The sequence below is a fragment of the Bombina bombina genome, chromosome 5, assembly GCF_027579735.1.
Source record: "Bombina bombina isolate aBomBom1 chromosome 5, aBomBom1.pri, whole genome shotgun sequence".
NCBI lineage: Eukaryota > Metazoa > Chordata > Amphibia > Anura > Bombinatoridae > Bombina > Bombina bombina.
In genome coordinates this window covers 537,988,420-538,116,227 of record NC_069503.1, presented here as the reverse complement: position 1 = coordinate 538,116,227, position 127,808 = coordinate 537,988,420, and the positions used below count along the sequence as shown (strand labels likewise).

Genomic DNA, 127,808 nt, shown 5'->3' with positions numbered 1-127,808 from the left:
TGACAAAAGGCCTGGACGTCTGGATTTTCTGACAGACGCCTGTGTAACAAGATGGACAGAGCTGAGATCTGTCCCTTTAATGAGCTAGCCGATAAACCCTTTTCTAAACCTTCTTGTAGAAAGGACAATATCCTAGGAATCCTAACCTTACTCCAGGAGTAACCTTTGGATTCGCACCAGTATAGGTATTTACGCCATATCTTATGGTAAATCCTTCTGGTAACAGGCTTCCTAGCCTGTATCAGGGTATCAATAACCGACTCAGAAAAACCACGTTTTGATAAAATCAAGCGTTCAATTTCCAAGCAGTCAGCTTCAGAGAAGTTAGATTTTGATGTTTGAATGGACCCTGTATCAGAAGGTCCTGTCTTAGAGGTAGAGACCAAGGCGGACAGGATAACATGTCCACTAGATCTGCATACCAAGTCCTGCGTGGCCATGCAGGCGCTATTAGAATCACTGATGCTCTCTCCTGTTTGATTTTGGCAATCAATCGAGGAAGCAGCGGGAAGGGTGGAAACACATAAGCCATCCCGAAGTTCCAAGGTGCTGTCAAGGCATCTATCAGAACCGCTCCCGGATCCCTGGATCTGGACCCGTAGCGAGGAAGTTTGGCGTTCTGGCGAGACGCCATGAGATCTATCTCTGGTTTGCCCCAACGTCGAAGTATTTGGGCAAAGACCTCCGGATGAAGTTCCCACTCCCCCGGAAGAAAAGTCTGGCGACTCAAGAAATCCGCCTCCCAGTTCTCCACTCCCGGGATGTGGATTGCTGACAGGTGGCAAGAGTGAGACTCTGCCCAGCGAATTATCTTTGATACCTCCATCATTGCTAGGGAGCTTCTTGTCCCTCCTTGATGGTTGATGTAAGCTACAGTCGTGATGTTGTCCGACTGAAACCTGATGAACCCCCGAGTTTTTAACTGGGGCCAAGCCAGAAGGGCATGGAGAACTGCTCTTAATTCCAGAATGTTTATTGGCAGGAGACTTTCCTCCTGATTCCATTGTCCCTGAGCCTTCAGAGAATTCCAGACAGCGCCCCAACCTAGTAGGCTGGCGTCTGTTGTTACAATTGTCCAGTCCGGCCTGCTGAATGGCATCCCCCTGGACAGATGTGGCCGAGAAAGCCACCATAGAAGAGAGTTTCTGGTCTCTTGATCCAGATTCAGAGTAGGGGACAAGTCTGAGTAATCCCCATTCCACTGACTCAGCATGCACAATTGCAGCGGTCTGAGATGTAGACGTGCAAAGGGTACTATGTCCATTGCTGCTACCATTAAGCCGATCACCTCCATGCATTGAGCTACTGACGGGAGTTGAATGGAATGAAGGACACGGCATGCATTTAGAAGCTTTGTTAATCTGTCTTCTGTCAGATAAATCTTCATTTCTACAGAATCTATAAGAGTCCCCAAGAATGGAACTCTTGTGAGAGGAAAAAGAGAACTCTTCTTTTCGTTCACTTTCCATCCATGCGACCTTAGAAATGCCAGAACTAACTCTGTATGAGACTTGGCAGTTTGAAAGCTTGAAGCTTGTATCAGAATGTCGTCTAGGTACGGAGCTACCGAAATTCCTCGCGGTCTTAGTACCGCCAGAAGGGCACCCAGAACCTTTGTGAAGATTCTTGGAGCCGTAGCCAATCCGAATGGAAGAGCTACAAACTGGTAATGCCTGTCTAAGAAGGCAAACCTTAGATACCGGTAATGATCTTTGTGAATCGGTATGTGAAGGTAAGCATCCTTTAAATCCACTGTGGTCATGTACTGACCCTTTTGGATCATGGGTAAGATTGTCCGAATAGTTTCCATTTTGAACGATGGAACTCTTAGGAATTTGTTTAGGATCTTTAAATCCAAGATTGGCCTGAAAGTTCCCTCTTTTTTGGGAACCACAAACAGGTTTGAGTAAAACCCTTGTCCTTGTTCCGACCGCGGAACCGGATGGATCACTCCCATTAATAACAGATCTTGTACACAGCGTAGAAACGCTTCTTTCTTTATCTGGTTTGTTGACAACCTTGACAGATGAAATCTCCCTCTTGGGGGAGAGAATTTGAAGTCTAGAAGGTATCCCTGAGATATGATCTCTAGCGCCCAGGGATCCTGAACATCTCTTGCCCAAGCCTGGGCGAAGAGAGAGAGTCTGCCCCCCACTAGATCCGGTCCCGGATCGGGGGCCCTCGGTTCATGCTGTCTTTGGGGCAGCAGCAGGTTTCCTGGCCTGCTTGCCCTTGTTCCAGGACTGGTTAGGTTTCCAGCCTTGTCTGTAACGAGCAACAGCTCCTTCCTGTTTTGGTGCAGTGGAAGTTGATGCTGCTCCTGCTTTGAAATTCCGAAAGGGACGAAAATTAGACTGTCTAGCCTTAGCTTTGGCTTTGTCTTGAGGCAGGGCGTGGCCCTTACCTCCTGTAATGTCAGCGATAATTTCTTTCAAACCGGGCCCAAATAAAGTTTGCCCCTTGAAAGGTATATTAAGTAATTTGGACTTAGAAGTTACATCAGCTGACCAGGATTTTAGCCACAGCGCCCTACGTGCCTGAATGGCGAATCCTGAGTTCTTAGCCGTAAGTTTGGTTAAATGTACTACGGCCTCCGAAATGAATGAATTAGCTAGTTTAAGGACTCTAAGCCTGTCCGTAATGTCGTCCAGCGTAGCTGAACTAAGGTTCTCTTCCAGAGACTCAATCCAAAATGCTGCCGCAGCCGTAATCGGCGCGATGCATGCAAGGGGTTGCAATATAAAACCTTGTTGAACAAACATTTTCTTAAGGTAACCCTCTAATTTTTTATCCATTGGATCTGAAAAAGCACAGCTATCCTCCACCGGGATAGTGGTACGCTTAGCTAAAGTAGAAACTGCTCCCTCCACCTTAGGGACCGTTTGCCATAAGTCCCGTGTGGTGGCGTCTATTGGAAACATCTTTCTAAATATTGGAGGGGGTGAGAACGGCACACCGGGTCTATCCCACTCCTTAGTAACAATTTCAGTTAGTCTCTTAGGTATAGGAAAAACGTCAGTACTCGCCGGTACCGCAAAGTATTTATCCAACCTACACAATTTTTCTGGTATTGCAACAGTGTTACAATCATTAAGAGCCGCTAAAACCTCCCCTAGTAATACACGGAGGTTCTCCAATTTAAATTTAAAATTTGAAATATCTGAATCCAATCTGTTTGGATCAGAACCATCACCCACAGAATGAAGCTCTCCGTCCTCATGTTCTGCAAGCTGTGACGCAGTATCAGACATGGCCCTAGTATTATCAGCGCACTCTGTTCTCACCCCAGAGTGATCACGCTTGCCTCTTAGTTCTGGTAATTTAGCCAAAACTTCAGTCATAACAGTAGCCATATCTTGTAATGTTATCTGTAATGGCCGCCCAGATGTACTAGGCGCCATAATATCACGCACCTCCCGGGCGGGAGATGCAGGTACTGACACGTGAGGCGAGTTAGTCGGCATAACTCTCCCCTCGCTGTTTGGTGAAATTTGTTCAATTTGTACAGATTGGCTTTTATTTAAAGTAGCATCAATACAGTTAGTACATAAATTTCTATTGGGCTCCACCTTGGCATTGGAACAAATGACACAGATATCTTCCTCTGAATCAGACATGTTTAACACACTAGCAATAAACTTGCAACTTGGTTACAATCTTATTTAACAAAAACGTACTGTGCCTCAAAGAAGCACTAAACGATTAAATGACAGTTGAAATAATGAACTGAAAGACAGTTATAGCATCAATCCTTAAAAACAACACAACTTTTAGCAAAGGTTTGTTCCCATTAGTAAAGTAACAATAATTAAATTTGAAACATAAAAATTACAGAGCAACGTTTTTAATCACAGTCAATATATAAGTCTCACAGCTCTGCTGAGAGAATCTACCTCCCTCCAAAGAAGTTTGAAGACCCCTGAGATCTGTTAGAGATGAACCGGATCATGCAGGAAATACAAGAGTAACTGACTGGAATTTTTTGATGCGTAGCAAAGAGCGCCAAAAAAACGGCCCCTCCCCCTCACACACAGCAGTGAGAGAGAAACGAAACTGTCACAATTAAAACAAGCAACTGCCAAGTGGAAAAATAATGCCCAAATATTTATTCACTCAGTACCTCAGAAAATGCAAACGATTCTACATTCCAGCAAAAACGTTTAACATAATAAATACCTATTAAAAGGTTTAATGTACTTTTAACAGAGTAATTCCGGTGAAATACCATCCCCAGAATACTGAAGTGTAGAGTATACATACATGTCATTATAACGGTATGGCAGGATTTTCTCATCAATTCCATTCAGAAAATAAAAACTGCTACATACCTCAATGCAGATTCATCTGCCCGCTGTCCCCTGATCTGAAGCTTTTACCTCCCTCAGATGGCCGAGAAACAGCAATATGATCTTAACTACTCCGGTTAAAATCATAGTAAAAACTCTGGTAGATTCTTCTTCAAACTCTGCCAGAGAGGCAATAACACGCTCCGGTGCTATTGTAAAATAACAAACTTTTGATTGAAGTTATAAAAACTAAGTATAATCACCATAGTCCTCTCACACATCCTATCTAGTTGCTGGGTGCAAGAGAATGACTGGGAGTGACGTAGAGGGGGGGAGCTATGTGCAGCTCTGCTGGGTGAATCCTCTTGCATTTCCTGTTGGGGAGGAGTTATATCCCAGAAGTAATGATGACCCGTGGACTGATCACACATAACAGAAGAAAGTAAGAATGTAAGCATTAGGAGCCGGGCCATTTTTGGTTCAGAACCTGAGTAGCACTTTCTGATTGGTGTCTAAATGTAGCCACCAATCAGCAAGTGGTACCCAGGTTCTGAACAAAAATGGGCCGGCTCTTACTTTCAAATAAAGATACCAAGAGAATGAAGAATAATTGATAATAGAAATAAGAAAGTTGCTTAAAATCGCATCCTCTTTCTGAATCATTTAAGTAAAATTTTGACTAGACTATTCCTTTAAGATTCTGTCCTAATGTGTTTATTATTGGTGGATTCATGCACAATATACTTCAGAAGGTGCGTTTGTCCTGGTATCCTGTTTCTTTCCCATCAGTAGCTTTTTGCATTTGCAACCCTTTTTTTTCTGTGTTTTGAAATCAGATTTCTGCCCTCTCTGTTCTTTCTCAAATGAAAATTGCTCATCTTCCTGATGTGCACAGTTTTGTTCAGGTGTTACCTAGAATAAAGCCTGTAATCAAATCTCTCTCTCCTCCGGGGAATCTTAATTTGGTTCTGAAAGTTTTGTACTTTCCTCCTTTTGTACCAATGCACAAGGTAGATATAACGTTTATTTCCTGGAAAGATTTATTTCTTTTGGCTATTTCATGTGCCAGAAGAGTGTCTGAGTTGTCTGCACTTTATTCTGATCCTCCTTATCTGTTTTTTTCATAAGGATAAAGATGTTTTGAGAACTTCTTTTCATTTTCTGTCAAACGTTTCTTCTGACAATATCAGTCGGGACATCTTAGTTCCTACCCTTTGTCTTGATCCTAAGAATTCTTCTGAGATACTTCTTTATAACTTCAATGTTGTCCAGGCTCTGAAATATTATCTTGAGATTCAGACAAATTTCTGATTTCTTTATTCAGTTTTCAGGTAAGTGCAAGGGACATAAAGGAGTCTTCTGTTGCTCTGGCTTCTTGATTAATTCATATGGTTTATGAAGAAGACCAACCTCCTCCTAAGTGTATCACTGCTCTGTAGCCACTTCCTGGGTATTCAAGAATGAGGATTCTGTGGAACAAATTTGCATGGCAGCTTCTTGGTCATCCTTGAATATTTTTTTACTAAATTTGACCATTTTGTTGTTTTTGTTTCATCTGAAGCTGCTTTTGGTAGGAAAGAGCTTCAGGTAGTTGTTTCTGTCTAGGACTCAGCTTTCTGTTTTTTAAATAGCATTTATAACATGATATAAAAAAAGATGTTTCTTTTTTGGGGTGTTTTGGGGTTAAAGGATGTTTAATCACTCCCTTTTTGCACCCATTACTTGAGGCCTCTTTCACAGCTTGGGTATTAGTTCCCAGGAGTAATGGATCGTGGACTCTTATCACCTATATGAAAGAAAACATCATTTATATCTTACCTGATAAATTACTTTCTTTCATGGTGATAAAAGTCCACGAGACCCCAACCTGATTTTTTGTTCTATGTTTGGCACATCCTTTTCCCCCCCCATTTCCTCTTTTTCATTCTCACCTCTGTCAGCTTGGCTATTCGTCAGACTTATTACCATAGCGGTGGGAGGGTTTATATAGAGCTTGGAGGTTTGGGAATCTTTGCCTCCTCCTAGTGGCAGGAAAGGTAATTCCCAGGAGTAATGGATCATGGACTCTTATCACCATGAAAGAAAGGAATTTATAAGGTAAGATATAAATTATGTTTTTATTTTATTATTAAAATAAAGAAACAAACTTCAGGGACAACCTCCAAAAACTCCAATTTAATGGGGTAGTGCAAGTTAACATCATAGGTATCTTTGTAATGACAAAATTGTATGATTTATAAAACAGGACAAAGTTGGTTCAAAAACAGAGATTTTGCATTGGGTATAGGTCTTTAAAAGTCTGTACAGAAAAAACCTACAAAACAAAAAAAATGTATTTACAAACTTGTGGGGCAAATAAAAAATAAACCATTTATTCATTTTTTTTTCTGTTTATCCCAAATAAAAAATACAGAGTTATGAAAATATAGGTAATATTTCCACCATACAGAAGTTGATGTTGTTTCAAGGCTTCCAAAGTTTCTTAAAGCTCATCCCGATCCCTTTTCAGTATGGTATACCTATATTCACTTGGCGCTAACTTCTGAAATGAGCTGTCTGGAGGACTGCTCGCTATATCTTGAATTTGCTGTTAAAAAAAGAAAAAAAAGTTATAGCAATTTAAGGAAATATTACACATTGAGAAATAACACCAACAATGAAACAACAAACTCAAGAGCATATATCTCCATATATCTATATACAAATACCACTGTCTGGTTCCCAAAAAATATGTCTGGCTCCTAAATTTTAAACAGATTTCTCAACCCCTAAAATACAAATAATATTTGCAGATTCAATTCCTCCAATTATTCACTAGTCACTAATTAACATCTGGTTTTTTTTTTTTTTGGGGGGGGGGGGGTTTATGTGACTAAATTCCATCTTTCATAGGACCCTGTTGCACCATTTATTCAATTTCGACCCTTGAAACTGTTATAAAAATATATTAAAGCAAACAATAAAAGCTGGCACTATGCTTAAAGGGAAAGTTTTTTTTGTCAGACACTGCTAGTTCATGTGTCATATAGATAACTTTGCTCACTTCCGTTGAGTTAATTAATAGTCAGTACTGATTGGCCAAAAAGCAAGTCTATCAAAAGAACTGAGATAAGGGGACAGTCTGCAGATGCTTAGATACAAGGTAATCACAGAGGTGAAAGGTGTATTAATATAACTGTGTTTGTTATGCAAAACTGGGGAATGGGTAATAGATTATCTATCTTTTTAAACAATAAAAATTCTGGAGTAGACTGTCCCTTTAATAATATGGCAGTGACCAAACACATATTTCCACCTCATATTATGTGATAAAAAAACAAACAAAAAAAATGCAGCCTCATATATTGTCCTCACCACCTTAAAAGGGGCATGAGGATAAAACTTCAAATATATTTCTCTATTAGTTTCCTTTTAGTACTGCAGGAGTCATGTAAAGGGACGTGATACGCAAACATTGTCTATGTTACGTCTAAAAGAGAAGGTTTCAAAATGTATTGCAGTGCTTCATTTTTTAAAAATTCAAGTGGGAGTTCAACAGAAGAGTCCTAGTACTCAGTTGTACAAATCAGACATTACCTGTTAGTGTCGCTATAATTTTAATATCTCTCTCTCTCTCTATATATATATATATATATATATTATAGCCTATTGCAGGCTTGAAACGTCTGTTTGTTTGTACCCTGCTATAAGAATAAGGGTTGTTTTTAAGAAACTGGTGGCTGGAAACAGTTTGTATTTCAGAAGCCACAATCTTCAGAGTGTGCTCCCATGAGCTTATTGCGGCAGGGGGGGGGGGGGGAGTGCGCTTATGCACAGCACTTTAGCCCCCCCCACACACACAAGCATTCAGTAGCATGTAACATTGACAAAAGCTCAAGTGATACAGCCTCTGATTGGATCCTTGCAGCCTAATTAAAAAACATAAATTATGCTTACCTGATAATTTCTTCATTCATTACTTGTGGGAATTAAGAACCTTGCCACCAGGTGGAGGCAAAGACACCCCAGCCAAAGGCTTAAATACCTCCCCCACTCCCCTCATCCCCCAGTCATTCTGCCAAGGGAACAAGGAACAGTAGGAGAAATATCAGGGTATAAATTGTGCCAGAAGAATAAAATTAAATTTAGGTCCGCCCACCGGAGAAACGGGTGGGAGCAGTGGACTCTTCTCCCACAGATGGAAATTAAATTATTAGGTTTTCAATCTTGATGAGAGGAGAGTCCACTGCTTCATTCATTAGTTGTGGGAAGAAATACCCAAGCTCTAGAGGACACTGAATGAACAAAACGGGAGGGTAAAAGGATGCGGACCCTATACTGAGGGCACCACAGCCTGCAGAACCTTTCTCCCAAAAACCGCTTCCGCCGAAGCAAAAACATCAAATTTGTAAAATTTTGCAAAAGTATGTAAGGAGGCCCAAGTAGCCGCCCTACAAATCTGCTCCACAGAGGCTACGTTCTTAAATGCCCAAGAAGAGGCCACAGCCCTAGTTGAAAGAGCCGTAGTCCTCTGAGGAGGCTTATGTCCCGCTGTCTCGTAGGCCAAACAGATAACGCTCCTCAACCAAAAAGACAGTGAAGTAGAAGAGGCCCTCTGCCCCCTACGCTTCCCTGAATACATGACAAAGACTAAGTCTGTCTGAAATCCTTTGTGGCCTGAAAATAAAACTTCAAGGCTCGAACTACATCCAAGTTATGAAGTAACCTCTCCTTAGACGAAGAAGGGTTAGGACACAAGGAAGGAACTACTATCTCCTGATTAATGTTACGATATGACACCACCTTGGGAAGAAAGCCCAACCCAGTGCGAAGCACAGCCTTATCAGCGTGAAAAAACAGGTAAGGGGGCTCATATTGCAAGGCCGCTAACTCAGATACTCTGCGAGCTGAAGCAATAGCAAAAAGAAATAGAACTTTCCAGGAAAGAATTTTAATTTTGAGTGCATACATAGGCTCAAACGGAGCCCTTTGCAAAACCTTAAGAACCAAATTTAAGCTCCAATGAGGAGCAGAAGGTCTGATTCTAGACAGAGCCTGAACAAAGGACTGAATATCAGGAAGCTCCGCTAGCTTCTTGTGGAACAGAACCGATAAGGCCGAAATCTGTCCCTTTAAGGAACTGGCGGCAAGACCCTTATCCAGACCATCTTGGAGAAAGGCCAGAATCCTGGATACCCTAACCTTGTGCCAGGGATATTCACGTTCCTCACACCAGGATAAATAGATCCTCCACACCTTATGATAGATGCGACGAGTGACCGGTTTCCTGGCCTGAATGAGAGTATCAATCACTCTTTCTGAGAGCCCTCTCTTGGCCAAGATTAGGCGTTCAATCTCCACGCAGTCAGTCTCATGGAATCGAGATTGTGGTGGAGAATGGGACCCTGAACCAGCAGATCTCTGCGACAGGGTAACCTCCATGGAGGAGACAACGACATTCCCACCAGATCCACAAACCACGTCCTCCATGGCCACAACTGAGCAATCAGAATGGTCAAAGCTTGCTCCTGTTTGATGCGGGCCACCACTTGAGGAAGAAGTGGCAACGGGGGAGAAAATGTAAATAAGGTTGAACTCCCAAGGTACCGCTAAGGCATCTATCAGCTCTGCCTGGGGATCCCTAGACCGCAACCGGTATCTGGGTAGCTTGAAGTTGAGTCTGCACGCCATGAGATCTATCTCCGGCGTCCCCATGAGATCTATCTCCGGCGTCCCCCATCTGTTGCAGATCTCTTCAAACACCTCGGGATGAAGAGACCATTCCCCGGATGAAACTATTTTCTGCTGAGGAAATCCGCTTCCCAGTTGTCTACACCCAGGATGTGGATCGCTGAGAGCGAGCAGTTGTGGTTCTCTGCCCTTCCAGAATCCGAGACACCTCCCTCATGGCTAGGGAGCTTCTTGTTCCTTCCCTGATGGTTTATGTACGCCGAGGTTATGTTGTCCGACTGGAATCTGTTGAAACGGGGTGACCAGGCAGTCCACCTGCCCTGTGCATTTCTGGCACCCCAAACAGCTCCCCATCCTGATAGACTTGCATCCGTGGTCACAGTCTCCCAGAATGGTCTCAAGAAGGATGTCCCCTGGGACAGCTGTCTCGGACGGACCCACCAAGAGATCTGCTGGGATACCGAGTGATCACCGTTCCATTGTCTCAACATGCATAACTGCAGAGGTCTGAAATGGAACCTGGCAAAAGGAATTAAATCTATGCTGAAAACCATGAGCCCGATCACCTCTATACACCTGTCCACAGATGGCCTTGAGGACAAGACAGCTGGACGCAATCTTGGAACGTCTCTGATCTGTCAAGAATATCTTCTTAGATTATGGAATCCATTATCATACTCAGAATTCCACCCTGTTGCTGGGAACCAGAGAACTCTTTCCCACGTTTATCTTCCATCCATGGGATCGAAGGAGAAGAAGAAGAGTCCTCGAGTGGTCCTCTGCGAGACTGCAGGATGAAGCCTGAACCAGGATACTGTCTAGATAAGAAGCATCCGCAATACCTCTGGCTCTCGCTACCGCGATCAGGGCTCCCAGAACCTTCCTAAAGACTGTTGTGGCAGTCGCCAGACAGAACGGTAAGGCCACAAATTGGAAGTGTTGGTCCAGAAAAGCAAATCTTAGGAACTTAAAGTGGTCCTTGTGGATTGCCACGTGAAGGTAAGCATCCTTCAAGTCTATTGTCGTCATAAATTGCCCCTCTTGAACTAGGAGCAGAATCGATCTGATCGTCTCCATTTTGAGCGATAGAACTGACAGACTCTTTCTCCTACATTGGTGTATCCGGTCCACGGCTTCATTCTTACTTGTGGGATATTCTCTTCCCCCTACAGGAAGTGGCAAAGAGAGCACACAGCAGAGCTGTCCATATAGCTCCCCTCAGGCTCCGCCCCCCCAGTCATTCTCTTTACCGCTCTGAACAAGTAGCATCTCCACGGGGGTGGTAAAGAGTATGTGGTGTTAGATATTAAGTTACTATCTTGGAAAGTTTTGTTTTTTTGTAGCTATTTCTTCTGCTAGAAGAGTTTCTGAATTGTCTGCATTGCAGTGTAATTCACCCTATCTGGTGTTTCATACAGATAAGGTCGTTTTACGTACCAAACCTGGTTTTCTTCCAAAAGTGGTTTCCAATAAGAATATCAACCAGAAAATAGTTGTTCCTTCTCTGTGTCCTAATCCAGTTTCTAACAAGGAACGTCTGTTACACCATCTTGATGGGGTTCGTGCTTTAAAGTTTTATCTAAAAGCAACTAAAGGCTTCAGACAAACATCGTCCTTGTTTGTCGTCTATTCTGGCAAGAGGAGAAGTCAAAAGGCGACTGCGACCTCTCTGTCTTTCTGGCTGAAAAGCATCATCCGGTTGGCTTATGAGACTGCTGGAAGGCAGCCTCCTGAACGAATTACAGCTCACTCTACTAGAGCTGTGGCTTCCACATGGGTTTCCAAGAATGAGGCTTCTGTTGAACAGATTTGTAAGGCAGCGACTTGGTCTTCACTGCATACGTTTGCCAAATTTTACAAATTCATTACTTTTGCTTCTTCGGAGGCTATTTTTGGGAGAAAGGTTTTGCAAGCAGTGGTGCCTTCCGTTTAGGTTACCTGACTTGTTCCCTCCCTTCATCCGTGTCCTAAAGCTTTGGTATTGGTTCCCACAAGTAAGGATGAAGCCGTGGACCGGATACACAAATGTAGGAGAAAACAGAATTTATGTTTACCTCATAAATTTCTTTCTCCTACGGTGTATCCGGTCCACGGCCCGCCCTGGCATTTTGGTCAGGTTTAAATTTATTTTTTGTAAACTACAGTCACCACTGCACCTTATGGTTCTCCTTTTTCTCCTAACCGTCGGTCGAATGACTGGGGGGGGCGGAGCCTGAGGGGAGCTATATGGACAGCTCTGCTGTGTGCTCTCTTTGCCACTTCCTGTAGGGGAAGAGAATATCCCACAAGTAAGGATGAAGCCGTGGACCGGATACACCGTAGGAGAAAGAAATTTATCAGGTAAACATAAATTCTGTTTTTTAAGGCACTTTAGGTCCAGAATTGGGCAGAACGTGCCCTCCTTCTTTGGGACCACGAAAAGGTTTGAATAGTACTTTCTGCTAGAGGTACTGGAACTATTACTCCAAGAGAGGAGAGATACCTCACGCACTCTAGAAAGGCGTTTCTCTTTTCTGGTCTTGAGGATAGGTTTGACAGGAGGAATCTGCCCCTGGGCGGATGAGTCTTGAACCCTATCATGTAACCCTGGGTGATAACCCCCAGAACCCAAGGATCCTGTACGTCTCTCATACAAGCCTCTGCGAACAGAGACAAACTGCCCACTACAGGATCCAGAGACGGATCGGGGGCCGCCCCTTCATGCCGTCTTTGTCTCTGTGGGCTTCTTGCTCTGTGTGGATTTGTTCCAAGATTGAGCTGGCTTCCAAGATCCCTTGGACTGTTCGGTCTTCGCAGCAGGCTGCTGGCGTTTAGACTTGTCCGAAAAAAGGGACGAAAAGTAGAGCCCTTAGGCTTATTCTTCTTATCCTGCGGAAGGAAAGCACCTTTGCCTCCCGTGACGTGGGTATGATAGAGTCCAGCCCTGGACCAAAAAAGGACTTTCTCCTGAAAAGGAGGGGATAGTAATCTAGACTTGGAAGTCATGTCCGCAGACCACGACTTTAACCACAGAGCCCTGCGGGCTAGAACCGAGAAACCTGATGTCTTAGCATTCAGGCGAATAACCTGCATATTAGCATCACAGATAAAAGAATTAGCTACCATTAAGGCCTAAATATTTTCCTGTATCTCCTTGAGGGGAGTGTCCACCTCGACCATAGCTGACAGTGCGTCACACCAACAGTTAGCCGCTCCCGCTGTGAGTTGAAACATCTTCCTCAACATGGATTCTAATTTTTTATCCATGGGCTCTTTGAACGACGAACTGTCCTCGAGGGGAATATTCGGACGCTTTGTGAACGTGGAGATAGCTCCATCCACCTTAGGAATGGCCCCCTATAGCTCAAGCTGTGAGTCCAGAACGGGGAACAGCTTTTAAAAAGAGGTAGAGGGAGAATAGGACGAGCCAAGTTTCTCCCACTCATTCTTAATAATAGTAGCCATCTTCACGGAAACTGGGAAGGTCTGAGGCACCACCCTATCCTCGTAAACCCTATCTAGCTTAGGGATCAATGGTTCTTCCGGAAGTTTCGGTTCCGGAACCTCCAAAGCAGAATGCACTTCTTTCAGTAAAAAGAGCAAATGCTCCATCTTAAACTTAAAATCTGGCTCCTCCGCAGCCGGAGATCTAGAAGACGCCGATTCCGTTCCAGAGAGCGCGCCCTCCGAAGAGTCGGAGGCTTCCTCATCAGTGGATAATCAGACACATCCAACGGAGTAGATGACCCCTTGTAACGGAAGGCTATGTCTTTCCCTTTGCTTGCGCTTCACAGGGCATGGTAAGGCATGGAAGGCTGTCGTTTGCAGCTGGGCAGCAAAATCTGGCGGCCAAGGGCCCCCTCCCACGGGAGGATCAGTCTGGTTCTGGGGAGCTGCATGTGTAATCAGAGATGAATGTAGGGAACGCACCTCGCGGGACGGAAAACCCTCAGAGGTGGACGGCTCAGTAGTGCTAAATATTTTATTCTTTTTAGATATTGCAATCTTATCAAAGCATGCGGATCAACCTGCACCTCCTCACAATAAACACAGGTATTAGATTTAATTAAAGAGGGGTATCCTCTAACATATCAGAGTCCTCCATAGCTTGCGCCTTTAATATGGACTAGATAGATTAAATGGCACCTTTATAAACCAATGGCCAGGACACTCACCAACTCTTATGACCCGGACCACAGAGAAACCGTTACGTCTGCCGCAATTGCCGATCAGGAAAGAGGAAGTTGAAAAAGCCACACACAGTCACATGGAGTGCCATGCAGGACCGCCCCTGCACTATAAAGAAAACGCGCCAAAAAAAGGGCGCGCCGATCTTCACCTGACTGTTCACACATTGCTAGAGCCTCATTTCACACATGACGCAGCACCAAACACAATAAAGATATTATGCATAAATCCCCCGCCCCCGTTCAATAATCCCCCTTCCAGGGATATTAACCCTTGATTCTATAAGGATAAAAGGAGACCTTGTCTTCTTGCGTTATCATATGTGTATAAATGAAATGATCTTATCAGAATCTATGCCGTGGAACAGGAACACAGCCCTTCAAGTGTGACAGGTTAGTAGCATCGCTCCTGACATGGACTTGAGTGCATAAAGCAGGCAACGAAACACGTCAACGCTGATTACTTAAGGAGCTGTTATTCTGAGTCGGGATGGTTTCGCAGAAAGACTCTCCCTGCATCTCCAGACTCTAACTTTCACCCATGCTCTCACTGAGAGACTGACAGGACTACTTAAAAAACTCCAGTTCTATTTCGAAGAGTACTAACCTCCATAAGAGACTACTCTGAATCTTCCAACACTTTTCTGCCAACCTCCTGTGATGAAAGGCAAAGAATGACTGGGGGATGAGGGGAGTGGGGGAGGTATATAAGCCTTTGGCTGGGGTGTCTTTGTCTCCTCCTGGTGACTAGGTTCTTAATTCCCACAAGTAATGAATGAAGCAGTGGACTCTCATCCCATTAAGATGGAAAACATAGGGTATTTCATTTAAAAAAAATATATCTATATAATAAAATGAACAAGCACAGTTTCAAATGACTCCCTGTAAATTCATGAAAAGAGAGAATGTATATACATATAAGATACATTTACATTATATATTTGGATAAACTAAATATGGTTTACTGTTATCTTTCTGTGATTCTTAAAGTGGCCAATAAAGCTGCAAATGTGTTAAATAATACCACAAAAAGCAGTTTAAATTGGAAATACAGTGTGTAAACTATGAAATCTATATTGTGTAATGAATTAAAGCATTTAACATGAATATAACACTCAGAAGTGGTTTAATGTATATGAGATAGGTAGATAAATTAGTTGAACCAAGGGTGGATTTGATTTAATTCATATTGATTTAAATCACAGTTTAAATCACTAGTCAGTAAAAATGATTTATATCATGGTCTTCATTTTTAGAATAACAACTTTTCATATTATTTTCCAGTTATATCAGACAATTACTGATTTGGTTATATATCATTAGATATACATAGATAGATCATTAAAATGAATTAAATTATTGGGAGGTGAATTATCTCCAGTTTAGGTTAATCATTAATATTTCATCATAATTACCTTAAAGGCACAATCTACTTTTTTACCCATTCCCCGGTTTTGCATAACAAACACTTTTATATTAATACACTTTTTACCTCTGTGGTTACCTTGTATCTAAGCCTCTGCAGACTGCCCCCTTATCTCAGTTCTTTTGACAGACTTGAATTTTAGCCAATCGGTGCTGACTCCTAGGTAACTCCACAGGAGGGAGCAAAATGTTATCTATATGGCACACATGAACTAGCGCTATCTAGTTGCGAAAAACTGTAAAAATGCACCGAGATAAGATTCGGCCTTCAAGGGCTAAGCAATTAGCATATGAGCCTACCTAGGTTTAGCTTTCAACAAAAAATACCATTTTGATGATAAAAGTAAATTGTAAAGTTGATTAAAATTGCATGCCCTATCTGAATGATAAAAGTTTAAATTTTGACTATACTGTCCCTTTAATAACAATTTACATAGTTTTAATTAAGTAAAGAAAAAAAACCCATTAATAACAAATTTAAATAATTTTATTTAACTAAAACAATATATTTAATTTTTACTATGTTACTATTTTAGTATGGGTTGATACTGTGTACATAGATTAGCAGGGGAGCAATGGCATTCAAGGGACAGTAAAGTCAAAATTCAACTTTCATAATTCACAAAGAACATGCAAATTTTAACAACTTCCAATTTACTTCTTGTATCTAATTTTTTTCGTTCTCATTGTTGATATATAGGTAGGATTAGAAGCAATGCACTACTGTAAGCTAGCTGCTGATTCGTAGCTGTATATATATATATATATATGCTTCTTGTCACTGGCTCACCCAATGTGTTCAGGTAGGCCCCAGTAGAGCATTACTGTCCTTCAACAAAAAATACCAAGAAATGAAACTAATTTGATAATAGAAGTAAATCTTAACATGATATGCCCTGATTCATGAAAGAAAAATGTTGGGTTTATGTCCCTTTAAGGTCTATTTCTGAACTCTGTATGATTATTTTATAACATTTTGCTGTGAACAAGGGGCATGTTATTTCTGCAGACACAAATTCACAGTTTTGATAACTACAAAACCAATAATATGTGATTAATGATTTCTAGATAGAAATTTTGCCCAAAATTATAAGACAGAAACCTCTGGGAGAGTGCGACAACGTGAATTGATAAATGGATTTAATTTACCAAAAAAAATATTATTATAACATTACAGCCATGAATATTCAACATCTTGCTATATAATTAAAACCTAATCTATATTTAGGGATACATTTCTTTTAGAATATAATGTATCTTAAAAGGGATAGTAAAGTCCAATTAAAACTTTCATGATTTAGATAGGGCATGTAATTTTAAACAACTTTCTAATTTACTTTTATCATCAAATTTGCTTTGTTCTCTTGTTATTCGTAGTTGAAAGCTAAACCTAGGTAGGCTCATATGCTAATTTCTAAGCCCTTGAAGGCCGTCTCTTATCTAAATGCATTTTACAGTTTTTCACAGCTAGAGAAGTTAGTTCGTGTGTTTTATATAGATAACACTGTGCTCATGCACGTGAAGTTATTTAAGAGTCAGCACTAATTGCCTGAAATGCAAGTCTGTCAAAAGATCTGAGATATTGAGGCAGTCTGCAGAAGCTTAGATACAAGATTATTACAGAGGTAAAAAGTATATTTCTAGAACAGTGTTGCTTATGCAAAACTGGGGAATGGTAAATAAAAGGGATTATCTATCTTTTTAAATAATAACATGTTTGGGGTTTATTTTCCTTTTAAATAGAAACTATCTTTAGATAGATTTTTTTCCAAAATGCTTTTTGTTTATGTATTGATTTAAAAATACTGAATTTATACAAATATTATAAGTTGTGACGCTGCACATATAAATAAAACAGACACCAGCCGGCCCTCACCTCAAGGGTGAACAAACCAGTGCACTGGCTGTTCTATTACCCTACTCTTATATTTTAGCTTTTGAGGCTGATTACCATGCATAGCCTAATATAGACTCATATTACATTATAACAGTGCAGCAAGAACAATTCATATTCATATATTTACACTTCCTTGCTTAGCTTGATAACCATTTGGTATAGCCATAGGTTAATGGTCTGTTTTTCTAGTGCAATCTAATGGATCTTCTTTTTGTAAAAATACAGTAAGCAGGTCTTTCTGAAACTATTTTGTAGTGACAGCTGTCAGATTACTGCACCTTCATTCACAGATTTATTTCTACACATTTTTGCCAAACGCAAAACAGTCATTGTGGCTTTTTTGTATTTATTTGCTTTTTAGGAAGATAATCTCCGTTGTTTATATTATCACTAGTGATCAAGTAGCTCACTGAAATACTGGTCCTATTTTAACATGTCTTTTGTGTTGTGTTTTTTGTTGTTGTTTTTTGCAGTTTAATAGTCATGAAGAAAACATAATTTATGTAAGAACTTACCTGATAAATTCATTTCTTTCATATTGGCAAGAGTCTATGAGCTAGTGACGTATGGGATATACAATCCTACCAGGAGGGGCAAAGTTTCCCAAACCTCAAAATGCCTATAAATACACCCCTCACCACACCCACAATTCAGTTTAACGAATAGCCAAGTAGTGGGGTGATAAAGAAAGTAGTAAAAAACATAATTTATGTAAGAACTTACCTGATAAATTCATTTCTTTCATATTAGCAAGAGTCCATGAGCTAGTGACGTATGGGATATACATTCCTACCAGGAGGGGCAAAGTTTCCCAAACCTCAAAATGCCTATAAATACACCTCTCACCACACCCACAAATCAGTTTAACGAATAGCCAAGAAGTGGGGTGATAAGAAAAAAGTGCGAAAGCATAAAAAACAAGGAATTGGAATAATTGTGCTTTATACAAAAAAATCATAACCACCACAAAAAAGGGTGGGCCTCATGGACTCTTGCTAATATGAAAGAAATGAATTTATCAGGTAAGTTCTTACATAAATGATGTTTTCTTTCATGTAATTAGCAAGAGTCCATGAGCTAGTGACGTATGGGATAATGACTACCCAAGATGTGGATCTTCCACGCAAGAGTCACTAGAGAGGGAGGGATAAAATAAAGACAGCCAATTCCGCTGAAAAATAATCCACACCCAAAATAAAGTTTAAATCTTATAATGAAGAAAACTGAAATTATAAGCAGAAGAATCAAACTGAAACAGCTGCCTGAAGTATTTTTCTACCAAAAACTGCTTCAGAAGAAGAATACACATCAAAATGGTAGAATTTAGTAAAAGTATGCAAAGAAGACCAAGTTGCTGCTTTGCAAATCTGATCACTCGAAGCTTCATTCCTAAACGCCCAGGAAGTAGAAACTGACCTAGTAGAATGAGATGTAATCCTTTGAGGCGGAGATTTACCCGACTCGACATAAGCATGATGAATTAAAGATTTCAACCAAGATGCCAAAGAAATGGCAGAGGCCTTCTGACCTTTCCTAGAACCGGAAAAGATAACAAATAGACTAGAAGTCTTTCGGAAATTCTTAGTAGCTTAAACATAATATTTCAAAGCTCTAACTACATCCAAAGAATGCAATGATCTCTCCTTAGAATTCTTAGGATTAGGACATAATGAAGGAACCACAATTTCTCTACTAATGTTGTTAGAATTCACAACCTTAGGTAAAAATTTAAAAGAAGTTCGCAACACCGCCTTATCCTGATGAAAAATCAGAAAAGGAGATTCACAAGAAAGAGATGGCCCAAAGAAAACAAAACTTTCCAAGAAAGTAATTTAATGTCCAGTGAATGCATAGGTTCAAACGGAAGAGCTTGAAGAGCCCCCAGAACCAAATTCAAACTCCAAGGAGGAGAAATTGACTTAATAACAGGTTTTATACGAACCAAAGCTTGTACAAAACAATGAATATCAGGAAGAATAGCAATCCTTCTGTGAAAAAGAACAGAAAGAGCAGAGATTTGTCCTTTCAATGAACTTGCAGACAAACCTTTATCCAAACCATCCTGAAAAAACTGAAAAATTCTCGGAATTCTAAAAGAATGCCAGGAAAAATGATGAGAAAGACACCAAGAAATGTAAGTCTTCCAGACTCGATAATATATCTTCCTAGATACAGATCTACGAGCCTGTAACATAGTATTAATCACAGAGTCAGAGAAACCTCTTTGACTAAGAATCAAGCGTTCAATCTCCATACCTTTAAATTTAAGGATTTGAGATCCTGATGGTAAAAAAGGACCTTGTGACAGAAGGTCTGGTCTTAACGGAAGAGTCCACGGTTGGCAAGAAGCCATGCGGACAAGATCCGTATGCCAAAACCTGTGAGGCCATGCTGGAGCCACCAGCAGAAAAAACGAGCATTCCTTCAGAAACTTGGAAATTACTCTAGGAAGAAGAACTAGAGGCGGAAAGATACTTCCAAGGAAGTAACAATGCGTCCACTGCTTCCGCCTGAGGATCCCTGGATCTGGACAGATACCTGGGAAGTTTCTTGTTTAGATGAGAAGCCATCAGATTTATTTATGGAAGTCCCCACATTTGAACAATCTGAAGAAACACCTCTGGGTGAAGAGAACACTCGCCCGGATGTAACGTTTGGCGACTGAGATAATCCGCTTCCCAATTGTCAATACCTGGGATATGAACCGCAGAGATTAGACAGGAGCTGGATTCCGCCCATACCAGTATTCGAGATACTTTTTTCATAGCCAGAGGACTGTGAGTCCCTCCTTGATGATTGATATATGCCACAGCTGTGACATTGTCTGTCTGAAAACAAATGAACGATTCTCTCTTTAGAAGAGGCCATGACTGAAGAGCTCTGAAAATTGCACGGAGTTCCAAAATATTGATTGGTAATCTCACCTCCTGAGATTTCCCAAACCCCTTGTGCTGTCAGAAACCCCCATACAGCTCCCCAACCTGTCAGACTTGCATCTGTTGAGATCACAGTCCAGGTTGGAAGAAAAAAAGAAGCCCCCTGAACTAAACGATGGTGGTCTGTACCACGTCAGAGGGTGTCGAACAATCAGTTTTAAAGATATTAAATGAGATATCTTTGTATAATCCCGGCACCACTGGTTCAGGATACAGAGCTGAAGAGGTCGCATGTGAAAATGAGCAAAGGGGAACACGTCCAATGCAGCAGTCATAAGAACCTAGAATTTCCATGCATAAGGCTACCGAAGGGAATGATTGAGACTGAAGGTTTCGATAAGCTGAAACCAATTTCAGACGTCTCCTGTCCAACAGAGACAGAGTCATGGACACTGAATCTATCCGGAAATCTAAAAAAGGTTACTCTTGTCTGAGGAATCAACAAACTTTTTGGTTAATTGATCCTCCAACCATGTTCTTGAAGAAACAACACTCATAAAAAGCTGGAAAGGATCTTTCCATTGAAAAATGAGCAAAGGGAATTGAATCCAATGCTGTTAAAACTTCTATGCATATATAGCAACTGAAGGAAATAATAGAGACTAAAGGTACCGACAGACGGAACCCAATACAAATTGTCCCTTGTCTGATAGAGACAAAGATAGTGACATAAACCATCTGGAAACCTAAAAAAGGTGACCCTTGCGTGAGGAATCAAGAGCTTTTGAAAAAAGATCCTCTAACTATGTCCTGAAGAGCAAGTGAAACATATGAGATTCCGCATCCTCAGGAAATAATCTGAATGAAAACAGAAAAATGAAGAATATGCATTTATTGTATCTAATGAAAACAAATAATGCTATCAATGACCACAAAAAGGCAGAATAGTTTGAATAAAACTCCAAAACCCAGTTCCTAGAAAAGGAACTGGAAGAAAAACCCCAGAAGATTTCAGGTCTGAGCAGCGCTTGAACCCCATGGGTACCCAGCCATGCTTCAACAGTATCCAAAACATATAGGACAGAAACACACTGAAAGAAAGTGTTAGCCTTACTGGAATAAAATCAAAGAAATTTGGACAAAATAGAACCAAATAAATTTCAAAGAAGTCTTAACCTGCCCCTTACCAGCCAAGCTGGAATACGGCACGTACATCGCAACATTAGGGAGCTAATTTCGAACCCCAATTAAAAACATGTTACTTGGGAAAGAACTCAGGATTCGTTCTTTAATAAGAACAACCAAACACAATAAGCTTAAAGTTTTAGTCTTAGAACTCAATCTTGAAGCCCATAGTAACAGTTAAGAATTGAATCCAATTATAATTGATTATCATAGAACAAAAGAAATATGGATTTTCTTTTTTTTTTTTTTTTTTAAAAACACAAAATTCTTCTAGCTAAAATAGCTAAAGACATAGATTAACCCTCATTTGCGAATATATTCAATAAAATGAAGACACAAATGAAATCATTAGCATGATAGTCCAGTTTAAAGGACCAGTCAAAACAGAGGACTTGCAAAATGCAAAACAACAAGACAAATGCAACAGCACCTAGTCTAGTAAATGTTGTCCCTTTAACAATGCTAAAATAAATCATAATCTGATACTTGATCTTAAAGTAAACAGAAAAAATGAAGCAATTGCAATATCACAGGACCAAGAAAAGTACCTGAAACTAAATTTTCCAAAAATAAGATACAACTATATAAAGGAAAATAAATACTATTTTGCTATAAAAATAATAGCATAATTAGTAGGAGTAGAGATAGCTCCAATAAATTGGAGAACCCTCCAAATTGAATTTAACTGCTGACAAAGAATAAAAAATAAAAGAAAATTCTCAGCCTATTCCATTCCCTAGTATGGGGAATTGGAAAGAAAACCTCTGAAATCACAGAAGAATAAAAAGGCAGAAATAGTGTCAGCTAGTCTTAAAGAACTAGTTACCTTAATATCCAAAATAATCAACACCTCTTCAACAAAGAACAAATGTACTTTAATAATAAAAAAATTATATAAAAAAGTAGATTTGTTAGTGTCAATATCTGATGAAGAGAATTTCTCAAAGAGAAAAAAACATCATCAGAGAAGGATAAATCAGTATGTTGTTGGTCATTTGAAACTTCAATAATTAAAAAAGAAGTGAAAAAGACCTAAAAATCGTATTAGAAGGCACGACATAGCCTTAATCAGAAAAAATATTTCTTATAAATCTTCTAAACATTTCTTGCACTTAAGAATGGAAATGTATAAAGCATAAATACTAATGGAATCGGCATGTAAAAGTATATCATAATAACTTATTACAAACCATAGCTAAAGATAAACATTTATAACATTTAAAATAAAAGAACTTAGCTTTGGTAGAACTGAAACTCAGTTAAGCATTTTTCCAGAAGTGGCTTCTGACTCAGGGACAAACGGAGACATCTTGCAATATGTAATAGAGAAAACAACATATAAAGCAAAATTGAACAAATTCCTTAAATGACAGTTTCAGGAATGGGAAAAAATGCCAGTGAACAAGCTTCTAGCAACCAGAAGCAATAAATAATAAGACTTAAATAATGTGGAGACAATAGTGCCGCCCATATTTTTTAGCGCCAAAAAAGACGCCCACATTATTTGGCGCCTAAATGATTTTGGCGCCAAAAATGACGCCACATCCGGAACGCCGACACTTTTGGTGCAAAAAAAGATCAAAAAAATGAAGCAACTTCCGGCGACACGTATGACGCCGGAAACAGAAAAAAAAAACTCTCCCGGTCTGCAGGCAGTCAAAAGGATGTCACATGATCACATAGGAATGTTTGTGTTTGTATCCTTTTGACTGCCTGCAGACCGGCAGAGAACGGAAATAGTTACCTGCGGAAAGGTGTTGTAGCAATAGTGAATCACCTGTGCAGAGAGTGGATTTAATGTCAAAGGTTGCAGGAAGTAGCATCTTGAAAAAGACCCAGAAGGGGTTGAAACGCGTAGAGGACTTACCTGCTACTGTTTGTGATTTTTTGGAGGACCGAAGCTGAAGTGAACTCTCTGTACCCTGGCGTACAGAGGACATCCTGTGGAAACAAACACTTGCGCAAGTGGTCACCTAGGACCCGGAACCGGGTGACGTCACTCACGGGATTTTCGCTGAGCAGACATCTAAAGGAGCAGCCGGAGTGTCGGGCCAGGTAAGGATATCGCTGGCAGACACTTGTAAGAAGGTAGGAGAGCATCCTGGCTAAGTTATAAATACTTGATTGCCTATTAACTAAGGGAACATTAAGGAAGGAGCTCTATACCATTGTGGGCTTTTATTTGTGACCAAAAAAGACTGGGGATATAACGGCATCATTCAGAAACATTAACATTTATATCTTTGGATTTACAATAATTAAACCCACATTATCATTCCGGACCATCTTCTTTGGGGGATCCCCTTGAATTACTAACACCAAGATTAGAACACAGTCATTATAGGTGTTCTCCGCCAGCCACATTTGATTTGGGGAATCTGAGGGGTTATGTATAGTGTGTATGTTTAATCCGGTTTTATTTTATGTATGATTGATTGTTATATGGATTGTATGTGTCAACCTTTTATGCATTGACTTATTAAATATCACATCTGTGTTTTACTAAATATTGTCACTTGATCATTGATTGCACTTTGATATACTGCATTTATTTCACTTTGATTTTTCACTTGGATAAATTGTTTTTATATATATGTACGTAGATATTTTCCTTTATTTTTAATTATTACCGATTTTTTATCACAGATTTTGCACATAAATAGTATTTAAACGTATCCCTTAAGGGTCATTGGCATTTTTGGATTTTTAATTTTTTGGATTGTTTTAACTGGTAACGATACAGTGAATTTTACATTTATTTATATCTATATATCCTACGGCTCTATAGCGCCTCCTATATCCACCAATTTCCTTATATGACAGTTTCAGGAATGGGAAAAAAATGCAAACAGCATAGCCCTCTGATAAAGAAAAAAGGCAAGAGGCATATAGGAATGGGGTTTTAAATAATGAAAATATTTGGCACCAAGTATGATGCACAACACAAACATAAAAAAATTTTTGGTGCTAACATCATCCGGAAATGACACACTCGCGTCATTGAAGACGCAACCTTGTGAAAGGACTCGCCGTCAACTAAGATGCCGGAAGTGATGAATTTGCGTCATCGAACGTGACTTTGCGCCCAAATAATTTTGCGCTAAAAATAACGCAATATACTTTGGCATTTTGGGCCCTTGTGAGCATAATTCTCCCCGCGAATTTAAAATGACAGTCAATTGAAAAAAAGACTATACCCCAGGTAAGAAATAAATTTTTACTAAAAAATGCATTTCCCAGATATGAAACTGGCCGTCTGCAAAAGGAAATATACTGAAAACCTGAATCATGGCAAATATAAGTACAATACATATATTTAGAACTTTATATTAATGCATAAAGTGCCAAACCATAGCTGAGAGTGTCTTAAGTAATGAAAACATACTTACCAAAAGACACCCATCCACATATAGCAGATAGCCAAACCAGTACTGAAATTGTTATCAGTAGAGGTAATGGAATATGAGAGTATATCGTCAATCTGAATAAGGGAGGTAAGAGATGAATCACTACGACCGATAACAGAGAACCTATGAAATAGATCCCAGTGAGGAAAACCATTGCATTCAGTAGGTGATACTCCCTTCACATCCCTCTGACATTCACTGTACTCTGAGAGGAATCTGGCTTCAAAATGCTGAGAAGCGCATATCCACATAGAAATCTTAGCACAAATTTACTTCACCACCTCCATAGGAAGCAAAGTTTGTAAAACTGAATTGTGGGTGTGGTGAGGGGTGTATTTATAGGCATTTTGAGGTTTGGGAAACTTTGCCCCTCCTGATAGGATTGTATATCCCATACGTCACTAGCTCATGGACTCTTGCCAATTACATGAAAGAAATATAATATAGATATGTACTGGATTTTTACATCAGTATCAGTGCATATTCTTCTTTATAGTAGTGTCTATTACATGCAGGTGTATGAAAATTGGTGTATACTGTCCCTTTAAATTGAACAATCCTGTAATGTCTTCTCCCTCTCCATAAACAAACAAACCAAACAAAAAAATCAATATCATTTACCTGTTGATCAGGAGCTATATCAGTTGGATCTGGTCCATGATGAAATTCTCTATGCAATTTTCCAGAATGTAGATCCAACACAAACTGTTTTAGCTTACCGGAAATACTAAAATAAATCCATGAAAATATAGAGATTAACATACAAAATTTTAATTTCCACAGAATTTCAAAAGCAAAAATAAATTTTTCCTTACAGTTGTTTTGACTAGGGACATATAAGCATAGAAATAAAACAAAAAAAGAACATCAGTATGAATACATTATTACTTGGTAAAGATTTAGTATGAAAGAGAAATGATTGCAAAATAATTCCATAGAGGTAAATAATTGTATGCATTTTTTATTCAATTACTTCCATAACCCGTTAAAATTAATAATATATTCCATGTTCTACTTTGTAGTGGTAAGTCCGTTAGATCATGATTTACTATCCTAAAGACACCATCACAAAATCAGGCCCACTGGGAAGTCATATGGCATCAAACATTTATTAAAGACCATAGTTAATATGTTGGGACAGTGCTATAGGTCACTGCAAGCCATGCATTAAGGTCAAAACTGTGGAACTTTCCCATCCACAACTAATTATTCTGTATGGTATTGTGATAGAATATGACAGAGATAAATCTTCCATTTCTGATACATATTTATACCTATTAGTGACATCATAGTAACTAAAAAAGTAGTAGTTCTCCCTTATGTATGTACTGTTACACTTTCTTCCACTTTGGTCAAATGCTGGACTTCTGTATCAGTGAAATGATGTGGGAGAGACCTAGGGGCCTATTTACTATGGTGCGAGCGGACATGATCCGATATAGCGGATCATGACTGCTGCACAACGATAAATGCAGACAGATTTATCGCCGGGAAAACGGGGCATCAAGCTTGATAGCTATGCCCCCAAGACTCTACCACTCCTAATAGGATTACGTTATCCAATTATTTTATTTAACTCTAAATGTAAAGAAAGCATAAAATGATATGTAACTTCTAAACTGTTTAAAAAATGTAACTTTCCTGCTTTCTATTGTGTGCGCTAATCCAAAGTGCTAGGTACAGCTGTCAAAAAGTCAGAAACATCTGTGAAAGTGCACTGATTCTATCACTGGATACAACAATACAAGGTTCTGTAATGGGTTACAATAAGAGAAATGTTCTGTGTGCAGTGAATAGACACATGCACAATATATTGCAATATTACAATGACAAAGGGTCATCAGAGATCAGACACATTATATATTATATGTGGTAAAATGACCACAGACTTTAACAGCAGATAAACATGCTGTATGGGAATGTGTTAGATTTAAAGGACCAGTCAACACAGTAGATTTGCATAATCAACAAATGCAAGATAACAAGACAATGCAATAGCACTTAGTCTGAACTTCAAATGAATAGATTTTTTTTCTGACAATTATGTCTATTTCCACTCCCCCTGTACCATGTGACAGGCATCAGCCAATCACAAATGCATACACGTACCATGTGACAGCCATCAGCCAATCACAAATGCATATATACTTATTCTGTGAATTCTTGCACATGCTCAGTAGGAGCTGGTGACTCAAAAAGTTTAAATATAAAAAGACTGCAATTTTTTTTAATGGAAGTAAATTGGAAAGTTGTTTAAAATTGCCTGCTCTATCTGAATAATGAAAGTTTAATTTTGACTTGAGTGTCCCTTTAATAAAGTATCATTGTTTCAGTAGTGTTTAATAAACATGAATTATTTCTGCCAAACCAATAATAAAATGTTCTAATATGCTAGTTCTCTGCAAGCAATATTGAAATAAGAAAAGAATATGTGTTTAACCCACACAAAATGATTGGCTGATACACAAATATGCTGCCTATTATTGGCTCAGCAGCACAAAGGAGTAAATTAAAGGGACATGAAACCAAGATTTTGTCTTTCATGATTAAGACAGAGCCTTCAATTTTAAACAGCTTTCAAATCCACTTCTATTATCTATTTTGTTTCGTTATTTTGGTATCTTTTTTTAAAAAAAAGCATACCTAGGTAGGCTATGAAGCAGCAATGCCTTACTGGGAGCTAGCTGCTAATTGGTGGTGGCAGGCATTTGCCTCGCACCACTGGCTCACTTGATGTGTTCAGCTAGTTCCCAGTAGTGCATTGCTGCTCCTTCAACAAAAGACAAACCAATAGAAAGAAGCAAATTTGATAATAGAAGTAAATGGTAAAGTTGTTTAAAATCTTATGCTCAATCGAATCATAAAATAAAAATTTAGGATTTCATGTCCCTTTAATATAATCGTAATATGTTGACATTATATAATTACGCTATTGTTTACAACTAGCGCATTACAGAAATTCCTTTGTGCTAATTACTTGTTTGTGCACTTATCTGGTGGGAAGGGACCAGAGACCTGATATAATCAAGACTCATTTCAAACTACTTTCGAGATATACACTAAATAATACAGTATTATGTGTCTAATGCCCGATACATAAGGAACTACAACAAAACACAAATTTATTTCCTGTATTTTAGTACTGTTTGTTCTACCAAACATCATAATTACTAATTTGACAGGTATTGACTCTATAAAGATTAAATTATATAAAACACAGTTCCTTATTGTGGTTTAAAGAGGATTTTTTTTTATGATCCCTACAATTTATTACACCTGGGACTCTTTTCTTAATTAAAACATCAGGTGGCCCTTGTTAAGACTAATTTACATAGTTAATTTATTAGTAAGCACTGCCTTTTTAACATGAATACAAAATATAACCGGTTTCTAATACTTACTTAAGATCACCAATATAATAAAATTAATAAAATAAATGGATTAATGTAAAAAGTCCCCTTATAATTTATGATTTCTCACAATTTGTTTACGTCTATAATAAATTAAAGCTTAATTCAAAAGTAATTTACAATTATAATTAAATTAATGCCTTAATCTAATCCATTTGTTTAAATGCAACCAACCCCCCTAAAATGGGAAAATAACATTTAGATCGTATAACTTTAGCTTATTTATATGATTAATTAAATAATTAATTTGACTCCTTAATCATTCCAGAATCCTTATTTGTTTATTTACTAAGAAAGAGTTGTCTAACTAAGATTTTAAACAAGCAATGTGCCAAGAAAAAGCAAAGGATGTTTAAATTATCACCTAGAAATAACATCATGAATAATTCCTTCATAGAACAGATAAAAAAGTAAACATTCCAAAAATAGTTTTAATGGACATTAAAGGGACAGTACGATGTACAATTGCATTTTCTGGTTTATTTGTGTATATGATTTAGCCGTTTTTGTACTTTAAAACCACAGCCTATTACAATGGGATGAGCTTGCAGGTAAAATTATCTCATTATGTTATCACTTTGTTTACACACACTTGCATCCTTATCTTAAATCTGTCTGTAACCCAAAGACCAATACTTAGAGAGAACAGTGGAAAAGTAACATTTTATTACTTAACTAGCTCATGCACCTCACTGGGAGTGTAATTTCTTCTGCTGGCTCTGTTTACTTAGGCCTGGAAGTAAGACCAGAATCTTTCAGTATAGGTGGGGGTACCACAGGCTAAATCAGCTATTTTAAATGCTGAAATAAGGGTAAAGGAGCTACTTGTAAATAATTTAATACACTCCAGCAGGTAAAATGGATTCAATGGGAACAAATTAAAGGGGAGAAAAATTCGGGGTAAACTGTCACTTTAAAGTTTTTATTTCTTTATTGCCCTTAAAAGCAGGCATTTTAAAATGTTTAAGTTTTTATTTTTTTAAAAATAGATGTTCTTATTCTTGAAAGAAAAAAAATTTTTTGATTCAAAACTTGCAAAGTGATCACCCATCCCAGTGACCGACAGTGAGGTTTTCTACATGCTCCCCCTAAACTAGCAGGTTATAGGGAAGTTCTCGCAAAGAGGCGTGGGAGCTTTTTTAATTGCCAGTTGCCACTATCATGTCCAATTTGGGGTCTTGTACTCTTAGGGCTAGATTACAAGTGGAGCGCTAATTTATTGTGCGCCCGTACAAGTGGCTGATTGTTGCTACGGCGAGCTCACGGTAGCAATTAGTGCTCTGAAAATTAACCAGAGAACAGATCATTTTTATTTAAAGAAAATAGCATTTTCTGGACTAAGCAGTTTTTAGGGGTTAAAAGTTAAACACATAACTATATGAAAGCGCGCTTTCGTGAGCGCAATGCTTCCACGCTATGTGAACGTGAGGTTGCGTTCGCATTGGGGCTAATTTGTAATACCAAATCACATTTCATGAAAGATTTCTAAATTTGGCATTTTTTTGCGTGTGTCTGCCTCTCAATCTAAAGGGCATAAATTATTAACTATAAAATAGAATTTACAAAATAGTGTTAAAATGTTCACAATACCAAAAAACAAAAAAATAGCATGTACAATGTTTCAGGCTCTGTGCAGGTCTGTAGCAGAAAGGCATTGTGTTCTCACGCATGATAATACGGTCATACTTGCATGCGCAATGTGGAAAGATACTAAAAAACAAACTGTGTATTTTATACTACACATTGATCTTGCAGGATCTGTCTGTATCAGAATCGGATGTGTAGCAAAAATGAGGCAAATAACAGGATGTGATACAGAATTACATTAATTACCCTATATTGAATACAATTAGGAATCTTTATTAAAAAAAAAAAAAGAATGCTTTAATACTTACGACAAATCCTTATAATCTGAAAAGACATACATATGCCTAAAGCTATCAATGGCTATTACAGGACAATCAGCAGGAGTCTTCTGTATATGCAAAAGAGGATGTCTGAATTTATCACAGTCAGCATGTAGAAAATTGATTGTGCCTATAGAGAGAATAAAAATAAAAAGGCCAAAAACATACATTAAAATCAGCATTTATTTAAAAGAATAAATAAAAAAAGAATCAGACCCCCCCCACACACACACACCATCTGTATAATTGTATCTATGGTACTAAAGCTGACGTCTTGCAGTAGGTCACAATCCTCACTCCTGCCACTGTTCAACATTTCAGTAATTTAGTAAAGTGGAGACCTATAAAACCCTCTTCTTAAGTGACGGTTCTGGGGGGGGGGGTGCAAAGAATCACCCAATTTTCTATTTTGCACCCGAATTGGGCTGAGGAGGAGGGTAAAAACTTAAAAATGATTATTCCCTGTCCTTTTAGGCAGGCCAAGTCCCACAACTGTCTAACCACACCCCTGGACCACCTGGCTCTGCCCTCAGAACACCTGTGATCCACCTGCCCTGACCATGCCTATAGAATACCCTAAGTATGGCCCCGCGCACCCTGTCCCCACTTAACACCTGCAACTCCTCCAAGGAGTTATTGCCCCTCCCATAATAAGCTTTCTTGAACCGCCACTGTTCTCATTTCCAGGAGGCAAAATGGGATAAAGTATCTACATAATGTATATTCCATACATTGAAAGTATTTTAATTGTAGTAAGTCAATTTTCTAACACATACAATTAATAAGGTTAGATTTAAAAAAAACAACAACAACAAAAAACATTTTCATAGTACCTTTTTCACTAATTAATTGTCGAGCAACTTCTTGTTGGAAATTTTCTAAACTCGCGGTATCATCTTTCATATGGAAAAGTATAAGAAATGGAAGTCCTTCTTCTGTCAATTCCTGCATAAAAACTTCCATTAACAAAATGTGCAGTCTTTCTATATTTACACTTATTGAGTCACCAGCTCCTACTGAGCATGTGCAAGAATTTACAGAATATGTATATTCATTTGTTATTGGCTGATGGCTGTCACGTGATACAGGAGGAGTGGACTAAGTGCTATTGCATTGTCTTTTTATCATGCAATTGTTGATTATACGAATCTACTGTATTTACTGGTCCTTTAAAGGGACATTATACACTCATTTTTACTTTGCATAAATGTTTTGTAGATGATCTATTTATATAGCCCATAAAGTTTTTTTGTTTTTAAATGAATAGTTTTGCTTATTTTTAAATAACATTGCACTGATTTTCAGACCCCTAACCAAGCCCCAAAGTTTTAGGAGAATACCATCAGCTACCTACTCCAGCTTGCTCCTGTTTGTGTAAAGGGTCTTTTCATAAGCAAAGGAAGGGGGAGGGGGGAGTGTCTGATATTTCCCACTAGCAGAGGGTGTTGCAGTAACCTTTTAAACAGAGCTAAACTGACAGCTTCTAAGTACGTTTTTAAAAGGTTTTATACTGGATTTTTATATCAGTATCTGTGCATCTTATTCTTTATAGTAGTGTCTATTACATGCAGGTATATGAAAATGGGTGTATACTGTCCCTTTAAATTCAAGGAAGTATGCATGCTAGTTTTCAATCACTTAATTGAACATTTCATTTTAGAGATAGTAAATATAGCAGTAAATGCTGGGCATGTGCATTCGGATAAATCACGATGATTCGAATGGGAAGGCGGCACCCTCTTGCGGCTTTCCGCTCTATTCTTTCTGCTTATGAAAGGTCAACACATTAACATCTGAATTTGCACAGATCTTAGTAGCTAGCTGAACACATCTGGTGAGCCTATGACAAGTGCAGCCACCAATCAGCAGCTAGCTCCCAGTAGTGCAAAGCAAATTAGAGAATAGAAGTAAATTGAAACGTTGTTTAAAATTGTATGTTCTGAATCATGGAAACATTTTTTGGTTTTTATGCCCTTTTTATCGAAGAGAGAATTGTGTATAATATATATATATATACACATACACACATACATACATAATCTATATAAATATATATTATAGTAATGTAAAATTGTCACCATGAACTCATTAAATAAAGCTTGGAAAAAAAATTGATCTTAAAATCTTTTTACAAATTGATATTCTATGGTTCATAGTTCATAAATATTCAGAATTTATTGTTAATAAAAATGTCAGGAGCAGACTAGCATTTCTCCACAATTATTTTCACAATATTAACAAACTCAGTTTTCATAAAACAGATATCAATTGTATTTTTTATTATTGAAGTATTATTGTAAATAAATGTTAACAAATTTAGCACTGCAGAATAAAGACTTAAAAAGTCTCATCATTTATTAGTTTTCAAATAGATGTTGCTAAGCAACAGGTCAGGGTTCTTTGGTATGGAAGAGTAGCTCACTAGCTAAATAAACACCATGTAAGGAGCTACAATAGCTTAAAATGCTTATAAAGAAAGTGCACTGTTTCTAGGTATCCACACCAGCCTGTGGGAAAAGCAAACTAAAAAGTGTACACAGATGCCAGAAAAAGGAAACTTTTTTTTTCCCAATGAATAACTATTGTTTCTATACATTGATCTATTAGAAATGAATTTTATTCTCATGGGCTCATTTTAAAAGAGAAAATGATAAAGTGTTTTGATGGGTGACATAATAATACATATTTGCTTACATGTGCAATAAAGTGTATTTTGTCTTGTCCATAATTGTAGAAAAATAGCCCACTACTAGTCTTATCTACAGTATAAGTACTAAACCCATATATTTTAATGGTAGTATTAGTGTAAATGCTTAATTCAGTAAAGTTTACAATCACTTTAAAGGAACACTCAAGTCAAAATTAAACTTTTATGATTCAGATAAAGCATGTAATTTTAAACAGCTTTCCAATTTACTTCCATTAACAAAATGTGCACAGCCTTTTTATATTTACGTTTTTTGAGTCACCAGCTCCTACTGAGCATGTGCAAGAATTCACAGAATAAACGTATATGCATTTGTGATTGGCTGATGGCTGTCACATGATATCAAAGGAGTAGAAATAGACATAACTGAAATTTGTCAGAAAAAAACCTCATTAGTCCAGACTAAGTGATATTACATTGTCTTTTTTGCATGCATTTGTTGTTTATGCAAATCTACTGTATTGGCTGGTCCTTTAAATGGAAGCAAAATTGCTCAGTAAAAAACAAATTAAAACGCTAAACATTGTTTTCATTTATACTAACAGACAATAAGAATGTTGTTTTTTTTAAAGTTCTTCTGTTTTTATGGCTGTGGTGCTGCTGTCAATTTTAACTTTTTTAGACATATTTAAATGGTACTCTATTATATATGTGGTATATTTTTTGAATGCAATAACCGTCACCTTTTAGCCAAGTGATTACAGCAGACTAAGGAATAAATTAACATGAAACAATATTTAAAACAAATTAATAATCCACTAGTAAATCTCTCTAAATTAAGACATGTATGAGCTCAGAAGTAATGTTTTATTGTGGGGGCAAAAAAAATAAAATCATTCCAGTTATTATTATGAATTACATTTTTTGTTATTAAATACAAAAGTACAAAAAGTATCAATTTTGCAACATTACAGATAAAGAAAAAAAGAGTGAAGTAATATTTGATAATAATCGGACAATCAAACCATCTAAAGCGGTCTTTAGGTTAGTCTACTGATCGATGTAACAAAGTAGATGAGGTTGAAAAAATCAAGATCAACCTATACAAAGCTTAATATACTTACAATAAAAGCTCCAGTTCAGCTTGAATTAACCCCATTAAAAAGGTGACCCATTTAACACAAGCAATCATATCCCTGGATTCTGTTTCTAGCCAGAAATGTATCTAACCCATGTTTAAATGTATCTAAGGTATTGGTATTTACTACCTCCTTAGGTAATGAGTTCCACAATTTGATTGCTCTTACAGTGAAAACAACGTTTACGTGACAGGAGATTAAGGGGCCAATTTATCATCGGTTTATCTGACATGATCCGCTCAGCGGATCATGTCCAAGTATAAAGAATATTCCAGCCTCCAATTTCTTTAAAAACAGAATTTATGTTTACCTGATAAATTACTTTCTCCAACGGTGTGTCCGGTCCACGGCGTCATCCTTACTTGTGGGATATTCTCTTCCCCAACAGGAAATGGCAAAGAGCCCAGCAAAGCTGGTCACATGATCCCTCCTAGGCTCCGCCTACCCCAGTCATTCGACCGACGTTAAGGAGGAATATTTGCATAGGAGAAACCATATGTTACCGTGGTGACTGTAGTTAAAGAAAATAAATTATCAGACCTGATTAAAAAAACCAGGGCGGGCCGTGGACCGGACACACCGTTGGAGAAAGTAATTTATCAGGTAAACATAAATTCTGTTTTCTCCAACATAGGTGTGTCCGGTCCACGGCGTCATCCTTACTTGTGGGAACCAATACCAAAGCTTTAGGACACGGATGAAGGGAGGGAGCAAATCAGGTCACCTAAATGGAAGGCACCACGGCTTGCAAAACCTTTCTCCCAAAAATAGCCTCAGAAGAAGCAAAAGTATCAAATTTGTAAAATTTAGAAAAAGTGTGCAGTGAAGACCAAGTCGCTGCCTTACATATCTGATCAACAGAAGCCTCGTTCTTGAAGGCCCATGTGGAAGCCACAGCCCTAGTGGAGTGAGCTGTGATTCTTTCAGGAGGCTGCCGTCCGGCAGTCTCATAAGCCAATCGGATAATGCTTTTAATCCAGAAGGAGAGAGAGGTAGAAGTTGCTTTTTGACCTCTCCGTTTACCAGAATAAACAACAAACAAAGACAAAGTTTGTCTGAAATCCTTAGTAGCTGCTAAGTAAAATTTGAGAGCACGAACTACATCCAAGTTGTGCAACAAACGTTCCTTCTTTGAAACTGGATTAGGACACAAAGAAGGCACAACTATCTCCTGGTTAATGTTTTTGTTAGAAACAACTTTAGGAAGAAAACCAGGTTTAGTACGCAAAACCACCTTATCTGCATGGAACACCAGATAAGGAGAAGAACACTGCAGAGCAGATAATTCTGAAACTCTTCTAGCAGAAGAAATTGCAACCAAAAACAAAACTTTCCAAGATAATAACTTAATATCAACGGAATGTAAGGGTTCAAACGGAACCCCCTAAAGAACTGAAAGAACTAGGTTGAGACTCCAAGGAGGAGTCAAAATTTTGTAAACAGGCTTGATTCTAACCAGAGCCTGAACAAAGGCTAGAACATCTGGCACAGCTGCCAGCTTTTTGTGAAGTAACACAGACAAGGCAGAAATCTGTCCCATCAAGGAACTTGCAGATAATCCTTTTTCCAATCCTTCTCGAAGGAAGGATAGACTCTTAGGAATCTTAACCTTGTCCCAAGGGAATCCTGCAGATTCACACCAACAGATATACCAAATTATGTGGTAATTTTTCTGGTTACAGGCTTTCAGGCCTGAACAAGAGTATTAATAACAGAATCTGAGAACCCTCGCTTTGATAAGATCAAGCGTTCAATCTCCAAGCAGTCAGCTGGAGTGGGTCGAACGGACCTAGAACAAGAATGTCTCGTCTCAAAGGTAGCTTCCATGGTGGAGCCGATGACATATTCACCAGATCTGCATACCAAGTCCTGCGTGGCCACGCAGGAGCTATCAAAATCACCGACGCCCTCTCCTGATTGATCCTGGCTACCAGCCTGGGGATGAGAGGAAACGGCGGGAACACATAAGCTAGTTTGAAGGTCCAAGGTGCTACTAGTGCATCCACTAGAGCCGCCTTGGGATCCCTGGATCTGTACCCGTAGTAAGGAACTCTGAAGTTCTGACGAGAGGCCATCAGATCCATGTCTGGAATGCCCCACGGTTGAGTGACTTGGGCAAAGATTTCCGGATGGAGTTCCCACTCCCCCGGATGCAATGTCTGACGACTCAGAAAATCCGCTTCCCAATTTTCCACTCCTGGGATGTGGATAGCAGACAGGTGGCAGGAGTGAGACTCCGCCAATAGAATGATTTTGGTCACTTCTTCCATCGCTAGGGAACTCCTTGTTCCCCCCTGATGGTTGATGTATGAACTTGGCCCTCGCTAGCTGAGGCCAAGCTTTGAGAGCATTGAATATCGCTCTCAGTTCCAGAATATTTATCGGTAGAAGAGATTCTACCCGAGACCAAAGACCCTGAGCTTTCAGGGATCCCCAGACCGCGCCCCAGCCCATCAGACTGGCGTCGGTCGTGACAATGACCCACTCTGGTCTGCGGAAGGTCATCCCTTGTGACAGGTTGTCCAGGGACAGCCACCAACGGAATGAGTCTCTGGTCCTCTGATTTACTTGTATCTTCGGAGACAAGTCTGAATAGTCCCCATTCCACTGACTGAGCATGAACAGTTGTAATGGTCTTAGATGAATGCGCACAAAAGGAACTATGTCCATTGCCGCTACCATCAAACCTATCACTTCCATGCACTGCGCTATGGAAGGAAGAGGAACGGAATGAAGTATCCGACAAGAGTCTAGAAGTTTTGTTTTTCTGGCTTCTGTCAGAAAAATCCTCATTTCTAAGGAGTCTATTACAGTTCCCAAGAAGGGAACCCTCGTTGACGGAGATAGAGAACTCTTTTCCACGTTCACTTTCCATCCGTGAGATCTGAGAAAGGCCAGGACAATGTCCGTGTGAGCCTTTACTTGAGGAAGGGACGACGCTCGAATCAGAATGTCGTCCAAGTAAGGTACTACAGCAATGCCCCTTGGTCTTAGCACCGCCAGAAGGGACCCTAGTACCTATGAGAAAATCCTAGGAGCAGTGGCTAATCCGAAAGAAAACGCCACGAACTGGAAATGCTTGTCCAGGAATTCAAACCTTAGGAACCGATGATGTTCCTTGTGGATAGGAATATGTAGATACGCATCCTTGAAATCCACCTTGGTCATGAATTGACCTTCCTGGATGGAAGGAAGGAGTGTTCGAATGGTTTCCATCTTGAACGATGGAACCTTGAGAAACTTGTTCAAGATCTTGAGATCTAAGATTGGTCTGAACGTTCCCTCTTTTTTGGGAACTATGAACAGATTGGAGTAGAACCCCATCCCTTGTTCTCCTAATGGAACAGGATGAATCACTCCCATTTTTAGCAGGTCTTCTACCCAATGTAAGAATGCCTGTCTTCTTATGTGGTCTGAAGACAACTGAGACCTGTGGAACCTCCCCCTTGGAGGAAGCCCCTTGAACTCCAGAGAATAACCTTGGGAGACTATTTCTAGCGCCCAAGGATCCAGAACATCTCTTGCCCCAGCCTGAGCGAAGAGAGAGAGTCTGCCCCCCACCAGATCCGGTCCCGGATCGGGGGCCCGCATTTCATGCTGTCTTGGTAGCAGTGGCAGGTTTCCTGGCCTGCTTTCCTTTGTTCCAGCCTTGCATAGGTCTCCAGGCTGGATTGGCTTGAGAAGTATTACCTTCCTGCTTAGAGGACGTAGCCCTTGGGGCTGATCCGTTTCTGCGAAAGGGACGAAACTTAGGTTTATTTTTGGTCTTGAAAAGACCTATCCTGAGGAAGGGCGTGGCCCTTGCCCCCAGTGATATCAGAGATAATCTCTTTCAAGTCAGGGCCAAAGAGTGTTTTCCCCTTGAAAAGAATGTCAAGCAATTTGTTCTTGGAAGACGCATCCGCTGCCCAAGATTTTAACCAAAGCGCTCTGCGCCACAATAGCAAACCCAGAATTTTTTCGCCGCTAACCTAGCCAATTGCAAGGTGGCGTCTAGGGTGAAAGAATTAGCCAATTTAAGAGCACGAATTCTGTCCATAATCTCCTCATAAGAAGAAGAATTACTAATAATCGCCTTTCCTAGCTCATCAAACTAGAAACACGCGGCTGCAGTGACAGGGACAATGCATGCAATTGGTTGTAGAAGGGAACCTTGCTGAACAAACATCTTTAGCAGACCTTCTAATTTTTTATCCATAGGATCTTGGAAAGCACAACTATCTTCTATGGGTATAGTGGCGCGCTTGTGTAGAGTAGAAACCGCCCCCTCGACCTTGGGGACTGTCTGCCATCAGTCCTTTCTGGGGTCGACTATAGGAAAACAATTTTATAAATATGGGGGGAGGTACTAAAGGTATACCGGGCCTGTCCCATTCTTTACTAACAATGTACGCCACCCGCTTGGATATAGGAAAAGCTTCGGGGGGCCCCGGGGCCTCTAAGAACTTTTCCATTTTACATAGTGGTTCTGGAATGACCAGATAATCACAATCATCCAAATTGGATAACACCTCCTTAAGCAGAGCGCGGAGATGTTCCAACTTAAATTTAAAAGTAATCACATCAGGTTCAGCTTGTTGAGAAATGTTTCCTGAATCTGAAATTTCTCCCTCAGACAAAACCTCCCTGGCCCCCTCAGACTGGTGTAGGGGCCCTTCAGAAACCATATCATCAGCGTTCTCATGCTCTACAGAATTTTCTAAAACAGAGCAGTCGCGCTTTCACTGATAAGTGGGCATATTGGCTAAAATGTTTTTGATAGAATTATCCATTACAGCCGTTAAATGTTGCATAGTAAGGAGTATTGGCGCACTAGATGTACTAGGGGCCTCCTGTATGGGCAAGACTGGTGTAGACGAAGGAGGGGATGATGCAGTACCATGCTTACTCCCCTCACTTGAGGAATCATCTTGGGCATCATTTTTACTAATTTTTTTTTTTTATGACATAAAATACATATAGTTAAATGAGAAGGAACCTTGGTTTCCCCACAGTCAGAACACAATCTATCTGGTAGTTCAGACATGTTAAACAGGCATAAACTTGATAACAAAGCACAAAAAACGTTTTAAAATAAAACCGTTACTGTCACTTTAAATTTTAAACTAAACACACTTTATTACTGCAATTGCGAAAAAGTATGAAGGAATTGTTCAAAATTCACCAAAATTTCACCACAGTGTCTTAAAGCCTTAAAAGTATTGCACACCAAATTTGGAAGCTTTAACCCTTAAAATAACGGAACCGGAGCCGTTTTTATATTTAACCCCTTTACAGTCCCTGGAATCTGCTTTGCTGAGACCCAACCAAGCCCAAAGGGGAATACGATACCAAATGATGCCTTCAGAAAGACTTTTCTATGTATCAGAGCTCCACACACATGCAGCTGCATGCCATGCTGTCCTCAAAAACAAGTGCGCCATACCGGCGCGAAAATGAGGCTCTGACTATGATTAGGGAAAGCCCCTAAAGAATAAGGTGTCAAAAACAGTGCCTGCCGATATAATCATATCAAAATACCCAGAATAAATGATTCCTCAAGGCTAAATATGTGTTAATAATGAATCGATTTAGCCCAGAAAAAGTCTACAGTCTTAATAAGCCCTTGTGAAGCCCTTATTTACTATCTTAATAAACATGGCTTACCGGATCCCATAGGGAAAATGACAGCTTCCAGCATTACATCGTCTTGTTAGAATGTGTCATACCTCAAGCAGTAAGAGACTGCACACTGTTCCCCCAACTGAAGTTAATTGCTCTCAACAGTCCTGTGTGGAACAGCCATGGATTTTAGTTACGGTGCTAAAATCATTTTCCTCATACAAACAGAAATCTTCATCTCTTTTCTGTTTCTGAGTAAATAGTACATACCAGCACTATTTTAAAATAACAAACTCTTGATTGAATAATAAAAACTACAGTTAAACACTAAAAAACTCTAAGCCATCTCCGTGGAGATGTTGCCTGTACAACGGCAAAGAGAATGACTGGGGTAGGCGGAGCCTAGGAGGGATCATGTGACCAGCTTTGCTGGGCTCTTTGCCATTTCCTGTTGGGGAAGAGAATATCCCACAAGTAAGGATGACGCCGTGGACCGGACACACCTATGTTGGAGAAAGACCTTTATTTCATATAGGGTCCTGAGTAGAAATTGCAACGTTTCAAGCCTAAACAGGCTCTTAATCATGTATGTCTTAACATGATTAAGAGCCTGTTTATGCTTGAAACATTGTAATTTCTACTCAGGACCCTATATGAAATAAAGGTCTTTTAAAGAAATTGGAGGCTGGAATATTCTTTTTACTTGGATTGACTGGGACCTGGCAAATCCTTTATTCCGTGCCCCACTACAAGCAGAGAAGGTGTGCTGTTTTTCTAACCTTTTGGTGATCAGCGGATCATGTCCGACAGACATCGATGAATGCCGACAGCATACGCTGTCATCATTTATCATTGCACAAGCAGTTCTTGTGAACTGCTTGTGCAATGCCGCCCCCTGCAGATTCGCGGCCAATCAGCCGCTAGCAGGGGGTGTCAATCAGCCCGATCGTATAGAATCGGGCCGATTGATGTCCGCAGCCTCAGAGCAGGCGGACCAGTTATAGAGCAGCGGTCTTAAGATTGCTGCTTCATAACTGCTGTTTCCAGCGAGCCTGAAGGCTCGTGCGGAAACAGGGTCATCAAGCTCCGTTCGGAGCTTGATAATTTCGGCCCCTAAATCTCCTATCCTCCAGCCTTAAATTGTGACCTCTTATAACAAACAATTTTCTTGGAATAAACAGAGCTTCTGCCATCTCAGTATATGGACCTTGAATATATTTATATAAAGTAATCATCTCACCCCTCAAGGGCCTTATTCTAGAGAAAACAGACCCAGTTTGGCTAACCTCTCCTCATAGTTTAAAGGGATAGTCAACACCAGATGATTTTTTTTTGTTTAAAAAGATAGATAATCCCTTTATTACCCATTCCCCAGTTTTGAATAACCAACACTGCTATATTAATACACTTTTTACCCCTGTGATTAACTTGTATCTAAGCATCTTTTGACAGCCCCCTGATCACATGACATTTTATTTATTATCTATTGACTTTCATTTTAGCCAATTAGTGCAGTGTCTGCCACAATCCACGGGCAGGATCACAATGTTATCTATATGGTTTACATGAAATAGCTCTCCCCTGTTGTGAAAAGCAAATAAAAAAGCATGTGATAAGAGGCGGTCTTCAAGGGCTTAGAAATTGGCATATAAGCCTTCATAGGTTTAGCTTTCAACTAAGAATAGCAAGAGAACAAAGCAAAATTGGTGATAAAAGTAAATTGGAAAGTTGTCTAAAATTACATGCCCTATTAGAAACTTGAAAAAAAATTTGGACTTGACTTTAAATTCTCCATTCCCCTTATTAGCTTTGTGGCCCTTCTCTGAACTTTTCCTAAGTCTGCAATGTTTTTTTTTTTAGATCCTCAAGGTAGGAGACAGAATCTCTATTTGGGTAGATTTATCTAAGTTTTCAATGAAAAAAAACCCAACTAGTGATCCATTTTTTTTAATATCCCCTTATTTGCCATTCAATGCATCAACTAAAAAGATAGACTACTTTTAATTTTCTGTAGTTTTAGAGTTGGGGGGGAGAGAGACAATTTTGTAAAATATTTCTGGTACATAAAATGGTGTTAGTCACATTTTAAAAGAAAAGCCTTATCAGAGATCCTCAGGAAGACCTCAGATCTGAAATACCCACCTCTCCATTTTCAAATGTAATTTCTCGAACAAGAGGGACACATTTATCTTGCGTCCATGCAAAGGCCAAGTCAAAGTTGGTAAGAGATCCCAAATAGACCATGTCTGGAGAATTGTCCTGTGAATATGCAAGTCAGAAAGAAGTTTCAATAAAATTGTAAAGTTGGCGACATAAAACGCACATGAAATTGCAATATACACGCAGCTGCAAACAATTCTAGTAAGCGTTATCACATGTTCTGTTAAACATATAGAGAGGTCAAAATTGTATTTTAATTTTAAACAGAATCATTTTTGCAATATACTTCCATTTGCAATAACTTTTCTAGTAAAAGTTAGTAGTTTTTTTCCCCAGTGGCATACATACATATGCTGTGAGTGAGGGTCCGTGCACCAGTATTCAAACACCACATCTTCTCAGAGGTCATGACACAAATTAAAGGGACAGTGTAGTGTAAAATGTTCTCTGCTTTAATGTGTTCCCAATGATCTATTTTACCTGCTGGAGTATATTTAATTTATTAGAAATAAGTTCTTTAGCTTTTTTTTTTGACGTTTGCAATAGCTACTTTTGCCTGTTATATCCCAACCTATACTGAACATTTCAATACTTAAAAGGGACAGTTTACTCAAAAACATTCTCCCCTTTAATTTGTTCCCAATGAGCCACTTTACCTGCTGGAGTGTATTAAATTGTTTACAATTATTTCCTTTACCCTTATAATGGCATTTGAAATAGTTGATTTAGCCTGCGGTATCCCCACCTATACTGAAAGTTTCTGGTCTTAGGTCCAATCTATAGATAAGCTGTGTAAACACAGCCAGCAGAAGAAATTACACCCCCAGTGGGGTATAGAAGAGATAAGGTAATAAAACAATTCCATTGTTCTCTCCAAATATTGGTCTTTGGTTTACGGACATATATAAGATAAAGAAGCATGTATATGTACACAATGTGATAAAGTAATAAGATCCGATTATACACTCTGCAACTGGTAAAAAAGCAATTGAAAACACGTTAAGGAAAAAACTATTTTAAAATATACTGTCCCTTTAAGTATTTGCTACTGAAAAGCTGTATAAATATAAGCCGAAGAATAAATTACACTCCCAGAGGGGGGTCCTAGAGATAAGTCCTCAAATGTTAATTTTCAGTTCTCATTAAATATATAAACAGAGATAACACAAGGAGTGTGTGTGTGTGTGTGTGTGTGTATTTATAAAGAGTGATAATGTAAGGAGAACTGATAGCCCTGAACACTTAAAGGGACATTATACACTCGATTTTTCTTTGCATAAATGTTTTGTAGATGATACATTTATTAATATACAGCTTTTTTTTTTTTTTAAATATATAGTTTTGCTTATTTTTAAATAACATTGCGCTGATTTTCAGACTCCTAACCAAGCCCCAAAGTTTTAGGAGAATACTGACTACGCCAGCTTGCTCCTGTTTGTGTAAAGGGTCTTATCATATGCAGAGGAAGGGGGGAGTGTCTTAATATTTCCCACTTTCAGTGGGTGTTCTAACTAATCCTTTTAGAGCTAAACTGGAAGCTTCTAAGTAAGTTTTTAAAAGGTTTTATACTGGATGTTTATATCAGTATCTGTGCATCTTATTCTTTATAGTAGTGCCTATTACATGCAGTTATATGAAAATTTGTGTATACTGTCCCTTTAAAGGGACATTGTACACTTCCATAAATGTTTTGTAGATAATCCATTTATATAGCCCACCTGGGAGTGTTTTTGTTACAATGTATAGTTTTGCTTATTTTTTTTTAAGAACATTGTGCTAATTTTCAGACTCCTAACCAAGCTCCAAAGTATCAGATGTAGACTCAAGTCTACAGATCTTGCTGCTTTTGTTTGTATAATCTGTATATTCATATGCAGGGAATGTGGGAGAGTGTCTGCTCGTTCTGCTTTCCCAGCCCCTTTCACTAGGTGTCCCAGCCTAACCTCATCAACAGAGCTAAACTGTGAGTTTCTAAGTAAGTTTTTAAAAGGTTTTATACTGGATTTTATATCAGTATCTGTGCATCTTATTCTTTATAGTAGTGTCTATTACATGCAGTTATATGAAAATTGGTGCATACTATCCTTTTAAACCATTTTAATGGGTTGTGGTTTCAAAGAGCAAAAACAGTTCTTTTGTATTAAAAAATAAACCTAAAAGAACAATTCTGATTCATTTTATACTCTTTAGCTGGTATAACGAGTAATTTGAAATTACATTAGGGGAATGAAGTTTTACAGTACACAGTCCCTTAAAGTCTTTACAGGCACAATGCACACCACTGCCAGCTCTTGAATACTGATGCACATGCCCTCAGCATATGTGCGTATGCCACTGAAACCAGTAATAACTTTTACTAGAAGCAGTTTTGCTAATGGAAGTATATTGCCTTATTTTTAAATTGATATACACTCAGTGTTTTCCTTTCTATCCGTTTAAGTACACCAATGAACAGAAGTATAATTAAATATTTAAAGGGCCACTAAAGTGCAAAAATGACATACTTTAATTACAGTATATCATTTGAGCACTAGCTACCCTGTAATTCTGTGTTAACCCCCCCCCCCATGGGGTTAATTTATTTAATTTTAATTACAATACATTTTAAATTCATACTTACCCCAATAGGTCTGTAAATAATATTATCCCCACTAAATCTCTCTGGCTTTGAAACCTCCCTAGTAAAGAAAATAAAAAGAGCAAATTAATATAACATTTACAAAATTATAACTGCGAATTTTAACTAAAATATAACATTTCCATTTTTTTTTATTTAACCCTTTAAGGACACAGCTTTCAGTTTGCTCAATTGTTTTATGACGGAAAAATTCCGTCATATGTCCTTAAGAGGTTAAAATCAGAAGATCCTAAGCTAAATAAAGCAACTTTTTCTTGCCAAGTTTACAACGGTTTGCCCCTTCACCAATAGAACAGTATTTTATATGCAGTATTTTATAAATAATCAATATTTTTTTTTTTTTCTCAATGTGTGTAATCACTGCATTTTTTGTCTGCACCTTTAAAATAATAATAATAAAAAAAAATCAATGAAATACTGCCCATAAAGGCACTAGCATGAATGAAACTGTAGAAAAAACTTCCAAGACCTTCTGACCACAACTTAAAGGGACAGTCAACCCCAAATTGGTTCTAAGGGATACATATAAAGTAACAAACGATTATTATTTACAAATATAGCCCAATTTTCTACCATATATTGTTTGAAAGTAAAAAGACTTACGATTTGCTCCGCTGCCTGCCCCCTCCCCTATTTCGTCATCAGCATTGTCATCTGCCTGTGATTGTAGTAGCTTTTCTATCCTCCATATTCCCGTGTTTGGCGCATGCGCAATGCGCCGATTTTAGTCAAGGGGAACTTTTGAATCTGGAACTCCAAGTATTCAAAAGTTCCCCACACAGATTAACACCTTGTGTACTGCAATAGTTTTTTCAATGCTCAAACTCCACCCACAACTTAACCTTATTTGAAGGAGCCAATCCAGATTTGAGTCTGGAGAAGACACTGTTATAGTGATAACAACTTCTCCATTGTTTTTGCAGAAAAAAAGATGCACAGTATGGACAGATATGTGACAGGGTTTGGCTTGCGAAGCTTGCAGTGTGCTCTTTAAGTTTGAGGAATGGAAATTCAAAATGTTTACAATTACAGGAAGACAGGACAAAGTAAAAATACTGAAAGGTTACGGCAAAGTTGTTATACGATGTACAATTAAACATTTAATATTATAATCTCAAAGTGCTTATGTCCCTTTAAACTAAATTATAGCAAAACCTAGGCCATACAGCAGCAAGAAGGATTTTTTTATTTTTTTTAACAGTTTCCTGTGAAATACTGGGCTAAGATTTACATACCAAAGTGAGACTACAAAAGGACACAACCTTTCCCCGTGAGAAAAGTGCAGTCAGCTAAAAACCACTTAAAGTGATTGTAAACTTGAGTACTCACTCAAGTCATAGGATAGAATAAAAAAAAATTAGTGAGACTATCATTTATCAAATTGGTAATATATATGATCTTCTGAGATTTTTACCTTTTAATGCTATAATGATAAGCGCCGTTCCTCTGCCTGCCATATTGCTAAAATGATTGACAGATGACGAATCTGCAATCCACTAATCGTTGTTTCCCCCCCGGGCCGTGACGTTTGTGCAAAGGGGAAATGACTAGTGGATTGTAGATTCGTCATCTGTCAATCAATTGAGGACTATGGCAGGCGAAGGAATGGCGCTTATTGTTGTAGCATTAAAAGTTAAAAATCTCAGATGATCAGTATATATATATTACTAATTTGATGAATGAAAGTCTCACTAATTTTTTTAATTCTATCCTATGACTTGCGTGAGTACGCTCAAGTTTACATTCACTTTAATCCCTGAAACATCTTTTAATTTATACACTAGAACCGTGGCAAAATACACTTTCCACAAAATTAAAAGGGACATGTGAAAAAAGTGATAAGTTGAGTTGTGGTCTCAAAGAACCAAATCAGCTATTTCATATACAAAATAAACACAAAGAAGCTATTTCTCATACATTCGAAACTCTGCTGCTGGTATAAAGTCAATGGAAACACATTAAGGGGAAACCAGTTTTACGGTATGCTGTCCCTATAAGCTTTTCACACCATAGTTGAGACCCCAGCAAAATGTACAAAGCTTGCTGGATTTTAAAGTGAATTAAAACATCTCCTAATTACAAGACTTTTATGTATTCTTTAAATAAATAAATGTATCAGCTATGAGTGAAATGGTTCTGAATATATTAACGTTTGCTGCAATAGCTTTTTTAATTACCACTTCCCTCTTGCCTTATTTGGAGGAGCCATTCCGAAATAGTTACTGGAGTAGACAGAATTGACACTGTCAGATTGTTAAAGGGACAGTCAACACCAGAATTTTTGTTGTTTAAAAATATAGATAATCCCTTTATTATCCATTCCCCAGTTTTGCAAAACCAACACTGTTATATTAATACACTTTTTATTTCTGTGACTAACTTGTATCTAAGATCTTCTGACCGCCCCTAATCACATGACTTTTAGTTATTATCTATTGACTTGCATTTTAGCCAATTAGTGCAGTGTCTGCCACTAGCCACGGGCGTGATCACAATGCTATCTATATGGCCTACATGAGCTTGCTCTCCCCTGCTGTGAAAAGTAAATAAAATAGAGGCGGCCTTCAAGGGCTTAGAAATTATTATATGAGCTTTCCTAGGTTTGCTTTCAACTAAGAATACCAAGAGAACAAAGCAAAATTGTTGATAAAAGTAAATTGGAAAGTTGTTTAAAACTACATGCCATATTTGAAAAATTAAAGTTTTTTTGGACTTGACTGTCCCTTTAACAACACTCGTATTGTTTTACATTATCTTCTCTGATGATCCTACAGAAGCCAATTAGAGCCCAAATTTGGCGGCAGTTTACAAATAAATAAAATAAACACTAGTTTAGCCCTGAAATAAGGTGAAGTTAGGGCCCCCTCCAAGTGCAATGATTGCAAACTGCTGCTCTTTAACCTAGATACCTATAGGAAAACAACTTTCTCGCTTTGTAGGTGAAGTTTTATTGTTTTTTGCTTTCAAGGCTTTTCCTTTAATGATAGTTTGTCTCTGACTACCCATACAGAAGGTTTCAATTTTTCTTTTACCAGTGTTGTACATTAACACGTACAAACACATTAACTACATAGTTTAGAATTACTGTGCAGTAGCAGGATACACAGCAAAGGCTTGTTGTGCTTGTATGAGAACTTTACACACGGTCATCTGTTAATAACTTTCCAGCCTTTCTTTCTGCTGTCACTAGAAATAATGTGTGGTGTGGATTACATAATACTGTACTTTGGTAAGTAGAATGCAGTTTCCATAAAGTTTTGTTTATTGGTGCAGTTTTACAATTATGCTCCAAGCGAAAGAAATCAACTCCAGATTTCTGAACATGGTGATTTTAGACTTCTGCTAGGTGACATGAAACCAGACATTGGAAAACTGGTATCACTTCATTAACGGGATATTAACCTCTTAAGGACATATGACGGAATTTTTCCGTCATAAAACAATTGAGCAAACTGAAAGCTGTGTCCTTAAAGGGTTAAAAACACTAAATAAATCATTGCTTGAATTATGTATTCAGAACATAGATTAGCCTGAGAATAATTTGTACATGTATTTTAAAAAAATTATATTAATTAAATATTGAAAAAAAATAAGGGTAAAAATGAATGTCCGTAAGGTGGTGCGTGCCGCCATATTGTAACTTGGGTTATCTTTTCTGCTGAGACCAATAAGGAATGGTTATAAATGGCTTACTAGAGTGTGCAACCAATGACTGTGTGCAATATAGCTGTGTCTGCACTTCCATGTTTAACATGAATTGGAAATCCCACAATATTCAGATTTAAATGACAGTAAATGAGAACAAAATAAATAAATAATGAAAGTATATTGCAGTTGTTTTACTACATGTAATTAAACAATTTACATCAAATTTCTTGAGGCGTTTAATGTCTCTTTAAGCCCATACATCAATCACAGTAACATTTTTTTTTTTTAATAGTTAAGCAATTGCTAAATCTTATACATAAGACTCTTGCACAGTGACTACTGACTTTAATAAACTGGTATCACAAGATAATATTTTTAATGAAATTAAAAATATATACACACATACACTTGTTTTTTTTTTTTTGTATTTTAAACAAATATTACACTTCAATACCTAATTCTAATAAAAATCATATGCTCTTTGTTTATGAAGTATAATTAACTGTAACAACACTCACCCAAAAGCTGCAAGGAAGACGCAATCATCATGTAAAATATTTGCCACTTTTTCAAACGTTCTGTAGTTTTCAGATTCTTTGTTTTCAAAAAATCCAATGATATTTCTTTTACTACGCTATAGTAAAAAAAAAAAAAAGTTTAACGTTTATGTAAAGGAAGTTTACACTCGGATAAATAGTATAAATATATATCAATTATACACATTTTTGACCCTTTTAGTTCTTGTTGCAACATTTTATTGAAATAAAACAAAATCTAACTCTTGCCGATCCCATTCATAAAAAAGGCTAACAGGGCTTAGAGACCTTTAAGGGAATTATGCAGTCTTTGAGGCCATAGAGCTTGGATCTAACAACTTTAATAGGTTCCAAATCATCTATTTTACCTGCTGGAGTGTATTAAATGGTTCACAAATAGTTAATGTACCTTTATTTTGTTATATGAAATAGCTATGTTTGCCTGTTGAATCTGCCACCTATACTGAACATTTCAATACAGCAGTACTGGCTATAGGAAAGCTATGTAAACAAGAATCAACAAAAGAAAGGGATGATGATGATGAGAGACAGGGAGTAGGAGACAGAAGAGAATATCTGCTCTCATCGGAAGCTCGGCTCATTAAAATGGCTTGTAGGTTCAACTAGCTATACAGCTTATTTCATGTCGAAAAAAATCTAAAAGGAGCATCACTGCAGCTGGTATAACAAGCAATTGGAAAAACATAAAGGAACAAAAAAAATTACAGTACACTGTCCCTTTAATCTTTCAAAAAAACATCTGACACTATACTGTAAAATGCTTAATTTACTAAACATACCAGTAGGAACTGATAAATTACCATTAAATCACTAACATGAACAACTTACATCAACAAGTTTGAATTCCTCCAAGTCCGGAACTTCTCGAACAGGATCACTTCTCTGTTGTCTCATATAATCCGCTATTGCCGTTACGGAGCGTTGTCCTCGATACTCTCGCTTCATCATCATTCCATTTCTAAATAGTTTTAATGTGGGGTATTTGCTTATCCTATATCTCTGGGCAATATCCGCTAACAGGAAAGAAAAGGATTTATTTAAAAAGGGATATAAACCATATTGTAAATACAAATATTTTCTTCTATCTTGTAATAAATTAACATACAAGGGGGCCTGATCAGGGGTCAAGTCGAGCGGGAACAGAGTTCCTGCACTATTTTTGCAGGAGGAGCTTAGTTCCCTCTTAATAGAGAACAGAAACACTTCAGTACACAATGCTGCTGCTGGTGGGAGGAGCTGGAGCACAGTCTGATTAGAGGGATAGTGAGAACCTCTAGTAATGGGCAGTAACACTTCCTGCAATACACTAAATGCAAGCCTGTCAGCTGTCTTGCTGTGTGATCACCCCGCAATGTGTGGAACACATGGTGCTTACATTTCTGTGTGGCTTGCTCTGGGGTTATTTAGCTCCCCTCAGCAGAAATAGAACTATAAGACTCTGTGACAAAGGAGGATTCTCAGGCCCAGATGCAACCATTCAACCCTTCATTGGATTTAATTTGCTTTCATTAACCAAAGTGTATAAATTATATACATACAAATAGAGTGTGTGTATTTATAAAACAATATTAAATTGTGAGTGGGGGCAGGGTGGAAGTCTAGATGAGCTCCCACACTTTTTTTTTTGTAGGACTTGACCCCTGGGCCTGATGATCAAAAAAATCAACGGTATGAGGAGAAATCACACAAAAAATTTTGTGAACATTATATTGTAATATTCTGGTCTCTGTTTCACACCCAGAAACGCTCATTTCTTTGACGGACCTCGCATTACTGACAAGACGTTTCAATAATCTCATCAGAGCAGAGTGAGTTTGAATTTTTTTTTTTTACTCCATTAAAGGGACAGTAAAGTCAAAACTAAACTTAAAGGGACAGTCTACACTAAAATTGTTATTGTTTAAAAAGATAGATAATGCCTTTACTACCCATTCCCCAGCTTTGCACAAATAACATTGTTTTGCACATGCTCAGTAGGAGCTGTAAGACAAAAAGTGTAAATATAAAAAGACTGTGCACATTTTGTTAATGGAAGTAAACTAGAAAGTTGTTTAAAATTGCTGGTCTTTCTGGATCATGAAATGTAATTTTGACTTCAGTGTCCCTTTAATTTGTGTCATACAAGCCACTGCTGACTCAGAGAAGGTGCACTCAAAGCATACGTGTGTATACTGCTTAAAACCAGCAATCATTTTTACTAGAAGTATTTTTGCTTATAAAAAGTATATTGCAAAAATGCTTCCATCCACATTTCAATTTTGACATTTCTATCCCTTTAAAACTTGAAGTGTGACCAGTGAGACAGATAGTATTTTTGCTCAATCCTAATCACATTATTGAAATTTCTTTTAAAAGGAAGGCGTTACACTTTCATTATTCAGATAGGACTTTTAATTTTAATCAACTTTCCAATTTACTTTTATCATCAAATTTGCTTTTTTCTCTTGGTATTCTTAGTTGAAACTAAACCTAGGTAGGCTCATATGCTAATTTCTAAGCCTTTGAGGGCTGCCTCTTATCACATGCTTTTTAAATCTCTTTTCAACACAAAGAGACAGAAAGTACACGTGGGCCATATAGATAACACTGTGTTCAGGCACAGGGGGTTATTTAAGATTTAGCACAAAACAATCCTAAATGCAAGACAATAGATAATAAACAGTCACAGTCATGTGATCAGGGGGCTGGAAGAAGGTTGGTTGTGCAAAACTGGGGAATGGGTAATAAAGGGATTATCTATCTTTTAAAACAATAACAATTCTATGGTAGACTGTCCCTTTAAATGCAAGTTTGTAAAAAAAAAAATAAGGGAGAAGTCTGCAGGGGCTTAGATATAAGGTAATCATAGAGGTAAAAGGTAATATAACAGTGTTGATTGTGCGAAACTGGGGAATGGGTAAAAAGGAAGTCTATCTTATTAGAAAAATAACAAATAGACTATCCCTTTAAAAATGTTAAAGCATGTATATTTAAAGAACCAAGAAATACAGTAGATTTGCATAATCAACAAATGCATGATAAAAAGACAATGCAATTTCACTTTAAATGAGTAGTAGATTATTTTTCTGACAGATTTCAAAGTTATATCTATTTCGACTCCCAGTGTACCATGAGATAGCCATCAGCCAATCACAAATGCATATACGTATATTCTGTGAATTCTTGCACATGCTCAGTAGGAGCTGGTGACTCAAAAAGTGTAAATATAAAAAGACTGTGCACATTTTGTTAACGGAAGTACATTGGAAAGTTGTTTAAAACTGCCTGCTCTATCAGAGTCATAAAAGTTAAAGTCCAAATTTAACTTTCATGATTCAGATAGGGCACGTCATTTTAAACAACTTTCTAATTTACTTTTATCATCAAATTTGCTTTGTTCTCTTGTTATTCTTAGTTGAAAGCTAAACCTACATAGGCTCATATGCCAATTTCTAAGCCCTTGAAGGCTGCCTCTAATTTGAATGCATTTGACAGTTTTTCACTGCTAGAGAGCGTTAGTTCATGTGTTTTATATAGATAACATTGTGCTCATGCACGTGGAGTCAGCACTAATTGTCTGAAATGCAAGTCTGTCAAAATATCTGAGATAAGTAAGCAGTCTGCAGAGGCTTAGATACAAGGTAATTACAGAGGTAAAAAGTATATTTCTATAACAGTGTTGGTTATGCAAAACTGGGGAATGGTAAATAAAAGGGATTATCTATCTTTCTAAACAATAACATTTTGGTGTTTATAATCCCTTTAATTTTGACTTGAGTGTCACTTTAAGGTCACTATAACACAAAAAAACAAGAAAACACTTATTCACACCCTTTTCTTCAGCCCTGGAAATGACATACAATATCTCATATGACCACATTTAATGGCATACAATTTGCTTTGAGACTACAATTAAAGCACTGGGTCTCATGTAGTGTCGCTAACAGGAGCTTTCATGTGAATAAAAAAAATGTAAGTCAAAATTAAACTTTCATGATTGACAAAACTACAATAAATAAAAATGAAAGCAATGGAAAGAAGCAATGTTTTAACAAAGGATACCAAGAGAAGACTTTTAAAAATATAAGTACATTGGAAATTTATTAAACTGTATTTGGATAATATTAAAGGGACAGTCTAGTCCAAAATAAACTTTCATGATTCAGATAGGGAACGTAATTTTAAACAACTTTCAAATTTACTTTTATCACCAAATTTGCTTTGTTCTCTTAGTATTCTTAGTTTAAAGCTAAACCTAGGTAGGCTCATATGCTAATTTCTAAGCCCTTGAAGGCCGTCTCTTATCTGAATGCATTTTGACATTTTTTCACAACTAGAGGGCATTAGTTCATTTGTGCCATATAGATAACATTGTGCTCATGCCCGTGGAGTAACCTAGGAGTCACTGATTGGCTAAAATGCAAGTCTGTCAAAAGAACTGAAATAAGGGGGCAGTCTGCCGAGGCTTAGATACAAAGTAATCACAGAGGTAAAAAGTGTATTAATATAACAGTGTTGGTTATGCAAAACTGGGGAATGGGTAATAAAAGGATTATCTATCTTTTTAAACAATAACAATTCTTGTGTAGACTGTCCCTTTAAGGTTTAATTTTGACTTCCATATTTTAAATAATAGAGAGTCATGTATATGACACATACAATTTGGACTGGCAACTCTTTGTTCATGGACAAGGAATGGCAATATTAGAAATAATTTTTCCATGAAGGGACATAAAACTACAAAAAGACAATGCTCTATGTGAAACAGCATTTTATTAATACACTACTGGGAGATATCTGAACAAATTTGGTGAACCAATGACAGAAGGTATATGTGTATAGCTTATGAATCATCGGCTTGCTTCCAACTAGTGCATTGCAGCTCCTGAGCCTACAAAGGTGTGCTTTTCAACAAAGGATAACAAAAGGACAAAGTAAACGAGTTAGCAGGATTAATTGAAACATCTTAAAATTGCATGCTCTATCTCAGGGGTTTTCAAACCTGTCCTCAGGCCTCCCAAACAGGCCAGATTTTCAGGATGACCTTTGGTGAAAGTAGGTTAATAACCAGCTGATTTCACCTGTGCTCTAGATAAGATATCCTAAAAATCTGGCCTGTTCGAGAGTCCAATTTGTGGCAACATATATATATATATATATATATATATATATATATATATATATATATATATATATATATATATATATATATATATATATATATATATATATATATATATATATATATATATATATATATATATATACACACACACACACACACACACACACACACACACACATATACACACACACACACACAGTGTATATATATATATATATATATATATATATATAATGTGTGTGTATGTGTGTGTGGTGCACTTTTTTTAGAATCAGAAGTACTGCATTGCAAAGATCAGACTGCATAATCATTTCATAAACACTTTTTAACTGTTTTGTAATCCAAGGACACACCCTTAGAAAGCCTGAGTATTCTTTATCTTATCTCTTATGCACATATTGAGCAGGTTTAGCGTTCTGGTTGGGTAGTGTTATATAATGACAAAGACCTCGGCAGATTGTAATTTCCTTTGGAATATAGCAGTCAACAGAAATGTTGCTAGCTGTGTCTTACATCAAAACACAAGATGCTGCTGAATTTGATCACTGATCTTTTTAGGATTTATCCAGAAATGAGTTCCTTACCATGTTGATCACAATCCACTCTGGCAAAGACTACCCTATTGTTTTCTGGAAATTCTTCTCTAATTATATTTGACGCCTCCTCAAATATAGGATGAAGCATTTGACTAAATCTGCACCTAGATAAGAAGAAAAAAAAAATAGAAAATTTCAGTTGGAGAAAGACAAATATTTAATAAAATGTATCATAAGACAATTACACTCCATGAAAATGTACAAATATCCAAGAGCTGTTATGTAAAACATCACTGCACCATCATAGACAAGAAAAAAAAGTGAACTCTAGACAGGAGAAAAACAAATATCCAATGATTTAACATACTTAGCTTTGGTCTGCCTTTCATGGGGAAAAAAATTAATACCCTGTCCCCCAAAGAAAATTTAAAAGGTACATGAACCCCACTTTTTTCTTTCTTTCATGATTCAGAAAAAGAATTAAAAAAAAGCTGTGATATATTTTCATTATCTATTGTCATTGGCTCACATGAATGTGTCCAGCTAGCTCCCAGGAGTACATTTCAGCTCCTTCAACAAAGGATACCAAAAGAATGGAGTTTATAATAAAAGTAAATGGGAAAAGTTGCTGAAAATGATATGTTCTATCTAAATCATAAAAGAAAAATGTTGGTTTCATGTCCTCTTCTGGGCAGTTCAGTGTTTGACAAAACAAAACTACATCTGTCTTACCTCAGAGAGTAATGCAACCTTCAGTCCTGGGTGAATTTATGTAAGAAGATAACTGAATAGGCAAGTGCATGTTTGCAACCATGACCTTCTTCACAACTGGGATGTTAAAGGGACACTAAACCCAATTTTTTTTCTTTCATGATTCAGATAGAGCATGCAATTTTAAGCAGCTTTCTAATTTACTCCTATTATCAAATTTTCTTCATTCTCTTGCTGTCTTTATTTGAAAAAAAAAGGTATCTAAGTTAAGGAGCCAGACAATTTTTGGTTCAGGATCCTGGACAGCACTTGTTTATTGGTGCTGTCCAATCAGCAAGGACAACCCAGGTTGTAAACCAAAAATGGTCCGGCTTCGAAACGTATATTCTTGCTTTTCAAATAAAGATAGCAAGAGAATGAAGAAAAATGATAATAGGAGTAAATTAGAAAGTTGCTTAAGATTGCATGCTCTATCTGAATCATGAAAGAAACAGAATTTATGCTTACCTGATAAATTACTTTCTCCAACGGTGTGTCCGGTCCACGGCGTCATCCATTACTTGTGGGAAATATTCTCCCCCACAGGGAAAGGCAAGGAGAGCACACAGCAAGAGCTGTCCATATAGCTCCCCCTCTGGCTCCGCCCCCCAGTCATTCGACCGACGGTTAGGAGAAAAAGGAGAAACTATAGGGTGCCGTGGTGACTGTAGTGTATAAAGAAAAAAACATTTTCAACCTGATTAGGAAACCAGGGCGGGCCGTGGACCGGACACACCGTTGGAGAAAGTAATTTATCAGGTAAGCATAAATTCTGTTTTCTCCAACATTGGTGTGTCCGGTCCACGGCGTCATCCATTACTTGTGGGAACCAATACCAAAGCTTTAGGACACGGATGAGGGGAGGGAGCAAATCAGGTTACCTAAATGGAAGGCACCACGGCTTGCAAAACCTGTCTCCCAAAAATAGCCTCCGAAGAAGCATAAGTATCAAATTTGTAGAATTTGGCAAAAGTGTGCAGAGAGGACCAAGTCGCTGCCTTACATATCTGATCAACAGAAGCCTCGTTCTTGTAGGCCCATGTGGAAGCCACAGCCCTTGTAGAGTGAGCTGTGATTCGGTCAGGAGGTTGCCGTCCGGCAGTCTCATAAGCCAATCGAATAATGCTTTTCAGCCAGAAAGAGAGAGAGGTAGCAGTAGCTTTTTGACCTCTCCTCTTACCAGAGTAAACGACAAACAAAGATGAGGTTTGTCTAAAATCTTTTGTTGCTTCTAAGTAGAACTTTAAAGCACGAACAACATCTAAATTGTGTAATAAACGTTCCTTCTTTGAAACTGGATTCGGACACAGAGAAGGAACAACTATTTCCTGGTTAATATTCTTGTTGGAAACAACTTTTGGAAGAAAACCAGGCTTAGTACGCAAAACAACCTTATCTGAATGGAAAACCAGATAGGGTGGATTACATTGCAAAGCAGATAATTCAGAAACTCTTCTAGCAGAAGAAATAGCAACCAAAAACAGAACTTTCCAAGATAATAACTTGATATCTATGGAATGTAAAGGTTCAAACGGAACCCCTTGAAGAACTGAAAGAACTAAATTTAGACTCCAAGGAGGAGTCATGGGTCTGAAAACAGGCTTGATTCTAACCAAAGCCTGAACAAAAGATTGTACATCTGGCACAGCTGCCAATCGTTTGTGTAACAAGACAGATAAAGCGGAAATCTGTCCTTTTAGAGAACTAGCTGACAACCCTTTATCCAAACCTTCTTGTAGAAAGGAGAGAATCTTTGGAATTTTAATCTTACTCCAGGAGAATCCCTTGGATTCACACCAGCAGATATATTTTTTCCATATTTTATGGTAAATCTTTCTAGTCACAGGTTTTCTGGCTTGGACCAGAGTATCTATCACAGAATTCGAGAACCCACGCTTTGATAAAATCAAGCGTTCAATTTCCAAGCAGTCAGCTGCAGAGAAACTAGATTTGGATGTTCGAATGGACCTTGTACTAGAAGGTCCTGTCTCAAAGGTAGCTTCCATGGTGGAGCCGATGACATATTCACCAGGTCTGCATACCAAGTCCTGCGTGGCCACGCAGGAGCTATCAGAATCACCGAGGCCTTCTCCTGTTTGATCCTGGCTATGAGCCTGGGAAGGAGAGGAAACGGTGGAAACACATACGCTAGGTTGAACGACCAAGGCGCCACTAATGCATCCACTAGAGTCGCCTTGGGATCCCTGGATCTGGACCCGTAGCAAGGAATCTTGAAGTTCTGACGGGACGCCATTAGATCCATGTCTGGAATGCCCCATAATTGGGTTAACTGAGCAAAGACCTCCGGGTGGAGTTCCCACTCCCCCGGATGGAAAGTCTGACGACTCAAATAGTCCGCCTCCCAGTTGTCTACTCCTGGGATGTGAATAGCGGATAGATGGCAGGAGTGATTCTCTGCCCATTGGATGATCTTGGTTACTTCCTTCATCGCTAGGGAACTCTTTGTTCCCCCCTGATAATTGATGTACGCAACAGTCGTTATGTTGTCCGACTGAAATCTTATGAACCTGGCTTCCGCTAGCTGAGGCCAAGCCAGGAGCGCATTGAATATTGCTCTTAGTTCCAAAATGTTTATCGGGAGAAGCAACTCTTCCCGAGACCATAGGCCCTGAGCTTTCAGGGAGTCCCAGACCGCGCCCCACCCCAAGAGGCTGGCGTCGGTTGTGACGATGACCCACTCCGGTCTGCGGAAACTCATTCCCTGAGACAGGTGATCCTGGGTCAACCACCAGAGAAGTGAGTCCCTGGTTACCTGGTCTACTTGAATTTGGGGAGACAAGTCTGTATAATCCCCATTCCACTGATTGAGCATGCACAGCTGTAATGGTCTTAGATGAATTCGAGCAAAAGGAACCACGTCCATTGCTGCGACCATTAGTCCTATTACTTCCATGCACTGAGCTATGGAGGGTTGAGGAATAGAATGAAGAACTCGACAAGCGTTTAAAAGCTTTATCTTTCTGACTTCTGTCAGGAAGATCTTCATTTCCACAGAATCTATTATTGTTCCCAGAAAAGGAACCCTTGTGGACGGTGACAGTGAACTCTTTTCTATGTTCACCTTCCACCCGTGAGATCTGAGAAAAGCCAACACAATGTCTGTGTGGGCCCTTGCTTTGGAAAGAGACGACGCTTGGATTAGGATGTCGTCTAGATAAGGTGCTACAGCGATGCCCCTCGGCCTTAGGACCGCTAGAAGGGACCCTAGCACCTTTGTGAAAATTCTGGGAGCGGTGGCTAAACCGAATGGAAGAGCCACAAACTGGTAATGTTTGTCCAGAAAGGCGAACCTCAGGAACTGATGATGAGTTTTGTGGATTGGGATATGCAGATACGCATCCTTTAGATCCACGGAAGTCAAATATTGACCCTGCTGGATTGTCGGCAAGATTGTCCGAATGGTTTCCATTTTGAAGGATGGAACTCTGAGGAACTTGTTTAATATCTTTAAATCCAGAATTGGCCTGAAAGTTCCCTCTTTTTTGGCAACCACAAACAGGTTTGAGTAAAAACCTAGACCTTGTTCCCCGGAGGGGACTGGGTTTATCACTCCCATCTTTGATAGGTCTCTTACACAATGTAAGAATGCCTGCTTCTTTATCTGGTCTGAAGATAAGCGAGACAGGTGGAACCTTCCCCTTGGAGGAAGTCCCTTGAACTCTAGCAGGTATCCCTTGGAGACTATCTCTAGTGCCCAGGGATCCGGAACATCTCTTGCCCAAGTCTGAGCGAAGAGAGATAGTCTGCCCCCTACCAGATCCGGTCCCGGATCGGGGGCTACCCCTTCATGCTGTCTTGGTAGCAGCAGCAGGTTTCTTGGTCTGTTTACCCATGTTCCAGCCTTGCATGGGCTTCCAAGCAGGTTTGGGCTGGGCCGCGTTACCTTCTTGTCTAGCGGCAGTGGAGTTATTAGCCGGTCCGTTCCTGAAATTGCGAAAGGAACGAAAATTAGACTTGTTCTTAGACTTAAAAGGCCTATCCTGTGGGAGGGCATGGCCCTTACCCCCAGTGATGTCTGAAATAATTTCCTTCAATTCCGGCCCAAAAAGGGTCTTACCCTTGAAAGGAATATTAAGTAACTTAGTCTTGGACGACACATCTGCCAACCAGGATTTTAGCCAAAGCGCCCTCCGCGCTACTATAGCAAAACCTGAGTTTTTCGCCGCCAATTTCGTTATTTGAAAGGCGGCATCCAATATAAAGGAATTAGCTAATTTTAATGCGTGAATTCTGTCCATGACTTCTTCATAGGAAGTCTCTTTCTGGAGCGACCTTTCTAGTTCCTCGAACCAAAAGGACGCCGCTGAAGTGACAGTAATAACACACGTAGCTGGTTGAAGGATGAACCCTTGCTGAACAAAAATCTTTTTAAGCAATCCTCCCAATTTTTTATCCATAGGATCTTTGAAAGCGCAGCTGTCCTCTATAGGAATAGTGGTGCGCTTCGCTAGTGTTGAAACATCTCCCTCAACCTTCGGGACCGTCTGCCATGCGTCCCTTCTAGGGTCTACTATGGGAAACATTTTCTTAAATATAGGAGGTGGGGCAAAGGGTACACCTGGCTTCTCCCACTCCTTTTCCACTATGTTCGCTACCCTTTTGGGTATTGGAAAGGCGTCGTCGTGCACTAGGACCTCTAAAAATTTGTCCAATTTGCACAACTTCTCTGGTACTATCATAGAATCACAGTCATCCAGAGTAGATAATACCTCCTTTAGCAAAGCGCGGAGATGTTCTAGCTTAAACTTAAATGCTACTATATCAGGTTCTGCCTGTTGAGAAATTTTTCCTGAGTCTGAAATTTCACCCTCAGACAGCCCTTCCCTCACAGCCAATTCTGATTGATGTGAGGGTAAAATAGATAAAGCATCGTCAGCGTCTGATTGTTCATCCCTTTTATCTGTATTTAAAACTGCACAATCACGCTTTCTCTGAAATGCTGGCAGTTTGGATAAAAGATTTGCTATAGAATTATCCACTACTGCTGTTAATTGTTGCATAGAAATAAGCACTGGCGCACTAGGTGTCGCCTGCGCGGGCAAAGCTGGTGTAGACACAGAAGGAGAGGATGTAGAACTATCCCCACTACCTTCATTAGATAAATCATCTTGGGCAACATTATGAAATGTAACAGAGCTGTCCTCATTTTGTTTGGACGCTATGGCACAATTATCACAAACACTCGAAGGGGGAACCACATTTGTCTCTACACACACAGAACATAGGTTATCTGATGGCCCAGACATGTTAAACAGATTTAGGCAGGCAAACAATGCAATAAAAACGATTTTAAACAAAAATGTTACTGTCTCTTTAAATAATAAAATGACACACTTTATTTCTGAATGTTCAAAAAACTATGAAGGCAATATCCGATTTTTCTGAAATTTGGACCCCAGTGTCTTAATGCTTAGAAAGTATTGCACAGCAAATGTGGAGACTCTAGCTCTTAAAACAAGCAAACCGGAGCTAAATGTTGGATTTAACCGTTTTTATACACCACAATCCCAGCTACAGCATGCTGTAGCTTTTTACCTTCCTTAGGGGTCAACCATCCACAGAAATAAGCCTTCTGGAGTCACTTTCTGAGCCACAGGACCCTCTCACATAAGACTGCATGCACTGCCTTAAAATCTACTGCGTAGCTGAAGTGCTAAAATGAGGCCTCCTCCCTCAGTACACTAGAGTGAAGGGGCCTTCCTGACTAGATTTAGGTGTCTAAAGCAAGCCAGATCAATAAAAAACGTCCCCCAGTGTAAATGAGCTTATAAAACATTTCAATTGCCATCATATTGTAATAAAAACCAATCGATTTGGCCCCTAACAGTGTCTACCAGCATAAAAATCAAAAAGGGGAAGCCTGTTATCTTTTTTACTGAGGTGAAAGAAAAATGGCTTACCGTTTTCCCTGAGGGGAAAAATGACTGTCATCTAGCATTAGCCTGTGTTGTTAGAAGGAGACTAGTCATACCTGAAGCAGATGAGTCTGCAAACTGTTACCCCCAACTGAAGTTCTCTGGTTTCAACAGTCCTGCGAGGTAACAGTAATGGATTTTAGTTACTTGTGCTAAAATCATAGCCCTCTTAAACAGAAATCTTCATCACTTTTCTGTTGTAGAGTAAATAGTACAAGCCAGCACTATTTTAAAATAACAAACTCTTGATAGAAGAATAAAAAACTACAACTAACACCACAAACTCCTCACCATCCCCGTGGGTATGCTACTTGTTCAGAGCGGCAAGGAGAATGACTGGGGGGCGGAGCCAGAGGGGGAGCTATATGGACAGCTCTTGCTGTGTGCTCTCCTTGCCTTTCCCTGTGGGGGAGAATATTTCCCAGAAGTAATGGATGACGCCGTGGACCGGACACACCAATGTTGGAGAAAAAAAAATTGGTTCAGTGTCCCTTTAATGCAAGTTACATTAGCGTTTTATTCCTGAGTTTATTTTAAGACCTCCATATGCAGTATTCAAATCTGCAAATCTACTTTGGCTGGACCCAAGGAGAGCAGAAACATTACCATTTAAAGAGGAACTGTACTCAGACAAGCAGCACATAAGGGTTCCTTGTATTTAAAGCTGGTTCAGGAACAGCTCCCACTCAGGTACTTCATAATGCCACTGAGCTGGAAACATTTTCTGGGGAGAACGCTGCACCCTTTTAAAAGAGCTAGGTCACTCTCCCACTCCCACTTGGAGGTTGATTTAATCTGATATCTTGTTTACATAGCTTTTCTGTAGCCATTACTACAGTACTGGTATCTTTATTATAGGTGGATGTTACAACAAGAAAAAAAATAACTATTTCAAAGGGCAAAACTAGCTATTTGTAAACAATGTAACACTTTCCAGTAGGTAAAGTTTTGTTAACTTAAACAACAAAAGATTTAAATTACAATCATACTGAATAAAGATATGTAAATTACAGTAAATATATCTGATTATCCTGACTTACCCTAATAGCACTTAGCAGGGAAGATTTAGCAACCAGTTGCAAGGCAGGCAGAACAATACAAAAACTCAAACTTTAGTCAAATCACAATAAAATAAATATGCTTTATTTAAAATCTGACACAATTTAAAATGTTTTTTTGCTGAACCTGACCTTAGCAGAGGCACTGACATCTAATGTATAGTTCTTTAGCAATGTATGGAGAACTCCACACTGCTGCATAACATTGGTACTTTGAAAAGATGTCTGCTTCAGCTACTAACAAGTGAATACTTATTGTGCAGAATGAGCCTTTAGCCTGAGAGGAGCAGGTCTTCATCAATATATAGGCTGATATGGTGCAGAATACACCCTACCTGGAAGGTACAGCCTTCACCAGCATATATATTGTGTTATTTCTACGCAGAAATAAAAGCAGCCTGTCAGCGTATATCTCAATATTAGAAACAAACACTTGCAACTAAGCTTCTTGTCTGGCTGAGAAAAGAAAGGAAAAAAAATTGCCTTCAATATGAGATCTCCAGATGTAATGATATATATATAGATATATATATATATATATATATATATATATACACACACACATACATACATACACACACACACACAGGGCTTGAAATTAATGCACCTCCATTTAATTATGGGTGCCAGACAAGCACAATTTTGACTTTTATTATATACCTGATTAGAAGTTACTAGCCCAGAGAGAAAGTAACTACTCCACTCACTGTTAAAGATAGAAAAAAAGTCACATTTTGTCCGCTAATTTCTTACTAATCCAGGACTAGTGGAAATGTCAAGCCAAACAAGCTCACACATACAGCAGCAGATGCTATGCACAAGTTTTGGCTGCCGACCTTGCCAGTGATCTCATGCATGAAGTCATCAGAACCACATTCACAATATTTACTGATATATGCCCCTGGTACACAATGCACTAGGAGCAGAGGAAAGAGATTTATAGATATAATTAAACAACATACAGAAAAAAAAGGCGGGGCATTTATTTTAACCCTTCATTGGAGCTGGTGTCGTGCCTCCTTTGCTATTTTTTTTTCTGGATATGCCACAGCAGATGGTACAACCAATTAAAAGCCCCACCGTCCATTGAAAACCTTCCATTAACATTTTATGTTTTTGCCTTATAAGCATTAGCCAGTCCCAAAGGTACAACAAAATATCTGTCTCTTTTTTTTCTTAAATAATAGTTGAGATTAAACTTACCAGTCCGCATAAAAATTAACTAAAGCAACATCTGCATTACCTGAAAAATAAAAAATGGAAAAAAAAGATTATTTTTTTAAATTTGTCAAATATATATATATTTTTTTAACACAATTGGAAAGAGATTCCTAATATTTGCTATGATTACATTTTTTACAGACAAAAGTGTCCTGTTCAGAGAAGTTCTTTTGAAATAACATTTTTTGGATATGTTATACTATTTGTTTTCTAAACCAAAATATTGTTGAGATATGCACTATGCAAATCTGGGGTAAAGTGCGATTGATTGGTGCATAGAACAGGCTTTAACCTCTTAAGGACATATGACGGAATTTTTCCGTCATAAAATAATTGAGCAAACTGAAAGCTGTGTCCTTAAAGGGTTAATAATACAAACAGAAAAAGAAATACATCAACAAATCACATAAACTAATAGAAAGTGGCAACCGCATCTTGTGACACATGAAAAGACATTGTACCCCAATGGCTACATTTTAAACAGGATCTACATTTTAGTGTGATAGTTATATCTATTTAAACACTGTCAGTGTTACTATAGTAGCTCATTTCTAACTGTATCCAACTGGTCTCAGCAAAGGATATATGATAAACGGCACCTAGTGCAACCTAGGTTACAACATGGCGGCACCCAATACTTTATGAAGACTAAAACATGACCTTTATTTCTTCAATATTTAAACAAATAATAGAATTTAAAAACTGCATCTTCAAATTTTTCGCAGGCTACTTTTTATTCAATACAAAACCATAATCATCTGTTTAGAGAGTTTAATTTCCCTTTAAATTGAGAAAAAAAATGTTTATATTATCTACCTTAACGACCCACGTAGCCTGTATGTTGCAATTTCGTTAAGGCTTTTACTAGCGCAGCTTTGTCGACAGTGGTAAAGCTGTGCTAGTTCTGCATGCCTCACTTCCGAAGATGCATGTAGCTATAGCGCAGTCTATAAACAAGGCCAGTCGAGAAGGCATGTAAACAACAGCGCTGTCGTTAAGAAGTTAATAGTATCCAGTTCCAGCTACTGTAAATAAGTGTGTCCACTGCTCTGAGCAATCACATATCTGTTTTAGGCAATTTGCAGCATTTTGAATTAACCCCAGGTTACCAATTTTTCTCGCTATTGAGTATAGGAACGAGCACAATGTTTTCACACAAGCAAGAAAGTTTTTAGGAACATTACTTATACATTCCATAAGCATCATATTGAGGTTATTCCCCGCCTCCCTCTAGTCATGGGTGCCGCCATGTTGAAATCTATCTTTCACTACATTCCAGTGCTGACCTGTTTGCACATGTGCATTAACTCTCCTTCAGATACCTGCAGTATAACCTAGGATCCAAAATGGCAGCACCCATGAATTTAATGTCCCTTTAACTGAAAGAAACCAAATATATCCTTTTCTGTGGCCAATGACAGGCCACATGCAGTGTAACCTAGGTTGCATAATGGCAGCACCCATGATTAGAGGGAGGTGCATGAAAAGTGTTTAACCGCTTCACGCCATTAGGACGTTCTATGCCGTCCTAACAGCATTGGTTTTTAACACTGTTCATACAGCATGTAATGTCCTACCTTATATGCGTCCTGCAGTCTCCTCCTTTTACAGAATGTAAAATCAGACTGGGGGACGTGCCTAGCATCGTAGGCAATCCCCTGTTATCCAACCCCGGTCTTGAAATCACATGATCGCATCGAAGATCGCATGATTTCATTTTCCATCAAGTGTTTACATCAGAAGTTTGTGCCGATGTTAAACACTTGCTACCGGCATAAAGGAGTTAATGTCCTTTTGAAGTTGTTTTATTTTGACTAACAGGAAGTGTATGTGTACAAATGATCCATAAAGACAAGAATTCCTACCATTGCTTTGTGGGTGGACAGTGGAAAGCACTATATGTATCACATTGTAACAAACAATGCTGACAAGAATCGGTTCCTGGGTCTACCTTATTATGGTATCATTATGTTCTCATGAAAAGAGCATAAAAGGAGCATGACATTTTTCATTAAAAGGAGAAAGAGGTCAATCTGATAATAAGTAATTTGTAAAGTTTTTCTTTATCTGATTAATGAAAAATTAATTTAGTCCTATGTACTTTTAATATACATTTTTAATGTAAGAACAGTGCTTATTGAGCTGTGTAGAACAAAACTAAACTACATTTTTTTTGTCCCAGCCGTGGGATTTTTTAATTTATAGGGTGGCAACAATACAGCCAATCAGAAACTGATTCTGCTCATCAAAGACTTTACTAAAACTTTATTTAAAGAAAATGTAGCTTTTTTATTTTAATGTAATGTAATGCTTCATTTAGCTTCATTGTTTGTAAAAACTGCTAACAAAAACAAAATGTAATATTTGCAAAACTTTCATAACTGGCAATAAACACAAAATAATCTTTACTTTTGTTCTTTATTTAAACATATTAAAAAAACGCTACATTTAAAGGGCTTTACTTACTTAAAATGTCATCTATATTTCCACTCTCTAGACTTAGTATTTCACTTCTTGTTGGAGTGCAAACCCAAGTTGCCTGAAAAAGAAAAGAAAAAAAAAATGAATAAAAAAAAAATTCTTCAAAAGACATCAGAAGAAAAAAAAAAGGACATGCTTGCCAGATGTCAAAACCAGTTTACCACATTGTCACGCCTTATCTGCAAACACTTTTTTTTTTAAATGAAAATAGGAAAAAAGGGTTTCATAAAATTGCCATTTTTTTTATGTATTTCCATTGTCCTCTTTTCTGGAACTGGTAAATATTTTTTTGTTCCCTATCTGGATTGTTACCCTGAGAGAGCTGCATTTTTGCATTTAAAAAATTGTTTTGATTGCTGCCAATTACTTAACGAGCACTGTACACTAGAGAGTACCAGTTATTTAATCTCCCCAGTGGCAGTTATGTGACCAATTAGCATCTCATCTCCTATGCAACCTACTTTTATATATTTGCTTATTCATCCTTCAACCTCTGCCTTTACCTGAAATGTTTCTCCTTTTAGGCAGCAAACACCGACTACCTTTAAAGGAGGAAATTATTTTTTATGCCTGCCAAACATCTTTATCCCACTTCTAATCCAGATTGACACATTGGTTCTACCACCTGAAGTCTTAACCCCACAGGATTCAGGGCTTGATTTCTCCCAAGGTCCTTCAGGCATTTTTCAGCGTTGTAATCTGCTACCGTGCAGTGATTTGCATAAGGCTAACAGGCAACAGGAAGCATACATTTATATAGCTTGCTTCAGGGGGCTAAAGATGTAATTGTAAACCGTCCCAGGGGGGCAGAAATACTGAAGCAGATGAGATTTAAGAGCCCCTGAAGTTTGGTTTAAGAAAAAAAAAACACACACATCAATCAGGGAATGCTTTTCTGATATTATTCCCACTCTGCATTTAATGACATATTGAATAAGGGAGTTTTAAAAGTGTTGAGTAGCAAAACGAACTTCAAAAGTTAGAATCAAATATTTTTTTACTTTATTTTTTTATTTTTTTAAACTGCTTACTTAGAAACAACACTAAAGTTATTCTACTGGAATGACATGAATAACTTATGGTTTTACAATTCCCCAGCTCCCCTCCAATAAATATAAATCAATACAAGGTAATTACGCCACTGAAATGCATCATTAGAACATATAAGGAATGTGTCTTTTGTAATATTTATATCAATTGTACCCATGGACAGAGCTGTTGGCGCGTTATAAATAAAGTATAATAATGATTAACAGTAAAAAAAAAAAAAAAGTTCAATATTTAATTTTAGCTTTATTTAAATAAAACAATAGAATAGCTCAATAATTAGCCTCTTTACCTGCTGATATTATAGCCCTTTAGAGAGCCACAATCTTGCTGGGATTTGTTCTCTAATTAATAAATCATTAGTAAGACAGCATTTTACTGGTGGCTCATGCCCCATATGGTCTTAATTACCTTTTATATAGAAAGCAATTTGCAGTTCAGGGATTTCAAAGAATATCCCTAGCGATATCACTCACGGCAAAAGTGTAATGCATCTCTGCATTACGGCGTTATAAACATATAGCACAGTGACGGAAATGTATGTTTAAATATGATGCTTCCTCTTAGATATTTTATTTTCCTGCAATGCTTTAAAAATAATGGATGCACGTGGTAATGTCATCCAACATGATATCATCACATATCACCATTTGTTTGTAAAGGTATGTTTGGTAGCATTTAGTATGTGCCCAAGGGATAAAATACACACTTAGTAAAAAGTAAGAGATATGTAAAAAAAATAAATTGAAGTGAAAATAAAACAGAGAGCAGACAATCTACATAAAAATTGTTATTTTTTAAAAAGATAGATAATGCCTTTATTACCCATTCCCCAGTTTTGCATAACCAACACAGTTATATTTACATACTTTTTACCTCTGTGATTATCTTGTATCTAAGCCTCTGCAAACTGCCCCTTTATTTCAGTTCTTTTGACAGACTTGCAGTTTAGCCAATCAGTGCTGGCTCCCAGATAACTTCACGTGCACAAGCACAGTGTCATCTATATGAAACACATGAACTAACACCCTCTAGTGGTGAAAAACTTAAAATGCATTCTGAAAATAGGTGGCCTTCAAGGTCTAAGAAATTAGCATATGAACCTCCTAGGTTAAGCTTTCAACTAAGAATACCAAGAGAACAAAGCAAAATTGGTGATAAAAGTAAATTCGAAAATCTGAATCATGAAAGTTTATTTTGAACTAGACTGTCCCTTTAAATGTTATAAAGACTCTTTTGCCAGCCTTTTAATCACATGCTTTTGTATTTGCTTTTCTTTTAAAACAATAACAATTATATTGTAGACTGTACCTTTAAAGAAGGGCTTGACAAATCCAGGTGCCATTGAGGCACTGGCGTCTTAAATTAGGCCCTGGCAACCTGGATTTGAGTTTGCAAGAACCCCAATGGATGCCCCAACTTAACCCTGCTGGCTGCCACTAGTTGCACGTAAAATTTAGCTTGGTGAGGCTGGATCTTTTCTAGGCCTTGTAGCTGTAAAAGGCATATTCAATTTTTATTGTATTATATATAAATAAATACAAATATAAATTAAATAAAATTAGTGTTCTCCACACAAAATGTTGCCAACTGGGTGGCCATGTGTGCCATGATACAACTATAACTATTTAGCACATGCTTAAAAATGTAACACACTTGGATGTATCCTTGTTTTGCAGTCCCTCCTTTTGGCAGCATAATTGCCTATATTTTTCAGGAGGACTAAAAGTCCCCTATTTACTAGGTTTAGCTGAACATTGTCAAGAGATTCAAGAAAGTGCAAACATACATAAAACTGTATTTTTGCAATTTTTTAGTAAAAAACAAAAACAAAACTGTTTTTCTCCAGTTGAATATGCTGTCATTTGGAATAATGTCTGTGCTTTAAAAAAACTAAACAAAACTCATTAGCACTGCACTGAGCAGCAAATCCCCAGCAAAATGCTGTAATCTATTACAACTGCCAGGAAAAAAAAAATGTTGCAAACTGTTTTATATTAGCAGCCAGATCTTTAAGTGCTTCAGATTTTTTAGAACTAAATCATGAGTTGCCTATGGGAAAAACCTAAGAGCTAGCAATGTTCACTCTTCATTGTGTGCAATGAGAGTAGGGCCTGAATTATTTTATTTAATAAATAAAATAAAAATCTAGAAAATTAAGAACCAGAATTTGGGGTAATAGGAATATTAAATTATATACAGACACAGAGTATGAATGGGAAATAATTACGTTTTTGGATCACATCCATTCATCACCTTGTGTGGGGTTTTTTTTTTTTTTTATCAGTGAGGCGTTGTAAAGGGGGGGGGGGCAAGAAGACACAGAAGCCAAAGCTAAGTTTAGCTGCAAACTTTAGCAGGGAACTTTCAAAACAGGCACTTAGAAATTCTCAGTGTAGCCACTGCCTACATATAATTAAAGGAACAGTGTACACCAATTTTCATATAACTACATATAATAGTCACTACTATAAAGAACAGATACTGATCTAAAAATCCAGTATAAAACCTTTTAAAAACGTCATTAGAAGCTCCCAGTTTGGCACTGCTGATGAGGTTAGGCTGGGAAATCAGGAAGAGAGGACACCCCCTTCACTGCAAATGAAAAGATAGATTACACACAGGAGCAGCAGTAATCTGTAGACTTCAGTCTACATCTGACACTTTAGGGCTTGGTTGGAAATATGAAAATCAGCACAATGTTATTAAAAAAATAAGCAAAACTATATATTGTTACAAAAACACTCCCGGATGGGCTATAAAAACGGATCATCTACAAAACATTTATACAAAGAAAAATCTAGTGTACAGTGTCCCTTTAAAGTGCCCTAAAACATGTTGAGATCTGTGCATATCCTAAAAGGGCTAATTAAGTACAAATAGTTTGCATAATTGTTTAAAAATTGCTGGCAAGTATTTAAACCCCTTAAGGATTAGGCATTTCACACAAAAACTTCCCCATAAGACCAGAGCATTTTGGTTATCACTAAATTTAAACAGAAATAGAGCCTTTTTAACATTTACCTATCAAAACTATATATATTTATTTAGTAGACAACTTAAAGTATTGATTTAGGCCCATTTTGGTATATTTCATGCCACCATTTCACCACCAAATGCGATCAAATAAAAAAAAAATCCCTTTTTTTCAATTTTAGGTTTCTCACTGAAATTATTTAAAAACAGCTTGTGCAATCATGGCACAGATGGTTGTAAATGCTTCTCTGTGATCCACTTTATTCAGAAATAGCAGACATATATGGCTTTGGCATTGCTTTTTGTTAATTAGAAGGCTGCTAAATGCCGCTGCACACCACACTTGTATTATGCCCAGCAGTGAAGGGGTTAATTTTAGTTTTACTTGACACATCCCACCCCCTGATCCTTTCCTGACCCCTCTCAAACAGCTCTCCCCCAACCCCCAAAGGTCATCCCCAACTTAAGAACTGGCAGAAAGTCTGCCAGTATAAAAATACTTTTTTTTTTTAAATATATTTTCTGCAGTGTAGTTTCCCCCCTTACCTCCCAACCTCCCCCCCCAAACAGCTCTCTAACCCTCCTCCCCTCTACCTATTTGCCGCCATCTTAGGTACTGGCAGCTGTCTGCCAGTACCCAGTTTGCTGCAAATTAGGCAAAAAAAATGTAAAAAATTTAAAATACCCCATTTTTTTCTGTAGTGTAGCTGCCCCCCCTTCAATACCCTCCACCTTCCCAGATCCCTTTCCCTCAATGGATCCCCCTCATTGCCCCTCCTCCCCCCTCACTGCCAGCTCTTTTTTTTCATAGCCTGTAGCGTGGTGTAGTGGTCCCACCCACCAATGATCGGCACCACCGCTGTCCGATGCAGAGAGGGCCACAAAGAGACTCTGCAACTCTTTCTGCAGTGCCCCACTCGTGGGGCATGAAGAAATTGCGCAATCTTGCTATTTTTAACGAGATCACGGCAGAGACAAGCCCAGGACTGCATCAACGTACAGGGTACAGCACAGGTTGTTAAGGGGTTAAAATAATTTTCAAAAATAAGCAAAATTAGTTACAAAGCCATGCTGTCTGGAGCATTGTACTCCACCCCCACATCAGTGTTTAGACACAGACATTGTATTTTAACTGAGTTCACAGCTTCTAGGCATGCTCCAGCAGATAATGCCTATGCACTTTTGTATTCTACCAAAACTGCAATAGATATAGATACAGTAGAAGGAAATGTGTGGGGGGGGGGGAGTTAGAGCTTTACAAGTCAGAAACTAAAAATAAAGTATTAAAGGGACACTGAACCCAATTTTTTTCTTTTGTGATTCAGATAGAGCATGAAATTTTAAGCAACTTTCTAATTTACTCCTATTATCAATTTTTCTTCGTTCTCTTGCTATATTTATTTGAAATGCAAGAATGCAAGTTTAGATGCCAGCCCATTTTTGGTGCACAACCTGGGTTGTTCTTGCTGATTGGTGGACAAATTCACCCACCAGTAAAAAGTGCTGCCCAAAGTCCTGAACCAAAAAAAAAAAGCTTCAATGCCTTCTTTTTCAAATAAAGATAGCAAGAGAATGAAGACAAAATGATAATAGGAGTAAATTAGAAAGTTGCTTAAAATTGCATGCTCTATCTGAATCACGAAAGGAAAAATTTGGGTTCAGTGTCCCTTTAATGGCGAGGCACTGCAGTATAAATTTGCAGGTAAAGTACATATTATATTTTGTCTCTATCCAACTTTTTTATGTCCCTTTAAAGGGATCGTAAACACCAAAAAATATTATTGTTTAAAAAGATAGATAATGCTTTTATTTACCATTCACCAGTTTTGCATAACCAACACTGTTATAGAAATATACTTTTTACCTCTGTGATTACCTTATATCTAAGCTTCTGCAGACAGGAACTAATGGACACTGCACAAATTAAGTAAAAAGAAAAGAAAAAAAGAAAGAAAAAAAAAAAAAAAAGGTAAAATCCCTTTTTAAGTGATTAATAATACCTATTACAATTATTTATATTAAGTATATGCTACTGCTTTAGTGGTTTTTATTACAACAATGAAACAGACTGGTTTTTATCCATCTATCTAATTATATCTAGTTGTCATGTAGTGTGGCAGCCAGCCCCAAGTGATTTATTTCCTTTTTCTCGTACAAACAAGCCCCTGCACAGTGTTTGAGAAGCAACGTAATGTGCACTTAGGAAACAACAAGGAAACAAAACATCCATGACAGACATGAAACACAATCAATTTCTTTCATTATTTGGATAGAACATACAATTAAAACAACTTTCCAATTTACTTCTATTATCAAATTTTGCTTTATTTTCTTGGTATCTTTGTTGAAGAATTAGTAATGCCTCCTGGGAGCTAGCTGACCACATTAGACAAACGAATGACAGGAGCAATGTGTGTGTAGCCACCAATCAGCAGCTGGCTCCTAGCCTACCTAGGTATGTTTTTTAACAAAGTATACCAACAGAATAAAGCACATTTGATTTCAAATGGAAAGTATCTTAAAATGTAATGTTCTCTCTGAATCATGAAAGTTTAATTTTGAGTTTAATATCTCTTCAAACCCTTAACTTTCAAGACGTACCCTGTTGGTCACTGGTCATTTAAGGGATTGTCTGGGTATATAACGGGGTCCCACCCTTCGGAAGGCTTGCTAAAATAGCGTGGCCTCGCTGCTGGCGGCGAGCCAGCACTATTGAAAACGTCACCCCCAGAGTGACATACCATTAAGGGGTTAAGGTGAAGGGCAGTACAGCAAAGGAGTTTAATCTGAGGTATGTTGTGGGCAGGTAGTTGAAACAGGGGCTGCAGGACCTTGGGGTCTTATCTGAGGTATAATATGGGCATGTAGTAGATAGGGGATGCATAGCAAGAGTCTGAGTGCAAACCAGTGATGTGCGGTGACTTCAGAGGCTGGTGAGGCAGTGGCTAGCAATCGGATACGCCTTCATTCTTTAGATATTCTTTGTTGAAGAAATAGCAATGCACATGGGTGAGCCAATCGCATGAGGTATCTATATGCAGCCACCAATCAGTATCTACTGAGCATATTTAGATATGATTTTCAACAAAGGATATCAGATTTTCTTCATTATTTTACTATCCTTTGTTGAAAAGCATATCTAAATATGCTTACTAGCTACTGAGCATATTTAGATATGCTTTTCAACAAAGGATATCGAAAGAATGAAGAAAATCAGATATCCTTTGTTGAAAATCATATCTAAATATGCTCAGTAGCTAATGAGCATATTTAGATCTGATTTTCAACAAACATACCATAGCATAGCAACTTGCAAGTTTTGCTTAATAAATGTATTTTGTGTATGACCTGGTCAGTGTTGTAAGTTACATTTATTAAGCAAATAAGCACAAAATCACAAAATGGCTGCTCATTAAAATATATTTCTTATTTTAATATATTTAGTATTAGTAAGTTACACAATACTGACCTTGTCTAACACAAAATACATTTATTAAGCAAATAAGTACAGCACTAAATCACAACTTTCACAAGATGGCTGCTCATTAAAATATATTTGGGAAGTGGAACATAGATAGCATAGCCAGCAACTTGCAAGTTTCGCTTAATAAATGCATTTTGTGTATGACCTGGTCAGTGTTGTAAGTACTTACAACACTGACCGGGTCATACACAAAATACATTTACTAAGCAAATAAGCAGAGAAGAGGATCAGACTGCGTCACAAGTTCCTAGTTCCAACACACACAGGCACTTCAAATTTAAGCAGAGGAGGGGCACCCACTACCCGGTCCCGTATTAACTTACAAGTACAAGTTACAACCCCAAGCCTCACAATAAAAAATATATAATTATCATGATATTACAGGCTGTACTGCATGATCATCACACTATCACACGGCATGGCTTGTCATTCTGATGATGACTTACTTGTGTGACAGTGTGACGGACTGTGTGCACTTGGACGCGGGCTCCTTCCTTCAGGTGAGGTCACAGGTGACAGCCGACAGGTCACGGTCAGGCAGGACCAGGGCAGGGGCCGGGCAGCAGCTGCGATATGCGGTGCGACGTGCGAGTCTCTATAGATCAGGCAGCCTCCTCCTCCACTCCACGCTACTTGGCTCAGGCTGAGGTGTCACTGTCAGGCAGGAATGAGTGGCACTGGCTGTTGTTCCCGCCGCCGCCACGCTGCTCCTTCCTTGCGCATGCACAAACACTCAGTCAGTAGTGAGTGCACTGTAAGGCTAAGCAGAGCCAGGGAGTCAACACCGGTGTTGATTGGATGAGCCGGTCTCCCAGGGAACAGTCGAGGCCTCATGAGAGATGCCTCATATAGCAATTTTGTCAGCCACGCTGCTCCTGCAAATCACCACCGGGTGATGCTGCAGAGCAGCTAGATATAAAAATACACTACAAATATTGTGCAATAGAGAAACACCAGAACCCAGTGCCTCTCTATTACGCAATATTACAGTTTGACATGTAAAAAAAAAAAAAAAAAAATGTAACTTTTTTTTTTAAATAAAATTCTCTATTTGTTTTTCATTTGGCCAAAATGGCAGGTGCGGCACTGCCTCACCTGCCTCCAATGAGTGCACGTCACTGGTGCAAACCACAGACCCTCCCCCATGCAAGCTGTAGTTCTTTAATATTTTTATGGAAGAAAACTAACAACAAAATTGTCAAAATGTATCATCTTTGCAGGCAGACAGTTACAGTTTTGCAAGCAGTGAACTTGTGTTCTCCTGCAATCGCCAATTGCAATGCTGCATTGTGTAGCGAAATGTAACATTGCACAAGAGTTTTATTGTGCCATGCTGTCCTCTGCTTCTGTGTAACCAATTGCACAAGAGCAGGGCATGTCAATCACCCTGGATGTGTGAGTGTCGGGGGTTACTGATCTCACCATCTCTAATGTGGCAGAGGGACAAACGTTTTAGCTTAATAAATACGAGGCAGCAGACTCACTCATGCAAACCTGCTCCGCATAGCCTAAAAAGCTGTGAATGCAGCTTAATAAATCTACCCCAATGTGTGCTCATGTAATCCTGCAGTTTGCGTTTCTTCTATGTTCAGCTAGTGAAATGAGCATAATTACTGTGCTATTTCCTAAAGAGAAACCCAAAGACAAATGATCATTATGTACTATCACACCACAGACAGAATTAGATTAAAACAAATAAATAGAAATATAAAACGAAAAATAGCAGCACTTTAAATTGCTCTACAATATAGTTGATTGCCTATAAAGAGACTTGTCTTGCTAGGGGACTATTGATAAATGTGTGTCAATAGAATTATGCTTGTTCATCTAGGGGAATTATCCATGTGACAGTACAGATGCTCCTGACAATAAACAGATGGATCCTGGAGTTCTATGTTAACATAAATGGATCTGGCAATACAATGTGTGATTGGCTATATTCCCCAAGCCTAGCTTACAGAAACAATGTGATAAGATGAGGTAAGCGCTAGGTACATGCGAGGGGATACCGTTACACTATAATTAAAGTAACATTGTACACTAGATTTTTCTTTGCATAAATGTTTTGTAGATGATCCATTTACATAGCCGATAAAGTTTTTTGTAACAATATATAGTTTCGCTTATTTTGAAATAACATTGTGCTGATTTTCAGATGCCTAACCAAGCCCCAAAAGTTTTAGGAGAATACCGACGTATACCTACTCCAGCTTGCTCCTGTTTGTGTAAAGCAATGATTTTCAAACTTTTTTTTGCCATGGCACACTTTTTTACATTAACAAAATCCTGCGGCACACCACCATCCAAAATTTTACAAAATCACACATTGTAGCCTAATACAGCATATATATATATATATATATATATATATAAACAAGCAAAATTTAATAAAATATGTCACACTGTTGACAGTCTGCGTGGCTCACCTGAGGATCTCTCACGGCACACTGGTGTAAAGGGTCTTTTCATATGCAGAGGAAGGGGGTGGGGGAGTGTCTTATTTCACTGGGTGTTCCAGGCAACCTAATCAAAAGTGCTAAACTGGGAGCTTCTAAGTAAGTTTTTAAAAGGTTTTATATTGGATTTTTATATCAGTATCTGTGCATATTATTCATTATAGTAGTGTCTATTACATGCAGTTATATGAAAATTGGTGTACACTGTCCCTTTAAATTAGAATAAATGTAATGCATTAAAGAAGGGTTCTTCAAACCAGGGGTCAATGACCCATTACTGGGCAACACACACTATGTTTACTGGGTCGCTACTTGTGTGTGTGTTGTGTGTGTTATATGTGTGATATGATAGTGAGTAGTGTGTGTTATTACTTTTACAACACTTTCAAGTTTAACTACAAATCAGGTGTAAAGTTGCACATATTTTACTCACTTTGCCACAAATTTCAGCTGTCTTGTTTATTACTTGGGAAATGTTCAGACCAAGCATAAAAATAGGGTGACGAAGGTATGTGCTATCACTGCAGTGAGTCATATGGGGGGGGGGGGGGGGGGGAAGTTTGAAAAACCCTGCATTATATGGGTCAGTAAAGTCAAAATAAACTTAGATGGATTGGACAGAGCATAACATTTTAAACAACATTCTAATTTTGCTTAGTTCTCTTGGTATCCTTTGTTAAAGAGTAATTATAGGTGAGCTCAGGAGCGTGCACGTGTCCTTGTAAGAAAGAGCAAAACAATGTTATACACAGTTGCAAACTCTGTTGCCATAGAGTGTCTATAGTAGTCTACGGCATCTGTGTTTGTAACTGTGTATAAGATTATTTTAAACATTCTTGCAAACACTGTTGTCAGATGGCTAAGGACACGTGTGCGCTTCTGAGCTCAACTCGGATTACTCTTTAACAAAAAACACAAAAAGAACTAAGCAAAATTGACAACAGAAATAAACAGCAAAGTTGTTTAAAATGGCATGCTCTATTCAATCCATTTAAGTTTAATTTTTACTTTACTCTCCCTTTAAGTAACAGTATGTGTTATTTTGTGCAGTGCTATAAAATATAATACTTTTTAAAAAGGGATATTAAACACGTTTAAAGGGAAATTAAACACTTTGAGATGGTAATATAAAATGATAAATTGTATATATATAAAACAACTCTGCAATATACTTTCATTATTTATTTTGGCCTCTTTGCCTGTAATTCCATTCTGAAATTGTGAGCTTTTCAGTTCCTGTTAGAAATGGAAGTGCAGAACACTGTTAAATCCAGCACAACCATTGGCTGCACACTCTAGTGACCTATTTATAACTGTCTCTAATTGGCCACAGCAGAGAAGGTAACACAAGTTACAATATGGCAGCTCCCAGTGTTTTATAGACACTAAAACTTTACACTTATTTTGTCACTTTTTAAACAACTAATGAAACTTTAAAAAATACATCTACATGTTAGTCATGGACTAATCTTTTCTTTGAATGCATCATTCTATCTAGCATGTATTTGGTGTTTAATGTCCCTTTAAGATAGTAAAATAGATTGCAATATAAAGTAGTTATTTGGAGAATTAAAAAAACTGCTATATATTTTCATTAATTTATTTTATCCCCTTTGTTCTGTAATTTAATTCTGAAAATTGTGGCCTTTCCAAATCCTATTAAAAGTGAAAATGCAGATTCCTGACTTAAAGGGACAGTATACACCAATTTCTGTATAACTGCATGTAATAGACACTACTATAAAGAAGAATATGCAGATACTGATATAAAATCCAGTATAAAACCTTTTAAAAACATAATTAGAAGCTCCCAGTTTAGCTCTGTTAATGTGGTTAGGCTGGGACACCGACTGAAAGTGGCTGAGAAAGCAGGAAGAACAGACCCCGCCCCCCCCCCTTTCCATATGAAAAGACCCATTACACAAACAGGAGCAAGCAGGAATATGCAGACTTGAGTCTACGTCTGATACTTTGGGGCTTGACTAGGAGTCTGAAAATCACCACAAAAACCGCAGATTGGCTATATAAATGGATCATCTACAAAACATTTATGCAAAGAAAGATCTAGTGTACATTGTCCCTTTACCACTGCTATATTCCACGTAGTAATTGGTTACTAGGCATGTGCATTTGGCATTCGTTATATAAACAAATAGCAGCATTCGGCTTATTCGGAGATGAGGCCATATTTGGCATTTGTTTATACAAATGAATGCTAAATGCACATGCCTATTTGTCACACACTATATAACTGTCCCTTAAAGGGCTGATCAGTAAAGGAAAGCCAGGTTAAAACAGGGCTCGAAAAACCCAGGTGCCAGGGAGCCACTGGTGTATTAAACAATTAGGCCCCAGTAGCCCCAAGAAACCAATGGGTGCCCCCCACTTCCAGTTGCCACCAGCTGCATCTACAATTTAGCTGGGTACAGCCGTTTCCTTTTCAGGCTTAGTAGTTCTTAAATATGAATAAAACTGTTATTGGGTTATTATACACACACACACACACACACATACATACATATATACACACACATACATATATATACATATATAAAATAGTTTTTGATCTCTTAGAAATGGTCAAACAAATCCATCAAGCTCTGGGTTACAAAACAACTAATATAATGTTTAAAAAACATCTGCATATTGTTCTTAGGCTAAACTTTGCTTTGAACACATCATTCTATGAAGCATTTGTTGAGTATGTAATGTCCCTTGAAATCAGATGTAATACTGCCCCTCCCACAGGCTTATGAAAGTGTGATTCAGCTCTGCATAGCTAATTAGATAGGCAATACAGCGTCTAACTGCCAGCACCACCCTGCTGTTGAGGAAGAAATAAAAAGGCTGCGCAAGCAAGAAAGAACAAGGGGCAAAAATACCATTTACAAACCATTTTCTGAACTGGTTTTTTTTAAAAAATAAGAGAAAAAAAAAAACTTTACTGACCCTTTTATACACCCTCCCATGATCCTTTAAATTAAACCAAATTTTAATTTTTAAAAAATGCTTTTCTGAATTGAAAGTTAAAGGCATTAAAATGCAATATATGGTAAGAACATAGTATAAAGTTTTCTTTTCGTTTTGTAGGAGATGAAAAACTAAACAAGCTCAACACACTCTGTACATATAAACCTTCACTACCATCATTTAATGTGCAATACGCCCTATAATGCATAAATTATAGGATGCTTCAACTCATGGATTCAACCTTTTCTACGCCCTTAAAATGATATAATATCTAGATCACTGGTTTTCAATCCTGTCCTCAAACCTCCCTAACAGGTCAGATTCTCAGGATATCTGAACTGGAGCACAGGTGAAATAATCATCTGAGTAGTAAACATGGTTATTTTACCTGCTCTCACCTAAAGTAATCCTAAAAATATGGCCGGTTAGGAAGGCTGAGGACAGGTTTGAAAACCAGTGATGTAGACTTAAAGGGACAGTCTAGTCGAAACTAAACTTTCACGATTCAGATATGGCATATAAATTTAAACAATTTACATTTATCATCAATTTTGCTTTGTTCTCTTGGTATTCTTAGTTGAAAGCTAAACCTAGGAAGGCTCATATGCCAATTTCTTAGCCCTTAAAGGCCGCCTCTTATCTGAATGCATTTTGACAGTTTTTCACAACTAGAGGGCGTTAGGTCATGTGTACTATATATATATATATATATATATATATATATATATATATATATATATATATATATATATATATATATATATATATATAACATTGTGCTCATGCCCGTGGAGTTACCCAGGAGTCAGCACTGATTGGCTAAAATGCAAGTCTGTCAAAAGAACTTTTTTTTTTACTACACATTCAAACTGGAAAACTAACGGAGATGATAAACTGAGTAGGTGGGCAACAGTTTTTGTTAAATACCCAAAATGGGCATTAGATGGATCACTTACTCTATATTGTTAGAGCATGTAATTTTACAACCCTGCATATCTATGTATTTAACCCCCAGACTTAGACATAAAAAAAGTAGAGCTCCGGAGCCGCAGAGAACTGCTGGTCCCAAGCAAACATGTCCAGTGACTGAATCACCATCAGTCGCACAACCCAGCTTTGCGACTGACTAATCGTCTCTTTCCACTTGTGAATGGCAGTACTCTGCAGCTTTCATGCTGTGTGTTTAATATCTTATCGACTACAACGTACCCTGCATACAATTAAAAAAAAAACAACTTTCTAATTTACTTCATATCTAATTTCCTTTGTTCTTTTGGTATCCTTTGTTGAAAAGCATACCTAGGTAGGCGCAGGAGCTAGCTTCGGATTGGTGGCTGCACATATTTGCCTCTTATCATTGGCTTACTGATGTGTTCAACTAGCTTCCAATACTGCATTGCTGCTCCTTCAATAACGGATACCATGAGAATGAAGCTAAATCGATAATAGAAATAAATCGGAAAGTTGTTTCAAATTGTACGCTCTATATGAATCACAAGTTTCATGTCCCTTTAATCTCTCTAAAGTGTGAAATACACAGCTAAACACATAGCAAGTTAGGATCAACAGTGTAAAAATGAATTTTGCATTAGTATGCCCTTTAAAAGGACGGTAAACACCATATAATTACAAGACATTTATTTTATCTTCCTATATAATAAACAATTTAACATCATGTTTGCTGCTATTAATTTTAAACAGCAAAACCCCAGCCACCACTTGCTTTATTTGGAACAAGGCTGGAGATGATGAAATTAGTTATCTTAGTATAAAGTGCATTGTTTTGTAGTCCTTATCTGTTAAAGCCCCAATTAGGGTAGCATTGAGCCATGCTTTTGCAGTATTATTAGAAAAGCTACAATTTTCCAAGCTAAATTACATAAAAAAGGCTTCAAAATAAATCATGAATCTACTACAAAGCCATTAATTTAAGCATAACTAAACATTTTATATTAAATTCTCAAGGTGTTCACTGTCCCTTTAAGAGCTCTAAAAGTAAAATAATAAAGCAACAAGAGTATCTAAACTAAGGCAATGATAAAAAGTGGCAGGTTTAGGAAACTGATTCTCTTAATCAGTTTCCTAAACCTGCCACGTTTTTATCATTGCCTTAGTTTAGATACTCTTGTTGCTTTATTATTTTACTTTTGGAGCTCTTTAAGGGACAGTAAAAACCTTGAGAATTTAATATAAAATGTTTAGTTATGCTTAAATTAATGGAAATGTAAGAATTAAAAATAAAAAAACAAAAAAACAGCAAACTGTGCATACTTATTGCACTGGGCAGATAAAAAAAGTGTCCTTGATTAAAGGGACACTGAATCCAAAATGTTTCTTTTGTGATTCAGATAGAGCATACAATTTTAAGCAACTTTCTAATTTACTCCTATTATCAAATGTTCTTCATTCTCTTGGTATGGTTATTTGAAAAGCAAGAATGTAAGTTTAGATGCCGGCCCATTTTTGGTGAACAAACTGGGTTGTCCTTGCTGATTGGACACCACTAATAAACAAGTGCTGTCCATGGTTCTGAACCAAAAAATTGCTGGCTCCTTCGCTTAGATGCCTTCTTTTTCAAATAAAGATAGCAAGAGAACGAAGAAAAATTGATAATAGGAGTAAATTAGAAAGTTGCTTGAAATCGCATGCTCTATCTGACAATTAAGATGCCAGAAAGACCTTTTTTTTTGTTTTTTTAAATTGCAGATTTAATTTGTGGGGTTGTAAAATAGTTAGTGTCACCAACATAGATGCATGTTTCAAACTAATCAATTTAAGAAGGATCAAAAAAGGAATTTGAGAAAAAATTTTTTTAGAACAGATCTATATGGACTAGGGTTGCACCGATACCATTTTTTTTTTTTTTTAAAGACCGAGTACAAGTACCGATACTTTTCTTTAAATATTCGCTGATACCAATTACGATACTTTTTTTATGTCATGTGACAGTGTCACAAGCAAAACTAATGATTTAAGATAGCTTATTTATAATTATGAAGAACTGTGCTTGTTGTCACAAAGTTGTAAAAACTCGAAGAAATTTCACAGAACACGTTTATAAATAAAAATATTGCATTAAAATATATTCATAATAACAACAATCAATAACAAATGTAATATTACAACCAACCAAAAGTGCAATACAGTAAAAAAAATACCAGTGCACTGTTTAAACATGGGGAACAACACGATGGGCTAACTTACATTTGACTGTTGAGTTGGAAATGTGAACAGAGCATTGGTAAAGCTTACATATCAAATGTAATCTAAATCTAGTCCTATTATTGTAAGATGTGTGTTCATAGGAATTAACTTATTTTTTTCTATGAACACTCTTCATGCAATTATATAAGCTAAGGATGTTCCTCAGAGTACAGTATGTTTTGAGCATAATTATGCAAGATAAGAACTAGCAGTATAACAGGCAATCTAGTAATTACAATAATTTTTCAAAGGTTAGTAGCAAGTTCTTTTTAAGGAACAGAAGCATCTCTGTATGTTCAGCTATACGTCTGTTTCTGCTATCAGTAATGTCATTTGATGCTAAGCTGAACAGTCTTTCGCTTTCAGCGCTACTGCATGGGGCAGAAAGATCATTTTGGGCCATTTTAGCCAGAGCTGGAAATCTCATTTATTAACTGCCCAGTACTTCAGGGGTTTGTCTGAACGAGGTACAGTGATCTCTCTTACAATAATACAATACAGCAATTTGTATTGGCAGAACAGAAGTGAACCATTTTTAGTTGAGTCTCCACTACAGCTTAAAATGAAATGGGAACATGCAGTTTGAAAAAACTCCACAAGCTAGCGTATGGGTAGGAAGTGGAGGTATCGGTTTAAGTATCGATGCCTTTGCATGAGTACAAGTACTCATGCAAATACTTGGTACCGGCACCGATACCGATACTAGTATCGGTGCAACCCTAATCTGGACAACATTGTTAAAGCCAAACTCAAAGAGGATATGTAGAACTTTGATTAAAGGGATATTGAAAAAAAAAAGCATTAATATAAAGAGTAGACTTTAAACACTAATTTTTTTGACATGAACGATGAAATTCCTCAGCACGTTCATTGGTTGGTACAGATGTTCATTATACCTGTCAGCCAATCAGCATTAATTGGAAGTACCCTTCAGCCAAAGAGCATCAGCATGAAGTGGACAACTGATACTGCCATATTCTTCAGGCAAGATGACATACTAAAATGCCGAGCTTTCATATGCCTATCGGAATGTTTTGGAGTAGTGTTCCTTTATTCTTGTCAAGAACACCAGATCAAGATAGCAAATGCGTTTTGACAAATTACATGTTTTTGCTGCACTTAAAGAGACATTTAAATTAAACTTTCATGGTTTTATATAGCACATGCTTTTCAATTTATTTCTGTTATCAATTTTACTTTGTTCTATTAGTAACCACCGCTTGAAAGCATACCTAGGTAGGCTCAGAAGCAGCGTGCACTTCTAGGAACTAGCTATTGGTTGTTGGCTGCACACAACATAGCAATAATAAATTGCTCAAACACGTTCCAGTTGTTGCACTTCTTTATAGAGGTCATTTTCTCAGGTGTGTGGATTACATGAGCTGCGGGGGGGGGGGGGGGGCTAAGATGAGGAACAGAGTTCTCTTGGGGGGTTAGAGAATTTATCTGCATAGTACTGAAAGTTTCAGATGTTTAGAGGCATAAACGGAATAGAAATAATGTAAAATCTGGGCAAGAAGTGTTGAGAGAATGAAAACTGGTATGGTAAATAACAGCAACGTATAGAAGGACAGAGGAGCTGGATATTGTGCATCTCAAATGATAATGTCACAGAGGGAGGGCTAGAAAATAGAGACAACAGCATAGGAAACAAAATGTTACCACAAAATGTATTTCTAGCAGCGCTTGACACATCTGTTTAAAAATTAGTAGCCAGTAAGAATATTTAGGAGTCAGGCATGTTTTTAGCAGACAGACAGTTGGAATTGTATATAGATATATGAAGGATAACCCAAAAGGTTAGGAGCCAGGGGTGAAATTCTAGGAGCCAGTGGCTCCCCGGCTCCTGGGTTTGTTGAGCCCTGGCATAGAGGTTATGTCAGAATGAGTGAGTCTGGTTTCAGTGAAGGCTAATGCAACAGGGTAGAACAATTCCTGAGAGATAATCACTGGTAATGGTAGGAGAGATGGAGGCTGAAGTAGGAGTAAGGTAATATTTTGGGAGTAAATTCTCCCTGACTCCAGGGATTTCTTTCCACCCTCTCAGGAAAACAGAAATACAATGACATCACAGTGGTGGAGTTTGAGTTAGAACAAGTTGTTTTTCCATAACTAATATGTTAGAAAGCTGGTGATATATTAATATTATATGAATTGAGACAGACACAGTCTTTATTTAGGAGCCAGGGAAGTAAATTTGTCACAAATAACATCTCATGAGCCACAGATCCATGGAATTGTAAAGATTTGGTGTAAACTTTAATTTGCTAATGGGAGCTCTATTGTTATTTTAAAGACTTGCAGCAGTTACTTACCTTTGATAATTTAAACAATATCCGGAAATACTTACCTTGATCCTGATGTTTTAGCAAGGGAAATCTCAGTTGACTTTATAGCAGCATTGCTCTTACTTAGCAAAAATGTAGTTACTAGTTAGACACTATTTTTATACCATATTTGTATGGCGGTAAAGCCGAACTCATATACAATTTAATGTCTAACGTGCATGGGAGTTATGGTTGCTAACATATACCCACTTATGTAACATGACCTCTTTTATGTAATTAACGCTGTGAACACAGCTCATAACATCTGATCCCAGAGGCAGAATTTTTCCTTACTTACTGCGATGAGAATTTTTTAGTGAAAAAAATTCTGCAGGTCATTTTGAAATAACATTCAATTTAAATTTTGTTATTTTTAAAAAAATGTTTCTTGAATAAATTTGTTTCCTTTTCTCTTGCTCTAACATCACAAGGTAGAAATGTAGAAATAAAAAGGTGCATTGCTCACAAGAACATCTTACATTTAGAAGTCACAGCTTTGCAGGCTAGGAATGGCTAGGTGCGGGGTTCAAAATCCCAGAGAGCCAGTCACAAATTGCTTTGCAGCGGTGCTCCACATTTAACTGTTCTCTTCAAACAGCACTTTACCCTGGATGCACTGTGTTAAGAAAAACCTACACAGTGCAGCCAGAGCAAAGCTCTGTTTGAAGAGAACTGTCTAATGTGGAGCAGTGCTGCAAAGTGTAAGTACTAACAGATCTTGCATGTGTCCCATTCTTTCTGCAGACATGCTGCATTTTCTGCGATGACATCTCAGATCACAGCATGTTCTGCCTTGGGGCATCTAATCACTAGACTGTTAGTTAACTCCAATCTCATAATAGTACCTTCAGATCTATATATTAACACGGATTCCATATTAATATCACTGTATCTATTTAGACTGGTGGCAACAGTGTTTTTTTTTTGTTTTGTTTTTTAAAAAAGCTGAATGAGATACTTTGTGAATAATTTCTTTAACAATAATATCATGTATTTAAAACTACCACTAGTGTATAACAAGTGGCTATGGGGCATATTTATCAAGCTCCGTATGGAGCTTGATGCCCCTTGTTTCCCGGGACACTTCAGGCTCGCCGGAAACAGAAGTTATGAAGCAGTGGTCTAAAGACTGCTGCTCCATAACCTGTCCGCCTGCTCTGAGGCGGCGGACAGAAATCAACCCAATCAAATACGATTGGGTTAATTGACACCACCTGCTAGCGGCCGATTGGCCGCAAATCTGCAGGGGGCGGCATTGCACCAGCAGTTCACAAGAACTGCTGGTGCAATGATAAATGCTGACAGCGTATGTTGTCGGCTTTTATCGATGTGCAGCAGACATGATACGCTACTTCGTATCATGTCCGCTCGCACATTGATAAATATGCCCCTATATCTACTCGGATAGATGCATTTCCCTAATCTGTGGGAAATAGTGATCATAAACAACTAACAGTCAGTACTCTATTACTTTAGTGGATAATAGTTTCCTTACATTGGAGTGGGGCATTTTGTTGTAGCAGCCTTTCCCAGACTCAAGCTGCCTGTCATATATGTTATTGTATTCCCATGCTATCTGGGTTGATATAATTTATGTCAATTAACTGCCAGCATTTTAGTTTTAAACATTGTACTAATAAAGTTTTACGTTTTAATTTTTTTTATGACGCACACGCATATATGTCATAACATGATCGTTTGGGTCTCATATGAGTGCTTATAAGTATCAACTTTTTTGTTCAGTTCCTTTAGCTGAAATCAGTTAATCATTTGATACATAGCACCTTACAACCACTGTATATACTGTGTTACAAGGCCAGTTTAATTTAAACAGAACGGTAACAGACCCTAATACAACAGAAGTGGTGCCATCAATTTCTTTTCCAAAAAGAGTTTCATGACCTTTAGCAGGGGTCGACAAATCGGTTTAAAATTTAGGAGCCAGTAAGAATATTTAGAAGCCAGTCATGCTTTTGGGAGATAGACAGTGGTATTTGCATATAGATATATGGAGAATAACCCCAAAAAGTTAGGAGCCACAGGTAAAATTTTAGGAGCCAGTGGCTCCATGGCTACTGAATGTGTCAAGCCCTGACCTAAAGATCCAATATATCAAAGGCTTGTTTCAGTAGATATATGCATTGAGGCCAATTTAACAAAATGTCTTGCAGACCTGATCTGACAGCGCGGATCAGGTCCGCAAGACATTGCTGAATGCGGAGAGCAATACGCTCTCCGTATTCAGCATTGTACCAGCAGCTCACAAGAGCTGCTGGTGCAACGCCGCCCCCTGCTGACTCGCAGCCAATCGGCCGCCAGCAGGGAGGTGTCAATCAACCCGATCGTATTTGATTGGGTTGAATTGCGGCGATTCCTGTCCACCTCATCAGAGCAGGCAGACAGGGTTATGGAGCAGCGGTCTTTAGACTGCTGCTTCAAAACTGCCGTTTCTGGCGAGTCTGAAACACGGGCCGTCAAGCTCCGTTCGGAGCTTGATAGATAGGCCACAATGTTTCCATTTCTCTGAGAGAATCCTATTATACTCAACAAATCTTATACAACTCCTGAATGGATTGCTTAATGGAATGCTGATAAGAATGGTATATGTTTTAGATATCACTTTACCCAGTATTTGGGACTGTCCCAAGATTCAAAGATTATGGAATAGGGTGAATTTCTGGATCAATAACTTTAAAAAAAAAAAAAAAAAAGTTATTTACAAATTGATTGGATTTTACACACATTTGTGGATTTGTACTTTGTCTTTTTTCTGAAAATGAAAAAAATATATATACAAAAAAAAACAACAAACAAAACGAAACACCAGGTTGATAAATACATCAATACTGGGTCGAAATCTAATATTAAAAACCTGGAAATCTAAACAGAGTCCCAACATGGCTGAAATTGTAAACCTGATGCATAAACAATTTATGACCAATATAAAAAAATAAATTTATGTTCAGAGAAACAAGTAAAAAATGTCCTCTCTAATTGGGCTGAATGTATTAAATCTCTCCCTAGACAAACCCAACTGCAAATTGTATATACTTTTCACAATTTACCGTTTTTAATAATAAGATCATCAAGAGTACCTATCCAGTATTTTGGTGAAATCTGCCTTCTTCCTCCTCTAATGATTACATTTTTTTTTCTAAAAAAATTGAAAAACTGTGACAATGTATATGTATCATGTTGTTGTAGAAGTGCTTTGGTTTGCCATGTTTGGTTGATGATATTTCTGTTGGTATATTGGATAATATGTTTATTTTATCATTGAGAGAAAAAGGTTATTCTTGGACTTACGTGGGGCACTTATTTGCTGAGGTGAGCTGAATTTCTGGTCCTTTAATTTTTTAAGTGATCTTTGTATCACATACAAAGCTGTTAATTTGAATACTGTTATATTGTTTTTCTTTTTACTGTGTAAACATTGTCTCAAAATTATAAAAAAAAAAATAAGATTAGATCTGTTAAAGTATAATACAGTTTGATTCAATTAACCTGGCATTAAAATCCTTAAAGGGACAGTATATATCAATTTTCATATAACTGCATGTAATAGACACTACTATAAAGAAGACTATGCACAGATACTGATATAAAAATCCAGTATAAAACCATTTAAAAACTTACTTAGAAGCTCCCTGTTTAGCTCTGTTAAAAAAAGTTAGGTGGAACACCCACTCTGAAAGTGGTTCTATAGCAAAATGAGCAGACCCCCCCCCCCCCTCTGCACATGAAGATTCTTTACACCAGTGTTTTTCAACCAGTGTGCCGTGGCACACTAGTGTGCCGTGAGAGATCCTCAGGTGTGCCACGGCAGACTGACAACAGTGTGACATATTTTTAAACTTTGCTTGTTTTTTACTCCCAGTGCAGGGGTAGTTTGTAGGAGGCATGGCATAACAGCACAATACATACAGTATGTGTGTGTTTGTGTGTATGTGTATATATATATATGCTGTATTAGGCTACAATGTGTGATTTTTTTTTAAATTTTGGGATGGTGGTGTGCCACAGGATTTTTTAATGTAAAAAAGTGTGCCACGGCAAAAAAAAAGGTTAAAAATCACTGCTTTACACAAACAGGAGCAAGCTGGAGTAGGTATACATCAGTATTCTCCTAAAACTTTAAGGCTTGGTTAGGAGTCTGAAAAACAGTGCAATGTTAATTAAAAATAAGCAAAACTCTACTTTTTAAAAAAAAAAAACAAAAAAAAAAACCCTGTATAGGCTATATAAATGGTTAATCTACAAAACATTTATGCAAAGAAAAAGTCCCTTTAATGTGAGCTCAAGGCTCTAGTCCACTGCCCTCTTAGCATGAGAAAAAAACATTACTTTTAATATGCACACTGAGGCACCAGCTCCTACTGAGCATGTGCAAGAGTTCACAGTAAATCTAACTCATATATATATATATATATATATATATATATATATATATATATATATATATATATATATATATAAATAGACACACACAACTGAACCTACCTTTGAAAATGTGTCAGAAAAAAAATCTAGTGCTTTTACTGTGTCTTTTTACTATGCAATTGTTGCTTACGCAATTCTACTGTATCTACTACACCTTTAAAATGGGACATTAAACACTTTAAGATGGTAATATAAAATGATAAATAGTAAATACCAAAAAACAAACTGCGATATACCTTCATAATTTTTTGTTTTTTTGCCCCCCTTTTCCTACAATTCCATACTGAAATAGTGAGCTTTTCAGTTCCTGTTAGAAACGGAAGTGCCAGAACATATCCATGGGCTGCACACTCTAGCGACCTATTTATAACTGTCCCTAATTGGCCACAGCAGAGAAGGTAACCTAAGTTACAACATGGCAGCTCCCATTGATTTATAGACACTAAAATTTTACACTGATTTTGTCTATGTTTAAACAGCTTATGAAACTTTAAGAGATACATCTTTATGTTATTCTAACACTAATCCTTTGAATGCTCAAGTCTATCTAACATTTATTTAGTTTGTAATGTCCCTTTGACTATGTCCCTTGCAGGGGTTAAAAACAGCTATATGTAAGCAATAGTGCAATACTAAAACCTTCTATTAGCAGTGTTTGGTGATATGAGGATCTGGCCAGCCCCTAAATTTTAAACAAAATTGCCAAGTACCTATGTATGCTACACGTTAATACTAAGAAAACAAGAAGGGACTTGTTTATATATTGTTTTACATTTTCAACTAACAATGTGATTTAATGAGTTTTAATTTGAATGTACAACGATCTTCCTAAAACATGCATATTTTGAATAAGCCACAAAACTGCTAAAAAATAAATAATAATTAGCAGCTTCCCGAATTTCTCAGGTACAATAATTCAACCTGCATAAAAACTGCACAAGAAACAAGGAGTTCACAAACCCAAGTGATGTTAAATTATGGATATAATTTGAATTCATTTATTTATTTTTTGTAAACTGGGGCTTTTTGTATTCTTATGTATACGATACAGTAAAAGTAAACTTGACCATATCAAATCCACTAAACCAGGGAGATTACATATTTAGCAATCAACCATTTGGTTGCAATAACCTGAAGCTTTACAGGAGTTGCCCTCACTCACTCCGAGATTATTGCAGAGCACACTCCCCCTGTACTAATTGGTACTTCCGGATAAACACCCGGCTTGGCTTCCCTGGCTTCCTGGATATTGGCCAATCACATTGAGCCACAACACGAATGTCCGGGGTTGTAATTGGTAGAGAGCACGGGGTTTGTTACGTCACCACAAAACACCGGCTGCACTACTAGAACTATATAGAACGCACCTTAGCTGCTGGGCAAGTACCGTGATATATTCATTCCAACGCACATAAACAGGATAATGTAACCCATTAATCACTAGTGACCCACACAATAACGCCAAGGTTAAAGCACTCGGTGTCATGACGAACTGTAGCTACAAAAGGCTAACAAAAAAGAACTTAACCTTATAATACAGAATGAGTAACAAGCTAAGTGTAAATAAACTATGTACGAACTCGGCAATAATTACAGTGTTATTGGGAAATAGATGACTGGCTCCAACAATTATAAAATCATTCTAAATATATGCTCTTTGTTAACACAGGATATATATATATATATATATATATATATATATATATATATATATATATATATATATATATATATATATATATATAGTGTGTGTGTGTGTCCTGTGTTAACAAAGAGCATATATTTAGAATGATTTTAGAATTGTGTTATACACACACACAATGTTAATTCGTCTTATCTACTTTTTTAAGTTCAACTAGCTCTTAAATTAATAAATTACAACTGAATGTAAAACTTTTTTTTAAAAAAAAGTTTTACTCCCTGTATGCTGCTTTTGTGGTATGAACTGAATCCAAAATATTATATATATATATATATATATATATATATATATATATATATATATATAAAAACACGGAAGGGAAAGGGAACTTCACTCTCATACTGGACCGGGTACACATCCCATGACCCTGCAACATGCTCAGCCCTGGGTGCCACTGGCACTCACAGGAAGCTGTGCTGCTCCCAGAGTCACAGGCAGTTAACCCCAGTCAGGTCTGGGTGCAAGAACCATAGGGAAAATTACAAAACAAATTAATACAACACACAGAGAAAACCCAGCACTCACTTACAAGCTCACAGCTAAGATTTAAAAGCAAAAATGGAAAGGTTAGTTACCGCATCTGGCCAAATGGGACAAGCCCAGGCACCTCGTCAAGGTCCTCTCTGGGAGCAGCACAGCTTCCTGTGAGTGCCAGTGGCACCCAGGGCTGAGCATGTTGCAGGGTCATGGGATGTGTACCCGGTCTAGTATGAGAGTGCAGTTCCCTTCCGTGTTTTGTATATGTCTTGGGTGATTACATATTCCTGTGCACCCTTCCCTTGTTCCCAGTTTGTTTGGATTTGAAAGCTTGCATTGTGTGGCTGTTTTAGGGTCCCAGGTATTGGAAAGGACCTTGACGAGGTGCCTGGGCTTGTCCCATTTGGCCAGATGCGGTAACTAACCTTTCCATTTTTGCTTTTAAATCTTAGCTGTGAGCTTGTAAGTGAGTGCTGGGTTTTCTCTGAGTGTTTTATATATATATATATATATATATATATATATTATTTTTATTTTTCCTCTCTGTATGTATGTAATTTTATAAAAAACGTTCCTCAGTCTCCACTTTAAAACTTGAGGTTTTAAAATCAGTTCCGAAATCGAAGCAATATTTTAGATGGACTTTAATTGATCATGTCTAATGAAGATGCGTTGTAACTTACACTTTAATCAAGCCGTGTCATTCTTATTCCCTGTGCTCACACCACCTACTTTTTTGTCAGCTAACAGTTTGAACTGTTCTCCAATCAGCACTCTAACTACAAAAAAAGTGCCATACGGCTAGAGTGCTAATTGGAGAACAGTTCAAACCGTTAGCTCACAACGAAATATGAATCTTGAAGTGGGCAGCTGGAGCATAGGGATATTAGAATGGCACGGCTAGATTAAAAGTACATTGCAGTGCATCTTTATTAGAAGTGATCAATTAAAGTCTCTGTAAAATGTCGGTTAGAATCCGGACCTGATTTTAAAACATGTAAAGTTTACCATCACTTTAATGCAGAATTTAGTACAAATCTCCTCCAGTATGCTTATTTTTTTCACTTTAACTAGTAGATTATCAACTTCCTTGTTCAATTTACTAAATTCAACTTTTTTTTTTCAAATTAAAGCTTCATCAACCTTGTTCACAAATAAAACATCTAATACTTAAACAAGATTCTCTTGTATTTTACAGTGCTCAGTTACTGTGATAATTACCATTTATTTAAGCCTATAATGCAATTACTTTACACATGACCATTTCCCCACAACAGTCTAAGTATTGTGTGTGTAATTGACATACCTGTTTTAACAGTGCTGGCTTCTTAAACGGCTAGTTATGTTAGCCTCTAACTAAGCTTTAACCTGAGGGCTGTTACTTCTTATAAAGTAGAAGCACTTAAAGTGATGGTTAACTTAACCCTGCAGTCTTTAATTCTTCAGCTGTAATGAAGATGCGCTATAACTTATTTTTTAATCAAGTGGTTCTATTCTAATACCCAACACTCTGGCTGCCCACTTCAAAAGTATTTTTTTTTGGTGAGCTAATGGTTTGAACTGTTCTCCAATCAACGATCGAGGCCTATGGCACTTTTATTGTAGCTAGAGCACTGATTGGAGAACATTTCAAACCTTAAAGGGACAGTCAACACTAAAAGTTTACTAATTTGGATTTGGTGGTTAATGTCCTTTTAATTTTCCTGCAGCCCACGGATAATGTATACATAGTTATAGTTTACATTCAAAATCACTTAGTTTGCAGCCTCCAGCTGAATTGAAATGGCCGCCAGACACTTCCTCTTCGTAACATAATCATCACCCAAGGCTTTGTGGAAAGGAATTATCTCCGTGTCGAGCAAGACGTTTTATGCTCGTGCACGGTAGTTTGTGCATGCCCAGTGTCTTGAAATCGACAAGGGGGCCTTTTGTAAACCCGGAACCGAACATGTGCAAACTACCGTTCACAAGCATGAAACGTCTTGCTTGACAGAGAGAATTCCTTTCCACAAAGCCTTGGGTGATGATTACGCCACGAAGAGGAGGAATCGGACGGCCATTTCAAATTGGCCAGAGGCTGCAAACTAAGGGATTTTGAAAGAAAACTATGTATACATTATCTGTGGGCTACAGTAAGAGTAAAAAGACATTAACCACTAAATCCAAATAAGTAAGTAAATATTTAGTGTTGACTGTCCCTTTAAACTCAACAAACAAAAATTACTTTTGAAGTGGGGTATTCGTATTTCAGCGATACATTAAAAAGTTATAGTGCATCCTCATTACAACTGATGAACTAAACTCCACATAAAATATCGCTAACATTCCGGATCTGCTCATCCATAGGGAAACGTTAACCATCACTTTAACCCATTTATGCCATTAGGACGTTCCATGCTGTCCTAACAGTGCTGGGCTTTAACGCCATTAGGACGGAATGGAACCATTACCATATAAGGTGTCCTGCTGCTTCCCCCTTTGACGAAGGCAATGATCAGCCTGTGGGGGGGGTGTTTAGCAGCTTAGGCAGTCCCCCATGATCCGATCCCGGCCTTGAAATCACGCGATAGCTTTGATGATCATGTGATTTTATTTTTACTAATAGTGTTTACATCGGAACGTACTATTATTCCGCCATGAAGGGGTTAATTAAACTTTATCTATAAAAAAATGTGACAGTAATATAAAGACTGGTATAACAATGAGAACAAGTTGCAAAACGTGTCACTTCCTTCACTATTCAGCCACAATACTTGCAGAGAAGTAACAAAATATCAATCTAAACAAATCAGTGTTCATTCATGTCAGATCTCATGTTACCATCAAATCCCAACAGAATAACTTGCTAAATTGAGAGCATAATTATCAAGACACAAAACCACATGCAAATGTCAATACAGTGAAGTTCTGGGGGGGGGGGTTGTGTGCATAAACATACATAGTGTATTATTATCCAAATAATCATCTCGTATAGTAGATGTTAATGCATCATTAGGAAACTAAAAAGTGAGACAGAATATTGAGGCACATGAGTAAAGTTTTATATATAGATATAAAAGAGCTGTCAAATCTGTCTATGTCTGACAAATCCCCAAAAGTCAGGAAGTACATTTCCTCTACTAATTTACTTATGACTTATTAATTTTCTGGATTAGTAATATATCTACAGTTTTCACCCTTGCTTGCTGGGTCATCATCAGAGTTTGTGGTCAACTCCACAATATTTGTGAACAATCTATAACACACCCTATAAATCAACAGACTCGAATAAAGTCAAAGTAAAATAATTGGCTATTCTTGTTAATAGAGAATTAGACTCAATTACAGTAATATAATTTTCGTGGCATGTTTAATGTATTGCTATTATAGCAAATGAAGATGTATCTGTATTAGTTTTGCTTTATTGACTAATTTTAATCACCAAGTGAAAATGAATTTGATACATGGTCACTATGGTAAGCAGGAAAAAAGGACAAGTAATAGAGCATGGGGTGGTAACCTTCATGTACTGTAGTATAGTAACTATGATTATAAATACAAAAGCTATTTAAGATGCTTTCACTGGTGATCTACAATACAGCAAACATCTAAACTATAAACAACAGGTTAATAAGATGGCAGGGGAATGGTGGGGGGCAAGTATGATACAAATTAAATGAGTTGTGGGCAATGTCCAGCGGGCAAACCCTGTTGGCAGATTATGGGCAGAAAGAGTACGCAGATCACTTACTAGCAACACTAGCACGCAAGCCGGATCGGAGAGGGGGAGGAAGATGGCGTGTTTCATGGTCACTGATGCGGGACTCCCCAGGTAAAGCTACCGGGCTTCGAGGTTGCAGCTTCGATCCCACAGCGGAGAAGGAGGTCCTCCCGGAAGCGGCTTCACCAGTAGGGCACTTCCGAATTCTCGCAGAGAATACTGGGAACTGTAGTCCATAAACAGTGAAGCATCGTTTGAGAGCAGACTGAGTTTGTAAGTCATGGGCAAATGATACAATACATATAAATGTTCTATAGGTGAAACGTTTGTGTGTATTCACCAGGGGGTTAGTTAACACACAATAAAAAGTTGTTAGACACGGGATCAGAATAGTTTATTGTCACTTAGAGGCTAGACATTATGATTATCAATCAAAAGATCGAATAAATAGATGTTAAAATATGTAAATACTAGTTGACAAGCCTGCCCAGAGGGCAGACTATTTGTTAAATATGCAACCCCCCAAGCTACAAAAAATAAAAAAGTAAAAATACAGAAAAAAATAAACAAATCTTTCCAAAATAATAAAATTAAACCTAAACTAATACCCCTACTAAACCCCCCTCAATATAAAAACACCTCCTAATCTAATACTAAACTACCAACAGCCCTTAAAAGGACTTTTTTGTAGGGCATTGCCCTAAAGAAATCTCTTTTACAATAAAAATAAACAAAGTCCCCCCTAACAGTAAAATCCCCCACCCACCAAACCCCCCAAAATAAAAACCTAACACTAATAAACCTAAACTACCCAAAAGGGCATTCAGCTCTTTTTGAAATTGCCCAATGAACCCTAATCTTAAAAAACACCCCCCCCCCCCATTAAAAAAAATCTAACACTAAAGCCCCAAATAGGTACTCACGGTTTCAGAAGTACGGCAGAGAAGGGGTTCTTTCAGGCGGATCCATCATCTTCATCCACAGCGAAGGCGGAGCGGTCTTCCCAGATGTGGCAATTCTCGGCGGTGGTCCTCGGCTATATGGAGGCTCCTCTTCATCTGATGTCCGTCGTATACTGAATATTGAATGCAAGGTACCGCAATCCATTTGGGGTACCTTGCATCCCTATTGGCTGAATTTTTCAAAACAGTCAATAGGATTAAAGCTACTGAAATTCTATTGGCTGTTCAAATCAGATTTCAGTATCGTTCATCCTATTGGCTGATTTTGAAATAGGATGAGAGCTACTGAAATCTTATTGGCTGATTTGAACAGCCAATAGGATTTCAGTAGCTCTAATCCTATTGGCTGTTTAGAAAAATTCAGCCAATAGGAATGCAAGGTACCCCAAATTGATCGCAGTACCTTGCATTCAATGCCTCCATGCCGACTCCGCCACAGATGACCACCACCGAGGATCGCCACATCTGGGAAGACAGCTCCGGACCTCCGCTCCGCACCGCCTTTGCTGTGGATAAAGATGATGGACCCGTCTGGAATTTGGGGCTTTAGTGTTAGGGTTTTTTTTATTTTTTTAGATTAGGGTTCATTGGGCAATTTAAAAAAACAAAGCTGAATGCCCCTTTAAGGGCAGTGAAAAAGAGCTGAATGCCCTTTTAAAGGCAATGCCCCTTTATAGGACAAAGGGTAGTTTAGGTTTATTAGTGTTAGTTTTTTTTTTATTTGGGGGGGTTTGCTGGGTGGGGGGTTTTACTGTTAGGGGACTTTGTTTATTTTTATCGTAAAAGAGCTGATTTTTTGCAATGCCCTGCAAAAAGCCATTTCAAGGGCTAATGATAGTTTATTCTTAGATTAGGGGTGTTTTTATTTTGGGGGGACTTTTTTATTTTCTTAGGGATTAGGTTTAATTTTTTTATTTTGGATAGTTTTTTGTTTGTTTGTAATGTAGCCTTTTTTATTTTCTGTAATTTTAGATTAATGTAATGTAATTGTTTTTATTTTAATTGTAATGTAGTTTTTTAATGTAATTAAGGGGTTAATTTAGGGGGTGCTAGGTTAGAGGGCTTAGTCATTAAATTAGTTTTTTGAGTTATGGGGGTTGGCGGTTTAGGAGTTAATAGGTAAATTAGGTTTAATGCATTGTGGGGGGTTGGCGGATTAGGGATTAATAGATGTATTAGGAAGTTTGCGATGTTGTGGTTTTAGGGGTTAATAATTTTTATTTTTTATTATTATTTTTTCTTAATACTTTGTGCGGGCGATTAATTTATTTTTTTCTTAATAGTTTGTACGGGTGTTTTTTGTTGTTGTTTTTTTAAAAAAAAAATACTTTTTGCGGGCGGTTAGTTTTTTTTTTATTACTTATTGCGGACAGTTAGGTTTTGTTTTTTAATACTTATTGCAGGCGGTTATTTATTTTTTTGTAATGCTCCGTTTTTCTTCGCTGCATCCCGGTGGATTCCGAAAATGGCAGGGTGGTGAAGAAGTCACCAGCCATTTTCAGAATCCACCTGGATGCAGCAAAGCTGCATCCAGGTGAATTATTTTGGCTGCACGCACAGCCAACATTCTGCTGGCTGCCTCGCTCTGCCAACATTAGTTTGAGGATGCGTTACAAACACGATTATAGTATAGATTGTTGTCAGTCTTTTTTTTTTAATACAAGTATTTCCTTTTATTATACATATAACTTAAAGTGATATGATATTCCAAAAATTTTCACTTTTCTGTCTTAAATAGTTGTGTCAAAAAGTTACAATGCTTTCTTTTTGTTTATTTTTAAATAGATATTCCTGCTCTAAAAAAACTGAAGTTGTTCTATGGGAGTTGTATCATAGTGAAATATTACAGATAAATACGAAATGTGCCAGTGTAATATACCAGTGCCAAAGTGTACTATATGAAGATGTTAAAGGTAAACTATGCCAAATATAATTGTATTATATTGAAATGAAAAATTAAATTGATATGGGATAAGTTGATATACAGAAATAACACTTTCCTTGTTATATGGCGAATTGTAAGTTATTTTTCCAATTTTTTTAAGAACAGCAATATAATCACTATGTGTGTATAAATATATATATATATATATATATATATATATATATATATATATATATTTATATTTATATCTACAGTATATATATCTATACAACACACAGAAAACCTGGCACTCGCCAGCAGATACTTAGTAATGTTTAAAAGCAAAACTGGGGGAAGTCAGTTACATTTGGCGCCAAAGGATCAAGCCCAGAACCACGTCAAGGTCTCACCCTTCCTGGGACCCTAAACCAGCACCCACAAAATGCATACTTTCAAACAAACCAACTGGAAACCTTCCAGGGTGACACAGGCTTTTGTAATCTCCCCTATGTAAATACAAAACTCAGGATATATATATATACGGTATATATATATATATATATATATATATATATACAAAACAGAAGGAAGGCTCAAGTGGTTTAATAGATGTGACGTTTCAGGGGAGTGTTTCCCTGAAACGTCACATCTATCAAATCACTTGACTTGATTTAAAATGACCAGTGAATACTACTTGCTGGCATCCTGGTGGATGTCTGATAGGTGAGAGTGCACTTTACTTGACTTTTATATATATATATATATATATATATATATATATATATATATATATATATGTTAATTTATTTCTGTATAGCATTATTTAATTTATGGTATAAAACAAAAGCAATATTAAAAAAAGTACTGCATAATAAGGTGTTTCACAATGGCTAAACATATGCAAAGAGGTTGTGGTGTGGGTGAGATCAAAAGTGGCGAGTAATATTTTGGGCTGGCTAATAGCTTAGGGCTTGACATTTTGAGCCCTGTATGTGTGTATATATATATATATATATATATCAAGAAGGAGAGTGTACTCTAAGCTCTATGTAATATTTTTGATTTGATGTATGTCTGAGGAAGGGGCTAAACCCCCGAAAACATTCACGCTTGCATATTAAACTTGCAAAAAAGGCCCGGTGAGTGCACTCTCGTTCTTGATCTGTATTGCTCTTTCTGTTGCATCCTGGGCACCAACAGTCATCTGGAGTGCTTGTCTGTACAAATCCTATATAGGGTGCTATAAAGGTTTTTTGTTTTTTTTAATTTGGCTGAATTAAAGTTTATTCAATCAAACAAGAAATTAACAGCTTTATTACTGATTTATGTTTTCAAGTAAACAATAAATCACAATAACGTTGATTATTCACTGTTTACATAGCAGTTGTATTGAATTACACAGGTGCTGGGTGCTTTCTATCACTTGTATAGACCATAATGACCACTAAACACAGTAGATTATCATAATCAGTAAATGCATAATAACAATACAACACAAAATCACTTAGTTTGAATTTCAAATGAGTAGTAGATGTCATCCTAACAAATGTTAAAGTTAGTTCTATTTTCCCTCTCACTTATGTGACAGCCATTTTGAAATGCATATATGTATATTTTCTGTGAATCTTGCACATGCTCATTAGGTGTTGGTGGCTCAGAAAGTGTGCATGTAAAAAGATTGTGCTCATTACATTTAGATACTTGAAGTGAATAGGAAAGTTGTTTAAAATTATGTGCTCTATCTGGATCATTAAAGTTTAATTTTGACTTGAGTGTCAGCAACATTACTTTTTTTTTTTTTCTTTCTTTATTTTAATACCAATTCATATTACAAACACAAGGAAAAAGGCAGAGTCATAAGTACAAAGAAAAAAAAAACAAGATACCAGACTTAGATAACATATGTAATAAGTGACCTTACAATATTTCTATTATCATCCAGCAACTATAGCCACAATCTTTGCCTTATCAAGCTAGCTATCAATTTACCAATAACTAATTACTTCTTAGTACATGAATTGGGAGTTTTCAGAACCTATTTATAATAAACCAAAAAAACAGGACTAAACACAAAACAAAAACGAGACAAAACAAGACAAGACAGGACAAAACCAAACATAACAGAACAAAACCAAACATAACACAAGACAAAAAAAAATAAAAATTCCCCTTTCTCCTTCTCTTTGTCCCTTCCTTCCCCCTTCTCTTCTCTTCTCTTTCTATTTCTTTCTCGTTCCTTCCTCCTTTCCCTTTCTCTCTCCTTCCCCTCCCTCTTTCCCCTACCTTTCCCTTCTTCTTTCTTTCTCTCTCCTTTCCCCTTCCTTCTTCTTCCCTTTTCCTTGATCCAGACCCAGAACATCACCGTATTGTATCACTCAGCATACGTTATTCCTGGGAATATAAAACCTGCTTTATGTAAAAGTTTCAAAATATCTGCTTGGATCACTGCTGGTTGCACTTTAATAATCTCCGCCCATTTTATAAAGAAATCTCTAACTTGACTTTCATTCTTTATCTCTAGATTCAATTGCTCTGTAATTAACTGAACAGTCATTTTTTGTGTAAAATCCGCTAAACTCGGATACTTTTTCGATTTCCACTGTCGGAAAATTAGATTCCTTGCAATTTGTATTGCTGTTATTATTAGGGCATACTCTTCTTTTATAGGCCTACTATCCAAGGTTAAAAAAAAGATACTTGGGGCCGTAAAGACCACCCTTTGACTAAGAAACCTATTCAACCAAAACGCTATTTTCTTCCAAAATTGAGATATCCTTGGGCAATACCACAAACAATGTACAATGTCTGCCCGAGGAGCATGACAATGGAAACACGTCCCTTTAGAATTCTTATCCCGTTTAGCTAAACGTATGGGTGTAATATATGCAAAATTTACCAAGTAACTATGGGATTCTTTCCAGGCCGTATATTTATAGCCCACTTTTGCTATGCTGCTTTTAATATCTTGGGCTGATACATCTGGGGATATTTTTTCCCATTTTAGTCTAAGAGTTTCTATGTGCATATCCCCCCAATTTTTCATAATCATCTTATACCAAATTGCAATTGAATGCAGACCTGCCCGAAAAAGCTGTAACCCATATTCTATTATCCCTAAATGCCCGTCTCCGGGAGATTCTTGTGTTATATACTTAAAAAATTGTCTAACCTGTAAGAAAGCAAAGAAGTGTTGCCTAGGGATAGCAAATTCCTCTTGGATCTGTAAGAATGATTTAATAACCCCCGACTCTCTATCATATAACTGTTGCAAGAATTCTAGTCCTTTTTTTTTTCCAGAGATGAAAAATACCAAAACTAAGACCTGGCCCAAACTCTGGATGCCCGACCAACGGGAGAAACTTAGAAAACCTATAATTTATTTTTAGGTCTAGGCAAAATTTCTGCCATGCTTTAACTGTATTAATAATCATCTTAAAGTTTAATATCGTTGCTGGCATTTTATCTATAGGGGTATGTAGGATAGCTTTTAAAGTAAAGGGTTTTATAATATCCTCTTCCATGGCTCTAAAAGAACAGTAATCTTTACCTGTGATCCAGTCAATTGCTATTTTTAACATTGAGACCTGGTTATATATTTTAATATTAGGGAGACCAAACCCTCCAGCATCTTTATCTAAATAGAGGGTGTTTTTAGAGAGTCTTACCCTCTTTCCGCCCCATATAAAAATTTTACATTCTTTATCATACCTCCTCATATCTGAGTTCCTTATAAAGAGCGGGAGATTCTGCATTATATATAGTAATCGTGGAAATAAAAATGTTTTCAACATCATAATTCTAGCGGAGACCGAGATAGGTAAAGGACTCCATTTTTCTAAAACTATAGAACATTCAGCAAAAAATTTAGAATGATTTAGTGAGTACCACAAGTCTGGATTTGCGCTAAGATATAACCCTAAGTACTTAATGTGTTCAACCTCACGAAAGGGATGCTGGAACGTATATTTTTTAGGCCGTTGGATCCACAGTAATTCTGATTTTGTATAGTTTACCTTGTAGCCTGAAAAGGAGCCAAATTCACTAATTATTCCTGATAGTATGGGGATACTTTGGGCAGATCTAGATAGAAAGAGTATTAAGTCATCTGCATAGAGGGATAAGACAACGTTACCACCCCCTACCCTAATACCTTTCAGAGCTTGTCTAAGCCTAATGGCCAATGGTTCTATCGAAAGATTAAAAAGTAGAGGTGACAGTGGACAACCTTGTCTAGTCCCTTTCATCAATGTTATTTTTGGTGAAAAGTATCCATTTATAAATAATGTAGAACAGGGCGCATTGTAGATTAATTTAATAAAGTTAAGAAAGTTACCTGTAATACCAAATTGAGAAATTGAGGTAAATAAATGATCCCAAACAATAGCATCGAATGCTTTTTCCGCATCCAAAGTTAATAGTGCCAAGTCTACTTCCCCTGCATTATAATTACTTTTAGTTTTATTCCAGAAATGGCTCAACACTAATAAAACCTTACGTATGTTTTTTGAAATACATCTTCCTGGCATAAATCCAGATTGATCACTATGAATTAACTCATTTATACTCTTCTTCAGTCTATCTGCCACTATAGCTGCAATAAGTTTATAATCGTTATTTAATAGTGATATCGGTCTATAGGCATTGAGATTTTCTGGGTCTTTATCCTTTTTATGCAGTAAAATAACTGTGGAAGCACAGAAACGACTAGAGCCTGATTCATTATGAATAAAATAATGATTAAATAAGTCTTGTAGTGTACCCCCAATTTCACTTTTCAATATTCTATAAAATTCCAAAGGTAACTGATCCGGACCAGGAGCTTTATTTAATTTGGCCTTATCTATAGATTTTAGGATTTCCTCTTCTGTTATAGGTTTATTTAATTCTACCAAATCCTCTAACGATATTTGTGGGAGAAGCACTTCCTTCCAAAATTGTTCTTTAGCAGTTTTATCGACTAATCCCGCTGTATAAATTTCCCTATAGTGTTCATACATTAGTCTATTAATCTCCTTTGGTGAAGTGTATCTTAGATCCCCTATTTTAATACTACTAATATTCCTCTTCCCCTCAATTCCCCCTTTACTTATTTTAGCCAGATATTTTGCTGACCTTCCCTGGTAACTAGAAAAAAAGGCGTTCATCTTCCTATCCTGTTTTGCATTTTTAACTTTTAAAAATCCCTCTCTTTCTGCTTTGGCTTTCATGTATTTAGCCCATGTATCATTGTTTTCCGGGTTCTAATACCCTCAATATCTAGAAAACCAATTATTGCGTGATCCGATATGATTATATCATCTATCATAGGAATTAAGTCTAAAGATAACATCGGGTCATTTATTAGGAAAAGATCTATACGTGACATTACTCTATGAGTTTTAGATACACATGAAAAAGATCTCATATCTGGATTCTTAATCCGCCAAATGTCATAAAGCTCTAATTCCGAAAAGCCCTAAATAATTTTTCTTCCATTTTCCTTCCTACAGGGCGATTTACCGGTCTTGTTCTATCTATTTCGGGATTTGATGTCATATTAAAATCCCCGGCAATAATCATATTCTTATTACTGTGAGGGAAAAGTTTAATGTATAACTCATCCCAAAAACCAGGATCTAGCTCATTTGGGCCATAAACATTACATATAATTAAAGATGTATTACCATGTTCAATTCCAAGTATAATATATCTCCCTCTCGGATCCCTCTCCTGTAGTGTAATTTTATATTTAAAGTTTTTAGAAAATAAAACTGCTACCCCTCTCTTGCGTTTAGGTCCAGGGACAGAGATTACTTCTCCTACCCATTTACCTTTAAGTTTATTCGCTTCCACCTCTTGCAAATGAGTCTCCTGTAGAAGAACTATATCTGGATTCTTTTTTTTAAGTAATTTTAAGATTATAGATCTTTTAGCAGGGGAGGTGATCCCCCCCACGTTCCATGATACTAAATTTACCATTGCTATTTCTACGTCTTAGAGAAAGGGAAAAAAAACAAAAAAAAAAACCCACAACACCCGACAAAAAAACACACACAGGGAGGCATATACCAACATAAAACATCATAAAATAATTTCCTTTTATAAGCATATCTAGTTCTTTGCACCAATAATCCATATGATACTACAAAATACCACATAATATGCCTATTTCAATTTCAACAAGGGGCAGCCTGTAATGTACCCCTACAGGGACTTAATATATTCCTCGGCCTCTTGCTGTGATTTTAGCGTAATATTTTCATTATTATGTCTGAAACAAATTTTAGCCGGATACATAAGTCTGGCCTGAACACCTTTTTGTATTAGGGAAGAACAGAAAGGCGACATTTCTCTACGTTTCATAGAGGTTTCATACGAATAATCCTGGAAAAGTATAATTTTCTCCTGCCCTATCGTTAGTGGACTTTTTTGTCTAGCATATCTCATGATTATTAACTTATCCTGAAAATTTAAATATTTTACCATTACCGGCCTGGGTTTGTTTATGCCATTGCTCTCTACTCTGGGAGGACCTAATCTATGGACCCTTTCTACCAAAAAGGATGTTTCTGAGGTTTGTAGACCCAGTAATACTGGTAGGTCTTTAGAGGCAAATTTAATTAAATCTTGATACTGAATATTGTCTGGGAGGCCTATTATCTTCACATTGTTCCTGCGTGAACGATCCTCTAACTCCTCTACCTTAGACTGAATATTTTTAATGGTAGCCTGCTGTAGTTTAAGTAATTTATCTTGCGTGCCTACCTGGTCTTCAAGATCAGATATTCTCGTTTCGGCCTCCCCTAATCTACTGGAAAACTGTCTGATCTCTTCTGTAAGCTCCGATATCTCAGATTTGATTGCATTAAGTTGTGGTAGTATTAATTCAGATATTTGTTGTATTAAATTTTGTGTATCATAATTGCCTGATTGTAAAACCTGACCCTCCATACTCTGTTCAAAATCAGAGATTTTAGATTTTCTCTCACGTTGCTTGGGTGGCATTGCTGGCGATTTAGTTTTTGATACTGTGACAAATCTCTCCATCAAAGAGAGAAGAATTAATTACTAGTGAGAAAACGTAATAATACACAAAAAAAAAAAAAAAAAAACACACCCTAGTGAACTTGTGAAAGTGAACTAATAAAAAATTATAAACAAACTATATATATATATATATATATACACAAACCCACACACCTATATATACACCTACACATATAAGTATAGATTATTAAAAAAAAAGCCTATCTTAGCTTTATCTTCAGTGATTATGACGCCAAGCAATGTTTGTCACTGATACATACAAGAAAGACAATTAGTCCTATCCTTACCAATATCTAATACTCTCTAATCAGTACTGCTTACTGGGAGATAATAATAACTAGCTACCACTACCTAACTCTCCAAAAATTTACCTGCCTATATTAATACAACCAAGAAAAAAAAATAAAAAATTCGATATCAACAGCTTAGCTTACTCCTAATGACCCAGAAGGCTGTTACCTCTAGATATACTAGATATACTAACTACTCCTATCTGCAGTTAGGTGAACTCTTTAGCTTTCTCACATATTATTGTATCACCCAAACACTGCTGAATTTATCAACTTAGTCTTCTAAGAGACACACTCTTATTGGCCCTAGACCTGGGTCTCATTCACTACACATGCCATATATGAAAAAAAAAAAGGAAAAAGAGAGAAAAGTCCAAATAATTTTGCACACAAAAGAAAATTGTCCAAGACTTTAGCCCACGATCCTCCTCCTTTAAGTTGCAAACCAGGCTCTGCTGTACATTTCTGGAAGAGGAAACTTTGATATAAAAAATAAAGTTCTTTTCTAGCTCTTTGGTCCACTGCAGTAAAGCTAGATTTTACAAAGAGTTTAATGTACAGCTCCTTATTACTGGGTCATCCACCTAGCCCAATATGTTTATTATGTGAGTCACACAGTGCCCCCCGGGCAATCTTGAGCAAGCCTATAGGTCTATACACTGCTAAGCACAGCACTTAATGTGAGACCATGGCATATGCAGAGTAAATCTCTTCCTTAAAGTGAATGTAAAGTCACGGTCACCTCTCATCCTCATGTTGTTAATCTCCCAAAATAAACGTTAGTTTAAGTCATGATTTTTTTATAATTGAATAAGAATTCAGAATATAAACATATTTATCGCTATTATTCTTACTTTATTCCTCCGCCCGCCATCTTGTCCATCATTTCTAAGTTGATGGACAGTTCCTTAAACGAATAATAGATCATACCCCATGGCGTCCAGCCCCTTTTTTTCTCTGTCACGCGATCTAACTGCGCATGCGTTCCCTTTAGAATCCTGATTGACAAGCAATGCTCGTCCACATCTAGCGCATGCGCTAAGCTTTTACTAGCTAATTTACATTAGCGATCACACAGAGGAAAGTAAGTATCGATGCGACCGCTTTCCTGATACTTTTTGAATAAATAAGCATTGCAGAATACAATTGAACTTATACTGTTAATTGATTTCTCTTCGGGAGCACGCTTCAGGACTACGTAATAGAGCAGGCGGGACTGCTCTATACGCAATGTAGTCAGAATACAGGAAGTCCAGGATGGGAGGAGTTATCGTTCAAAACGGAGATAAGTTGGAATATAATTATTAATATCATAATATGAATATTGGAAAAAAAAAAACATTGCGGTTTCAATTGTAAGCTTATTGCAAATTGGTAGTGTACATTACAAACCGTATCATTTACATTCACTTTAAGGGCCTCTATTCCAGTACTTTGCTTTTTATTTGACCAGCTTTTATTATAGCACTTCTTTGATTCTCACTGGCATATAGCAATCAGCTATCTCTAGTACCAAATCCACCAGTTAGCAGTTCACCGTTTTGTAGCCCTGTATCCCTCTCCACAGCTTACTCAAAGCTAATCCACTTAGCTCACACAGCTTTATTATTACAGTTCTTTTTACCCGATGTTTTAGGTTTTATGCTGTGACACTAAACTTTTACCAGGCCTCCATAGGGATATAGCTTATGGCTCTTTATCCATATCCTTTCTGCTGTTTTCACTCTTTATCTTTCCCCCAGTAAAGGATTTTTACTTCCTCTTTAGTGTACTCTCCAGCTCTCCCCAACACGGAACAACACAAAACAGCTTTAAAAACAGTCCATCACAAGCACACAGAAAACACGGGTAGTGGCAGATATTATAAACTGATACTTGCGCCTTTCCTCACGGATCACAGACACCATACAGAGCTGCTCCCATATACTTCACGGCACCTTCCTGTGTCCTGCACCAGTCGTGATACCTCCCGAGCGGTCCCGGTAGGAAGGTGAGCCCGGACTTGTGGGACGCTCACTGTCGCTCCGCGGAACACTCTGCTCCTTCCTTTATACTGGCGCAACACTCCGCTATCTGCCACCAGCGCTATTCCACGCTCCCGGTATCTGTATCATCGCCCGGATATCTTTGGAAGCTGCGATTACTTTTGCTGCTTGTGGCCAGTGCCAGCCGGCCGCTGGAGGCAAGTAGGACTTCCGTGCAACCTTTGTGCGTCCTTCCCTGGCCGGTGATATACTCCTCGGCAATAGGGGTACTCTTTGCGGGGCTGTTGGAAGTTTGCTCTTCAGACTCGAGCTACAGAGCGCGTGCAACTACACGCCGCTCCTCCCACCGGAAGTCTCGCCCGCTATAAAGGTTATAAATATAGGTTTTAGAATAAAGCACTCGCTGGTCTTCAGGCATCAGTGACAACTTTCATTTATTATGTGACGTTTCGGTACCAAATAAAGTTAGAGGAAGTAACTTTGTTTGGTCCCGAAACGTCACATAATAAATTAAAGTTGTCACTGATGCCTGAAGACCAACGAGTGCTTTATTCTGCAACATATATATATATATATATATACAAAACACGGAAGGGAACTGCACTCTCATACCGGACCGGGTACACATCCCATGACCCTGCAACATGCTCAGCCCTGGGTGCCACTGGCACTCACAGGAAGCTGTGCTGTCCCCAGAGCCACAAGCAGTTAACCCCAGACAGGTCTGGGTGCAAGAACCATAGGGAAAATTACAAAACAAATTAATACAACACACAGAGAAAACCCAGCACTCACAAGCTCTCAGCTAAGATTTAAAAGCAAAAATGGAAAGGTTAGTCACCGCATCTGGCCAAATGGGACAAGCTCAGGTACCACGTCAAGGTCCTCTCCAATACCTGAGACCCTAAAACAGCCACACAATGCAAGCTTTCAAATCCAAACAAACTGAAAACAAGGGAAGGGTGCACAGGAATATGTAACCACCCTAGACATATACAAAACACGGAAGGGAACTGCACTCTCATACCGGACCGGGTACACATCCCATGACCCTGCAATATGCTCAGCCCTGGGTGCCACTGGCACTCACAGGAAGCTGTGCTGTCCCCAGAGCCACAAGCAGTTAACCCCAGACAGGTCTGGGTGCAAGAACCATAGGGAAAATTACAAAACAAATTAATACAACACACAGAGAAAACCCAGCACTCACTTACAAGCTCTCAGCTAAGATTTAAAAGCAAAAATGGAAAGGTTAGTCACCGCATCTGGCCAAATGGGACAAGCTCAGGTACCACGTCAAGGTCCTCTCCAATACCTGAGACCCTAAAACAGCCACACAATGCAAGCTTTCAAATCCAAACAAACTGAAAACAAGGGAAGGGTGCACAGGAATATGTAACCACCCTAGACATATACAAAACACGGAAGGGAACTGCACTCTCATACCGGACCGGGTACACATCCCATGACCCTGCAACATGCTCAGCCCTGGGTGCCACTGGCACTCACAGGAAGCTGTGCTGTCCCCAGAGCCACAAGCAGTTAACCCCAGACAGGTCTGGGTGCAAGAACCATAGGGAAAATTACAAAACAAATTTATACAACACACAGAGAAAACCCAGCACTCACTTACAAGCTCTCAGCTAAGATTTAAAAGCAAAAATGGAAAGGTTAGTCACCGCATCTGGCCAAATGGGACAAGCTCAGGTACCACGTCAAGGTCCTCTCCAATACCTGAGACCCTAAAACAGCCACACAATGCAAGCTTTCAAATCCAAACAAACTGAAAACAAGGGAAGGGTGCACAGGAATATGTAACCACCCTAGACATATACAAAACACGGAAGGGAACTGCACTCTCATACCGGACCGGGTACACATCCCATGACCCTGCAACATGCTCAGCCCTGGGTGCCACTGGCACTCACAGGAAGCTGTGCTGTCCCCAGAGCCACAAGCAGTTAACCCCAGACAGGTCTGGGTGCAAGAACCATAGGGAAAATTACAAAACAAATTAATACAACACACAGAGAAAACCCAGCACTCACTTACAAGCTCTCAGCTAAGATTTAAAAGCAAAAATGGAAAGGTTAGTCACCGCATCTGGCCAAATGGGACAAGCTCAGGTACCACGTCAAGGTCCTCTCCAATACCTGAGACCCTAAAACAGCCACACAATGCAAGCTTTCAAATCCAAACAAACTGAAAACAAGGGAAGGGTGCACAGGAATATGTAACCACCCTAGACATATACAAAACACGGAAGGGAACTGCACTCTCATACCGGACCGGGTACACATCCCATGACCCTGCAACATGCTCAGCCCTGGGTGCCACTGGCACTCACAGGAAGCTGTGCTGTCCCCAGAGCCACAAGCAGTTAACCCCAGACAGGTCTGGGTGCAAGAACCATAGGGAAAATTACAAAACAAATTAATACAACACACAGAGAAAACCCAGCACTCACTTACAAGCTCTCAGCTAAGATTTAAAAGCAAAAATGGAAAGGTTAGTCACCGCATCTGGCCAAATGGGACAAGCTCAGGTACCACGTCAAGGTCCTCTCCAATACCTGAGACCCTAAAACAGCCACACAATGCAAGCTTTCAAATCCAAACAAACTGAAAACAAGGGAAGGGTGCACAGGAATATGTAACCACCCTAGACATATACAAAACACGGAAGGGAACTGCACTCTCATACCGGACCGGGTACACATCCCATGACCCTGCAACATGCTCAGCCCTGGGTGCCACTGGCACTCACAGGAAGCTGTGCTGTCCCCAGAGCCACAAGCAGTTAACCCCAGACAGGTCTGGGTGCAAGAACCATAGGGAAAATTACAAAACAAATTAATACAACACACAGAGAAAACCCAGCACTCACTTACAAGCTCTCAGCTAAGATTTAAAAGCAAAAATGGAAAGGTTAGTCACCGCATCTGGCCAAATGGGACAAGCTCAGGTACCACGTCAAGGTCCTCTCCAATACCTGAGACCCTAAAACAGCCACACAATGCAAGCTTTCAAATCCAAACAAACTGAAAACAAGGGAAGGGTGCACAGGAATATGTAACCACCCTAGACATATACAAAACACGGAAGGGAACTGCACTCTCATACCGGACCGGGTACACATCCCATGACCCTGCAACATGCTCAGCCCTGGGTGCCACTGGCACTCACAGGAAGCTGTGCTGTCCCCAGAGCCACAAGCAGTTAACCCCAGACAGGTCTGGGTGCAAGAACCATAGGGAAAATTACAAAACAAATTAATACAACACACAGAGAAAACCCAGCTTGCATTGTGTGGCTGTTTTAGGGTCTCAGGTATTGGAGAGGACCTTGACGTGGTACCTGAGCTTGTCCCATTTGGCCAGATGCGGTGACTAACCTTTCCATTTTTGCTTTTAAATCTTAGCTGAGAGATTGTAAGTGAGTGCTGGGTTTTCTCTGTGTGTTGTATTAATTTTTTTTGTAATTTTCCCTATGGTTCTTGCACCCAGACCTGTCTGGGGTTAACTGCTTGTGGCTCTGGGGACAGCACAGCTTCCTGTGAGTGCCAGTGGCACCCAGGGCTGAGCATGTTGCAGGGTCATGGGATGTGTACCCGGTCCGGTATGAGAGTGCAGTTCCCTTCCGTGTTTTGTATATGTCTAGGGTGGTTACATATTCCTGTGCACCCTTCCCTTGTTTTCAGTTTGTTTGGATTTGAAAGCTTGCATTGTGTGGCTGTTTTAGGGTCTCAGGTATTGGAGAGGACCTTGACGTGGTACCTGAGCTTGTCCCATTTGGCCAGATGCGGTGACTAACCTTTCCATTTTTGCTTTTAAATCTTAGCTGAGAGCTTGTAAGTGAGTGCTGGGTTTTCTCTATTTGTTTTGTAATTTTCCCTATGGTTCTTGCACCCAGACCTGTCTGGGGTTAACTGCTTGTGGCTCTGGGGACAGCACAGCTTCCTGTGAGTGCCAGTGGCACCCAGGGCTGAGCATGTTGCAGGGTCATGGGATGTGTACCCGGTCCGGTATGAGAGTGCAGTTCCCTTCCGTGTTTTGTATATTTCTAGGGTGGTTACATATTCCTGTGCACCCTTCCCTTGTTTTCAGTTTGTTTGGATTTGAAAGCTTGCATTGTGTGGCTGTTTTAGGGTCTCAGGTATTGGAGAGGACCTTGACGTGGTACCTGAGCTTGTCCCATTTGGCCAGATGCGGTGACTAACCTTTCCATTTTTGCTTTTAAATCTTAGCTGAGAGCTTGTAAGTGAGTGCTGGGTTTTCTCTATTTGTTTTGTAATTTTCCCTATGGTTCTTGCACCCAGACCTGTCTGGGGTTAACTGCTTGTGGCTCTGGGGACAGCACAGCTTCCTGTGAGTGCCAGTGGCACCCAGGGCTGAGCATGTTGCAGGGTCATGGGATGTGTACCCGGTCCGGTATGAGAGTGCAGTTCCCTTCCGTGTTTTGTATATGTCTAGGGTGGTTACATATTCCTGTGCACCCTTCCCTTGTTTTCAGTTTGTTTGGATTTGAAAGCTTGCATTGTGTGGCTGTTTTAGGGTCTCAGGTATTGGAGAGGACCTTGACGTGGTACCTGAGCTTGTCCCATTTGGCCAGATGCGGTGACTAACCTTTCCATTTTTGCTTTTAAATCTTAGCTGAGAGCTTGTAAGTGAGTGCTGGGTTTTCTCTGTGTGTTGTATTAATTTGTTTTGTAATTTTCCCTATGGTTCTTGCACCCAGACCTGTCTGGGGTTAACTGCTTGTGGCTCTGGGGACAGCACAGCTTCCTGTGAGTGCCAGTGGCACCCAGGGCTGAGCATGTTGCAGGGTCATGGGATGTGTACCCGGTCCGGTATGAGAGTGCAGTTCCCTTCCGTGTTTTGTATATGTCTAGGGTGGTTACATATTCCTGTGCACCCTTCCCTTGTTTTCAGTTTGTTTGGATTTGAAAGCTTGCATTGTGTGGCTGTTTTAGGGTCTCAGGTATTGGAGAGGACCTTGACGTGGTACCTGAGCTTGTCCCATTTGGCCAGATGCGGTGACTAACCTTTCCATTTTTGCTTTTAAATCTTAGCTGAGAGCTTGTAAGTAAGTGCTGGGTTTTCTCTATTTGTTTTGTAATTTTCCCTATGATTCTTGCACCCAGACCTGTCTGGGGTTAACTGATTGTGGCTCTGGGGACAGCACAGCTTCCTGTGAGTGCCAGTGGCACCCAGGGCTGAGCATGTTGCAGGGTCATGGGATGTGTACCCGGTCCGGTATGAGAGTGCAGTTCCCTTCCGTGTTTTGTATATGTCTAGGGTGGTTACATATTCCTGTGCACCCTTCCCTTGTTTTCAGTTTGTTTGGATTTGAAAGCTTGCATTGTGTGGCTGTTTTAGGGTCTCAGGTATTGGAGAGGATCTTGACGTGGTACCTGAGCTTGTCCCATTTGGCCAGATGCGGTGACTAACCTTTCCATTTTTGCTTTTAAATCTTAGCTGAGAGCTTGTAAGTGAGTGCTGGGTTTTCTCTGTGTGTTGTATTAATTTGTTTTGTAATTTTCCCTATGGTTCTTGCACCCAGACCTGTCTGGGGTTAACTGCTTGTGGCTCTGGGGACAGCACAGCTTCCTGTGAGTGCCAGTGGCACCCAGGGCTGAGCATGTTGCAGGATCATGGGATGTGTACCCGGTCCGGTATGAGAGTGCAGTTCCCTTCCGTGTTTTGTATATGTCTAGGGTGGTTACATATTCCTGTGCACCCTTCCCTTGTTTTCAGTTTGTTTGGATTTGAAAGCTTGCATTGTGTGGCTGTTTTAGGGTCTCAGGTATTGGAGAGGACCTTGACGTGGTACCTGAGCTTGTCCCATTTGGCCAGATGCGGTGACTAACCTTTCCATTTTTGCTTTTAAATCTTAGCTGAGAGCTTGTAAGTGAGTGCTGGGTTTTCTCTGTGTGTTTTTTTATATATATATATATATATATATATATATATATATATATATATATATATATATATAAATATTTCCATCTGGAAGTTAATTTTATTATTCTGTGTTTTTCTAACACTTCTAAAAATAAGTTGATCCACTCTCAGTAATAGTTAAAGGGACAGTGAACCCAAATTTTTTCTTTTGTGATTCAAATAGAGCATTACGTTTTAAGCAACTTTTTACCCATATTATCAAATTTTCTTCATTCTCTTGGTATCTTTATTTGAAATGCAAGAATGTAAGTTTAGATGCCGGCCCATTTTTGGTGAACAACCTGAGTTGTTCTTGCTGATTGGTGGATAAACTCATCCACCAATTAAAAACTCCTGTCCAGAGTTCTAAACCAAAAAAAAAAGCTTAGATGCCTTCTTTTTCAAATAAAGATAGCAAGAGAACGAAGAAAAAAATGATAATAGGAGTAAATTAGAAAGTTGCTTAAAATTGCATGCTCTCTCTTTTCTACCTGTCAAAAAATGTATCTACAAATGGATTCTACTATTAATATCTATAGTAATCCAGAGTATAAAATATAGACCTAAAAACTGTGTATAGCTAGTCTTAACCTGCTTAGGCTCAGAGGCGTAGAAACATATAAACTCTGACACCCTTGTAAGTTCATTTAGGCCTGAGGATATTAGTTTATTCAAATAGATCAAAGTTAATAGGCAACTGTCAATTGGAGTCACTCTGTCTAAATCTAGAGGCCCGCTCTATTATTATCTCTTATTCACATAAAAGCTGGCGAGCTAGCCTTAAAATCACTCCCTGGCTCCTGGTTCATATCTGTTCTTGTTTGTTCCCATTCTCTGCTACTTTGCCTCTTTTTTCTTTCTTAAATTAAACTGGGAAACTAGGCCTAAAAGTAGAGCACATACCCCCTCCCCTCACCTCCTTGCACAGTCTTCCCCCACTCCCTTTCCCCACGTTCTTCCTCAATATTTTACACCGGGAGCTTTCTCCCCAATATAATTCTCCCCCCTTTTTTTTTGAAGTGTCACATGGATAAATTTCTTCACTCTCACTCCAAGACTCCCTCGCCAGCTATGGCTGCAAAGCACAGAGATAGGAGAGCAAAGAACACCTCAGAAACTCCAATTGAACCACAAGAAACACTAGTTACTGTACCCTCTCTAACTAACACATTTGAAATGCAAACCCTGGTTACTAAAATATCAGAGGCACTGGCCCCTAACTTTGACGCATTAAAACTAGAGATTAGACAAGACATCACCTTTCTTTCACAAGAAGTCAGTATTCTCTAAACAATGTGTAAGTATATGGCAGGGAATATATTTAACAATCTTCCTTTAAACTAAACCTGCAATCAAACATACATTTGCTAAGACAATAAAATTAATCTAAATATCTGAATTCTTTATTATTAGTAAATAACTATGAACATGTTGATACGTATATATTTGTAATGATTAGAATATGAGTCAATATTATATGCGTTAAAACAAAAACTATTTAAAATATGCTATGCAAAGCTCATACCAATTTACTTTAAACCCAATCTTTCATTCAGAGCTGCATTTAAAATATTACAATGAGACCTAAAATAGCAGTTACAAACATTCAGCAATATGATTTACAGTGTTAATTTAAACAATAGGATAATATATATATATATTCTGCTATTTAACTGCAATTTATCCTAATACAGAATTAACTTACAATATCAGAACTTGCATAGATGAGTCTTTAGGTCATCTCATTTGAAAGAAGGTTTTTGCACAAATCAAGGATAAGTTTTAAGCTCCTTGCTGAAGTGAACTTTTTTTTTTTTTCAGGTATATTGCAGCCAAAATCAGATCACTAATTTTCAACAAGTTACAGACAACTCTCTCTTGTGCATTTAACACTCCCATTATATAATCATTGATGACATCATGTGGGTGGCACTACGTGAGCTGACCTTCCCATTGGTTATCTGGGAAGTCTAAATCGGATTGGCCCTTGGAAATTTCATTTTTAACAGCCAGAAAGAACCTTCTGGCTGTAGTTCTCGCAACATAACACCAGGTGGCAGCATACAGTACAACATAGCAATACAATACAGCATTTCTGACATTTTTAAGCAAGTTAAATTTTTTTTTCTTCATAAAATGGTTATTTAATCAGATTACACTCTCTGCATTAATCATATATAACCCCAATTACAGATGGTTAATATTAGGTTATTTTTTCTGATTATTCTGATACCAAATATGTTATATTATTAACATTTTATTATATCAAGGCAATTTAATACTGCTAATTATTAGCTTAAAATGCATTACAATTTTATCGGTATCCTGGCATTTATATGTGAATAATAGCTTATTTTTAATTCAGTATTGTACTGTATTCCAAGTGAATCCTGTCTATGTAGATCTGAAATAAGAAAATAAATGTTAATAATCACTTCTCTTCAGGTCCATAAACATCTATTCATGTTTTTAAACACACAGAGGCTAAGTAAGATCTTTTATGTTTTCAAAACATATATATATATATATATATATATATATATATATATATATATATATATATATATACACACACATATATATGCACATTCATTTCTATGTAGATTTGAGATTATCTGTCTGAAAAATATAAACAAAACATAGGTTATTACACATTTTTGACTGACTAAAACAGTTACCTCCCAAGCTTAGCAAATACCCATGTAATAATAATATAGAATTAGACAATTTCCCAAATTTCTATATTTAATACATTCTGGGGCATGTATTTAAACAGAGAGAGAAAAAAAAATGTTTATTTGCTGTCTGCTTACGTGAACTTCCAGAGTCACACCTCAGCATCTGTCTTTGTTTTCTCTGTGTTATTTTAATCACCACATCTGGTATTTCCCAGGGTTATTACTCACACAGGATGATCCACTCAAATAAATTTGTGCTAATTATCAGTTCTTTGAAGAATGTTTGTATCTCTCACATTTCTTCAGACGGATCGGCATTTCTCTTGGAGGAAATCCATATATTTGCCTGTATCCTGAAACTGTGTTATATTTTAGTTCCTTGCTAAATTATACAATTGCATAATTTAACATATTGAGTGTGTGAGATCTCCCAGAGATAATCCTTTGTTCTCCTTTCAGCCAAGAATGTCTCCTGTGCAATTGGAGTGGGGGAGATCTCTTAGAAATAATCCATTTGTCCTACAGACCATGTGCACATCCACAGATTTATTAAATAAGGATAAATATACTTCTATATATTATTTAATAATATTTCAAATACCTTGACATAAATCCCCCTTTCTAATTCAAAAATATGTAGGACACATGTATTTGAATTGGATCAAAGTTAGTGGTATTTGGTGAGGATGTTGACCGTACACATCATGGACAGTCTTCTATGTAGATAGTCTGTCAATTTTGAACCTTCATGTTTATCAGTTAGGCATCTTTAAACTACAGTATGTCTTTAGTTCATTTGGGGATATGACACTTCATTCTCCCTCTATGACTTGTAGTTGGGATCTGGGATGACATGCCCGCAATTGATTGATATGGACCCATTTATCTATGAAACTTTCATTTTTGGGGATCCGTATTTTATAGGCCACTGGAGATATTTTGTCAGTAATGACAAAAGGACCTTTCCATGAGGGAAGAAATTTCTTCTCCCTAACCTGATCTCTTCCAAAGTTATAAAGGTAAACTTTATCATTTATTTCATATTCCTTTTTGGATGTTTTGAGATCATAATAGGTTTTAGTGGCAGTTGCGGCTCTTTCTAAATTCCTTTGAGCAAATGCAAAGGCATATTGCAGATGCTTTCTTAGGTTTTCCACATATTGATGTGTATTGACAGCGTTTATTAAGTTTTGGTCTGATGTACGGTATAGCAGATGTTGAGGTAGAACCATTCTTCTACCAGTCATCAGCTCAAAAGGTGACATTTTGGTAGCACTACTTGGAGTTGCTCTTAATGCCATTAAGACTAGAGGTAGTTTTACATCCCAGTCTTTACCTGTTTCACTCACAAACTTTTTGAGGATTTTAACAATGGACTGGTTGTAACGCTCCACACCACCACTTGAGGCAGCTCTATAAGCAATATGGAGCTTTCTTTTAACCCCTAGTATTTTCCACATTTTGGTCATCACTTCGCTAGTGAAGTGGGTCCCCTGATCTGATTCGATTCTTTGGGGCAAACCAAATCTGGAAAATACATGGTTGATGAGCAATGCTGCACATGTTTCAGCACTATTGTTAGGTGCACTAATGCACTCTACCCATTTAGTGAACAGGCATGTCACTGTTAACATGTACTTGTTACCTCTTGATGACCTTGTTACCGGACCAATAAAATCAATTTGTATATCTGACCATGTCATTACCATCCCCCTTTTCTGCAATGGCGCTCTATGCGTTGGTGCAGTGGGTTGGAACTGTGGGCAGATTAAACACCCTTGACAGTAGGTTTGAACATCTTTCAACATGTGTGGCCAAAAAGAGTAATCACGCAATATTTCATACGTGAGTTTGGCACCACGATGACCAGATGTGGGAGCATCATGGGCATGTTGAAGCATTAGACCCCTGAACTTAGTGGGTACTACCCACTGCTGGATGCCAGTTTTGGAGGTTCTAATTAACAAACCCTCCTGTAACTTGAATTGTGATTTAGATTTTATTAAGATTCTAAGATCTTCCTTGCCAATACAATCATCTTTTGAGATGGGGTTGCTTTCAGGATCTTCTATGTGTTTATAGAAGATGCCTACAATGGGGTCTTCTTTTTGACTAGTGATCAGGTCCTCACTAGGAGAATCCTGACTCCATTGTACCAAATTAGGCTCACTCTGTTGTTTTGCCTGGTTTCTGGTAATGGCTTCTACCTGAATGGCACCCATTAAGTGGTCAATATTAAGGAGTTCTCCAGTTATGGCTCCTTGTTTGGCTAATGAATCCGCAAGGTCATTGCCTTCCTTATCCGGACCTAGAATTCTGGAATGACCCTTGGTCCTTTTTCCAGTGTATGGTTAAATCATTGGATACCACCAGATTATCAATCTCGCAGCTTGCCATGCTTGACTGGTTTGTTATTGCTTTTCTGCATGCCATTTCTTTTCCAAGTTGGCAGGTATTCAACAAAACTGTCACGCACATAATTTGAGTCAGTTATGATCACAAATTCATGAATACCATGTTTAATAGCCATTTCAATTGTTTTGAAAACAGCAGTTAGTTCCGCAACTTGGCTGGATCTTGGTCCAATGTTGAAACCTATAGATATATTTGAGAATCCATTTGCCCAAGTTATACCAATGCCAGCAACTAATCTGCGCTCATTATCTATAGTGGCATGGTAAGAACAACCATCAACATACACCCAAGGTAATGTTTGACAATGGTCCTCATTGTATATTTTATATGGGGAAAGCAATTGTTCCTCCAGAAAATCATCTTCTGATAATTCTTCCCCAGGATCTCTAGCAGTACAGTCGTGGAGCTCAGCAAGCCCTTGTGCGACTGGATTCTTTTTATTCTGCTTGTAGCGAATTTCTAATGGCCAGCCTTGCAAGGAAAGAGTCCACGCTGTTATGCGGCTATTAGACAAATTCCCATCTCTTATTCTCTCACTTTGCAAATATAGCAAAGGCTGGTGGGCCGTTTCTACAATAATTTTCTCGCCCTGTATATAGCTGCGGAAATTTTGTAGAGCCCATACAGTAGATAAGAGGGCTTTTTCGCAATCGTTAAACTTTATTTCTACTGGGGATAGATTTTTGCTCGCATAAGCAATGGCTTTGTTCAAATTATCATGCTTTTGGTACAAAACAGCACTCATGCTTATATCTGTGTACCCTGTTTCTAAGTAGAAAGGTTTGCCACCTTCAGGGTACGCTAAGCAAGGTGCTTGAGTGAGTTTTCTCTTCAGCTCTCTGATGGCTGTCTCTTGAGACTCACTCCAGTGCCATTTCACATCTTTCTTTAGAAGAAGTAGTAGTGGTTTAGCTAATTCCGCATAATTATCAATGAATTTGCGAGAATAATTTGTCATACCCAGGAATGATCTCAATTCCTTTAAGTTAGTTGGGTTTTTAGAATTCACTATAGCTTCCACCTTTTTCTTTTGGGGATTTAATCCTTCAGAGGTAACTTCATGTCCCAAGAAGTTTACACGAGTGCGGCACCATTGAGCTTTTTGCAGGGATAATTTGACACCTGCCCTTTTAAGTTGGCTGAGGACGTGTTTAAGCTCTGCGATGTGTTTTTCAAAGTCCGTGCTTTTGATTAAAACATCATCAACATAAGATAAGGTCCCCCTTTCCAGTGCGTCAGGCATAGCCTTATGCATGAATACAGCAAATTCATGTCCAGAATTTATGTATCCAAATGGAAGTCTCTGGAATGCATACTGAACCTTTTGGAAGGAGAATGCTAGCTTATATTGGTCCTCTTCATGTACCTTTATGGTCCAATATCCCTGTGCACAATCAATGGCAGTGAATATTTTGGATCCCTGCATTTGTGCTAGGCACTGGTCAATGTATGGTACAGGCCAGCCAGACATGTATACTCGTTTGTTTAGCTATCTTAAATCAGCACACAAACGCCATTGTCCATTGGGCTTAAGGACACCTAGAATAGGATTATTATAAGAGCTGTGCACCTGTCTGATAATACCTCTTTCTTCCAAATTCCTTATGATCTCTGCAAGAGAATCATATGAGGCTAAGGGAAGTCTGTATTGTTTGACAAATACAGGTGGCGCATTAGGATCTGTTTGTATCCTTGCAATGTGCAAGTCTGTAGTACCACAGTCATAAGAATCCTTAGCGAAAATATCCTTGTATTCCATTAGGAGTTCTCGCAGCTGTTGGCGTTCGTCATCGCTGGAACAGCCGTTAGCTAAGGATTTTTGCTCTTCGACTATTTGCTGAAATCCTGGAAAGATTTCAGGCTGTCCTATTTCATAGGCTTCTTCCAACCTAGAGGTGAGATCCCCTTGATTATAATTTACATTGCTCCCATGACTCTGGGTATTGGGGTAATCGTGCTGTTTGATTGGTTGATCAAACACTAGAGAGGCTTCTTCAATTTTACAGATGCCTTCCTCTGAGCTGAAAGGATAAATAGACTGAACATTAAATAGACCCTCTGGCATAGATGCAAAGGATTGTTCTATTAATTGTTCTTCAGTTAGGTATCCTTTAGGTATTAGCCCGATTACATTATTCTGGAATCCAAAAGTGTAATAACTTGATTCCAGTGCATATCCTATGGTAGTTCCCTTGGATAATGTTATATCCTGTGGGGTCATGTTATGCACAACAATATGTATTGGAACAGTTCCAATATTCACCATAGGAGTGTAGGTTACTGTGACACCCAGATTTTGTATTATATGGGAGAGGCAAATCAGTGTTTCAAAAGTTTTTAATTTCTGACCTCTCTTTACCTGTAAGGGTAAAAGAAATTTATCAGCCCCAGCAGGAATTATAACATCGCTAGATACCTGCATATTCACAGCATATGGCAATTGCTGGTTTGATTTCAGGGCTGCATTTTCATCCTGAAATACTTCAGGGTCCCCCTTTAACCTGCTCCAGAGGCAAGAGTTAATCAAATCTATTTGTATGGCATATCTATGTAAGATATCATTGCCAATGTATATTTGATTATGGGGAGTATCTAAAACTAAAAACAGGTGCTTCACTGATTTATTACCAATGGAGATAGATAATAAGCACTTAGCTGTGATGTTATAGCTTTCAGACCTGTTATCCAGGTTGTGGACACAGTGGTCTTGGGGAGAAAGATATTTAATCACTTTAGGTTCAGCTATTTGCGCTAATAAACCTTCGCTTATATAGCTAGCTTCCTGTTTTAAGTTTATTTTAGCATACTTGGTTTTACCAAGGTCATGCACTTGTATAGGGATAAATAGATCCTCTTTAACTCTCTCAATCCCTGTGAGGTATTGAGCGTGGCTTCCCCCCTTAGGGATTTTATGATCCCCCTTGTGGAGTGATATGGTTAATACATCGCCATCTAGGGAAATATTCGCTATCTTTCCAGGCGAAATTTTAAAAGTATTACCATCAGAGCCACTAAAAGGAGTCTGATCATCTATTTGTAGAATAGTGATTTCAGGTACAGAGTTATTCCTGAAATGAATCTCCACAGCATCTGGTTTCTCTTCCACCACGTGACAGCTATGTCGGGCGTGAGATATACCAGATTTTTCATAATTGATAGGCCGTTTAACTTGCGACCAAATTACATTATTTATGCAATCAATTATGGTGCTTAATCGCTTCAGGAGATCACTACCAATAATTAAACGATCAGTTGGCAGATCCACTATAATGACAGGGTGTCTTATGACCCTGTTCCCCAATTTAAATTTTAACCAGGCAGTACCGTAGACTTTTAGGGAGTCACCCCCAACACCTATTAGAGAACCGTCAAATTCTCTTATCTTAGGTTTGTGGAGTGTTAGCTCATTTAGCTGTGTGTAGTACCTGTGGGATAAAATAGTTGCCTGAGATCCAGTGTCGACTAATCCCATGATAGGGTTGGAGACTGAATCTTGCAGCTCAACTAATACATAATATCTTCCTGCATTTTCTACCATTTCACACATAAAGTTGGCATTCTCACATATCTGTGGGCTTCGCCACGTGTTACCTGAATTCGCCACGTTTTCCTGTGCAGAGGAAGCTTCATACCTACCTGTTTCCTTTATGACAGGGTCGGCTGGATTCTTTTGTACTGTATCTGTGGAAATAAGGTTAAGAGAGTGCTGCAAAGGAAGAGATTCGTTAGTTTTTCCCGGATGAGGTTGCCTGTCATCACAGCTAAATTGTCCGTTTCCGGTCTGTGGGGAGAGAACATGATTAGTATCATTGATATTTATTATTACATTTTTTACATCTCTCCCCTCCCCCTCAGGAGATACTGCAGTATTTATGACTGTGCCTGTGGTCCACTGCTGACCACTGGCTGTACCCCTAAAAAAGTATTGTTCGGTTGCTGAGCCGTAGATTTTTGACTCATATTAGCGATTTGTTCGCTCAACCGATTTAACTGGGTAAACAGCATATCTACTTGATTGTACAAGTTACCCCTACTCCTGTGCCTATCTCTTGATGCCCCATAATAATGATTCTTGGACCATTGGTTCCCCTCAGAATTAGAGCTGCTATTTCTATCCTGGCGGGGTTGTTCCTGGGGTGTAATTTGTTCAGCATTATTATTTTGGGGAGCATTATTTACTTGGGGTGTCTGGTTATCCTGAGAATACCTTCGCCGTCTATTGTATCTACCTTTGCGGGAGTACCCATTATTCTGTGGGTATTCTCTTTGGGCGTAATTATTCGCCTGAGTATGTCCCCCGCTTTGGCTATAGTCTCTCAGCGTCTCATCCCGTGTTGGGGGAGGGGTAGAGTTAAACCTCTGTGGAGATGGCCCGTTTTCTCTGGCCACTTCCGCATAGGTTTTCTTTTTAGATTCCAAACTTAGGGGTTCAGGTGACACCCTAGATTCGGCCACTATTTTAGGATTGGGCTTTTTCTCCCTTTTATCCCCCTGTTCACTGGACTGCTGAATAGAGTATAACTTTGTACTCTCTTTGATCAGCCATTCCAATGAACAGTTCTCCTCAAAATCCCTAGCTAAGTTGATTTTGATGGGTGTGGGGAGCGCTTCAAAAAATATATTCACAAACTCTGAACCTTCAAATATGGGATCATCTTCAGCCATGCTGTACGCATTCTTCAATACAGAAAGGAACTCGATTGGACTTTGATTCGCACTACATTTTAAACCATATACAGCTATTCTTGCTGCCGTTTTAGTGCGATGTTGTCCGAATTCTTTTCTGCATTGTCGTTTTGTTTCACTCCAGGAACGAATATTCATATCCTTTAGTGAAGCAAAGAATTTGTGATGCTTACTTTCAAATACCCAGGGTAGAAATTCAATTTTTAATTGCTCACTTGTAACACTCATTATAGATAATGCGTTTTCAAAGGCCTCTAAGTGGTCAATTATGGAAGTGGCCCCCCCTTTAGAAAATGGGCGTACTGTATTCTTTAGGAATTTAATTATTGTGGGGGTGTCATACACTTTATTTGGTATATCACTGGACCTTACTGGGGACTTATTGTTTGAGCTAGAGTGCCTTTCATCTGAAACGTAAATGTTTTCTGGTCCCCCAGAGTTATGTAGTTGCCTAGGGGAAAAAGTTATCTCTGGGCCTGAATTAGGGCTATAGTTTGGGTATCTTTGTCTATCCTCCTGCCTGGGATCTTGACTATCATTTCTGTCCCAGTCCTTATAGCTGCTAATTTGTCTCTGTAATTTATTTATTGCATGCTCGTATGCTTTTTCAGCCTCATGATATCTAGCTCTTAAAGTTTTATTTTCATCTTGGCACTTTTGATATTCTTCTTCGAAAGTTTTCAAATCAGCCATTAGTTCCTGATTATATTTATCTAAATCAGAAGCCTTTTGGCTAATATGGAAAACCTCTGTCTTTGTCTGAATAAAGGCATCTTGAAATTCTCGTAATGAATTATTTTCATCCCTTAGCCGCCCTAATTGTCTGTTTTGTCCTGCTATTTGGTTAGACATTTCACAGCTCAAATACATTAGGATCGGCCAAGTTTAGAAAATTAATTCATCACGTCCCCTAAGTTCCGTGCATCTATTAAGTTGCAGTAACATTTGGTATAATTCCCCATCTTCAAACCACATATCTTTAACTAAATCTTTGGCCTTATCTTTACACTCATTAATATACCTGGAGACTTCGTCCCCAATATCAAGTCTAGTCATGATGTGATTCATGGCGTCTAATTTGAGCGTTTTTTTCTGAATCACTTCATTGACGGAGGACATTGGGGAGGACACAATTTCATCTTGCACAGAAACGCTAGCATTACTTTTTGCTGAAGACATCGTTATTTTAGTGTTTGTACTTAATAATATAAAACGCTAATACAATTTTGACCAATAAGAGAGAGAAATAAAAAAAATTATATCTTCAAAATATCAATATCAACTTTGAAATATGACAAAACTAATATTTTTATTAATCTTGAAATATGAAAAATTAATATTTCTGATTAATTTTGAAATATGAAAAATTAATATTTTTATGAATCTTGAAATATGAAACATTTATATTTTTATGAATCTTGAAATATGAAGAATTAATATTTTTATGAATTTTGAAATATGAAAAATTAATATTTTTTATCAATTTTTCAAAAATTAATTTTTAATAATATTTCAAAATATTAATATCAATCTTGAACACGAAAATCAATATTTCAATTTTCAAAAAAAAAACAAAAAAAAAAACTTCTATATTTTCAAAATATCAATTTGAAATATGAAATTTCTTCTCTCTTCTATATATTTACCACAAATATACTATATCAATATGATAATTATTTATAATATCTTACGCAAGTGCCTCCATACAATATGTCAGTATATTTAGGAAAATCTTAGCAGTATTCTCTAAACAATGTGTAAGTATATGGCAGGGAATATATTTAACAATCTTCCTTTAAACTAAACCTGCAATCAAACATACATTTGCTAAGACAATAAAATTAATCTAAATATCTGAATTCTTTATTATTAGTAAATAACTATGAACATGTTGATACGTATATATTTGTAATGATTAGAATATGAGTCAATATTATATGCGTTAAAACAAAAACTATTTAAAATATGCTATGCAAAGCTCATACCAATTTACTTTAAACCCAATCTTTCATTCAGAGCTGCATTTAAAATATTACAATGAGACCTAAAATAGCAGTTACAAACATTCAGCAATATGATTTACAGTGTTAATTTAAACAATAGGATAATATATATATATATTCTGCTATTTAACTGCAATTTATCCTAATACAGAATTAACTTACAATATCAGAACTTGCATAGATGAGTTACTTAGCCAAATCAGACACAGATTTGAACAATACCTAGGCTTATAACTACCAATTTAAAATACCATATACTTCACCAATTTTGAACCAATTCGTAGCGGTCTTTAGGTCATCTCATTTGAAAGAAGGTTTTTGCACAAATCAAGGATAAGTTTTAAGCTCCTTGCTGAAGTGAACTTTTTTTTTTTTTCAGGTATATTGCAGCCAAAATCAGATCACTAATTTTCAACAAGTTACAGACAACTCTCTCTTGTGCATTTAACACTCCCATTATATAATCATTGATGACATCATGTGGGTGGCACTACGTGAGCTGACCTTCCCATTGGTTATCTGGGAAGTCTAAATCGGATTGGCCCTTGGAAATTTCATTTTTAACAGCCAGAAAGAACCTTCTGGCTGTAGTTCTCGCAACATAACACCAGGTGGCAGCATACAGTACTACATAGCAATACAATACAGCATTTCTGACATTTTTAAGCAAGTTAATTTTTTTTTTTTCATAAAATGGTTATTTAATCAGATTACACTCTCTGCATTAATCATATATAACCCCAATTACAGATGGTTAATATTAGGTTATTTTTTCTGATTATTCTGATACCAAATATGTTATATTATTAACATTTTATTATATCAAGGCAATTTAATACTGCTAATTATTAGCTTAAAATGCATTACAATTTTATCGGTATCCTGGCATTTATATGTGAATAATAGCTTATTTTTAATTCAGTATTGTACTGTATTCCAAGTGAATCCTGTCTATGTAGATCTGAAATAAGAAAATAAATGTTAATAATCACTTCTCTTCAGGTCCATAAACATCTATTCATGTTTTTAAACACACAGAGGCTAAGTAAGATCTTTTATGTTTTCAAAACATATATATATATATATATATATATATATATATATATATATATATATATATATATATATATATATATACACACACATATATATGCACATTCATTTCTATGTAGATTTGAGATTATCTGTCTGAAAAATATAAACAAAACAGAGGTTATTACACATTTTTGACTGACTAAAACAGTTACCTCCCAAGCTTAGCAAATACCCATGTAATAATAATATAGAATTAGACAATTTCCCAAATTTCTATATTTAATACATTCTGGGGCATGTATTTAAACAGAGAGAGAAAAAAAAATGTTTATTTGCTGTCTGCTTACGTGAACTTCCAGAGTCACACCTCAGCATCTGTCTTTGTTTTCTCTGTGTTATTTTAATCACCACATCTGGTATTTCCCAGGGTTATTACTCACACAGGATGATCCACTCAAATAAATTTGTGCTAATTATCAGTTCTTTGAAGAATGTTTGTATCTCTCACATTTCTTCAGACGGATCGGCATTTCTCTTGGAGGAAATCCATATATTTGCCTGTATCCTGAAACTGTGTTATATTTTAGTTCCTTGCTAAATTATACAATTGCATAATTTAACATATTGAGTGTGTGAGATCTCCCAGAGATAATCCTTTGTTCTCCTTTCAGCCAAGAATGTCTCCTGTGCAATTGGAGTGGGGGAGATCTCTTAGAAATAATCCATTTGTCCTACAGACCATGTGCACATCCACAGATTTATTAAATAAGGATAAATATACTTCTATATATTATTTAATAATATTTCAAATACCTTGACACAGTTTTCTGGAAGAATTAATGAAATTGAGCAGAGAGTGTCAGACCTCGAAGATCTCACCTTGCTTCATAACACCAACTTAGATTCTACTAATCACTCTATAAATGTAATCCAAGCTAAACTTGAAGACCTCGAGAATCTTGCCCGCAGAAACAATATTCGCTTAATAGGGATTCCAGAGGACAGAGACTTTGAGGATTTAAATTCCTTTATCTCTGTACTCTTACCTCAGCTTCTTAAAATCCCAACTAATCACCCCCCGATAGTAGTGGAGAGGGCACATAGGCTTGGTAGACCCGGGGCGGACAATAAAGGGAATTATAGACCCAGACCAGTAGTTGCAAAACTCCTAAATTTCCAAGATAAGGTTACTTTGATGCAATTCTATCGTAAGAATCAGCCTATTACAATTGGAGAATCAAAAATCCTCCTTTTTCAGGATTTTTCAGCTGAAACATCCTCCAAGAGGAGGGTGTTAGCCCCTATATGCACAAAATTAATCCAACAAGGCTACCAAGCTACCATTATCTACCCCGCAAAACTTAAAATTAAAGAAGCTGACAATGTTTTTATCTTTAATACCATACAAGAAGTAGAACAACACTTGAAAGATTCCAACATCCTAGGCACATATCCATCAGGTCAAAAATAGGTTGTTACTGTTTTATTGTCCTGTTATGTGCTTCCCTTCACGTTTTTTTCTAATTGTTCATTCGTCAATTTTTCTCTATCATGAACAGGATTTGGCTATTCCAGAAGAGCTCGATAGATGGGGTTCTATGCCCTTCTGAATTCTTTCCCCTCTTAAATTTTTTTTTTTTCTCCGAACCGAAAGCAGACCTGCTACCTATTTTTCTATCGGATCATGGTCCCATCTCGCTTGAGGTTCAGACTAGCTGTTTGAAAAAGAAACCAACACGTTTTATATTTCCCTCTTCTTGCATCTGATCTGAAATTTAAGAATTGGCTCAAACTTAAATTTGCCGATTATCTTGATCACAATCAGGGCCACATAGGCTCGCCTTTGGTTTTTTGGGAGGCTGCAAAGGCAGTTCTTAGGGGCGAAATCATAGCCTATAGCGCAGAAAGAGTCAGGAAAATCAAGCAAAGGGAAAAAGAAATTACCACCTCAGTAATTAACTCATATAATTCTTACTTACTTGAAAGATCACCTTTACACTGGGCAAAATACATCCGGGCCAAAAACGCTAGAGATACATTTGTAACTTTCCAGGAAACTCAGAGGGACCTTAGACTCCAAGCCAGGATTTACAGGTATGGTAATAAATCGGGCAAATTATTGGCAAATCTGGTTAAAAGGGAAAAAAAAAAACATCCCTCATTGAAAGTATTCAAAAAGATGGCTCTCTTATTGATAAATCAGAAGAGATTGCAAAGGTCTTTGTCAGTTACTATCAGGATCTTTATACAGGCAGGAGTTCGGATTCTTTACAAGCATCCCAATTTTGGAATCAAATTTCCTGCCCAAAAATCTCAGCAGAGATGGCTGATTCTTTGAATGCCCCAATTACCGAAGGTCAGATAAACAAAATAATTACGAACCTTGCCAATAATAAATCGCCCGGGCCAGATGGTCTCCCAAATGAATTTTACAA

The 127,808-nt window shown here is 37.8% G+C and overlaps 1 protein-coding gene across 1 annotated transcript; it reads right to left on the bottom strand.

Moving 5' to 3' along the window:
• Window positions 1-6,441: 6,441 nt before the first annotated feature.
• Window positions 6,442-94,668, bottom strand: ERP44 (endoplasmic reticulum protein 44). The gene is made up of 12 exons (XM_053714475.1): window positions 94,519-94,668; window positions 65,691-65,763; window positions 63,207-63,246; window positions 54,308-54,423; window positions 49,448-49,632; window positions 48,581-48,696; window positions 44,397-44,454; window positions 41,759-41,875; window positions 31,063-31,174; window positions 30,218-30,359; window positions 25,534-25,639; window positions 6,442-6,873 (listed from the first exon to the last, which is right to left on the bottom strand). The coding sequence occupies exons 1-12, from the start codon at window positions 94,573-94,575 to the stop codon at window positions 6,769-6,771; spliced, it is 1,227 nt and encodes a 408-aa protein (XP_053570450.1). The 5' UTR covers window positions 94,576-94,668; the 3' UTR covers window positions 6,442-6,768.
• Window positions 94,669-127,808: the final 33,140 nt, after the last annotated feature.

Excerpts from the sequence above, each read along its gene's own strand:
- ERP44 (XM_053714475.1), bottom strand. The coding sequence starts at position 94,575 with ATGAAACACGCCATCTTCCTCCCCCTCTCCGATCCGGCTTGCGTGCTA. Across the intron at positions 31,175-41,758 it reads TTACATTTGAAAATGGAGAG|GAATTGACAGAAGAAGGACT; the intron begins GTGGGTATTTCA and ends GTTTTTATGCAG. Across the intron at positions 6,874-25,533 it reads ATATAGCTCCTGATCAACAG|CAAATTCAAGATATAGCGAG; the intron begins GTAAATGATATT and ends TTTTTTTAACAG.